At 50.7% G+C, this 136,174-nt stretch overlaps 15 protein-coding genes, 3 long non-coding RNA genes and 1 pseudogene across 35 annotated transcripts; 8 read left to right on the top strand and 11 right to left on the bottom strand.

Annotated features, from left to right (window-relative positions):
* Nucleotides 1-7,464: 7,464 nt before the first annotated feature.
* On the bottom strand, nt 7,465-8,510 carry LOC112886162. The gene is made up of 2 exons (XM_025951964.1): nt 8,194-8,510; nt 7,465-7,860 (listed from the first exon to the last, which is right to left on the bottom strand). The coding sequence occupies exons 1-2, from the start codon at nt 8,418-8,420 to the stop codon at nt 7,632-7,634; spliced, it is 456 nt and encodes a 151-aa protein (XP_025807749.1). The 5' UTR covers nt 8,421-8,510; the 3' UTR covers nt 7,465-7,631.
* A 5,389-nt stretch (nt 8,511-13,899) lies between these two features.
* On the bottom strand, nt 13,900-15,594 carry LOC112884197 (trihelix transcription factor GT-3b-like). Its single transcript, XM_025949559.1, is given in 3 exon segments — nt 13,900-14,293; nt 14,442-15,436; nt 15,439-15,594. Coding segments are annotated over 2 exon segments (1,014 nt in total). The 5' UTR covers nt 15,499-15,594; the 3' UTR covers nt 13,900-14,293; nt 14,442-14,482.
* Nucleotides 15,595-32,552: 16,958 nt separating this feature from the next.
* On the top strand, nt 32,553-33,023 carry LOC112883907. Its single transcript, XR_003226993.1, has 3 exons — nt 32,553-32,619; nt 32,707-32,910; nt 32,981-33,023. It is a non-coding gene; the product is annotated as an uncharacterized LOC112883907 (long non-coding RNA).
* Nucleotides 33,024-33,835: 812 nt separating this feature from the next.
* Nucleotides 33,836-38,221, top strand: LOC112884040 (probable 2-oxoglutarate-dependent dioxygenase At5g05600). 2 transcript variants are annotated; one of them, XM_025949349.1, is made up of 3 exons: nt 33,836-34,854; nt 35,064-35,404; nt 37,799-38,221. In XM_025949349.1, the coding sequence occupies exons 1-3, from the start codon at nt 34,370-34,372 to the stop codon at nt 38,131-38,133; spliced, it is 1,161 nt and encodes a 386-aa protein (XP_025805134.1). In that variant the 5' UTR covers nt 33,836-34,369; the 3' UTR covers nt 38,134-38,221. The 2 variants fall into 2 exon arrangements, with proteins under 2 accessions (XP_025805134.1, XP_025805135.1); XM_025949350.1 differs by having other exon boundaries at nt 33,851-34,854; nt 35,071-35,404; nt 37,799-38,200.
* Nucleotides 38,222-40,957: 2,736 nt separating this feature from the next.
* On the bottom strand, nt 40,958-43,655 carry LOC112887182 (dnaJ homolog subfamily B member 4-like). Its single transcript, XM_025953290.1, has 3 exons — nt 43,382-43,655; nt 42,907-43,286; nt 40,958-41,581 (listed from the first exon to the last, which is right to left on the bottom strand). Exons 1-3 carry the CDS (start codon nt 43,538-43,540, stop codon nt 41,146-41,148), a joined length of 975 nt encoding a protein of 324 aa, XP_025809075.1. The 5' UTR covers nt 43,541-43,655; the 3' UTR covers nt 40,958-41,145.
* Nucleotides 43,656-46,197: 2,542 nt separating this feature from the next.
* Nucleotides 46,198-49,521, bottom strand: LOC112887682 (putative serine/threonine-protein kinase-like protein CCR3). Its single transcript, XM_025953924.1, has one exon. It carries the CDS (start codon nt 48,905-48,907, stop codon nt 46,439-46,441), a length of 2,469 nt encoding a protein of 822 aa, XP_025809709.1. The 5' UTR covers nt 48,908-49,521; the 3' UTR covers nt 46,198-46,438.
* A 5,210-nt stretch (nt 49,522-54,731) lies between these two features.
* LOC112887210 (phosphoinositide phospholipase C 2-like) lies at nt 54,732-59,910 on the bottom strand. 2 transcript variants are annotated; one of them, XM_025953336.1, is made up of 7 exons: nt 59,290-59,910; nt 57,111-57,307; nt 56,825-56,960; nt 56,259-56,731; nt 56,028-56,145; nt 55,663-55,899; nt 54,732-55,509 (listed from the first exon to the last, which is right to left on the bottom strand). In XM_025953336.1, exons 1-7 carry the CDS (start codon nt 59,593-59,595, stop codon nt 55,201-55,203), a joined length of 1,776 nt encoding a protein of 591 aa, XP_025809121.1. In that variant the 5' UTR covers nt 59,596-59,910; the 3' UTR covers nt 54,732-55,200. The 2 variants fall into 2 exon arrangements, with proteins under 2 accessions (XP_025809121.1, XP_025809122.1); XM_025953337.1 differs by having other exon boundaries at nt 59,295-59,398.
* Nucleotides 59,911-75,503: 15,593 nt separating this feature from the next.
* On the top strand, nt 75,504-77,169 carry LOC112884655. Its single transcript, XR_003227151.1, has 3 exons — nt 75,504-76,103; nt 76,744-76,851; nt 77,033-77,169. It is a non-coding gene; the product is annotated as an uncharacterized LOC112884655 (long non-coding RNA).
* An 81-nt stretch (nt 77,170-77,250) lies between these two features.
* LOC112884653 (uncharacterized protein At4g08330, chloroplastic-like) lies at nt 77,251-78,495 on the top strand. Its single transcript, XM_025950115.1, has 2 exons — nt 77,251-77,643; nt 77,745-78,495. Exons 1-2 carry the CDS (start codon nt 77,561-77,563, stop codon nt 78,109-78,111), a joined length of 450 nt encoding a protein of 149 aa, XP_025805900.1. The 5' UTR covers nt 77,251-77,560; the 3' UTR covers nt 78,112-78,495.
* A 324-nt stretch (nt 78,496-78,819) lies between these two features.
* On the bottom strand, nt 78,820-84,971 carry LOC112884654. 5 transcript variants are annotated; one of them, XR_003227147.1, is made up of 4 exons: nt 84,806-84,971; nt 80,079-84,551; nt 79,311-79,728; nt 78,820-79,241 (listed from the first exon to the last, which is right to left on the bottom strand). It is a non-coding gene; the product is annotated as an uncharacterized LOC112884654 (long non-coding RNA). The 5 variants fall into 5 exon arrangements; XR_003227150.1 differs by having other exon boundaries at nt 80,079-80,240; nt 84,806-84,952; XR_003227149.1 differs by lacking the exon at nt 84,806-84,971 and having other exon boundaries at nt 80,079-80,240; nt 84,180-84,799.
* Nucleotides 84,972-87,191: 2,220 nt separating this feature from the next.
* LOC112885940 lies at nt 87,192-95,934 on the top strand. 5 transcript variants are annotated; one of them, XM_025951655.1, is made up of 6 exons: nt 87,911-88,461; nt 88,567-88,894; nt 88,997-89,941; nt 90,504-91,640; nt 92,731-95,518; nt 95,712-95,934. In XM_025951655.1, the coding sequence occupies exons 2-6, from the start codon at nt 88,690-88,692 to the stop codon at nt 95,860-95,862; spliced, it is 5,226 nt and encodes a 1,741-aa protein (XP_025807440.1). In that variant the 5' UTR covers nt 87,911-88,461; nt 88,567-88,689; the 3' UTR covers nt 95,863-95,934. The 5 variants fall into 5 exon arrangements, with proteins under 5 accessions (XP_025807438.1, XP_025807435.1, XP_025807437.1 ...); XM_025951654.1 differs by having other exon boundaries at nt 88,994-89,941; XM_025951653.1 differs by lacking the exon at nt 87,911-88,461 and adding an exon at nt 87,192-87,869 and having other exon boundaries at nt 88,567-89,941.
* A 2,448-nt stretch (nt 95,935-98,382) lies between these two features.
* On the top strand, nt 98,383-100,188 carry LOC112885057. The gene is made up of 3 exons (XM_025950734.1): nt 98,383-98,767; nt 98,987-99,108; nt 99,673-100,188. Exons 1-3 carry the CDS (start codon nt 98,494-98,496, stop codon nt 99,835-99,837), a joined length of 561 nt encoding a protein of 186 aa, XP_025806519.1. The 5' UTR covers nt 98,383-98,493; the 3' UTR covers nt 99,838-100,188.
* A 744-nt stretch (nt 100,189-100,932) lies between these two features.
* On the bottom strand, nt 100,933-103,013 carry LOC112885056 (tetraspanin-6). 2 transcript variants are annotated; one of them, XM_025950733.1, is made up of 3 exons: nt 102,186-103,013; nt 101,688-101,963; nt 100,933-101,318 (listed from the first exon to the last, which is right to left on the bottom strand). In XM_025950733.1, exons 1-3 carry the CDS (start codon nt 102,684-102,686, stop codon nt 101,298-101,300), a joined length of 798 nt encoding a protein of 265 aa, XP_025806518.1. In that variant the 5' UTR covers nt 102,687-103,013; the 3' UTR covers nt 100,933-101,297. The 2 variants fall into 2 exon arrangements, with proteins under 2 accessions (XP_025806518.1, XP_025806516.1); XM_025950731.1 differs by having other exon boundaries at nt 101,644-101,963; nt 102,186-103,002.
* Nucleotides 103,014-105,251: 2,238 nt separating this feature from the next.
* LOC112885054 (isovaleryl-CoA dehydrogenase, mitochondrial) lies at nt 105,252-114,064 on the top strand. Of its 7 annotated transcripts, none has more exons than XR_003227215.1 (17): nt 105,252-105,661; nt 105,771-106,037; nt 106,179-106,223; nt 106,367-106,415; nt 106,498-106,607; nt 106,767-106,843; nt 106,949-106,999; nt 107,077-107,141; nt 107,458-107,612; nt 107,721-107,761; nt 107,834-107,888; nt 108,018-108,074; nt 108,381-108,577; nt 111,609-111,806; nt 111,997-112,187; nt 112,411-112,568; nt 113,480-114,064. XR_003227215.1 is itself a non-coding variant. In XM_025950730.1 (13 exons), the coding sequence occupies exons 1-13, from the start codon at nt 105,557-105,559 to the stop codon at nt 108,525-108,527; spliced, it is 1,224 nt and encodes a 407-aa protein (XP_025806515.1). In that variant the 5' UTR covers nt 105,253-105,556; the 3' UTR covers nt 108,528-108,699. The 7 variants fall into 7 exon arrangements, 1 of the variants encoding a protein (XP_025806515.1); XR_003227214.1 differs by having other exon boundaries at nt 111,997-112,314; XR_003227213.1 differs by lacking the exon at nt 113,480-114,064 and adding an exon at nt 112,641-113,438.
* On the bottom strand, nt 110,119-112,557 carry LOC112885083 (annotated as a pseudogene).
* A 2,068-nt stretch (nt 114,065-116,132) lies between the features above and the next one.
* On the bottom strand, nt 116,133-119,419 carry LOC112885053 (L-type lectin-domain containing receptor kinase VIII.2-like). Its single transcript, XM_025950729.1, has one exon. The coding sequence runs from the start codon at nt 118,566-118,568 to the stop codon at nt 116,322-116,324; it is 2,247 nt and encodes a 748-aa protein (XP_025806514.1). The 5' UTR covers nt 118,569-119,419; the 3' UTR covers nt 116,133-116,321.
* Nucleotides 119,420-120,574: 1,155 nt separating this feature from the next.
* On the bottom strand, nt 120,575-123,118 carry LOC112885082 (11S globulin subunit beta-like). Its single transcript, XM_025950761.1, has 3 exons — nt 122,213-123,118; nt 121,649-121,926; nt 120,575-120,619 (listed from the first exon to the last, which is right to left on the bottom strand). Exons 1-3 carry the CDS (start codon nt 122,292-122,294, stop codon nt 120,575-120,577), a joined length of 405 nt encoding a protein of 134 aa, XP_025806546.1. The 5' UTR covers nt 122,295-123,118.
* An 859-nt stretch (nt 123,119-123,977) lies between these two features.
* LOC112887614 (chromosome transmission fidelity protein 8) lies at nt 123,978-125,020 on the bottom strand. Its single transcript, XM_025953838.1, has 3 exons — nt 124,785-125,020; nt 124,465-124,672; nt 123,978-124,354 (listed from the first exon to the last, which is right to left on the bottom strand). The coding sequence occupies exons 1-3, from the start codon at nt 124,944-124,946 to the stop codon at nt 124,308-124,310; spliced, it is 417 nt and encodes a 138-aa protein (XP_025809623.1). The 5' UTR covers nt 124,947-125,020; the 3' UTR covers nt 123,978-124,307.
* Nucleotides 125,021-129,827: 4,807 nt separating this feature from the next.
* On the top strand, nt 129,828-131,549 carry LOC112887000 (neurofilament medium polypeptide-like). Its single transcript, XM_025953070.1, has one exon. It carries the CDS (start codon nt 130,086-130,088, stop codon nt 131,334-131,336), a length of 1,251 nt encoding a protein of 416 aa, XP_025808855.1. The 5' UTR covers nt 129,828-130,085; the 3' UTR covers nt 131,337-131,549.
* Nucleotides 131,550-136,174: the final 4,625 nt, after the last annotated feature.

Below are 136,174 nucleotides of genomic sequence, written 5' to 3'. Positions count from 1 at the left end.
TGGGTAGCAGAGGAAATCTTAGATGCTTCGCACAAATTTCTCCATCACATTTCGCATGACGGTCAGTGTAAGATTTGTCATGGAGACACTTGCCATATGCGACAAACATGGTATAACATTTACCAAAAAAGATTGCATGCGTAGATTTGACAAGGAATAGCATGTTTGCAGTTGACTCAAATACTAGCTTGTGAATTGTGACTCGACTAGAACCTAGAGATAAACATGGTTGGTTTCTATTTGTAGCGCTTACAAGAATGGAAGATGACCAAGACATAGCCGAAGACCTTAAGTCAGCCCAAATCTATTTCAATCATGAAGCGCTTGACATCTTGTTGTTTTCCATATGCAATGAAAACCTCAGCTGCTCCAATCTAGTAAGTGTGTGTGTGTGTGTGAGTGAGTGTAAATTCATAGAGCTGCTGCTTCTTTTCCATCCTAACAAAAAAGAAGCCACCAAACATAGGAGCTGTAGGGTTTCTAGAAACATGCACATGTCACATACAAGTAGTGGCCCACTTCTAACTTTTTTTATCTGAATCCAACACTTGTATAACCTTTGATCCATAAAACTTCTAATTTCCCCCCACTGATAATGTCACGCCACCAGCATGCTTTAATTTCCTTGCTATTTGCAGTTTTGCACCTACATCCATCTAAGCTAATAAGCAATGCCAAGCAAAGTCAGTGGAAATTTAGTACATCCAACGCCCTGCCCTGTGGCGTTATTAGGTTGAATACATGGGGACATTACTCAAATTTTCTTTGAAAATTCAAACTTAGTGGTATTATCTTTGAGAATATGAGATGAAAATTGTACTCCCTCATGCACCTAGCACCCGGTGTTCCGTGGTCTCTTACCATGTGCCCGTAGCACGAGCGCGCGTGCACGTGACAGCATCTTGCCCCTGGCAAACATGCCCCACGGAGCCAGGAAGCATCAGCAGCCGGACGCGACGCCACGGATCTCTCTTGTTTTCATCCCAGCCCAAGGACAACGAGGTTCACGCGTGCGCCACTGGCACTGTGCCGCGCGGCCTCCGCGGCACCTCACGCCGTTAACCCCCGCCGCGATCCGTCACCGCTGACGTGCCGGCCCCGCGCGCCGGATGCCGACAGCGGAGCCCCGGGGCGCCACGTCACCGCCCCTTGCCGGCAAAATATCGGGCGCCCGCCCCGGGGCCACACCGCACACGTGGCGCGCTCCGCTTGGCCTTGACTTTTGAGCCGGGCGCGGCAGTGGCGTCCGCGCCCATGCGTTGCCAGCTGCTACCCCTCTCGCCCGGGCCCGGCGATCAGTGGGAGCGGCTAGCTCGTGGGAGAGTGGGTGCTGGAGCGTGCTTTGGGGGGGCCGTGGTGGTGGGCCCACGCGCGGTGGCTTTCCGAGTCAGTCTTCCACTGCCTGCTTCTCCCGCGCCGTTAGATTAACCGCCTTCGCCTTTTGCGGTTAGCCGGATGGGTTTTGGTTTGGGCTTCCCGTCGCGACCGCGTCAACGCACGCGCTCCTCCTTTCGCTTTTTTAGTTGGCTTCCTGGATGGATGGATGGATGACAGAGGAGAAGGGGAATCGTGATGGCTGGGCTGGCGCCGGGATCATATCCGGTCTGGGGGACGAGACTGAAATCCGCGCGTGCTGTTTCCTCGACCAGGCTCGGATTAGTCTAGTGATTAGAAAAATAAAAGGCAGCCAATACTTTTATCTGATGGATGAAGATCACTGAACTAAGATCGAGCTTCATAGACTCTAGGCTAGCTTTTGATGGTACCCAGCTAATGTAACCATGGTCTACGTGCTGCCTCTCACATCTTGTTCTTCTTTTCTTTTCCAGTGTTCTTTCGCAACCATAGCACCAGTTGATAGTGATGGGCCATGTTTCTCATGTCGTGCTACACCAAATCCTACCACGATCATCTTGTTGCACCATCATACTACTAGTCTAGCTAGTCCTTCGGATCTCAGTGCGTAATCTCTGTCCAGAAAACTTAAAACGTGCTAAAAGAAAAATCATGGCCGACGGGGTTTAAAGCATCGAGAAAACTAGCTCACTTCACGGGGTTATTTTCCTTTTGGCGGTATCGAGTAACACGGTTATGGTATACGTAGTACAGTGCACGGTTGCTTTACCAACAATTTATCCAGCAATTGGTTTCTGTCCTACCCTACCACGGTCTGTATGTAAATTGTGTAGAGCAGACAAGCGTACACCTGCTAGCTGCTAGCGGTGGCAAATAGCGAGGCGTGCACACGGTGAAAATGGGTTCCACCTGTGGAACTGGATCCAGCAGGGACTAGCAGGAGTGCAGGACCAGCACACTACTATCCCTCCCCAGATGTGTACTGTGCACACGCATGAGGTGGCGCAGGTTCTGGTTGAAAACGTAAATGCCAATTTATGAAGAGGACCAGTTTTATCAGTGGAGAGAAGGCTAGGAAGACGAATTTAAAAGGTTTTTTTTTGTATTCGAGGATCATCTTATTTTCCTTTTGTTTTCTGTCATTCACAAAAGAACCTCCCCAGCGGTGGACCATTTATCTGGATGCTCGCGGTTGGGTTCACTTCTCTGATCTGAGAGAAAGAAGAAGAAGAAGTTCGATACAGAAAAGTCTTTACTGTGACTCCCAAAAAAAAGAAGCTCAAAACTAGTTTCAGCGACGCATCCCCGATCCATCCCTGCTGCCTGCCCGTGCACACGCTGACGCGCCTGCACTGCACCGTACCCACCGGCCGGGGGAATTCACAGAGTTGAGATCAGGCTGTCGTGGATGGCTACGGCCCGATGGAATATCGTGCAGCGGCAAGTCAGCAGCTCATAAATTGGCTCGCGGACCATCGACGACGGAGACCGAGTCATCCGTCCATGGAACACCTAGGGCAGGCAGCAGAGCTTTCGTCATAACAAGCCTGCTAAAAAGTACTGTAAAAACTAAACTACTTGCGTTCTCGATCTCTCTATTTTTTTTCCTGAAAGAAACTTGTACTCTGTGTACATGCATGTATTGTTCCCGCCCGTTGCTTTCGTTACAGCAGCTAGCGCAGTTTCATACATACAGTATAGTAGATATGGTAAGAAACGCAGCTTTCATTTAGGTGACTGCGAGACTTGCTTGTTTGTGCAGTTGTGCCGTGCGAGCCTGCAGTTCACCGGCACTTCACTTGGCAGAAGGAAGGGTCGATCGATCGCGTAGCAGAGCTGCAGACAGTCGCGGTGACGTTTCGGATAATGGAGTTTCCGGCTGCTTCTCTTCCGCTCGAGGCTAGCCAACAAGGACGTCGTCGTCGTCTCGAGGTCAGTCAGGCTCGACCGGGCGCGTACGTACGGTGGTCAGCCGGTCAGCGGTCGTCGACCCCCCCCCCCCCCCCCCGTCCGTCCGGTCCGTCCCCCGCCGGCCGGCCCCCCTTCCCGCGGATCGACGACCGGTCAACGGTCAAGGCCGCGCGGAGGGAGAAAGAGCACACCTACTGACGCAGCGCGGCGAAGCTTCCCTTCCTTCCCGCGGATGATTGGGTTTGGAATGGATCCGGGAGCGAGTCAAGCCAGCCACACGGCAGCAGCAGTCAACGCGCAGCTCCTCGATCGGTCTCGCGTGCACAGTAGATTTTATGCGGTTACTTGCATATTATCTACAGTATATACACTTACTAGCTTTACAATCTCTGCCACCACGGGATTAGTGGGTTGTCTTGTCAAGTTGACATTCTTCTACCGCTCAGGATCGAATCAGTACATGCTTTCGGGCGGCTTCATCGGGTCAATCAGAGCTGAGAGCTCCAGCCTCCAGCAAAACGAGTGAGCATAGCCAAGTGTGGTGATCATACCTAACCCAGCATGGAATTGCACGAAGATCCGGCGCGGAAAGTTGGACGGAGACGCCTTTTTGTGGTGTTTTCCGGTCGGTTGTGAGCTAGCTAGCCGCCCGCGGGTGTAGGTTTTGCTGTCTGTCTCATGCACGATCATGGAGAGCCAACCCCACTGCCGTTTCGTGCTGCCGACCTACTATGTAGCATTGTGGTACTTGCACTGGTGGTTTCAGCAGAAATCATGGGCGGTTCCGTTCTTGCGTATGCATGATTGCCATTTATTTTCTTCTCCTCTATCCTCTGCTCCTCTCGTTTTGGTTTCCGGGTGGATTTGGCTTGCATTTCGTCCTCGATCACCTACTATATTTGTTTTATTTTCCACGAAAACCAACTGGTTGTCGTCGTTGCCATCACCAGTTGTTCAGAACCAAAAATAGCCAAGAGGCCAAAACCTGATCAGTTGACGGGAAGTAAACCGCACTATTCATCGACACGACGACACCTGCGTCGCAACGGAATCACACGCAATTCTGTCGCGATCTCCGCCACAAAAAACAGCGAGAAAAAGGCCTCACGCGAGCAACCGCGCTAGTTCGCCCACATCCAGACGCCCGGTCGGATCGGATCATGGCATCAAAGCACGCATGCCCATCCCCTCCCCCCCTGAGGCCCTGATCGTGCGCGGATCGCCGGAGGAATTGGGACGACGAAAGCCTTCGCTAGCTCTCAGGTCAGCCCCTGCGATCCCCTCTCGCTCTCCCTCTCACGCACAAATCTTTCGGAATTCCTCGCGGCGGCAGCAGCAAGAAGCCATGAAAGGGACCGGCACCGAGCAGCAGGCCGGGAGCGGCGGAAGCTAGCGCGTGCATGCAGCATGCGAACAGGCGCAACTCCACCGGCGTCTATCGCCTAGGGCGCGCGGCGATAATGGCGCAGATTATTTGCGGTGGGGAGTGGAGGCCGGTCACATCGCCACCACCGGAGACGCCGAGCGGTGATCTCTGCTCTCTGAAAGCGCCTCCCCCTTCGCCCTGTTCCCCCTCTTGACTCTTTCTCACGCCGCTCTGGAGCCCTGCGCGCCACACGTGACTCCCATCTTCTGGTGGCATCTAATGTCCGGACTCCTCCTTAACCACAGAAAAAAAAATTGAAACCCGTGTGTTACCAAATGTTTCCTGGTTCCTGTTTGTGGTGCTTGGTTTTCCTCCTTTTTGTTTGTGCATGTATTTGATTCTTGTCTGTCCACAACTGTGCGGTCAAATTCTGTACCTTCAAATTCCACCTTCTCCGAAGGAAAAAAAAAACTTCGACCTCTGACATGCGATTTTTAAGTAACTTTCATGTGAGACAGGGAGAACTTAAACTTGTTAGTCAAAATTGCCCTTTATCTCATCAATCTATATATAGTGAATGCATGAATGCCAATATTTATTTATTTACTAGTAATCATGAAAAATTTAGTCATCGTTCGAAAAGTGTGTTTTTGGCGACGTAAGCCAATTATTGGGACGCCATGTTTTTGCTCAGAGGAACACATAGTGCTCTAGATTCGCACGCGAGGACACAGATTTTCCCCTACCTATTCCGGATCGAAATACGAGCGACGGCATGGATGCCGGTTTGTTTGCTCTTGCTTGAAAGCAAGAAATAGGCTGCCGGCCCCTTTCTTTTCTTTTCTTCTCTTCTCATCGTATGAACTCGGCTGCAACTGCAAATGGCGCATACGTTCGTGCAAGTGGTAGCCACTCCCACGAGATGTTCTAGAACAACATGAAACTCTGGCCACAAGTCCAATTTTCACTCTCTCCCCAAAAGAGTGCGGAAACAGAAGAGAGAGAGAGAGAGAGAGAGAGAGAGAGAGAGAGAGAGAGAGAGAGAGAGAGAGAGCGAGCCAGGAGCTGATTCGCTACAACATCATGAAGTGAGTGAGGTTACCCTATATATACTACCTCCGTTCGATTTTAAATAGACGTACTAGAACTTTTCAAATCATTAGGAGGCGCATTTTGATAATCGATCGCTAAATTGTCGATGGCATATTAAAAGATCTTTGAACTACCTGAATGTATTCATATAACTTTTGCACAATAATTATGCATATAGTTCAACTGATTGTTAGTAAAAATCCTAATACTTCTAGTAAAAGCAAAAAAGTAGGGACCAAGGTTTCTTACAAGTAGAAATCTTTAATCTTCTTATTTTGAATCGCGAGGTTCGGTCGAGTATGGAATCATCATCATCATCCTTTTAGGTGTACATTACTAAATGACTAACAACTCCAGGTTTTGGAGGAGTGCGTCTATATCGGCAGAATGCTCTAGACACCATAAGCTGATTGGCCATTGTTGCTAATAATGTTAGCTTTCGGTGTTAGGTTTTCAGGAAACTCCAGAAAAAAAGTCGGCTGGAAGCCTGAAACCACTACGAAACCAACCGTTCCTGACTTTAGTTTGGGCGACGAATTAACAAATGAAAACATATAATACATTCCACCGCAGCTCCAACCAACTCAGACATGCATACTATGTGCCATGCGTTGACTGCTGCACAACCCGCTGACAGATCGAGTAGCAGGCAGGTAGCAGCCCAGGTCATCGCGGAGCTGCTTCAACGGCTCAGCCCGTTGTGCTGTCCAAGTGCTGATGGCAACTGCAACTGCTGCGACTCCGGTTGACATGATTAGTTCAGGTTCAGGGAGGATCTGTGGAGATCGACCCACCCCACCAACAACTGAATTAGGTATCTGTTCCATTTTGTTTGGAGCTGCAACACAAACGCCCCTGGCCCTGTATCTGAACACTTACTACGGTTCTGTGCCTCCTACTTCGCATCCAAAGACATCATTTTTTTTTGGAAAAGAACGCACGAATAGTTGGTGCTGATGATAGATAGTATTTCTTTCAAAATAAAGTTAGTACTGAAAGATACAGCCATTACTCATAGACACAATTTGGTTACATTTTATTGAGCGAATAGGAAAATGGGAATCAGAAGCTTGCTCTGTTTACATGAGTGAGGCATCTTTGTTTCACCTTGTGGATCGTGAAAGACAGATTGCAGGTTGTAGGAATCTAACATCTATATGCTACAAGGATCAGATTGTTGAATTGTATGTAACAATCTAGCCTGTTCCAATCCAAAATAAAAAAAGAGCTTTTGATTGTTTTAGCTTGTGAAGCAGTCAACGCACAAGATTATCGAATTGTAACAATCTAACCTGTTGCAAGCCACAATCAATCAGGGTCTATGCTCAATGATGGATAGGAGAGGATTTTTGCTTGAAAAAATGATAGATAGGATTTAGCCAGACATGGGCCAGGCCACGAGCTGGACCGGAAAATGATATTGTTTTCCAAACTTCTTATTCAAAATTCCGTGGGCTACTGTTGGTACTAGGCCCATGGCTAAAGGCACAACAACACAACCTCTTCTGGCCTTCTGGGCATGTTGGATTCTCATTGCCAAGCCCCATGCCTCATGGATGGTCTCTTCTCTCTCAGAAAGAAGGTAGCTGTGATTCCCAAACTTGCAGCTAGGAGTGGACTGTGGACAATTACATGATTGTTGTTAGTACTGGTCCCCATGATCACGCAGTTCTTTGATGCCTGTACTTCAGAAAACAGTAACGTCTATCACCCATCATCCATGGTCCATGGACACAGCATAAACAATAATCGTCTAGCTTTTATTCAGAAGACAAGTACAATATGCAAGTATCAGACAGCGCTAAATACTACTACCGTAGCATTTCTTCTGCAGAGTAATTCTGATGTCTGTCAATACTTTGTATTCATCAGGGAAGCCTCCATGCATGTACAATGTGTATGCGTGCTAGATCTCCACGGGCGCTTTTTTGTTCTTCTTCTTCTTCTTCGTCACCTTCAGCCGGATCTTAGGGCGGGAGGCGTCGCCGTCCGATTGGCCGTCGGTGGCGTCCCCGGAGAACAACATGGATGCTGCCGCCGATGCCTCTTGGTCCTCGGCCTTGGGCTGGAGCCGCTTCATAAGCAACTCAGGCACCACCCAGTTGGACACGAAGTAGAAGAGCAGCATCAGAGCACTGCAAGAGCAAATCAGCACAGCAGGCGTCAGAAAATTACCGTGACCATGAGCACTGATCGAGTTCGAGTGTGAGGTAGAACCCATACATTGATGAACCAAACTGTGAAAATATCATCTTGAGAAAGATGCCTAGACACGGTGAATGACTGAATAAACACTGTTACAAATTCTGGTGTTCCCTGACTACAGTCGAGTTTAAGACATCTTGAGAAAGAAACCGGCATCAAACATTTGTTTTTTTTTTCTTTTGAAAGATGGCATCAAACATTTGAACCACACTAGCACCTGACCAGTGTCGCCAACGACTGCCGAGTATAGACGTGGTACTTGCCTGACTGGGATGAGCGATGAGACGTCGCCGGTGTCGGACGGCGAGCCAGGCACCAGCTTGGGGCTGATGATCTCGCTGAGCTCCGGCGGCAAAGCCCGAAGCCTGCCGCACGGCGCCTGGCGCCGGCGAGGCACGGCCGCCGCGGCCCGCCGGTGGCCATGCGCAGGAGCAGCAGCTACGGCGGGACGCTGGGAGGTGGAGCGTATCGTGAGCGCGGCTGCCTCCATGGATAAGAAAAGGGGATATTTTCCGGCTGTGTTGCCGGCTGCCGAGCAAGCTCAGTGTGGTTTTCGAGAGGTTTGGACAGCGCATCGTGAGGGGCAGCAGCCTTCTTCCGGATAACGTTTTTTGTCTGCTTGGTGGCTGCGGGACCCGCGATGACTGTTTCATTTGTAACTACGCTGGACCAACTAGGCCCATTTATGAGAGCCGGGAGAAGTGCATTGAGGCCCAGATAGAGCGCAAGGGTTGGGGGCGAATGGCGGCCTTCTTCACAGAGACCAAATAATAAGGCCTTTTAATTTAGGGCCCAATTAATTATCTTTCTTACCTTTTATCTAGAGGAGGTTTTGCTCCAAAAAAAAAAAAATCTAGAAGAGGTTACTCGTCAAATGGTTGTCGCTGTCCTCTTTTGACCTAGCCATGCCTAGTGGCTGTAGGGAGAGAAACCAGTCTCCATTTCGCGGTGACGTGGCACGCTCGGCTTCTTCCCCAAGCTTCTTCTTCTTCTCTGGGTCACGAGTCAATTCTACGCGCGTCTCGAAGAAAAAAAAAGACGTCTCCATCCTACGTGTCAGCCGACAATCACCCCCCCCCCCCCCCCCCCCCCCCCCGGCGCGCCTACATGCTCAAGTGCCCAGAAGGCCACGGCACCACCATGCATGCACGCACGACTCGGATGACGTGCGCGCGCGATTACGTGGAGTCGTGGACTAGTTTTCGCGATAAGCTCGTGCGGCCGCCCGGCCAAAGATTTATTTCACACCGCATTGTGGATCGAGCGCGCGGCGGATTTTCACACCGCGTGAAACTCCGCGAACCGAGCATGCGCGCAGCATACGCATTCACATCCTTCCACACCGTTCAAACTTACCTGCTTCCAGGGGCGGAGCTACAGCCTCTCACCGGGGTCCGCCGACCCTAACAAATTTTGTAAAATGCAATAGAAATCACGGTTCATATTTGTTAACAGTGCTTGATTACCTCATCGTTTGATAGATATGAACCCGGTAAGCTTGTGGCCTGGCTTCGCCCTGCTTCCCGTTTTTCTTTATGATCTTGTGGAGAATTCCTTGTTCTTTGGTACGTAATGAGCATACAAACAAGCGTAAGTGAAAGGCTAGCTAGCTTATTAGATACCCATCCTGACTAAAAAAGTTTCTAGGGACAGATAAAATCGTATTTTTACAGGTGGGTACAGTACCAGCCCCTCTTTTTTTACTAAAAATAGCTATTTGTAGGGGACGGGTCTGAAAATTATTTTCTAAGGACAGATCACGGTATCACCCGCCCTAGAAATCAATTTGTAGCGGCGGGTTAGGGCATGACCCGCCCTTACAAATTAATATCCATAATATGAAAAATAAATCGGAAAAAAAATCAAAAAACCAAAAGAAAAAAGAAAAAAATATCCTTGCCAACAAGCCACCAACCCCCTCTACTACCGGTGTTCAAACCGCCTACCTCTAGCCTCACGTGTACCCCCCTCTCCATCACACTACACAATCGCTTGTGATTTTATGGGGTATGCTATTTTTTTATATTAACTCTAAAATTGATTTCGAGGGGCGGGTCATATGGCATCACCCGCCCCTAGAAATCCATTTTTAGGGGCGGGTGACGCCACCACTCGCCCCTAAAAATATTTTTTCTATTTTATTTCAAAAATTCATTTAAATCTTTACATATAGCAAAACAAATAAAAAAGGTGAAACTTTTACGCTATGGTTATTGTGAATTATAGATAAAAAAATTATACCAAGTATATTTCACTGTATATAAATGTATAAAGATTAAGATTGTGGAAATCTCAAAGTATGATTTGAGTTGTATGACATACTATATAGTTATAGCCATATAAAAATTTATAATAATTTTTTAGACTATTAAATAATCTTAAATGAAAAGGTTATCAACTACAAAATTTTAGATCTCGAAAATCTCTACAATTTTGATATAAAGTTCAACTTCATCCAAAATCATATGAAAAATTTGTGAATTTTTTTTTGCGTGGAACAGTTTGTTGGAACAGATCATGCCATCATCCGTCTCTAAAAATGCATTTTTAGAGACCGGTGATGGCAATGCATTTTTAGAGGCGGGTAACACCGTCACCCGCCTCTAAAAATGCACTTTTAGGGATGGGTGGTGGCATTACTTGCCCCTAAAAATACACAATTTCTAGAGGAAAGTGGTGGCATTTCCAGGGACGGGTCGGATGCTACAGAAACCGTGCTCCATTTGTAGGAGCGGGTTACCTTTTGGCCCGCCCTTGAAAAAACGGAGCGTTGCTACAAATCGTTTTTTAGTAATAGGTGCTCGCTCTATATATATGACTAGAAATGCCAAAGCTAATAATAGTTTAATTGATTTTGTTAGTTTGAAGTTTCTTCATATTTTGCTAAGTACTGCGGAGTAAAAGGCATTGGTTGTCCTATCCTGTAAGCATCGGTAAGTGGGTTATCTAAACAAAAATCTTGTTTGAATAAATGTATACATATGAACAAATAATTGATGCGCTGTATATATATCCACAATCGATCTGAATCCAGGTATGGCCATAGAATCTTAGATGGCACCTGCACAAAATTTTAGGCGTCGAATCAAGAACGGGGGTAATGGCGAGTATAGCAGCCAGGCACCTGTGTGCTGCTGGGTGTCTTGGGCTTAGAAATTAAGAAGCTCATGGACAATCAGGCACCTGTAGAATAGGAAATTCTTCTTTTTGAATCATCAAAACCTTTCGATCTGTCCCATATATAGATAAATACTGTGTTTTCGTGCTAGGATTATCGTGAGAAAAACAGACAAATTGGCGATGTCAAAGAACTTGTACAATGGTTGCAGTCTAAGACGCCCCACATACAGATGACACTGTTCATGAAAAAGCTATACCACCATAATATTGTATACCTAGCTAGCTAGTTGCATTGCTTGCTACATATAAACAAACAAACTGAAATTCCCTTCATAGTTTCGATACTATGGATCAATAATCGTGAAAGCATGCATGTAAACGATCGAATCGAAAGCAAGCCACAAACGTATGGATCGCTCTCTGCCAGTACACGCGTCATCCATCAGTTAGTAGTCAGATCATGTCAACCTCATATCAGTTCAATAATGCAATATGCTCCTCCGAGACATCTCATCGTCGGATCAGCATCATTCTCTGTGTCCTTTGATTGCCTCATCTTATGGGTACTTGGGCTCAACGGGCAATCCGTCCTCGTCTACTCGAGTCACGTCAGTCACTCGCAGACCGGCAATGGTGCTTGAAAACGCAGAGGATTTGTATATTGTTTGCGCGTCAAGAGGTCTCTCTCTAGATTCTGGCTGAACATGCTACCCTTGACTTCACACTAGCTATAGCTAGGGCAGAATATTGACTGGTGAGTCATGCATGCTAGATAATAAAGTGTTCATTGCCTACTGGATCATCGATGTATAGATTCGGTATACATGCACGATGGTCAGTTTCTTTCCGTGCAGTACAAGCTAGATGCCTTTATTTTACGGGCTTGCAACTACTCCAAGTAACAAGGTTATTCTTTGACATTGCCATGAAATTGTCAGTAGTGTTTTTCTTTTTTAACCACTACCTAATATATGAAATAAGGTGGCTAGCTAGTCTACATTTACTACAACAAAATATCTGCCAAGTATGAAATCAGACTGACATCATGAATTCCTCAAACCACAAGAGCAATAGCAGATGCATATAAAAGCATGGATACAAATTAGCTGAATCCATACTAAAAACAACATGATCTGTTGTTTAGTGTTGGGACTAAACTAATTAAGTTATCGAAGAGGCAAAACTAGCTAGTGTAACTAGCAAATAGTAATATCACTCAAGTAGGAATAAAAAAAAAGTTAACTGATAAAGTTAGTGTTGTGTTAGTCAATCAATTGGCCAACATTTTTCACGAAAAATCGTTTATTTGTGTTATATAGAGGCTAAAACCAAAGAAATACTGACAAGCAACATATCTTTGATTGATTGTTGCCATTGTGAACACTCAAGGGCAAGCTCATCAAAAGTAAACAGTGAACGAGACATGTCAAGAAAGCAGGACGTACCAACTAGGCAATTTGCTTACACATATACTATTAGGTCACGGACAGATGATATGCTGATGTCACTTTGCTCGTCATTATGATATATGCTTACACAAATAATTCACAGAAAGAGGTAATATGTTTTTTATGGTATAAGAAAGTGATGACTACACGGTTAATTTGTAATAGAAACTTAGAAAGAGGATAAAATCCAAATAATCACTTGCAATATCTATTTTTTCGAACAGTCTTGCAATATATTTTTAGGTCCGGATATAATTAGAGACAAGTCAAAACGAAAAGTTATAAGGGCTAGTTACTATCTGTTGTTGGCTTCCTCATATCTGTTTGCCACATCTCTACTTTTTCTAGTGACATTTATGCATGGTCATGCCAGAAACTAGCTAGTTCACTATCCAACTTCACCAACAAACGGTTGTTATGAACACACGCACTATCGGGAGTGTTAGCAGGTAGCATAAGCACTAAAGTTTACAGCTAGCATGTTCTGAACCTGAAAGTCTGATATGCAATTGATATCTTTTGGCTTTCACCCAAAGGCTTCACACAGATCCCATCAATTCTCTGCTTAATATGGTATAGATATATTTAGTTCTTGATAAAAACACAGAGCTCCAATAAATTTCGGAATGGTGAGATGCATGCACCTGCATATTTATATGCAAACATTATAAAAGAGACCTGACGTTACTTGATCAACTAGCTAAATTACCTCACACACAATGTATAGGGCCAGCAATTTTCTGGGGAGCACTGGATATGAGATGTAAACACACACACAGATATATGCAACGCGGTTTCATACTCTACTTTCCTACGTACACACGGTCCATGCTGATGGGTTCATACCACACGCACGTCACGCGCCCACTGTCTGCAAGCAGCCATGATGCCGCATGCTATGACACGCGGTTCACACATCATTAGGGAGCTCATCTGGTAATTAAAAATCCTAACTATATTGTTCAGGCAATCAAGCACTACAGAATCTAGCTATCTATACGCCCCGGCCGCCAGTGTTGTTCTATCTATCTGGTAGTGGCTTCTGCCGGACACCTCTGATTTTTTGCAAATGTATGCATACACAGGAATCCAGGGCATCAATACCGTCCCTGTAGGATAAGCAAAGCAAAGCAGCTGCCTGCACCCCCTATCAGCAACCATGTGCTTCCGGTATCCACCATGCCCTCTCTTTCCTGATCATACTAGCTAGTCCTACAACTTTTCAGATGCAAATCTCTTTTCGCTAGTGATATGTATCTTTATCCATGCAACTGAAAAGAGAGGAAAGTAAGAAAGATCTAGCAGCTACACCGTTTGTCGCGCAAAAGCTACACAAGCCCTGCAGAGATATATCATCACTGAAGCACCCATTTTCGAATGGAAAGCACACACCGACCATGGTGGGAGATCCTACAGATCAGCTTCAAAAGAAGAGGGAGATCTATGAAGAAGGAGAAGGCACATCGATTGATGATCATGCAAGGGGACGATGCAGCCATGCACTTGTCGAAAGCCAGAAAGCTCAGCTAGCTCCTGAAGCTGATGAGACCAGACCGGTGAGACTAGACCACCAGAGCGGCTAGCTAATGGCTGTGGCTATAAACAAAGATCGCATGACCTGCAATAAACCCTTTTTTCACCACCTGAACATGTACACCTCTTTCCTGGCCTGCTCTCACTAGCTGATGTCTAGAAAAACCCTAATCAATAAAGACCATCGATCGATCACTAGTGATCATCTACAGGTAGCTATCCGGCCGATGCGCGCGCGCTTCGCGGTGAAACATCGTTGCTCCTGAGCAAGAATCCAACAAGTAGTGTTCTCCATCAGAAGATTACTAGAGTTGCACTCAATCAATTAATGCATGGATGCAGCTTTAATTTGTTCGAATGCTGATCAGATGATGACCAGGGAGGGAGTAGGGCGCGCGTTTGGACCGTACCGGTGAGTTTGTTGTATGGATGGACGAGGATTGTTGATTGATCACGAGGAGCCGCCGCCGAGCTTGGCGAGCAGTGCGGCGACGAGCTGGTGCCTGCGCTCCTCTCGCTCCTCGGCGCGCGCGCGCCACGCCTCCTCGCGTTCGCGCCAGCGGCGCACGAGCGCGAGCCGCTCCTCGCCGAGCGCGACCATGGCGTTGCGCCACTCCTCCTCGCGGGCGCGGCGCTCGGCCTCGCGCGCCTCGGCCGCCTCCATCCAGCGCTCCTCCATCTCCACCTGGCGCCGCATGAACTCCCGTAGCATGGCCTCCACCTCGCCCTGATCCGCAGTTCTAGCCCGGGCCGCCGCCGCTGCCGCAGCGTGCTTCCGCCTGCGCTTCTTCGCCCCGCCGCCGCCCCTCGCCTCCGCGGGCACCCTGCTGCCGGCTTCCTCCTCGCCCATCTCCGCCTCGAGCTCCTCCTCGTCGTCGTCGTCTTCCCCCTCGCCACCGCCTTCGTCGTCCTCCTTCTGCACGTCCTTGCCCTTCGCCCTCTTCCGCTCCAATGCTTGCGCCCGCTCGACCCTAGCGTCGAAGATCCTCCTCATCTCGTCGTGGAACGGGAACTGCCTCGCCTGCTGCGCGGCCGCCGCAGCGGACGCATGATCGGCGTCCGGCGCCGGGTGCCCGGAGGCGGCGGCGGCGGCGGCCTCGGTGCCCTTGAACCTGGTGACCAGGTTCTTCCACTTGGACTTGCACTGGTCGGGGGTGCGGGCGAACCCCTGCCCCTGGAGGCGCGCGGAGACGAACTCCCAGAGCGCCTTGTTGCGCTTGGTGGTGAGGAAGGAGTGGTCGAGCTCGGCGCGGACGGCGAGGAACGCCGCTGTCTCGGCGTGCGACCACTGCGGCAGGCGCTCCCGCTCGAGGCTCGCGGAGGACTGCAGCTGCTGCGGCGCGGCCTCGGGAAGCGGCGGGGGCGGGGGCGGGAGGGGAGGGAAGTGGGGGTGGTGGGGCGGGGAGGGGAGAGCAACGGGTGGTAGGGGTTGGAGAAGGAGGTGTTGAGGTGGTGGAAGGGATCCATGGCGGAGGGCGGAGGCGGTGGTGGTGGGGTGGGAATGGATTTGGACGCGGACGCGAGGGCGGTCAGGTCAGGGGGTGCGGGGGAAGGGATGCAAGTCAAGAGGGTTGGCTTTGGCTGCGAGAGAAAGAGGAAATCTGTTGGGTTTCAACGCGGAAACGGCTTGCTTTCATATTGCTTTCCTCCCGAGATCTGGATCCTCTGCGCCGCGCCGCTTTGCTTCCCGCTCCCGGAACCGGAGGCACACCACAACCTCCTGACTTAATTGCCGATGTCATGGCTGGCTCCCACACAACCATACCATCCACCGCACCACTGCTAGCTAATACTCACGTTTGTGTTGGGTTCAAATTTCATTTGTGTGTCGTTGGTAGCAAAGATATGTATTAGGGGTTAGAAATCCTAAGTTCAACGTACATGTGGCTAACGCAAATCGCTCAATAGCTCCTGATCATCATGAACTTGACTTATTATGGATTCGACTATTCGGCCATCTCAAGGAATTGAGAATTGCACGTCATACATGAGCGGATTATGGATGGATGATGGGATCTCTAGAAGATCAAAGATATATCTTGTCTCGCTAGTGCCTGCCTCTGCTAGCAATAACCATTAATGTATTTCATGACCAACCTTGCGGCGATTGCGGAGAGACGAGCCATTAATTGAGTTGGTTGCACTCAAAATCAAAATGATTGGGCTGCAAAAGGATATGCAAAAGTCAACTAGCAATCACACTAGAAAACGAATCCATCCATCATCTTTAGTGTTTGAATGCTATTGACTTAGAGCGTGGAGTGATGTTGCAAAAAGAATTGCCGCCGCGCTACTGAGGTTGAAAATATGTTTCAAACTAGCAATCGGTAGATGAGACGTTGCTCGTTTCATTATTCATATATGTGTCTTTCATTATCAGCAGGATGGATCGATGCTTGAAGGGTTTTTATTCTTATGTTCTTAGAGTCACGGTTCCATAGAAATATAGAATCATGCGTTGATGATGAACTTTAATACTTGAAACAATGTATTTCGCAGCTAAAATTGATGTACGATGCGTGCACCACCGCATGCTTTAGCTTGGCCTTCGCTGGTTGTGTACGTGCATTAATAATCCTAAGAAAGTATCTAGAAGAGTCCTTTTGTTAATTGTTAACTAACGTTGCCATTGCTGCTGGCATCGAGCCGCCGCACCGCAGTATGGCCCGAGCCGGCGGCGTTCACAAAGGATCCGGCGCGCCTGCCTGCGGTGGGCCCGCTGCGTGGAGGCGGGGCCCATGGCCTGCGTGCGGGGTGGCGTCACGCGGACGCCAGCGCGTCGTAAGAGGCAAGCCGATCCCGTCCGTCCACGGGAGTCTTCCTTTGCTGCGAAGCATCTCCAGATCGCGCCGAGAGAGAGAGAGAGAGAGAGAGAGAGAGAGACGAGCGTCTCCAAAAAAAATTTCTCTCTTGCTGCAGCCCTGCCGTCAGTCGCCAGTTTGTCGCGTCCAGATGGCGGCCAGCGACGGCGACGGGTCGTGGCCTGCGCTGCAAGCAAACAGGGCACCGCGGCATGCCAGCGGCCAGCCAGCCGGGCAGCCACCATTCGTCGGAGCCTCCCCGCGTACGCCGCCGGGTGGCGGGCTCCCCGCCGGCCGGCCGGCCGGCGGGGCATGATTTGCCGGTTGCGTGCCGGGCTGCGGGCCGTGGCGTGTTCCAATGGCGATCGTCCGATCGATGGGATGGGATCATGCATAGGTCTTGGACGTGGTTGACGCGTTGCGATCCGTAGTCGACAGGGTTGCCGACGATAGCTGTTGCACGATCCATCGACGACGCGCGTGCCTTGGCGCGCGTTTGTACGGCACGCACGGGAGCGTGACATTTGGCGCACGTTTTGGGGAGTTTTTCTTTTTTGATTATTACGAGGACACATGGTTCAAATGGAGGTGCGTACGTGCTTAGCTACGCGTGTGTTCTGGATTGACCCGACAAGAAGAAACAACGGGTTGAGTTACGAGAAGCCGGCACACGGGTAGGTGTGTGGAGAGCAAAAGAACACGACTGGTTGTGTTAAAACGGAGCACACTGACTCGAACAGGACAGCGAAAGAGCACGAGGGTGGTGAGCCGGCTCGGTTCACTGACATCAGTCTTGATGTATGGTTTTATTACACACCTACTAAGATTAAAAATTTAGATTTAGTAATCGAACCGGATGAGTGTTACGGGAATGGAACTCCTATCTCATCCTATAAAATTTTTTATTTTTTTTATAATAATCCTATCACATGAGCAAAATTTAATGGTTATGAAATTCTTATGAAGCCCCTTTAAGACTGGCTTAATAGTTCTGGTTTAGTTCGGTTTCCCGCTACGCAAGCAAATCAAGGTAAGTTTAAATCTTATTCCGTTTTCTTAACGAGAGCTATCACGAGAGGTGTTTGCTTGTGCTGTAAGGCTCGATAAATATTTCAGTACGCTGTAGAAAAGAAACCGAGGGACCAATGATTGTTCTCTCCCTTTCTTGTTCGGATGCCTAAATTCGCTGCGTGCTCCCAATTTCCGGACTTTGAATGCTGGATCGTCGATCGTAGTCACCGCGCGCACGCGCGACACTTGCGTTCGTACTAGTAGTAGGAGTACTTCTTAGTCGCGTCCATGGACAGTGGGGCCTGTGCCTTCGCCGGTCACGTGTCGGCCCATACGGCGCGCTCTGCTCTGCTCTGCTCCGGCGCGCGGATTGTCAAGCCGCGTCGTCAGAGCCACCAACCAACCGGACGCCAGAGGTTGACGAACGAACGAACGAACGAACGGTGTAGAGAAGGATTGATCCGAGAGGGGGGGGGGCGGTAGGACCAGGATCAAGACTGCGGTGTACGCACGCACGCACGTATAGGTATAGCTGGCTCTGACTTCCTCGACCGGAGGCTGACGAAATGCGTGGTAGCTCCTCGAGGCCTCAGCCCGTCCTTGACCTAGTGCTACAGTAGTAGTAACAGAGGCGGCGGCAGCTTATCCTACAGTGGTCAGTGGAGATCGACCGGCCGGCCGGAGAGTTCGTCGTCACAGCACATAGTAGGAGCCAGAGATTGGCCGGCCGGGCGTGGGTACACAACACTGTGCTGCGTGTAGTGAAGGCCCTCTCTGAACCTCTGAAAGTCTGAATTCGTTGTTGTCACGGCCCGACAGCGACGCTGGCATGGACTCCGGGGAGGCAGTTGGATGGATGTACGTCTCATCAAACTGATCGAGGCCAACCTCCGATGCTGGGACGCGCAGAAAGAGTAGACAGAAGAGTTGCTGAACCTCCGATGAATTCCGGACTGCTAGTACTGGTCGCCGGCATTCGTCAACAAGAGGCGCTGGCCGAAAGGGAGGGGGGAAATCAAGAAACGTCGGTTCGCCGTAGCGCCAGAGGCCGCGACCTCGTTCAGTTCGTGTTCCGGACCCGCCCGCGTAAGCTTTGTTTCTCGAGGTCGCGTATTCATTCGTTTCCTTGCCCGACGTCGCGGGTCGTCGGTCACTGCCGCGCCAGCGCTCGACGCACGCCGTGGCGTGGCGTTGGGTCCGGCTACTTCGTCAGCGGCTCAGCGCTCACCTGATCGGCTGATGCGCCGGAGGTTGACGAACGGAGTGGGTGTGAGAGGGGACCGGCGAGGCCATTGCATTGCTCATGGTGTCAGATTTTTGAGATTTGAGAGGCTACCGAACCGGACTGAGGTTGACCAAGTGTACTCGTGAGTCCTATATATGTTCCTACACAGTAGTGCCGGGACCCGTGCATGTTCTTGGGTGGCAGAGGCAGATCGATCGAGACTGGTGGGGTGGCGGCCTGCCACAGGGCCGCGCGGCCGGTGGGTAGAGGGCACCGCATCCCGCCGCGGAGCAACGGGGACAGCCGGGCAGGGCTGAGCTGGCCTGGCCTGGCCCGGGCTTGATCTTCTCTGATCACAAAACAAGCAGATGCATGGCCGGTGCAATGCACTGTGCAGCTGAATCGACGAGGAACAAGCGCTGGGACGACACCGAAGCACGCCGTCCAACCGACAGCGAGTCGTGGCCAGCGCGCCCTGCAAGCGGCATCAGCCAGGCGGCTGCCATATTGAGAGTCGTATCTCTGCCGTACGCGCCTCCGGCCGGCGCGCCATGACTTCTGGTTGCCGCTGTTGCGTGCCGACCGCCGGCCCTGGCCCTGCCCCTGCGTGCCGCGCTCGCCGTGGTTGTCGGTCAGCGCCTGCTCGCACCCACCGATCGATCATGCAGGAGCCGCGCGTCGGCCCACCCATCCGAGCGCGCACCCTCAGGCCGTAGTCTGGCGGCGGAATGATCCGATGGTATAGTGATGCCGCGCCTGAACCCAGGGAGGTGGTTGACGATCGATCGAGAAAGAGCCCGAGACGAGGGGACCAGTGACAAGCAGACTGCCGGACCAACGTGCGTGGTTCTGACTCGCTCCTGAGCCAGACGTGCTGCTTCCTGCGGCTGTGGCACAGAAGTACAGTACACAGTCGCTCCGTCCATACGACCGTACCTACAGTAGCTTACATTCTCGACGGTTTGCGTTCGTGCGCGCGTCACAGTACCTAATACAGTAAATGGGAGCGAGAGGTTTGGCCGGCCGCAGGCGGAGGACAGTGGTACTTTTGAACAGCTAGCCGAACAACAGGTGAACAGGGGCATGATACATGGTGGAGTTAGAGCTGCGGAGCAGGCGAGCAGCTGAGGTTCGTGTTCTTGGCAGACACCAGGCGGGCACGGGAGCAACAGGTGAACAAAGGCATGGTGGAGATGGATCGTGGATGGAGCCCAAGCAAAGAAGTCTATGTAATACCCTAGGTATTTAAAATGCTAAAACAAGATCATGCATAATGAACAAAAAAATTCATAAGGCATTTCATTTATGAATACATGTACATGTTTGTGTGCATATAATTTTTTTATAAATATGTTCATAACCATACATGCCAACTTGTCATAAAAAAATGTAGAAAAAATACTTATATTTTAGTACTTACAAAGAGTACTTCAAACGTTATTTTGCAAATTCAAATTTTAACCACATGAGATGAATAGAAATTCAAATCCTAGTAGTCTTAAATTTAAAATAACTTCTAAACTAAAGCTCAAATGAACTTTGATCCTTTGGCTGCTCTCCCATAACAAGATAATGACCATTGATAATCTGTTGAAAAGGGGCATTTCTAAACCTGAAGCTTGTCTGTTCTGCTCTGATAATGAATCTGTTAATCACCTTTTTTTTTCGATTGTGTGGTTGCTAAGAGAATGTGGAGATATGTTGAGTGTTCTCTGGTTACAAAATTCACAACTATGAGAGCTTGGCCTGTAAATGGCTAACTAGAAAACTTCAGATTGTCTCAACATCATCTCTGCAGGAGTCTGGTAGGAACTCTAGCTTACTAGAAATGATATGGTTTTTCACGGTAATTCTTGGCAGGACAAAAATGGTGCTAAGGAGGACCTAGAGGTGCATGTCAACTTGGAAACCGATGTACAAGGAGTCTTTCCAAGCTGGCGTTATCCAATGGTGCAGCTTTCTGGAGGTGGCCCCCTTGGAGATCGCATCTACCTGAAGAAAATCAAGCTAGGTTTGCCGAAGCTGGAGGGATGATAATCTCATCGTCTTGTTTGTAGCTCAGTCTTCTGCCGTGGCACCTTGTTTTTTTTTCTCTAGTTGATTATCTTTGAACTTGATGTTGCTGCGAAAATGTCTGCTTGCCGTGAACCGTTTGCTCCGGTAACAATATTTGTGTGCTCTCTGCTGCAAACGCTACAAACTGTTAATACTTTGCTCAATGAATGGGGCAGGGCGATCCAGCCTCTTACTTAAAAAAATAATAAATATTATGAATCTAGAAAAACCAAAACGAATTGAGGAACAGAGGAAGCAGTAGTAGGTTGGTCACACGTTTTTCTTAGATTTTTTTAGGAAAACATGCTCTGCTTAGATGGATATACGAGCAACTGTTCTGATCCATCGTGCAAAAGAACCTTGTGCAAACAAAAAGGCCGCACTTTCCACTGCATTGCATACATTGTCATCTGATGGGCCCATTAATTCCATAAGCCCATGACGGAAGGAGAGAGAGAGCACTACTAGATCTACTGGGTGCCACTGAAGGCAATTCCTCAATGCAAAAAGGGGAGCTCTCCCCCACCGTTCCGTAAAAGTGCCAACCTATTCTTCCCGTCATCATCAACTAATTGACCACTGATGGCTGCTAAGTCGCTATAGCTAGTAGCCTAGTACTAGCAGTGTGTGCGGCGTGCCACGGTACGCGCACGTACATAAATCAGGGACACCACGCAAAAAAAGGATCTATCGTCGGAGAGGCAGCCCAAACACGCAACTATGATGCTACGAGATCACGATCCATGACCAAAGGTCCAGTTTGCCTGCTACCTGCTAGGTCTTGATCCGCTGATCGACGTGTCCAAGTGCTGGTTCTTCATTTTTTTTTCCTCTCCCCCGGCCCAAGCTAGTGGCTAGTGCTAGTGCGTCGCATTTCTGCAAATGACGCTGACGGTTTACTGCACACGTATAACGATGCTACTGAACTAGCTACGTACTGGAGTACGCTGTGAAGTGTCACTCACTCAATCACTGACCTGGCGATGATTTGCTTTCCTTCACCTTGCCGACCGATGGGCATGTAACCGGAGGGTGCCTGCCTGCCCCCACGCTAGCAGCTGGAGATGGCAGGTGCATGCGCCCGCGCGAGAAGACTGGTAGCAGGAATTTCGTGGACCGCCTGCATGGGCTTGATTGAGAGACAAGTCCATGGGCCGGCTAGCGCTACAAAACTAGTAGCAGTAGGCCCGGTAAAGCGCGACAAAAACTTCATCACCAGTACGTACAAGCATTTGAAATTTTGAATTATATTATCACATAAACTTTCTGGGTTTAATTTCTACTAATTAATAGAACTACTAGAGGGGAAAATTTGAGTAACGGTCACATCCATGATCCTGGCTAGACCATGTCATCCTCGTCTATACGTAGAGTACAATTGCATCGTACGGTGGGCCGTGGGCCGTACGCGTACGCTCCGTCGTCCTAGCAATACCATCTAGCACTATCGGAGAGACCAGCTTTGCCGAGTGTCAAAATGTTTGCCGAGCGCTATAAGTCGGACACTTGGCAAACCCCTCATTTGCCGAGCGCCACACTCGGCATAAAAAAACACTCGGCAAAATATATTTTGCCGAGTGCCTGACACTCGGCAAACAGATACACTCGGCAAATGACCCGTCAGCAGCGAACGGAAACTAACGCCGTTAGCTTTGCCGAGTGTTGGATGTCTGACACTCGGCAAATCAGACATATTTTTTTTCTTTATTGTGCCCAATTTTTTTCCTATTGTGATTCTACATTCTCCTCAACTACATATGTAATTTTGGTTCATTACTTGAAATGTTTACTATATTTCGGCAATTTATTTCATTTTATTGAAGTTCTTGAATAATATAAATTTGAACCGCGTGGTCATTTGAGTAGTGGAAAAAATGAATGAAAAATTATTATTTACGTTATTGAGCATGCGTTGAGGCCTTATCGAAGAAAAGACTAGAAACATGGCGACGAAATTGTGTTCCAGTTGTTTTAAAATTGTATAAAAAGTAAATTTGGTCAGAAAATTATGAAACTTGTCGAGATGTCATGTTATCATATTAAGACATTGTGATAAAAATTTAATTAGCTTTCATGAAAATTTGACATCTACGAGGCTTAACAGCTAATCGCCCTTCACATGAAATCATACACCTCTTTGCATAACCTTCGGTTTGTAAGCATCATATGTTGTAACTTTCACGAAATCTCGTCAAATTTTTATCACAGCTTCCCCATATGATATCATTACATCTCAACAAGTTTCATGATTTTCTGAAGAAATTTGCTTTTTATACAATTTTAAAACAACTAGAAGTGATTGGTCATTTCCAGTAAAATCATTTAAGCGAATGTGATCGGTTTGGCTGATCAGCAAATGAGGAGTCAAAATTTCTTAGCCGCAGTACCCGTGGAGGCCTAGGCACCCCGCGCACGCGTGCAGCAGGAACTGCCGCAGCGACCAAGATGCTCATGTTTTTCCATCGACGTCGCGTTAGCTAGATGCTTCCTGTGCGTGGGAGCTTTTGGGTAAGGGGCTGCTCCCTTTATGGCTTTATTATCACAATATTTCCCGAATAACAACGCATCCTCTTGCATCGCTCCTAGTAGCAGAACCGTGTGAAATTCACCAGTGACAGGGACAAACTTTATTCATTGCCTGGACAGAGAGTGTGATGTTGTGTTGTGCAACTTGCTTGCCAATTGGATGCTCACGTGACAAAGTTATGACTATTTTTTTTCTCGTATATGGTCCAAAAAATATATATATATCACAACGGACATCACATGCAGTTTATATATATATATATATATATATATGACAATACACATTACAGATATTTCATATATGACAATACTCATACAAGTCCATACAAATTCATACAAAGTTCATACAAGTTCAAATGTCCTGAGCCAGCATAAATGAACATATATAATCCATACAAGTTCGTAAACGTTCATACAACTCACTGGGTCGGCGGCGGAGGCAGTGGCGGCGGGACAAACCCGTAAATAGCTTCTAAGGCATAGTCCTTTGCTTCAGAATCTTCAAGTTTCATGAATATCTGACGCCGCTCCCAATTTAACCTGCATAAATTTATAACACAACGAAGTTCTTTGCCTTTGAAACCACACCTCATAGCTTTGTCACAACAATTTTCCATACTCAGTCGACCCTTGAAGAGTTCTGCGGCAATTTCTTTATCTTCCATCAGGTTTGAAAAACGTTCAGCAATGCTTGAATCTGAGTTGCCAGTGTTGGTGGACTCTGCGTTGCAAGTCATCTTCATCTTCTTTACGGGATTAGACTCATTGGCTACATTATCAGTGTCTACAAGTTGAGTCAACAGGGTGTCTTGGATATAGTCAGGCGTAACATAGTCGAACACTGCAATATATGTGTGCCAATCCTCTGAAATATAGTGATCACGTGCCTGCATAAACCAAAAAAAAACTTGTGGATTGGAAGGGTATTAAGATTAAGCTAAGTTTCGGATTATGATATGGATTGCAATGCTTACCAAATGGAGTTTGATATCATTTTCCAATGCAGTAACATGTTCTTTTATATCATCGATAGTCAAGTTGCAATGCACAGTACGTAGAGTTCCTTGTACTCTTTCCAGTACATAAGGATCAGTAGCTCTCCACTGATCATTACGGTTTGCAAACTTTATGTTATGCAAAGCAAGAAGGATTCTTCTTCGCGTGTCTATCGGATCAGTTGGAAACCTACAATTTATAATCCAGCTTACTTTTGACTTTCCTGTTAAAAAGAAATTTGCACGATGCAGAGAAACTTACATTTCATATTCCAGCTCAATCGATCCACTTAATAATATTAACCAAAACTTGCGTCAGAACTTTTTGAAAATGTGCAAATAATTTCGTATACAAATTATAAGGACAACTAAACCTTGCAGGTGAGCTTCCACATGATTCCGACTGGGTGTAAACCTTAACCCTTGCAGGTGAGATTCTTTTCGACGGGGTGTTCAACTGAAAGAATAAGTTAATAAGTCATTGGGATATTTGTATGCAATAAACTTGTTGGATATTTGATTTAGTCCCGCCATGAATCAAGCCAACTGGAACGATTAACTATGGAACACCTCAAGTCAACTAAAACAAACCTGAAACAGACTGGGGCTTCGAGCTGAGAGCGACGTTACATCTGCACATGATTGCTCAGTTGACACTGAACCGGACATACAATGGCTAGTTGTTGAAACTGATGGAACGAAATCCTGCCAAAAAGGAAATAAAATCCATATACATTATGGATCAATGCACAAAAAAAGAGATGTCTTATTTTCTAAATACATAGCCGAGAATAATATCAATTGCATATGATACAAGTTTTTATGAACAAAACAAAGTGACACAATCGCAACTCAAGGCTGCTAGGCAGAGGATACAACTAACATATATACATGCTTGGGAAAACCCGTTGTAGATTTTTCCTAAATGATCTACGACTGGATACTAGAGCTATTTATATTTTGTAGGTCTCAAATTGTTTCAAAATCTGATACTATATTACTCAAAAAGCTATATTATTCTAAATTTATAATTGACTACGCTATCATAAAACGAACAAGAACAAGGAAATAAAAGGGGATGTTTTACCTCGGGCGGCGGGTGCTAGGCGGCGGCGGGCGGGGCGCGGATGGGCCGTGGCCGGCGGGCGGGCGGGCGGGGGGCGCGGCGGGCCGGGGGGGGGGGGCGGTGGCGGGCGGGGGGGGGGGGGCGGCGGGCCAGGGGGGCGCGGACGGGCCGTGGCCGGCGGCGGGGCGGCGGGCGGGCGGGGGGTGCGGCGGGCCGGGGGGGTGGCGGGGCGCGGTGGCGGGCGGGGGGGGGGGGGCGGGCGCGGCGGGCCCGGGGGGCACGGCTGGGGCGGGCGGGCGGGCGCGGCGGGCCAGGGGGGACGCGGCCGGGGCGGCGGCGCGGCAGGCGGGCGGTGGGGCGCGGCCAGGCGGCGGGGGCCCGAAGCGGCGACGGCGGTTGCGGCGGCGGGGGGCGCGGACGTCGAGTCGGCCGGGCGGTTGCGGCGGCGGGGGGCGCGGACGTGTGGTGCGAAACGAGAGATGGAACAAAAGAAATTGGCCGGTGAATAAGTGGTGTAAAAGTCTAACCTTTGCCGAGTGCCCGTGATCTGACGCTCGGCAATGACTTCTTTGCCGAGTGTCTCATTTTTGGCACTTGGCAAAGATGTCTTTGCCGAGTGCCCCTTTTTGCCGAGTGCCAGATCTAGGGCACTCGGCAAACGAGGGGTTTATCCCCTCCCCGCGCAGCCCCAATCGACGCAGACAGCCCCAATCTCGCTCGCAGCCGCCGCCGCCCACGCCCGTCCGCCGCGCCGCACGCCCGTCCGGCCGCCGCCCACGCCCGTCCGCCGCCCACGCCCGTCCGCCGCGCCGCATGCTCGTCCGGCCGCCGCCAACGCCCGTCCGCCGCCCATGCCCGTCCGGCCGCCGCCACCATTTCCCCGCGCAGCTCGGGCGCCGCCGCCGTCCAGCCGCGGACGCCGCTGCCTACCCGCGCAGCTCGGGCGGCCGCCGCCCAGCCCAGCGCCTGCTCCACTGCTGACATCCAGCCGCGGCGGCCGCCGCCTCCCCGCGCAGGCTCGGGCGAGAGGACACCGACACCACTGGCTCGCCGCTCCGAGGCCGCGGGCTCGCCGCCCCGAGGCCGCCGACGCCGCTGCTCCCACACAGCTGGCTTCCCAACGCCGTCGTCTCGCCAGGGAGCGCTCCTCGGGTGCTGTCGCTGACCGTCCGTCCGCCACCGGCAACGTCGCCTCCAGTCTAGGTGACGACCCCCACCTTGCTAGTAGATAAGATGATTGCAATGATATAGATAATGAAATGATTGTATTTATATGATGGATGCTAGTATAGACAATGGATGCTTCTATTACTTGTTTAGATCTTACGCTTTAATTGTATTCTTGTCATTGCATGAATTGTGGTATACCGTGTGGTGGTGCTCGACTAAAGTGCTCCTATTACTTGTTTAGTAACTTAGTGAATCTTAGACAATTAGTTAGTAACTTCCAGTTAGGTTATTTTATGGGGTGTTTGCGTCTTTTAGCCGCTAGTAGTATAGAGACTTCGTATTAATTTAGTTTTACTAGTCTTATATCATATATAATTGATATTAACTAGTTTTCGTTGTGTATAGTAGAGGATGGAAGACCGTAGGTGGATGTACACTGGTCACCGTAGTAAGAGAGATGTCAGTCCTGAGTGGATTAAGAACACCAATGAATTCTTGGAATAGGCGTGGGGCGAGAATGCTAAAGGAGCGGCTAGAATTTTCTGTCCATGCAGCAAGTGTGCTAACAGGAAAAGACAAACACAGGATGTCATGGGGGAACATCTCTTCCTTAATGGATTTACACCAAACTATACCCGGTGGATCCATCATGGTGAAGGCCATCGTAGGAGAGAGGACGTGGTGAGACCACGTGTCGAGGATTGTGATGCTGAGGCTGGTGTAGTGGACATGTTAGATGACTATCATGAGGCACACTTTGCTGAAGAACTTGTAGAGGAGGAGCCTGAGGGGTCCGCAAAGGCGTTTTACGATATGTTTGCCTCAGCACAGAAACCCTTTCACGGACATACAAAAGTTTCTCAGCTGGATGCCATTGGACGACTAATGGCGTTGAAGTCGCAGTACAGCCTGAGCAGAGACACCTTTGATGGTATACTGACAGTTATTGGCAGCCTGCTTCCAGAGGGTCACATCCTGCCAAAGAGCATGTACGAGTCACAGAAACTTCTTCATGCACTCAAGATGCCGTATGACAAGATACATGCCTGTCCGAACGGATGTGTCCTGATCAGGAAAGAATACGCGGAAGAAAAGTACTGTCTGAAGTGTAAATCCTCTAGGTTCTTGGAGGTTGACTCTGGTGATGGCAACAAGAGGCAGCTTGACATCCCCGAGACAATCCTACATCACCTGCCGTCCATACCGAGGATCCAACGGCTGTACATGACTGAGGAATCCGCGAAACAGATGACATGGCATAAGAAAGGGAAACGATACAATCCCGACAAGATGGTACATGCATCAGATGGTGAAGTATGGACCTACTTTGATAGCATTTATCGGGACAAAGCCAGTGATGCTCGTAATGTTCGTATTGCGCTGACAACTGATGGATTCAATCCGTATGGAGCGATGGCTGCCACATACACGTGTTGGCCAATGTTTCTGATTCCCCTCAATCTCCCCCCAGGCATAGCATTCCAACGACAGAACGTATTCTTATCGTTGATTATTCCTGGACACCCGGGGAATAATATGGGTGTGTTCATGGAGCCTCTGATTGATGAATTGGTCCATGCTTGGGAGGAAGGGGTATGGACATATGATCGGGCCACAAAGACCAACTTCAAGATGCATGTTTGGTATCAATACTCTCTGCATGACTTTCTGGCGTATGGGATATTCTGCGGGTGGTGTGTTCACGGCAAATTCCCATGTCCGGTATGCAAGGAACATCTTAGGTTCCTTTGGTTGCAGAAGGGTGGTAAGTATGTTGCGTTCGACGAACATCGACAGTTCCTACCTCTTGACCATCCATTCAGACGAGACATCAAAAACTTTACAAAAAGTGTTACAGTGACAGACCTTCCAAGTCCGATGAGGACTAGTGCCGAGATTCATCAGCAGATAGATGGTCTCTTGATCAATCCAGAGGGTGGCTTTGTGGGATATAGTGAGCAACATATGTGGACTCATAAGTCGGGCTTGACTCGGCTCCCGTATTATGACGACCTGCTCCTTCCACACAACACTGATATGATGCACAATGAAAAGAATGTTGCTGAAGCACTTTGGGCAACAATCATGGATATTCCCACGAAGACAAAGGACAATGTTAAGGCTAGGTTGGATCTAGCAACATTGTGTGACAGACCAAACTTAGAAATGAGGCCTCCTGCATGAGGAAAGATATGGAGAAGGCCTAAGGCCGATTATGTCTTGAGCAAGCCCCAAAGGAGAGAAGTACTAGAATGGATCAAGGCGTTGATGTTCCCTGATGGGTATGCAGCTAATCTGAGTAGAGGAGTCAACTTGTCTACTTTGCGAGTCTTAGGGATGAAGAGTCATGACTACCACATATGGATTGAGCGGCTTCTTCTAGCGATGGTTCGAGGTTATGTCCCTGAGCATGTCTGGTTGGTACTTGCAGAGTTGAGCTACTTCTTCCGCCAGCTTTGTGCAAAGGAGTTATCACGGACCTTAGTTGCAGATTTGGAAAGAATCGCACCGGTGTTGTTATGTAAGTTGGAGAAGATCTTTCCACCCGGATTCTTTAATCCGATGGAGCATATAATATTGCATCTCCCGTATGAGGCACGAATGGGGGGTCCCGTGCAGGGTCGGTGGTGCTATCCAATTGAGAGATGCCTAAAGGTTCTCCGAAAGAAATGTGGAAATAAAAGCAAAATTGAGGGTTCCATTGCCGAGGCATACATTCTGGAGGAGGTGTTGAACTTTACATCAGTATACTATGTTGACAACCTACCTAGTGTGCATAATCCACCGCCTCGTTACAATGCTAGCGAAAATGACTCGAGACTCAGCCTTTTTCAAGGTCAGCTTGGAACTGCAAGTGGTTCGACCACCAAGATGTTGAGTCATCAAGAGTGGTGTCAGATCATGCTGTATGTTTTGACCAACCTTGACGAGGTGACACCGTACATGCAACAATTTATTCAAGAATTCTGGCGTCAATCAAGGGATATCACGGAGCAGGAATTAGATACCCTGCTCAAACAAGGTGCAGGAAATGGATCCCCCAATTTTATTTCTTGGTTCAAACAGAAGGTATGGTCCAATCTAGCCCGTACTTAGCTTTTCACTCTAAGTTGCTTCTACTTAGTTTGTCCAATCGTACTTGAACTTGCAGGGCATTAGCGATGCGACCTTGAGTGCCGAGTTGAGACAGGTGGCCGGTGGCTTTGGATATAAGGTCAAGTCATATTCTGGTTATGACGTGAATGGATATCGTTTTTGTACAAGCAGTCATGAGGAATGTCGACCCAATCGAAAGACCACAAATTCTGGGGTGTTTACTCCCGGCCTTGATGGGATTGAGTATTATGGAAGAATTGAAGAAATATACGAACTCAGCTACTATGGTTCCAAACCACTTAATCCCGTGATATTCAAATGTCATTGGTTTGACCCTCAAGCAATAAGACGGACGCATTCTAATGTTGGGCTAGTCGAAATTCGACAGGATTCAGTCATGACCATAGATGATGTCTATGTTGTTGCTCAACAGGCTATACAAGTTTATTATCTCCCATATGCGTGTCAAAGCAAAGAGCATCTTAAGGGTTGGTATGTTGTGTACAAGACATCACCGCACGGTAGAGTACCTGTCCCTAACGATGATGATTACAACTTAGATCCAAACATATATGACGGAGAGTTCTTTCAAGAAGAGGGGCTACAAGGGCGATTCGAGATAGACTTAACCGAAGCAAATGAAATGGAAGTTGAAGCGGTTGATGATGCGGGGAAGGAGGAAGAGGTGCAGAGCGTTAAGGATTTACACATGCTAGAACGACTACAAGTAGACAATGCAAATGAAGACACCGAGTCTTCTGATCTTGTTGGTTACGACATGATTGATAGTGATGATGAGGACTATGATCCAGCTAATCCCGACTACGATGAATATTTTTAGTCAATGTAAGACTATATTATTACGTAATTATGTTCTATTTTCTTTATGCATTTATCTAAGTATGTATTATATATTTATCTGTACTTACACCAGAGATGGTGGGCCGCGGGATGAAGAAGAGTGTAGCGGCCCTTTACAAGAGGTTTTCGGGGGGGGGAGGGGGAGCAGTGAGCCGACGTCCGAGACGGCTGAGGGACCGTCTTACAGGAGGAGGAGGGGGAGTGGCAGGAGGGCGACAACACAGGCGCCGCCGGAGGAGGAGCAGGCGCTCCCGGAGGAGGAGGTGCCGCCGGAGGAGGAGGAGGAGCAGGCGCTCCCGGAGGGGAGGACGAGCAGGCGGACGAGGTGGTCCACCAGGAGGGGCCAGGGGACGACGAGCAGGCGGACGAGGAGGGCACGGAGGCCTCTAGTTCGTCAACCGTCTACCAGCGAGGTCCGGCGAGTCTCCCCCAGCGACCGATTCCTGAAGCAAAACACCCGATCATAGCTCCCCAAGGGGATAAGTAAGTAAATTTACATGTTTTCAGTACTTGTTTACGTTCTAATTTCAAATTTGTGGTACAAATTAATAATTTTTATCAATCACTTGTGCAGGAACTGGATAGTTGTGCAGAGGCCCGTTGGTGCTCACAGACACCATGTGAATGGCATCTTGGGTCTTCTGGTTAGGGATCACTTCCCTAGCCTGGTCACGTTGGCCGGAGAGCCGTGTTCGGCCTATACGTGGGAGCACTACCGGGCCGTCCCCGACATGCGAGATGTTGCCGGCAGACAGTGGCCCAACTTGGCTAAGCGAGTGAAGGGCGAGCTTTGGGTAAGTGATCAATATATCGCATTCGTTGCACATCCTTGATAATATGATTGAAATATATATATCATGTTTATTGCAGGATTTCTACAGACTCCAGCCCGGGATGGACGCGCAGGTGGATGTGGTTGCCGAGTATCGCTGCAAAAAGCTCGTTACCGACATGTTCTACGAGCAGCGCCTCCAGTCAATCATCAACTACCACGCCGTCGTCCTTGGACAAAAGTCACCAAGACGCAAGCAAGAACTATGACGTTGACTGAGGAGCAGTACTTGCAGGTAAATACAAAAATTAGATTTCTTTTTACATTAAGTTGGCTTAATGTCCTCTACTAATATGTCTTCTACTTGATGTCGTGTAGATGGTTCCTCATTGGTGTGCCCACTTTCCTGAGTGCTGGCAGCAGATAGTTGCTAAGTGGTTATCCGACGACTGGAACGCTTTTCACCAGGAGCGTCGTGAGAACCGTCTGACTATGGCCGGTGTGCCACACCACCAAGGCAACCGTAACCTGACCGAGTACGCCCAAGCATGGGTACGCGACTTTACTTGTTTTGTTGTTATTCAACTATGCATGATTTCTCATCATCTTGTTTCTCGCAGTCGGCGGCACATGGAGGGCAGCAGTGCAACAAATTCATGGCGTATGCTCTATCCCACAAGGATAAAGCGACATCCAGCGTCAGCTACGACGCGGAGGACGGGCCCGAGGCGTACAGCAACCTGAGCATCTATACTCGCCTCAATGAGTACACATCGATGGCGAGGGAGGTGCACGGGCCAGAGTACGATCCGACCCAGGAGGATCTTGACGCCGAAATTGTCATGAAGGTCGAAGGAGGAAAGAAGCATGGACGGTACTGGATTTGCGACGGCGCGATCGACTCCTCTTCTACTCCGACTCTATCTCAGATAAAAGCACGGCAAATGAGCTCGAGCGCAGGCATCCGACCTCGTCCGGACAGTTCGACGACCCGTCTCCAGGCACTCCAGGTTGTTGCTTATTCATTCGTTTTTTATCTATTATATTACATAACTTCTCTTTTGTATTATTGTAATATTGGGGTAAAAATTTTGCAGGCTCAGCTGGAAGAAGAGAGGAGAGAACGTATGGAGTTGGAGGCAAGGATGAGGGCGGAGATGGAGGCCGAGCGGGAGGCTGACCGACAGAGGATGGCGAGCATGTTCGCGTACATTCAGAGTCTTGGCGCCGCGACGGGTCTACCTCCGCCACCTCCCTTCGTCACCCCACCTAGACCACCCACCGATCCGTTTTCTACTTCAGTGAGTATGCAATGTTCAATATGTCGTTTATTTTGTCGTTTCACTCATACATTTCATCTGTATGTTGCAGAATCAGTCGGCGGCCTCCAATGATCCTTATATTTCTCCAAATCAGACCAACTGGAGCAACTGGCCACCTTCGGCATAGATGATGGAGTTATTTGCATTTGAGACTTTGATTGAATGTACTTTGATTGTTCATTGTGTACTTTGTGATATACTTGGCTACATTGAACGTGGCTTTGGTGGCATTATGAGACATTTTGTGATATTTATGCGATATTGCTCTGTGATGCTTTTATTATGTGTACAATGGAGGCTTCCCAACCGGGGAGGGAGAGAAAATAGGGAGGTTATTAAAAAAAACAAGCTTTGCCGAGTGCTGGCTCCAGTGGCTCTCGGCAAAGAGGGAGAACAGCGCACGCTCTGGATGCCCTCTTTGCCGAGTGCTCTTGACTAGGCACTCGGAAAAGAAGGCGACCAGGGTGGCCCTGACGGTGACACTCGGCAAAGGTTCCGTCCACGGTGGCGCGCCGTGACGGCCACTTTTCTTTGCCGAGGGCCGCTTTTGGCTCTCAGTAAATTCTTTGCCGAGAGCCCGAGGAAAAGCTCTCGGCAAAGGCTCCTTTGCCGACCCCGGCTTCCCCGAGAGCCCTTTGCCGAGTGGGGCTCTCGGCAAACCCTTTGCCTAGTGCCTTTAGGTCTTGCCGAGTGCCCGGGGCACTCGGCAAATCAGCCGTGTCCGTAGTGTAGTACATGTACCCGTATGCACCGTCCTTGTACGCGTACGGGTACGTCACCGCGGTGTGGACCTGCGGCGCAGTGGCGTCACATGCGCAACGGAATTTCAGTCACGTTTGCTATTGCCGCTACTGCGTTGCTGTCGCCTGCTGCATCAGCAGCACCAGACGCACAGGGTATATCAATCGTACTATCCGATTAATCAGCAGTTTAATCCAGCCATCATGCATCAGCTAAACTGCCGGCCAGAATATATATAGCGCACACGCCCTCTTCCGAGCCGCAACCCTGTCCTCTCTCCATCGTCTTCTCCTCCATGAGTATTGTTTATACATGTGCTCCTCTATCATCTCTCATCATCGTCGTCATCCTATCCCTTGTTTGATCTAGCAAAGATCAGAAGATAGTCTCCTGTTGGTTGTTCCTGGAGTTCGTCACACCATTCATGCGCGTCGCAAACAAGCTAGCTCTGATCGATCTCGCCGCCGCAGCTAGTTTTGTCGTCCCATGCAGCATCTTCAATTTCTCCCAGAGCTTCTAGTTTGCTAGGGAGATAGGCAGCCACCAGCTAAGCCGGTCGTCACTGGAATCCTAGCTATAAATAGTGCAACGCTCCAAGAGCGAGAGCATCCGGCCGAGGTGAGCAGAGCATCCCGACGAGAGTGAGCAGAGGTAGGCGGCGGCCCGAGAGCTGAGGTGCGAGGTCGTCCCGTCGCTCATGGAAGGCGCGGGAGCCGGGTGGCCGGAGCCGGTGGTGCGGGTGCAGTCGCTGTCGGAGAGCGGCGCCGCCACCATCCCGGACCGCTACGTCAAGCCGGAGGCGGAGCGCCCGGCGGCGGCGGGGGCCGGGGGAGCGACGGCAGAGGGCATCCCCGTGGTGGACCTGTCGTCGCCGAGCGACCCGGCGACGGCGCGGGCGGTGTCGGAGGCGTGCCGCGACTGGGGCTTCTTCCAGGCCGTGAACCACGGCGTGCCCCCGGAGCTCCTCCGGCGCGCGCGGGGCGTGTGGCGCGGCTTCTTCCGGCAGCCGACGGAGGTGAAGCAGCGGTACGCCAACTCGCCGGCGACGTACGAGGGGTACGGCAGCCGGCTGGGCGTGGAGAAGGGCGCCGTCCTCGACTGGGGCGACTACTACTTCCTCCACGTCCGCCCGCCCCACCTCTTCGACCCCGACAAGTGGCCACACCTCCCCCCGGACCTCAGGTACATACGCATCTTTGCTTGTATTATATACAAATACAAATACGTATACATATACGTATGTACAACATATACGGAACGTGACACATGTAGCGCTACCTTTCTCTATCTCTAATTCTCTATGGAGAAATAATAAAATACTCCATATGATTTCCTTTTGGCTCATGATCCACACGGGATGGATTTAATTTTTCACCGCTGCGGCGATCAAGCGAGCAGGGAGACGACGGAGGAGTACAGCCGGGAGGTGGCGGCGCTGTGCGGGCGTCTGATGACGGCGATGTCGCTGGGGCTGGGCGCCGGGCCGTCGCGGCTGCAGGAGGCGTTCGGCGGCGCGGAGGGCGCCGGGGTGTGCGTCCGGGTGAACTACTACCCGCGGTGCCCGCAGCCGGAGCTGACGCTGGGCCTGTCCTCGCACTCGGACCCCGGCGGCATGACCGTGCTCCTCGCCGACGACCGCGTCCGGGGCCTCCAGGTGCGCCGCCGCGGCGCCTGGGTCACCGTGGACCCCGTGCCCGACGCCTTCATCGTCAACGTCGGCGACCAAATCCAGGTACGCGAAACGCCGACCGGCCCTTCCGAGCATCTCGATCGCCAGGGTGTGCACGGCCGGCACACGTATTCATTTTTCCTCTGCGATTTTCTCGCGGGCGCGCATGTGATCCTCCTAGAGCTCCTCGCACGGCGACTAGTCGTCCCTGGCCGCACGGCCGAGGCCACCAGGCCTGGGCGGCTGGGCCTCCCGTCGATCAGGCGACCGGAAAATAGGCAGCAGCGGATGATGATTCGGACGTGACGGGGCACAGTACATGTGCTCGAATTACTACAGCAGCGACTGTTTCGTCAACCCCAGCCATATCCATCCGGCCATCCATCTGACAAACGGACGGCCGGTCATTGCCCGTCGACGTCGCGATTGGACGCTGCGCTACGGCAACGGGCGGGGGATCGGAGCACGTTGCCGGCCAGTAATACTCGCTCGCCGGCCTCGCATTTTTTTTTTACTCTTTTCATAGAGAACACGATGCTACGGCTAGCGGTAACACGTAGTACGGTTGACCTAGCTAGGCACGTCGCTGCCACAGACCACATAGTGATCCATTGGGTTATTACAGTGACCGTGGCCTTTTCCCAAGCCATCCATTTTCACCACATGGATGTGTATGCTCAAAGCCGGTGGTTAATAGATACTAGGAGGTGATAAGTGGCGTGTGGTGCCTAGATGATGACTACTATAGACAGGCGTACGTGTTCTGACGCATGAAAGAGCGAGCACACATCTAGCATTTCGAGCATGGGTGGCTAGAATGTTCTGACGCTGATGATATGGATACGAATTACGTATGGGCGTGCATGCAAACCACGCATGCCGATGCATCTGCGCGCTGACCATTCAACACTCCGGGGCGATTTAATCGGTCCATGCGCGCGCTGGACCCCACCTCCTTCTGAATCTGATCGCTTGCATCGTATCATATCACCTTTTTGGAGAATAGGTTTGTTGACGCAGACACGAACAGGGCAGGAAAGAAAAAGAAAAAAAAAAGACTTCCTCTATGGAAAAATCTGATCAACTATGCACAAAGAGAAAATTACACTGCCCAAGCTAGGAAGTAGTAGAGCTGAACAATCTGAACCAAATGAACTTTGAAAATTTTTTCTTCTCCAGAAACCAAAACAAACATGCTCCACAATTGCTTTGAGAAAGAGAAAACGACTGGAAATAAGAAAAGATTCCCATCTGCGAGAGAATTCAGACCGCAAGCGTCACGAGGCGATAGCGCACCTTACCTGCCAGCCGTGGGCCTCCACCGTGCCCACCGGAGTCAGGGCTTCCCAAAATAGGCATGCGCCCACGTGCAGCGCGCGATCGCGCAACCCAACCAGAACCGTACTAGAGGGAGGGCATGCCAACGCCGGCCGGCAGGCCCGCTGCCGCCATCAATGCGATCTCGCCGGCCGGCCCCGGCCCATGCGTCAGCACCGGCGAGCGGCGACTAGTCTGCGTGGCCGAAACGGTGCCAGTACGTGCGGCCCGACAGGGGTGGGCGCGCTGGGACCATCCCCATCCGTTGGTTGGGGAGCCAACAGCCCGAATCTTTGCTTGCAGATCGATCCGTGACCCTGCTTGCAAAACCGAAACGTGCGCGTTTGGGCCTGGAGCTCTTGCTGGAAAACCATTTTCATCTTCGGATAATCTTTGCTGCCACAGCCAGCGCGCTAGAGACCGATCGAGCTGCGTGCTGCGGCAGTGGCAGGTCGTGCTGGTCCCGACGCCGTGCAGCGCCGTGCTGGCCATGCATCTCCGGCCGGCCGGCCGGCCGGTCCTTCTTCCCCACCGGAAAGTGGAAATAAACCGCACGTTTTCCACAGGGTGCTCGGCCTAGCCTAGCTCGCTGCCTTTTTCCTGCAGGCAGGCCGTGTGACCGTGTCGCGTGTGCTGTCACAGCAGGGTCCGCAGCAAATCTGATTCGCGCCTTTGTGGCGCTGCGCGGTCTGAAAATGCACGGGCGTGCGTGCCCACCACCGTTCGTTCACGGTCGCTAAAGCCCTTGGAATTGTGGCCTGGCCATGCAGGTGAAGGCTACCTCTGTTAGGTCAGACCTGCACAGGCTCAGCTGAGCTCGGTAGGGAGTGTGCATGACAGCATGAGCTGCCTCGCTATTGTGTGTTCAGTGTTGTGCTGTGCTACTACATGACGATGTGGACCGGTCTGATCTGGTTCGGCAACCGTATCTCCGGGACCTGGTTTGGTCTGGGTCGGATAGACCGACCATGAGGAGTTGCCGTCGTCCCGATCGACCGAACCCACGTCCATTTTCGGATAGGATTCTGTTTTTTTTTCTTTTTGAACGACGTCGGCGACCCAACGCACGCTTGAGAGCATGTGTATTTCCATGTTAATTAACATATAGTTCTTTTTTGTTGCATGTGTATGTATGTGTAGGTGCTGACGAACGCGACGTACCGGAGCGTGGAGCACCGGGTGACGGTGAACGCGGCGGAGGAGCGGCTGTCGGTGGCGCTCTTCTACAACCCCCGGAGCGACCTCCCGCTGGCGCCCATGCCGGAGCTCGTCTCGCCGGAGCGCCCCTCGCTCTACAGCCCCATGACCTTCGACGAGTACCGCCTCTACATCCGCCGCAAGGGGCCGCGCGGCAAGAGCCAGGTCGAGTCGCTCAAGGCCACCGCCGTCGGCGCAGCCAGATAGATGATGCATGCATGCATTCGTCGCAAGCATTGCGTGCCTGCCTGCCTGCACAAATAATAAGATTTCATTGAAGAATTCGTTTATTAGGTTAGTTTATTAGTCTAGGTGTATGGGGTCGGACCGAGTCATAATAAACAAAAAAAAAATCTGTCGATTATTTTGGGCTTGATTCTCATCATCAAATGAAGAATTCGTTATTAGTCCTTAGTTACTGATCTGTTTCTTTCATTGCCACACCTGATGCCTCTCCAATAAGAAGACTCCACGCGGGATCACAGTCACACACAGACACCTATTGTCCCGTTCCCAATCAATCCTTCAACTTGTCGTAACCGTTGTTTTTTAGAAATCTTTTGCCCAAAAATTAAATGACGTGTTAGGCTAACAATTGTTCGACCCATTTACCTATCTGTCAACCCATTCTCAACGAGAAATCCAATCCAACAGTCCAGATTCAACCATCTATCTCGATCCTTGTTCTTCTTGAGGAAAAAATATTAATTTTCTGTATGGAACATCTATTCTTATCTCAAACATTCCTTTTCCCAATGATTTTGGTCAGACAATTGGAATTCTGCACTAAAAATCCAATGCTAAGAAACGAACCTTGATGCATATCAAATTAACACAAATCCAACTGAATTTACAAAAGAAAAATTGCGGTTAGCAATCTTCTTTAAAACATGAGCAAAGATAAAAGGGGATTCCAAGAAAATCCATAATTTTTCAACTAAAGGAATATTTGAGTTGGTCATGACACAAGTGTCGCATGCCAATTGGGCTGAATACCAACGGTTTGCTTTGTCTAGGCGTACTATGAAAACACTATTCACATGTGCAAGCCAACCAAGGTGAAGGGGAAAGGGGAAACAAAATTCAAAACTCCATTACTCTTACTCAACAACGACCATAGTTTGAATCCATAGTCAATCGTAGCTTCGATAAGAACGGAAAGAAAATACGGATTGGTTCTTTCAAATGTATCCACCAATCATTTTCCTAAATATTATTCCCATACCTTTCACACGTGAACGAAAACGATTGGTCGTCTTTACCAACAGCATATAATCCATTTAAAAAGTATAGACATGAAAAAAAAGAAAGTGGGTCATATTCATAAGTAAGTCGCCATGGTCCTCAAATTGATGTCTAAGTGAGTGAACTAGGTTACTGTGTTTTTCAAAATAAAAAAATAACAGAAAGAAAATGAATATTAGTCACAGATTCCAGCTAGGCATGACTACACATATTGAACCTGATTGCATACGCCAATATTTTACCTGCAATCCTTAAATTTGATACAGCATGTCCTGAAAAATCATTTTCTGATTCTAAAAAAAGACGATGGAAAAGGATGGCATGGCCTGACAACCCCAATGGGAAAGCAAAGATACAGCTAGCCCGCAGTATATTGTATGCACACATTTTCTGATAGCTCTTTGGCCTTTACTTAAATCCTTATGATGGCCCTCTCCAGCATAAAATGGCATCTTCACTTATATGTAGCATACCCTTCAGGATACGGTATTTCCTCATGGCAAAAATTCTTACAAAATAAATTATTTTTCTTTAGAGTAAAAAATAAATATCGTCCTGTAATTTTTAGAAGGAAAACACAACAACTCCCTTATCATGAAAAAACACAACTTCATAGTCAAGTCTTTCACTGACCTGATGAGCTTGCTGTACGGCTGCACCCGGCATACCCGTTTTTAGCCACTGGATGGTGGATGATATATGCAGAAATCATTATCACCACCTGCCGAAAAGGCGAAAAAAAGAAGTGAAGACGTTAATTTCGGCTGCTACCATGAACTGATCGCTGAGCCCTCTGGCCCAACTAGCTATGCAGATGCAATCTCGTGCCATTGAACCATCAAACGGAGTCTTTTGATAATCCTGAGGTTGTATTTGTGATATGTATTGTTTTCCGCAAAAATACATATACATACAAGCGTCATTGTGCAACACTAGCACACACATTTTTTTAGGAACAGAGGTCCTGAGAATCTTCCATGAGTACTAATTGTTAATTTTAAATCTGGAGCTGATTTGGTTAGCTCATCTAGTGAGACGGATCCTGAGAAAAAAAAAAGATCGAGCCGGGGGGAATTAAACAACAGATCACACGGTGCGAATTCAAACACGTACAGCAAAGTACAGAGTCACTATTGCTACAGTGCTGCAGCAAGACTGCGAAAGGAGATAACTCTGCAGCAGGCCACCCGGGCAAATCGACCAACGTGTGGCCCGCGACGGCGCCGCAATTGGGCGCCGGTGATGGGGCCTTTCCCCACCGCCGCGCGCGGCAGACTCCGGCGAGGGGACACCGCCGGGCCAGCGCGGCCTGGGCTCCGCGACGGCGACAGCGCAGACCGGAGTGTTGGACGGTATTCTCAGGGAGCACGGGGGATTCCGGCGATTGGATGCTGCCGGATGCGGCGTCGGCCTCAGGCTCCGAACCTGCGACGACGACGGCTTCCCCTCGGAGAAACCTCATCCAAGAAGATCACCATTCGCTTCAACCTGCAATCCTGCACCGACAGGGATCGCCGGGATCTTTCTGAAAGCATATTACCTTGGAACATATAGGCACCAGGTTCTCGAGCCAGTCTGCTCTATTGGCGAACAGCAGCATCTGCTGGTGATGCAACAAATTTGCAGTCAGTACTGTTTATGAAACGCATGACTAGTAACTACTTATTTGTTTCCATGCATGGAAGAACTCGGTATGCCTAAAGGAAACTGAGGTATCAGAGATCAATACTGAACCAGTACCCTGACATGTCACAAGTGCATAGCGGCTGATAATCTGAATAACGTCTACAGCCACCGAGCGTGAACTAGAAGAAACCATGAAGCATCAGATAATCTGCGAGACTGATGCCAATACAATGACACAACTGAATCTGGAGATGAGACAAATAGCTTCAACTCCAGCGGCAGGTTAGCACTTGGCATAATCTTGCAATAGCTACGATAGAATACACCAACACTAGCACGAATAAAGTGATATTATGTTCAGCTAAAGTCACTACAACTGCTCCACAAACGAATAAACACACTCATATTGTACAACTAGGCTAAGACAGAAGCTGTTGGATCCCTGCCTTTTGGTCAGCCGTTAGATTAGTGGGGAACTTGATCTGAAACTTGATCCGCAGGTTCCCCTTCTTAGAAGGCTCCCTTGTGATTGGCATGCCTTCTCCCTGCACAACTTCTTCATAGGCAGGACTGACAACAGATTTCACGGGAATAGTCAGGGTTCGTCCATCCAGAGTGGTCACTTGGACAGTGCAGCCCGTCAATGCCTCCACAAGAGAGATCTTATGTGTGTAAATAAGGTCGTTCCCATCTCTCTTGAACTTGGGGTGTGCCCGTTCTTCTATTATGAACACTAGATCTGATGGTACAACATTGCGCATCTCGTTCCCTTTCTCAGGAAATGTGATTTTTGTGCCCTTCTTCCATCCAGGTTTGATATCAATCGTCAGGATCTCCTCAACAGTTGTTGGTTTCCTTCACAAAAAATATGAAAAATATTCTCAAAAAAGAAGAAACAAGACATTAAAACAATGAGCTTGCCTATTCCTTAGAGCTAAAAACTCAAAGCTTTGCATAAGACAAATCATTTGAAGTTTCAATCTACCAGATCCAATCTAGCAATTTGACATAATAAATTAACGCATAATATACATCCAGCACACGGGAACAAATTGGTAATCATTAAACCACTACTCAATACAATTGCAATAACCATTAATCACATAAAACATATACCTAATATGTTATGTTTCTTAATAGAGGGAAACAAACAGACTGCATCTACATCATATTGTCTTAAGCTTCGTATTTTCCAAAGCACCAAGCACTATGATCTTTTTGCAATTTGTTTAGATGACACTTTATCACAATCCATTCCATATTTCCATTCCTGTTATGAACCTACTTCAAATAGTGGCTTTGCCCCCATTATGACAAACATCACACATTGCTGCTCTAAAACCCACTGGAAGCAACCTGTGTTTCAATATTATAGATGATCTTATTTTTAGCCTCAGTCAATTACAGGTCCAGTGGCCACCTTGTCAAAGTTGTATTTTATCAGATCACAGGTCCCTCAAGTTTGTACAAAACAGTTTATTTTTCCATTAACTTAGTTGCTTCATTCCAACAGAGTAATATATCACATATTCATAGTTTAAGAGCTCCCATCAGTATACATGTGTTGAAGTCCAAATACTCTACTTCTCGAGGCACATTGGAACTGAACATGTTACACAATATGTAGGAAGTAATAACCACAATACAGCAATATCACAAGAAAACACTGTGCCACTAGAGATCTACCATCAGTTCTGACATTAATCACTACTGTCCACCTCCAGTCATCTTCACAAAATCATCTGTCAACTGTACAAGCCCAGCTATCAAAGTCTGCGTGCCTCTGAATGCTCTAATATATTTGTACAGTGTGCGGGTTCAGGACAGAAGCTCGAACTTTTAGCCCCTTACTGAAGCCACTGTGTATATTATCCCCACGTATTTTGTCTTACGAGACCTGGAATTTAAACCCTTCAGCCTCTCCTATCATGCTCCTCACTGTCTCCTGCCTCAAAACTCTAATGTGCTAGCTCTATTTAAAAGGATAAAGAAGCATGTCCAATGTGCAAGCCAAATCAAAAGATCCAGTAGAAGGCACGACCTAGCACTAAGTCTCTACTGAGCCCAACTATAACCCTCAGAATTGCTGAATCAATCTTTACAGAAGAACAGAATACTAAAACCTGTCGCAAGTCTGTATTACACCGCAAACAAATTGGACAAGGAATCAGCGATCTCACCCGGCGGCGTCAAGGACATCCCTGGAGATCTTCATCTTCTTAGTGGCGCCCTTGTACAGGTCCTCCAAACTGCAAGCCAGCTGCCGCTCGATCGGCGGCGCCTTCCTCTGCAACCCCGCGCTGGACGCCTCCCCTGGCCCAGCGGCGCCGCCGAACCCCGGGAACCCGGGGGGAACGCCTCCGCCTGGGGTTCGGGGACCCGCCCCCGGGAACGCGCCGCCGAATATCTCCGAGAAGATCTCCTCGGCGCTCCTCGGGTTGAAGCGGAACCCGTGGGCGCCGGCGCCGTGCGTGGAGGCGGAGGGCGGGGGCGCGCCGGCCTTGAGGCCGTCCTCCCCGTACTGGTCGTAGATGGCGCGCTTCTGCGGGTCGCTGAGCACCTGCGGGGTGGGGACAATAAGAGGGAGCCTAAGCAGATGGGTTTCTCGACCGCGGCGGCGGTAATGGAGGACGGCGGCGAGGGATTGGTACGGACGTCGTAGGCCTCGGAGACTTGCTTGAAGAGGGAATCGGCCTGCGGCGAGGGGTTCTTGTCCGGGTGGTACTTCATGGCGAGGCGGCGGTAGGCCTTCTTGAGCTCGTCGTCGGTGGCGCCGCGGCCGACGCCGAGCACCTTGTAGTAGTCCACCCCCATCGGCGGCGAGTGCCGGCGGGCGTCCTGGCTGCTCCTGAGCTTCTCTCCCGAGGGCTTTTTGGGATTGGCTGGTGGTTGGCAGGTGGTTCGCTCTGATAGTTTTTGGTTCGAGTTTATCTCCCCAATTTTCAATGATCTTCGATCCTTGTTCCTACGGATATAATAAAAATGGCGATTCGGTAACTGTTCATGAGAAATCTAGATATTCTTAATTTTAGAAATTTGCTTAGATTCTACAGAAAGTAGCGACATCGCACCAATAAAAATACAAAAGAACTACGAGGTTTAAACTCTTGATCATTTCAACAATAAACAGCGAAATTTTGAAACAAGATTAGAGTGTCTGTGTTAGGTAAGTATATAGTTTCACAAGATTTGTAGTTTTTTAGAAATATTTTTCCCTTTGTGTAAGAAAAGACGGACAGTAGGTATCACGAGTTGAAATTATATTATGGAGCAGATGCTAAAAACAGCCGCAATACCACTCTGAAGTACTCCATCGTCTTCTTTTTGGCGGGCTACATCGAAACCGGCCCCAGTTTGGGCCTCACGCATCACCGGCCCATATTTCATGCCGGGCGGCGAGTTTCCTCCGGAATCCGGGCCGGACACTGAATAATCCGAGTCCCCCTTAAAAAAACTATATAATCCGAGCCCAAACGAGAGCCTGACTCATCACAAATCGTGGCCCAGTACAAAATAGTCCTTGCTCAGAAATAATCATGGTCCAGTAGAAAATAATATTATTCGACATGCCTACAGAAGCATCTGACAAATTTACAGCCAGAAGAGTAGAGATCATAGACGCTATGAGCAACTGAGCGACATACTAGCATATAAAAAAACATACTAGTAAATACGACAATATATCGTCACGAAACCCAGCTGTTCTTCCCAACCTTCTGCATCAGCAACAGAAGAGATTACACTGTAGGTGAAGGGTATGTGCGTGTGCATCGTAATCTCGACAATCATATGCGGCCATGATCGGCGGCGCTTTCCGACCCGCCGAGAGCTCTCGCTTTTGGCCGCCCGGAGTCGGCCGTCGCCGAGACGACAGCGCGCCGCACTCCCCCAAGCAAGCCCCGTCCGTTCCTAGCTGTCCCTTGCTCATTCGACGCTTTAATTTGTTCAACAAAAGGCAGGGCGATCAAGGTTTATTCTGTACTTTACTGCTACTGGTAGCGATGTTTCAAATAAGAAAGAAAAGGTCTCAGCGTTCCCACACGCGCCTCGAGAATATAGCTAGCCTAGAGTGGTTGCGAAAGGAAAGTGACAAGGATGGTGATGGAGAAACCAATGCAGGATCACTCCTGCCATACCGCAGCTATCTGCTCTGAATGAAATGCAAGATCCCCTGCATTTTTTCTTTTGAAGATTAGCAGAGCTGCCGCATGAGTGATGCCTTCTCATTCAAATTGCAAAAGCTGCATACTACATATATTCAGCGGGGCCAGTTTTATTTTTGATCCTTTTTTGACTGATGATGATGGAGAAGAAAGGCGCTTGACTATTGTTAGGAGCCAGTACATTTTCACTTGTTTGTTTAGTGAGCGAAATAGAAAGTGCGGCGATGGGGTCATCAGGATCTGCTTTCTCCGCCTGCTCACCCTCCTCTCCTTTCCGAGAACAGCAGTAGCCAGGTAGGGCCTGCTGAGACTAGTACAATGCACTGAACCACATGCCTGTGCTAACTGCTAAAAGAGGTCACCTAATGATGCCTCCTAATTACCCTATTACCCGGCTCCCTTGGTCCCTGATCGTGTTTCTTCGGAACGATCATGGCTCGCCTGCTCCGTTGCCTTCGAAACAGCGATGGCCCGATGGGCTTTGTGTTGTCGGCGTATGCTGCTAGTGCTACAGGACCTCACCATGATGGCGTGATCAGATAAGAAAAATGTCAGTAGCATTCAGGTAACAAGATGAAGTGTTAGTTTCACCAACCAAACCTTACGTGTGGCCTCCTGTTAGTTCTTCCATGCTTGGACAAAATGCGTCGTCGTTCCGGCGTCTCGGCGACTCGCCATGCTAGGACGGAGGAGAAGGAAAGGCTACGAGTGTAGGGACGGACGCTGGAGCTGCACGCCACCGACCGGAGCCTGACCTAACGCTATAACTGGCCGCGCGGCATCATCCTCGGTTCCTCATCACCGTCTGCCGGGGTGGTTGGGTGCGCGCATATATGCGATGCGACTCGCGGGACACGAGTTTTTCTCTGCCGGAGGGTCGATGTGAACGGAGGTAGAAGAGGAAGACGACGACGTCGACGGCGACCTCGTCCGTCGGCTGGGCCGGGCAGACCGAACTCCACCAGCCCCTCCTCGCCTGACCTGGTGGACGCCGCCGTCGGTCCCGTTCCGATTTCCAGCGCCCGGCACCGTCACTGTTAGCCACCAACCGCTCCCTGTCTTCTCGACCTCCCTGTTGACCCGGCTGCTGTTGCCGCCACTACTAGTCGCTAGTCACGGCATGAATTTGAATCGCTGCAGGTCTGACCTAGCTGCTGCTCGTGAGAGTAGTGGACTGTGACCTTTCCGGCTCTCTTGGACCGGACCTGCCTATGGAGGTGATGGGCAACCAGCAGCTCCTCCTCGTGCTCGGTCTTCTACCACGAGCCCTACCGCAAATCAATCCTGCTGAGAAGAAGATTAGTATGATGGTTGAGAACAACAAATCCTCTTGTTTTGTCTTAGAGGACGAGTGAATCAATGGAGGAATACCATGTACATTCACCAACAACAAAATGTGCGTGTGATCCAACCACACACCCTAGCTCCTCCTCCCAACAAAGAAGAAGAAAGAATTAACTAAGCAACGAATTTGAACAATCATCCTTCCCGGGCTAATCACAGCTTTGAATCGGAGCTCTTAGCAATGGAGAAAAAATTTAAAATTCGATCAGACCAACGCCCCCGACCGGTCCATGGAGGTAACGGAGAGGCTGGCGCTGGAGGAGCTGTTCCCGAACCCGCCGCCGGCGCTGCCCTCGCAGAGCGCGAACGCCGTCTCCAGGTTCGCCACGATGTCTGCCATGGCCGGCCGGTCCTTGCCCTCCAGCCGGACGCAGTGCACCGCGGTGTAGGCCACCAGCTCCACGGCCTCGGCCTCGTGCGCCGCGGGCTCCGGGGCGCGCGGGTCCAGCACCTTGGGCAGCTCGCCGGCGACGATGCTCGGCACGGCGTAGTCCACCACGCTGACCGGGCTCCCGCCCTCGGCCTCCTTGAAGATGGCGCGCCGCCCCGTGAGCGACTCCAGCATCACCACGCCGAAGCCGTACACGTCGCTCTTCACCGTTAGGTGGTGGAGGCCGTAGTACTCCGGGTCCATGTACCCCACCGTGCCGGCGGCCTTCACCGTCAGGTGGCGCTGGGACTGCGATTGCGACCCCGGCTGCTCCTCCGCCTCCGGGGGACCCATCAGCGACAGCCCGAAGTCCGACACGCGCGCCGTCCACCCGCCGTCCAGCAGGATGTTAGACGACTTGATGTCGCGGTGGATGATGGGCGGCACGGCGTACGAGTGCAGGTACTCGATGCCGCGGGACGCGTCCAGCAGGATCTTGATCCGCAGCTTCCACGACGACGCCACCGGCGACGGCGGCGCCCCCGGCTTGGGGTGGAGGTGGTCGTACAGCGCGCCGTTCTTCATGTACTCGTACACCAGCAGCCGCTCCTCGTTCTCCTCGCAGTAGCCCACCAGGCCGACGAGGTGCTTGTGGTGGAGCCGCGACAGGAACGCCAGCTCCGACCGGAACGCGCTCTCCTTCTCCTGGAACCGCCGCGCGCGGGGGCCCGACTCGCCGCGCTTGATGGCCACCTCGCGCCCGTCGGGGAGCTTGCCGCGGTACACGGTGCCGAAGCTGCCCTCCCCGATCTTCGTCTCCAGCGCGAACCCCTTGGTGGCCGCCTCCAGCTGCGCGAACGTGAACTCCTCCGCAGGGTCCTTGAACGACGACGGCCCGCTGCGCTGCCGGGTCATCACGCGCGACAGCTGCCGCCGGAACAGGCCCCGCGCGCGCGACCCGTTTGGCGACCCGTACGGGCTGCCGGCCGCGCCGCCGTTATTGTTGTTGTTGTTGTCGGCGACCGCGCCGGCGGTGGTGGTGATGTTAGGCTGCACGGAGTTGTGCACCCTCTTGTTGCTGCAGAAGCCGAAGACGAGGCAGTAGACGATGGAGCAGAGCCCCGCGAAGCCGCCCACGGCGCCGACCACGCAGAAGGCGATCCAGGCTTTGGACACGCGCTTGCTCGATGACCCCGGCGGCGGAGGCGACGAGGGAGGAGGGGAAACGGGTGTCCGCGGCGGGGGCGCCGGCGAGTCGCCGCAGAGGCTCTTGCAGATCCCGCCGAAGCCCCCGCAGAACTGCTGCGACTGCGGCATGAAACCGCACCCGGCGCAGGAGCTCTCGTCGCGGACGCAGACGCCCGGGAGGATCCGCGGCAGCGGCACGTGGCTGGCCACGGAGTCCAAGGACCAGCACACGACGCTGAAGTCGATGATGACGACGCCGCAGGTGAGGTTGCCGCCGGCGACGAGGAACTGGAACTGGGTCCCGGTGCCCGCGGCCGGGAAGTACAGGGTGGTGGTGGGGCCGCCGAGGCTCCAGCACACGGCGGTGTTGTTGGGGCGGAGGAGCCCGCACGCGTGGGAGTCCCCGACGGCCAGGCCGTACGGGAAGAGTTCCCCCGGCAGCGCCGCGGAGGCGTTGGCGGAGTCGGATCCCGAGCAGACCACAGCGCCGGAGGCCAGGACGCCGCAGGCCCGGGCGCCCCCCGCGGCGAGGTAGCGCACGGAGGTCGCGTTGGCGAAGGCCGCCTGCACGGCGCTACCGCGCGGGCCCCAGCAGCGGACGGCCGCGGAGGCGTTGGCCTCCAGCGCGCAGGAGAACCCGTCGCCGGAGACAAGGGACCGGAAGCTCCCATCGACCGGCGGCGGGAACCGCGCCCCGTCGCGCCACCATCGCACCCTGCGCGCGGCGGCGTCGTAGGCCGCGACGTGGTCCGCGCCGACCGCGAGGTCCCGGAGCGCGCCGGGCCCGTTGTAGACGCGCCTGAGCTGGTCCCACCGCGGGGCGGCCACCGGCGGCCAGCAGAACAGCGCGGCCCCGCCCTCTTGGATCCCGCAGACGAAGCCCCGCCCTGCGGAGACCTCGGTGAAGGTCAGGAACGGAGCGACCGCGGAGGCGTTGGAGGATGCCGCCCCCCCGGACACGGGCGCGCAGACGAGGGTGCGGTTCTCCTTGGCGACGCCGCAGACGACGGGCGAGGCGCCGCCGCCCGAGACGGCGAGCGTGGCCGCGGAGGCTGGGGCCGGGGACGGCGCGGCCGCAATGAGGACGAGGAGCAGGAGGGAGGGCAGCGGGGTCATTGGGAGGAGGCGGCGCCGGCGCCGGCGGCCGTCATCTGCGAGGTGCCTCGGCGCGGGGACGTTCGGGGGAGAACGGACGGGGAGGACCAAAGCTGCCGCGCGGACTAAATTAAAAGCGCGCGGAAAAAAGGCGAAGGGCGGCGATACGGCTACGCGGGCGGGTGGTGTTGGCCGCGGGCGCCGCGAGACCGGGACCGCGTCTCCGCCTCCGCCTCCGCCTCCGCCTCCGCGTGGGTTTTTTCTCCTCCCGGGCTCGCGAGCCGGGGGGTTTCGTCCCGTCCCGTGTGCTCTTTTCCATTCTGGCTGGCTGGCGGCCCCCTGCCGCGGTGGCGCGGAATTGAACGCGGGGTACGCGCCACGGAAGGGAGGGGGAGCGTGCTCCGTTGGCTCTGCGCGGCGCCTGCATCAATGGCTTTTACTACTACCCGTTCCTGGCGCCACGCGTCGGCGCCTGCCTCTTGGGAGTTTCGTTTACTGCTGTCGTCTTCCGTTCTCCCACTGAAGTAAATACGGACGGAGTTAGTACGTCTACCGCTCTAGGGTAAAATGGTAAATATTTCGGCCCTTTATCAAATCAAACTCCCGGGTTTCAAACTGTTTCTTTCCAGTCAACAATGTTTTCATGGGTTGTCCGTCTCTTTTTTTTTTTGGCCCCTTTCCCTTTTCCCTTTGTTGTTCTGACCGTGACTGACAAAGGGTGTGCATAATAAAGAGAAAGTAAAGCGCATATGAACAAACGAGGGCCCCCAAACGACTAGTGACTCGCTGCAAAAGCACCAGCCAACCACACCTCGCCAGTGTTGGCGCCGTCGGACCCAGATTCCGGCGAGCAAAATTTTACGCATCCCGTGCGGGTGCGGCCAGGGAGGGCGTCAGGCCGGCAAACCGGCGTGCCGTGCAGCTGGCGAATCATGTCCCGCTTCAGTCCATAGTTCGGCACCGCGCCTGTGTGTTTCTACGGTACTTGTCGCCCGGGCCGTGGACGGATGGGCATCGATGGCGCTCCCCGCCGCCGCCTGCCGGCGAGCGCCACCGCGGCACTCCTGTGTGTGTGTGGCCGTGCCGCTCCAGGACGCGCCTGTTCAAGCACGCATGTCTTCATAGAACGATTGCATGGAACAGGAAGATGCCTCGTCGTTTCTTTGTTTGCAAATGTTGGATCCGGAAAACGCAATGAGGCGACACTAGTACAACTCTTATAAAATCGATTAAACTTGGCGACTCATTGAACAAATTCGCTCGCGCCATCTGAAGGAAATTCCTGGATTAAGTAAGTGGTTACGTACGATGGAGCCCGGATCGGATTAATCGCCTGGTGAATAGCCGCTGCTGCCAGGAGGCCCGGTACGGCAGCTCTGCTCTGCGTGGTTTCCTGGCACGTGTCCGTCAGCACTCAGCAGGCATGCGTGGCACGCGCGAGAGTAAACGGCGACTGCTACCACTGCAGAGGAGTAGAGCGTGTGTCCGTGTGCCAGCAGCCAACGAATGCCCAACTCTCTTCTCCAACTGATCGTTTTGACTTTGCTGCGTAGACTGTCAGGCAGAAACCATCACCTGCTAATGCATATACTAATCTCTCTCTCCATGCCTGGACTGGTCTTCTCAGGTACTGTTTGTGCAATCAGGCTGAAGATTCTGGCGCTGAGGTGGCAGGTTGTTTGTACGGTAGCATCGATGGTACCAGCGGAACCTTCTGCTCATGGCTTATGCCTCTCAGGCAAAAAGGCATCCCTGGACGGGTCAACGGTCAAAGCAGTCAAAGATTGGACTTCTTCAGGGGGCAACCAGGGTTTGATTGGATTAGACTTCTTCAGGGGGCAACCTGGCATGGATGTGTAGAGGTGGTTGTCATTGCAGGCTTTTTCTATGAATCCGTTGTGCCTGTGCTATCTATCAGAATGTTCAGGGCATACTGCATGACGCGATGAGGAAGAGCACGTAGTAATCTTGTGCGGATACGTGTACTGTGGATACACGATCAAACTGTCTTTAAAGGATCCCGTGTGTCTTTAAAGGTTGGTAGCTAGCTCCTGGGTTGACCCAACGTTCACACATACTACTGTGGATGGAGGTTGCCATCGCCCCTCTGCTTTCCAGTGTCCTGCTCCCACTGTCCACACTGTCCACACTGGTGCTCCCAAGGCGATACATGATTGGGGAGGAAAACTGCTCGCGCTGCACGCCACACACTCCCTGTCATTCGCTCAGTTCCATCACGCAGTTGTAAAGCCAATCAGAATGGACGGCTAAAAGATCGACTGTCAACATCTCTACAGTTTTCTCTCTTCCCTTCTGTTCCGTAGCTGTAAACGTAAAAAACTTACAAAAGAATCTTGCTAATTTGATATACTAAATGAAGTCTATTTATAAAGTTTTTTGCACAGATAGGTTGTAAATCGCGAGACGAATCTAATAATGCTAATTAATCCATGATTAAGCAATAATTAGCGGATGGTTACTGTAGCATCACTGTTGCAAAATATGGATTAAGTAGGCTCATTAGATTCGTCTCGCGATTTACAGCCCATCCATGCAAAAAGTTTTGTAAATAGACTTTATTTAGTATTTCAAATTAGCAAGATTCCTTTGAAAATTTTGCGTTTACGGTTTTTTGCGTTTACAGCCTGGGAACTAAACATGCCCAAAGTAGCATGCTGCTTTGATTTGATACAAATACTGTACTGGCATGGTATGTGCAGAGCAGTTGCGATGGCCGTGTGGAGACACGCGTATCCAGAGTCACAAGGACAGGTCAACATGGAAGATGGTCTGAAATTTTTTGTGAGCAGGTGCTGGTACTCGAACGCGCGCGCGCGGGTGTGTGACACGGAAGAGGCAGCAGCACAGTGTCAGCAATGAGTGTGGCGCAGGAAAGAGGAGCAGGGTGGAGCTGGATCTTTTTCACGTACGCCTCGTTCTGATTCCTCCCATCACGTTGCCTGTCCCCGCTTTCCCTCGCATGTCGTCTGGAGTTTTCCTTCAATCTTGTTATGGTCTCTTGCTTGTACTTACTATATATCTTTTGACAGATAGATATGCAATTGTCGTCAAGGATTTGATGACGAGTGATAACTGCACTAATACCTGCTCTTTGACCTTTTGCATCTATCACCCAAAAAAAGAGCTGCACTTCTGCCAACAGTTTGCTAAAACACGAACTGTTTCACTACTCTGCTGAAATCTCTTGAACACAGTGAGATAGGTTGCTCCCAACCTGTATCTCTGAACTCGCTCGGAATTGGCTCAAATCCAGCTGGGAGAGTTCTGTAAGCTAGAGCACCTGACACCATGCTGAATTTTCTTCTTTTTTTTTCTCTAGAACATGCTGGGTTTTCTTGAGCCGAAGGAACCTCGAAAATCCGATTCCGTTTGTTCTCCTGCGTGAAGTACTGACAGTCAAATCCCCACGTGAACAAGACGGCTGTCTGTTTCGCGGTTACCTCGCGGGAAGCACGGTTTCAACCTGAACGGGCCGGGGGAGGGTTCAAAGGTTGAAAAAAATTACCAGCGGCGATGGAGGATGGCTGCAGCCATGGAGCGTCAAATTCAGAGGGAGACCCAGGCGTCGTCGTCAACCCGGTTGCCAAGTTTCCATGCCATGTGCGGGCCGCTAACGATATCTGATTGACCTTGCGTTTATTTATGCGACGGCAGCATGCCATATCTGACCCAATGAACGAGTAGTCTGCCTGTTGGAACTTGACTTTCAATTTTATTTTTATGTTATTTTTTTGGAAAAGAAATAGTTCACGCAAGAAAGTATATTTTTATAATCTGTTCCGTGAACGCATCATCTTATCTGGTCACATACTAGCAGTCTAGCAGTGCTGAGTCCCAAATTTTCTTTCGGTGAACACTAAACACACGCTAAAACTACCCTGAACACTTAAAAAAATAGCTTAATTTCGTCGACCAGAAACCGTTAAAAATAGCCAGAAAACCATCGAAAATATATATATTCGTCGGTCGGCTGACGAAAATAGGCCGACGGAATAAAATTGAGAAAATAAACACATTTTCGTCGGCAACCGATGAAAATCCATTTCTTTTCGTCGGCCAGCACAGCCGACGAAAAAGATACAGTTTGTCTCGTCGGCCTCGAAGACCGACGAAAATAATCGTAGTTAGTTTCGTCAACTTCCCTAGCCCGACGAAAATAATCATAGTTTGTTACCTGTGGAGATGGTAGATGCATGCATGGTGCAAAAGTCGGCGGTGGTGGAGGAGCCGAAGGAAGAGGTGGCAAATTAAATTGCGATCCAAGGGTAGCCGCTAACATTTCCTAAAAACCGATAATAGATCAAGTATCTTATAGCAATAAAAAGTGCACAACGACTTGAAAAATATCAAACTTGCATAGTACCTGAAAGTTGTCGTTGCTGAGCGAAAAAACCTTGCACGTACTCATGTTGTTGCCTTGCCCACTCCTCTTGCCTCTGCATCGCCTCTCTACGCTGCCTTATCTCCTCATGCAGTTGACTTTTCCTTTCGTAGCCTCGAGAACTCCGAGAGAACCGAGAAGACCTTGCCTCACTCAAAGCACCACTTGTATTAATAACACCATTCAACATGCTGAACCTACCATACTTCTTCCCTCCCATGCTTGAGTATAAGGCACCGACATCCACATCACTCCTCCTCCAATCCTACTCCTCCCCATGACGTGCCACCATTTCAGCACCATATCTCATCTACCATTCAAGCAAGCAATATTAAGACAATATTCGAATCAACGCTTAATTGAAATCAAATTGTGTAGCGTTCTCACTGCAAAGCAACTCTGGCTGTGTAGGATCTGCGCTATGGTGGCCTCGAATGTATGTCTCAATATACCTTGGGGCCACCCCACTTTGTGCCTCTTGCCAAAGAAGAAATTGTGATATTGCAAGCAAATACACAATAATCAAATTGAAATAATAAACACCTACCATTTGACGAGCCAATCGAAGGTGTCCATCGGTCCTATACCTTTGTGTAACCCGTGGTCCTACTTGACGATTAGCTCTCTTCATCTTGGATTTTTCCACAAAGCTGGGTGAAGCCCAATAAGCACAAAGTGCTCGCCAAGCATTTGGACACTTTCTTAACTAAGGCAAACCGCCAATATCAACTTGAAGATACTCATCCTCTCGGAGATATATCTCAGAAGCGTTCAGTTTCTTGTTCATGTCTTGCTGCTTTATTTTCTTTAGTATAAGCAAACACACTATATACGAGCATTGGACATCATGTCCCTAACCACCTTCGTCACCGCCTTGTCAAACACAGAACAAGCTCTAGCTTGTAGGCACTGCTCCTCGCCCTCCGGCAAACGATACCTGAGCTCGAGTAGGGGAGGGCCGAGAGGAGCGCGGCGGCGGCGGCTCGGGCGTGTGGGTGGCGGCAGCACGGGGGGGCGGCGGCTATGGTGACGGTGGCGCGTGGGGGCGGCGGCGGCGGCGCGGGGGGCAGCGGCAGCGCGCGGGGCGGGGGAACACTCGGGCAGGGCAGCGAAACAAAGAAAACGTAATCTCGCTGAACACTTAGGGCAACTGTATTTTCGTCGGCTCAAATAAAGCTGACGAAATTAGACTTATTTTCGTCAGCCTAAGTTAAGCCGACGAAAATATTAACTTAGTTTCGTGAGCCCTAACCAGACCATTGAAAATAAGTGTAATTTCATCGGCTTGGGTAAGCCGACGAACTAATTTAGTTGTTTTCGTCGGCTTGCCATGGACCGAATAAAATAAATATGACCGACGAAATTGAGCTGTTTTGGCGTAGTAGAATAACATTTGATCACGCGTTTAGCACAAGAATTTAATAATTTATTATCGACATCCAGTAACAGGACAAAATCTTTATTAACCCAATAATCCAGTTATCAACTCAAGTCTCAACTCCGGTCTCGTCGTCATATCATACAGGTGCAGCACCTGCACAAGCAACACAAACACCAAACAAAATTGGACATAAGCCTCCTTTTTCTTTTTTACACGGACCATAAGCTCATTGAGAGGGTAAACTTAGGGTCCCCGGTCGGAGCTCAGGCAGGTCTGCACAAGGAGCACGGCGGCGAGCTCTAGCGTCGCCGGTAGACCGCTTGATGCAAGATGTACCATCCAAGGACAGGATCAATCTTTTATTGAGTCACTTATCACCCACCACCTATGGTAATCACAATCACACTCCCAGTCGCAGTCCCGTAATCACACACAGCAGTACCGCACTACTTCCATGCACAAGCAACAGAATAGACAACGAACAAAAAATCCTTCGAGAACCCAGCGCGCCCATTGCGACAGAGATAGATTTTACTTGGAGGGGGAGGGGAAGAACTTGAAGTGCATGAGCAGCTTGACGGAGCGCAGCGGCTGGCCCTTGTGGTCGCAGAGCCGGACGGAGCGGATCCCCGGTCGGAGCTCCCACACCGGCAGGCAGGTCTGGCCGCCGAAGTCGTCCTTCTGGTGGTTGTCGGACTCGTGCACCTCCACCCGGAGCAGCGCCAGCTCCGGCACCGCCAGCGGGAACTCGAACTCGTGTTCCCACGTCGGGATCCAGCTGTCCATCATCACCCGGGTCTGCTCCATCCTCGTGTCCGCTGCCACGCCGGCGACCCCCACCTGCATTTCGTTCCAGGCAACGTTAGCCCGCCATTCGTGCCTGCTCTTTTTCAGCTCCAGACTGCAGCCCGTCCAGAGCTTACTCTGACAGAGCAGCATAATTCTCGTATTCATTTCAGGTGATTGCTGAATGCATCACACTGTTAGACTGACCCTTGCGTAGAAGTCTGGGGGCGAGCACTTGTCGAAATGCGTCTTGCGGAAGTCGAACCGCCAGCCGTCCCCCATGTACACCGTCACCTTCAGTCTCGTCTTCACCGGCAATTCAGCTCTAGGATCGAACAGCTTGTCAGGGTCGCTGTTCATCAGGATGTCGGGCTTCTTCACGTAGCCGCAGCCGCCGTTCGCTCGGAACATCCCTTGGGTCAGCCACAGCTTCCTTCCGTGTCCCTTTTGGAGTGACAGTGAGCAGCAGCATAATCAGGAAATGTACAACTGAATTCTGAGCTCGTTGGAAACGGCCAGAGTTACTGAAGAAACACACAGACAGAGGCACTGAATGTCTGAACTGCAGTTACCTGCATGTTCGCTGCGACCATCTGAACCCCGTACCTCCACCCCATCAACGGGTTGTAGTTCGACGACGTGATGCGCGTTGACCGCGGGAAAATCCGCAGCAGGTTTCTCTGCGTAAACCTGAAAATCCGCAGCGGTAAAACCCGTTGACCCTGGCATTCGCATTGCAGTTGCAGCTGAACGAACAGAATTGACCTCTCTCGATCAGCTGGTCAGGTGGAACTGAAGCTCACCTGATGATGTGAGCCCCGTGGGAGACGATGGCCTTCTCGTACGCCTTCTCCCCCAGGCTCAGCCGCGTCACCTTCTCCGGGTCGACCTTGAGGTCCTGGTCCATGTCGTGCTTCCTCCGGGTGAGCTGGATCGCGATGAGGCGCATGTACTCGTTGTCGGCCCCCTGCCGCGCCTTCTTCTCGGCCTCGCCGTCCTGCGGCTCCTCCTCGGCCTCCTCCGCGCCGTACTTCCCGCTGTACTGCTCCGACATCTGCCGGGCGGTGGCCTTGTCGTCGGAGATCTCCTCCCCCCAGACGCCCTCCTGGGCCCTGTCGTCTGCGGCCTCCTCCTTGCCGCTCTTGGTCTGGAGGTACTCCTTGGGCGGCTTCGTGGAGATGATGATCTTGCCCTTGAGGTCGTCCGGGGAAGGGAACTCCGCCATGTTCTCGGATTCCGAAATGTAAAGCATGTCCCCGAAGGTCTCCTTTAGCATCTGCATGTATGAGTAAGCTTGTAGAATGCTCAGGGTGCTTCGTCAGAGTTTGCAATGGGACATGGTTCAGAGTTCAGAGAATTGAGATGGCACCTTGGCTACTTTGCCCTGGAGGTCTGCGGTGAGGTGATCTTCCAGGGTGAGGATGACGGGGTAGGGAGAGGTCGCGAAGGCGTACTCCTTGATGGCTTCCAGGCACTTGTTCAGCTCCACGGGCGACGTCCATGTCCTGCACATTCATCGCCGTCAGAGCTCAGAGGATAGTGGCGGACTGGCGGAGCCTCTCTGCTGCCGCAGTAGCAGAGTAGCATATTGAGCCAACATTTGTTGGGCCAGGTTTTGAGGCCCAGTTCTACTAAAAATGCAGTAGCCCACCCACCTGCCGTGAAGGACCTCGACCTCGTCCCTGGCGGCGTTTGGCCAGAGGTCAAGCTCGATGACCCTGACGCCGTCGAGGAGGGCCTTCACGATGGGCCTCTCGCTGCAGCCGCTGCTGAGCTGGTTCCCCGTCAGGTACGAGTTGTGGCCCGTGTAGATGAAGTAGTGCGACAGCGGCGAGCCCATGTCCTGGTGAACCTGCACTAATCATTCCATCTTGAGCAAATCGGCTCAAAGGGGATGGCAAATTACGTTTTATTTTTCTAGAAAAATACAGTATAGACACGGATGCCACAGGAGGTAAGGGATGATGGCCTTATGCGCCAGTGCACTCTTCACAATCCAACTTGACTCTTATATATTTTTAGATTAAAATTGTATAAAATTAGAGCCAGACCCTTTTAAGACCCAACCTTTAGATTATCTACCTAAAATTTGAGACACCACCCCTTGACACACGCATATCTCTGTGCAAAGAAACTGAAATGCAATGAAAAGAGTAGCAAAGGAAGAAAGCAAGGTCCAACTAAATTTATAAATCCTTTGATAAGTCACTTTTAGGATTTATGAAAAAAAATCTAAAATCATGCAATGAAGTTGACTAATGACCCCAATAGTGTTCTTGGCGAGGCGAGGAGGTGGGGCGTCACGCGTTGGAAGTGCTAGGATCGGTTTGTCGCACGCGAAGTGACTGACAAAAGAAGGAAATGCATGACAGGAACAACTGAACAAAAAAAACAATGGTGGGTTGACATGTTGCACCCAGTGGTGTTTGGTAAAGTACAACTTGAAGCGAACAGCTCCAACTAATAAATCCAAGAATCATAATCTCTCTCACACGCACACGCACGGGCGCGCGCACAGAGAGAGAGACAGACACACAGAGTCACTCATTCGTTTTCAGGTGGATGGCATAAGGCACATCTGCTTTTAAAAGCATCTAATCTCACCTGCCGGCCCACCTAAACATCATCACTAGCTCCAAACAAAACTGAGCCAACTGTGAGCTTCTCAAATTACTGCGTACTAGTGCAAATTGCGCTCCTTAATCTCACGTGGCATCAGCCTCATTCGTTGATAATTTAGAAAACAAATTACATACCCAAGCCAAGTCGCGTTTCGAGCCGGAGAGCAGATCAGAATCTGATGATTACTAGCTGTGATGCGGTTAAGTGGGATTGCTTTGTGGATACCCACTATGATTTTTCGAGAACTGGACATGGAACACATGCGTTGATTGCGCTAGGGTAGGGGGGGGTGGGCAATTATCCGGATTCCCGGCCGGACCTTTAAAAGGTCATTTCATTTTTGTCACCTTCTGTGCGGGTGGAACATAAATTACATACCCCTCGCAAAATCGCACTAAAAGACTGCCCCCAAAATGGTGAAATTATTGCCAACGCACCTACTACCAAGTTCCTAAACGATCGTTACAGATCAAAAGAAGAACACAGGAGAGGAAAAAATGTCGTTAGGGATTTTAATCTTGGCGCAGTACATGCACTAACCTCTCGTCTGATCTAGATGGGGGCATATGGTCCAGGCATACGGATGTAGTGCGATTGTGACTCTATGCAGGAGGGACGCTGCACATGGGCCTAAACTATTCATCGATGGTACGACTGCCCCTTGATTTGGAGCACAAGTCACAACTATGAACTGTACCTTTTGACCTAATGGCCACCAGCATTTACCTTTACAGATAAAAACCCTATCCTTTTTAACCCTTAAAATAAATATCCCGAATCTATACTGTTTACTGTTGTTCGTTCATCCGTCAAGAAAATTTAATAAGTCAGCAATACTATTTCTTCTTTTTTATTAAAAGAAATCCTAATTCTTTCAGTTTCACCCATGCGTGCATGTGTAGTTTCAGTCTCAGTTTTGCACGGTGATGTTCAACTCTGCGAGACTGCGATGTCTACATAGCGATAATAGCCCATGGATATGGTGATGATATGCACTGTATTTAGAATTGAGCCACAAGATAATATATATTAGTTAGAGTTGGAAATTTAAAACTGCATAATTCGCAAAAAAGAGGAAGAAATTTAAAACTGAATGTGTAATCTGTGTGGTTTAGGATTTAGTTATAATAGCAAAAGAGAAAGATTTAGAGAGAGAGAGAGAGTGAAGAACAGTAAAGGGTTTTAGTAAAAAAAAATGAACAGAAAGATTACCCCACCGCGCGGGTCGAGGGCGGCGTTGGCGTCGCTGCAGAGCCAGCGGTGGAAGCCCTCGGCGGTGAGGCCGCCCTTCTTGAGCAGCCTCTGCTCCGCCGCGAACGCCATCACCTCCTTGGCCGCCGCCTCGGCGCCGGCTTCGGTCTCCCCCTGCACCTTCCGCAGGAGCCGCCTCAGCGCCTCCTCCCCGACCACGTCGCCGCCGTCGGCGTACGCCTGGAACACGTCCCTGACCGCCTCCGACGGCTCGTTGGACGCCGCCCGGAACCGCCGCAGGAAGCAGCACACCCTGTAAGTTGTCATGGCCGAGCGATCGACGACGACGATCACGACGCGGGGCTTCTCCGATCCTCTCGCTAGCCGACAGCTGCGAACGAACTGTGCTGCTGCTTTAATTCGCTTGCTGCCGCAAATATGGCTTATCTGCAGTCCTTGAGCTACATGTATATGTCCATATGCCTATATATGTATATATGTTGCTGTTAGATTTGTAGATATATATAGATGGTAAGTAGCTAGTGGTGGAGCAGTTCTTGCCGGCCCTAATATATAGGAGTGGAACACATGAGCTAGCTAGAAACATGGAGTAGCTAGCACCTTAGCTGGCTCAACAGCCGCATGTGTGGTCACCAAGTGTGCATGGACAAATAGACAAGTTAAGTACATATGCTGTGTGTTTGTGTGAGAGACGGAGAATAGCTTCACTGTGGATCAAAATGCTTTCCGTATGTCTTGAGAAATAAGAAAGAGATACGTTTTTTTTTCCTTTTGTGTTTGAGGTAGTGTCGGAGGAAATCTCCAGTCGGGTGGCGGAATGCACCCGACTAATCCTAGCTTAGGAAGAGTTTGGAGGAGATCTAGGAGCGCTTGATCAAAGGGTGGATGAATATGGGAAAGACGCAAAGATTTAAAGTGGTTCGGGCCGCCGGAGCGTAACACCCTACGTCCACTTGTGTGTTGTATTGCTTGAAAGATTGTTGGGCTTGGAAAGGGCCTCGGAGAGCCTTCTGGACTTAGAAGTCGTTGTTCTAACGAGTGTACTCTCCCTTTTATAGGCTCAAGGGGAGTGCGTACACTATGCGGGACCCCGACAGGTGGGTCCGGCAAGTGGAGCCTACAATACGAGAGATATGTGATCTTCTTCTCCAGCTCCTTCCTGTAGTCCTTGCGATCGAGAATTTAACGTGCGTATCTACAACCAAGATATGGTCTTGTGCCGTCTTACCGGCACAGTGCCTGCTGTCAGTGTTCATACAGTGGAGGACGTGCTGTCACTGATGGGTCGATATCCTCTGACAGGTGAACGAGCTGCGCTGACCCGCCGAGCCATCGCCTCCGCCCGCACTGTGGCGGTGCGCGCCTCCGCTCTCTTGCAGCAGACCATCATCACCCGTTGCTCACGCGCGCGGCGCAGTGAGTTGACTGTATGCCGCTTGCCCGCGCATAGTGCACAGTAACGTGCCGTCTTGGAAACAGGCGGGATTACCGTGGTGTCAGCATACCTGCCCAGTGTGTCAATGGGCAGGCCACGCCCTATCTTGGGCGCGCAGCCCACCTACCCGTATTAAATGCGGTAGTTGGGCCGGCGTCCCGCGGAGGGCCTTCTGCCACGGGCACGTGGAGGGCTGGCCCTGCAGTCACCACCTTGACGGCATGTGGCGGCACCGGACCCCTTCCGGGGAGGAAGGGAGGTCCGGGCCCCCGAGGCCAGTCCGGATAAACAGGCCCAGAGGGGTCTGGCTCCCACACGTGGCGGCGCCGGACCCCCTAGGGGGTCCGGGCCTGTGGTGGCCATTTCCGAACATGCTGTCCTCGTGGGCACGTGGAGGCGCCGGACCTATATGAGCACGGGGGGGGGGGGGGGAGGGGGGAGGTCCGGAGACCATGATCCCAGCTGTCAGGCCCGGGCCGTACGTCCCGTCACCCATAGGACCAGGGCGAGATCACGGATAACCTTGCACCCATCTGGTTGGAGACCCTGTCAGTCGACTTACTGACAGACGGGGCCCGCGGAGAGGCAGATCTCCTCGTAGTGGGCCACCACGACCATCTAGTCGTTGAGCATCTGGATAGGCGGCCGAGCATGTTGTGGCGCACGTCCACCACGATGCGCTTGGCGCACACGCCGGAGCCGGACACCATCGCGCCCTTACCTGTGAGGCGGCAGTGACGCGCCAAGGGTCTGGACACCCCAGACAGGAGGTACCCCTTTCTGTATGTACCGACAGAGACCCCCGGGCCCACCTCAGGTGAGGAACGAATCCGCAGGTGGGGCCATATCCCAGCGTTGCGTCGGGTGGACAGTTTGCGCCCGTCGTGAAGGGGCAGGAAAGACTTTTCCCCTTTGGCAGGATCCCCGAGGGGCCCGCCTTCCGCCCGCGCTCCGCGCGCCAGACGGTTCAGGTTCTTGTCTTATTCGAGCCTGTCCCGCGGCTCTGGCAGTTCGGATTCCGCCTTTCCGCCCCGCCTCCAGCGACCGCTCCTTTGACCAGCGGGCCAGGGCCCACCGATCATAGAGGGTGGGAGACGGGGGCCTGGTGTAGGCAGCCCTTCGGCTTCTCCTCGGTTACCGCCGAGTTCAAAAAGGCGAGCAGCTTTCCTTAAAAGGAGACACCGCAGAGATCGGCTACCCTTACGCTCTTGCCTTCTCCAAACTCTGCAACACCCCTCGTCTCCATCCGCTCATTTGCGATCTTGTATTTGCGCTTGGCATTTCTTACTCCTTCGCATCCTTTCGATCCGAGCCACCACCATGTCTGCTTCGCCACCCCCGCCGCTTCCAGCGCAAGATCCAGCTGGACTCGGTGCGTCGCCTTCTGGGGTGGACCACGCCGGAGCTCGTCGGGAGGATTCAGGCATGCTCGATTCCCCTCAACGACCTGGCCGTGGGGGAGTTCGTCCTCTTCAACTGCTACGCCATGTGCGGGCTGGTGCCGCCAATCTCCTCCTTCTTTCTCCTGCTCCTGAAGGAGTTCGGCCTTCAGCTTCAACACCTCACCCCCCACTCCATCCTCCTTATGGCCGTCTTCGCCCACTTCATGGACATGTTCGTGGGGGTCCGTCCCTGCGTCGCCATCTTCAGGCATTTTTACGCCCTGGTCGGGTCAGGGAGCAGCAAGCGCGCGATCGGCGCCTACTACTTCCAGCTCCGGCAAGGGACGGCCGACTCCTACATCAACGCCTTCTCCAGCGCCAAGTGGGAGGACTGGCGTGACGGCTGGGTCATCGCCAAGACTGACGCCAGCGACCGCCTGGAGCTGCCAACGGAAGGGCCCCTCAGCGACCGGAGCACCTGAAAGGCCAAACCGTCGCTGCCGGCAGAGCTCGACCCGGTCCTGAACCGGGTCAAGAATCTGGCGAAGGGCGGCCTGACGTCCATGATGGTGCTGGGTGACTTCCTGAGGCGTCGCATCGCCCCCCTGCAGCAGGGGTCCAAGATGGCCTGCATGTACACGGGGCAAAACGACTGCTGCAGGATCGTGCGCGGGCTAGAGGAGGCGCGGCGGTCTCCTCCGCAGCAACAGGTTCCACCGCTGCTGCCAACGACGCAGCGTCCAGCGACACCGGCACCACCTCCATCGGAGCCAGGGCCACAAGCCCCGCACCCGCTGCCAGGAACGCCCTCAGCGGGAGGCCCCCACCAAAGGACTGGGGAGTCCTCGGCGGGAAAGGAGAACCCCCCAATCGCTCAGGGAGGTTGGGATTGGCCTGACTTTGTTTAAGCAGCCTTCTCGAGCTTTTCTTTGTTCCATTTAAATTTTGGGTCCTAACCCTGTTGGTGTGTGTCAGGCCCCTTTTTCCAGACGCGCCCACCGTGCCTGCCGATGATTCACTGGCCGGGGGGTCCGGCCCCCAGCTAGCTTCATCCTCCCCTGCTGGGAAGTTGGCGACAGCACCAGCAGGGCCTCCGCCCCCGCCAGCATCGGTAGAGTCTGGACCCGGAGGTCCGGAGCCGGAGGCCGCACCCCCGGGGGCCGAAGCCGCACCCTAGGAGGAGGCCGCCTGGCCCACTGCGACGGCCGAAGTGCCAGCTGTGCCCGCGGCGCCAGACGCCATGGCGGAGGCCCCTCTAGCAGAACCGGCTGCAGAGGCAGCAGCACCGGAGGTCGCAGGGGCGCCCAGCTCCGGCCCCCAGCCCACGCAGGAGGACATGCCGGAGGTGGTGGACGGGAGGCACCTTCTTCCAAGCCCGTGGAGATCCCTCTTCCCCGCCTCCTGGTCAAGGCCCAGCGGGCGATGGAGGAGGCAGAGATGGGCTTCCGTTGGGAGTAGGAGAAGCTGGAGGCGGAGCGCCTCCGGCTCTCCGACTGGGAGGCCTGGGGGACCGCATCAAGACGGTCTCCTCCCGCCACGCCGAGGAGTGAGCCCAGCTCGAGCAGGAGCATGACGACCTGCAGGAGCAGCGGTAGAGGGTCCTCGAGCGAGAGGCGGCGGCTGCCCAGCGGGAGAAAGTGGCCATCCGGCAGGAGGCGATGGTCATTGAGCGGGAGCTCGCGATGGAGGAGAGGTCGAGGGTCACCCTCGAGCTGACCAACCACGCTAAGGCGGCGCTGAAGCTGATCGAGGAGCAGCGTGCCGCCCTCGGAGAACGGGAGGCGGCCGTGGTGAAGGGGGAAGCCAGCCTCGCCGCCCACCAGGAAGAGCTGGCGATCCGGACCTAGGGGCTCCAGGAGCGGGAGGCATCTCTCCAGAAGAGGGAGGCCAAGGTGGAGGAGTTCCTGGCGGAGAGGAGTGCCGGCATCGACCGGGTTGTGAGGTGGGTCGGTGAAGTTTACCCCTCCTTGGATGCTCTCGGGCTAAGTCCCATCCAGGTCGCTGAGGCCCCTCCTTCACTTGGCACTGTCCTCCCGGTGCTGGACTCCGCCGTCGAGCGACTGCGACACCTAAAATCTGCCATCCTCGACCGCCTGGAGACAGAAGGGCGAGTGGTTGCCCGGGGGATGGCGGAGTACATTCTTACCTGCTTCCGGAGCCACGACCCCGCCATGCTGCTGACTCCAGTCCTGGTTGGCCACATCCAGGCGACGGCGACTGCTGCGCAGGAAGGAGTGCAGGAGGCGGCGGATCCCGCATCCAGCGCCGTCCCGGACCTGCAAGGCTAAGGGATCCCTCCGGACCACCAGAACAATAGGAGTAGCTCCTTTTTTGTAATGTAAAGCTGTGTACATTATAAGTAATATATTTTCTTTGTTATGTTACGCATCTATTTTTGCGAGAAAACTTAGCGAGAAAACTTAGCTTTTTTCCGATTACCAATTCCATCGTGTGTTCTCAAGTGTACCGAGGTCCCATGGCCCCGTGGAAGGTAGTCGCGATAAATTGGGACTAGCTACCAGTAAACCGAGGACCTGCACACGACTTAGAATTGATGCTTAGCAGTCTTTCCCACGGGGTCCCGGATGTTGCCAGCGAGGGTTTTCTGAGTTGCATAGCAAATCAGAGCACCAGGACCTGGGTTCATGAGTTGAAGGGGTCCGACCTCTTGGGTGCGTGGTTCGAGGTACTACGGTGCTTATCCTTGGGAGGTAGAGTGTGTAGGTTTAGGGTACGGAACCAGGCTAAGCAGCTACACAGCTCTGGACCCCGGCAAAGGACGAGCCAGTCCCCAGAAAGCCAGACCCTTCCCTCCTGTGAAGCAGAGGTCCTAGAGCAGAAACGCAAAGTCGCAACACAAAGCAGGCCTCAGGCACGGCACGGGAATAAGGGACCACGTGGGGGTTAGCGAAGCAAGAAACGAGGGAAAAACAGAACCGAATGAGCCTTAAGGACATACTGAGAATAAATTTTTTCTTAATGAATTGGTACAGATAGAGTGTGCGATGTACGCCAGGGGCCGGGTTTACGAGGGCGGACCTCCACCGCCCTGGTCAGCATAGGGATGCTACTAATTACAAAGGAAAGAATCCCCTCTCAGCTAGGCCCCTAAGGGTAGAACTTACGGAGGTGCTCAATATTCCACGGATTGGATAGCTGCATGCCTTCCTCCGTAGCCAAGCGAACGGATCTGGGTCGGCACACCTTCGTTACCTTGAAGGGACCCTCCCAACTGGGGGAGAGCTTGTGTAGCCCTTCTCGGTTCAGGATTCGCCTTAGGACTAGGTCCCCGACCCAGAGCTCCCCACTATGCACGAACCGTTGATGATAACGCCAGAGCGCTTGGTTGTACCGTGCGTTTTGGATTGCTGCTCGCCATTTTCGCTCGTCGACGAGGTCCACGTCTTGGCGACGCTACTGCTCCTGCAAGTCCTCATCAAAAACTTGGGCTCGTAGCGAGCCCATGGTGATCTCCGGGGGAAGGCACACTTCGGTCCCGTAGACCAGGAAGAAGGGGGGTTTCCCCAGTTGCCCAGCTGGGTGTGGTCCGGTTCCCCCACAGTACGCTCGGAAGCTGGTCAACCCATTTTGCACCATGTTTCTCAAGATCACCGTAGGTTCGGATCTTGAGCCCTTTGAGGATCTCAGCATTAGCCCGCTCAACTTGGCCATTGCTCCTGGGATGCGCCACGGAGGCGAAACAGAGCTAGATATCAACGTCTTCGCAGTACTCTTGGAAGTATTGACTTGTGAACTGAATCCCGTTGTTTGTGATGATCCGGTTCGGGACCCCGAACCGACACACAATTGACTTGAGGAAGGTAGTTGCTGACGCCTTAGTGATGTTGACCACAGGGGTTGCTTCCGGCCACTTGGTGAACTTGTCGATGGCGACGTAGAGGTACCGGTACCCACCGACAGCCCTAGGGAAAGGTTCCAAGATATCCAACCCCCATATAGCAAAGGGCCAAGAGGGTGGAATCATCTACAGCGCCTGAGCTAGAGTGTGTATCTGCTTTGCATGGAACTGGCATGCCTTGCAGGACCTTACCAGCTCGGCTGCATCCTGAAGCGCTGTCGACCAGTAAAATCCATGCCGGAAGGCCTTACCGAGCAACGTGCGGGATGAAGAATAACTTCCGCACTCGCCTCCATGGATCTCTGCGAGCAAGTTGTAGCCCTCTTCCCAGGTGATGCATCACATGAGGATGCCGTTGGCACCACGGCGGTAGAGATCCTCTTCTACCACTGTGTACCACTTAGCCATCCGGACTATGCGCTCAGCAGATGCTTGGTCTTCAGAAAGAAAATTATCTTTCAGGTAGTCCCGAACCTTGGAGATCCATGCATCGGGATCTTCCTGAGTAACTGGGCGCGGCTCTCCGAGGTCTTTAGGACCCTCGAGGGTACACACGACCCTTGGCGGGCTCCACGGATGGAGCGCCGCCGGGACCGCTAGCTTCGAGGTGCTAGTCCGACCCCCTTCGCCCAGGCCGGCAGGCTGGGCGGAAGCCTTCAGCAGTCATCTTTGGAAGACGCCCTCTGGCACGGATGCCTGAGTCGATGCCCTCGCGGAGAGTGCATCTGCCGCCGAGTTGCCCTTGCATGGAACGTGTTGCAGATTCCAGCATATCGAAGTCCTTCTCCAGCTTCCTCACGTGGATGAGGTATGCTGCGAGCTGGGGATTGTTGCAGCAACACTCCCCCAGACCTGTCTGATAACGAGCTGGGAGTCTCCTTTGACCAGGAGCTTCCGGATCCCCAGGGACAGGGCCACCGTGAGTCCAAAGATTAAGGCCTCATATTCCGCCATGTTGTTGGTGGCCTCAAAGTCGAGGAGCACCATGTACTTCACTTGCTCACCGTTTGGGTCAATGAGGACCACGCCAGCCCCAGCCGTCTTGCTACGTGCGGACCTGTTGAAGTAGAGCGTCCAGTGGGGTCCGGTGAACATCGGAACCCTGGCTTCTGGTGGGAGGTCCGACCCTTGGCCCGGACCTCCTAGGACGCCTGGTGTCGGAGTCCACTCTGTAACAAAGTCGGCAAGGACTAGGCTCTTAATGGCGTGGAGAGTCTGGAAGTCGAGTTGAAACCCAGCAAGTTCTGCTGCCCACTTGGCGATGTTGCCTGTGGCGTTGGAATTGTGGAGTATGGCCCTCAAAGGATAGGAGGTCACCACCACAATCTTGTGGGCCTGAAAGTAATGGTGGAGCTTCCTGTACGCAATGAGTACAGCATAAAGCTTATGTGTCTCAGGATACCTAGCCTTTGCTTCGTGAAGGACCTCACTAACGTAGTAGACCGGCTTCTGAACAGTCTTGACTTTGCCAGCGAGGCTGGGTTCTTCTCCCAGAGTTGGGGACTCGCCGGACCCCAGGTCTTCTGGTTGTGCCTCGGGTGGGGACCCGGCCTGACCCTCCGAAGTAGGGTCGATCATCACACTGGTGGGGACCCGCCCTGACCCTCCGAAGTAATGATGGAGATTCCTGCAGGAGCTGCTCGGACCTCTCAGCAACCAGCACCATACTGATCACTTCAGTCATCGCTGCGAGGTAAAGAAACAGCGTCTCACCTGGGTCCGATGCGACCAGGACCGGCAGGGAGGTGAGGTACTGCTTCATCTTCTGGAAGGCTTGTTCTGCCTCTTCAGTCCATGCGAATGGACCGGGCCCCCTCATCAGCTTGAAGAAGGGAAGGGCCCTCTCTGCCAGCCTCAAGATGAAGCGGCTGAGGGCTACAAGGGACCCCGTCAACCTCTGCACGTCCTTGAGACGCGCAGGGGGTCTCATTACCTCGATTGCCCGGATCTTATCCAGGTTCGCCTCAATTCCCCGGTGTGACACCAGGAACCCGAGGAGCTTTCCCGCCGAAACGCCAAAAATGAATTTCTCGGGGTTAAGCTTTGTAGAGGTCGCGCGTAGCTTGTCGAAGACCCGAGCTAAATTTTCTAGAAGGGAATTCGATTCTCTAGTCTTGACAATGATGTCATTAACATACACCTCCACTATATCTCTAACCAAATCACCTAAAGTGATGTTGATTGCACGAGCAAAAGTGGGTAGAGCATTAGGCAGTCCATATGGCGTCTATGAAGGACAGAAAGTCACACCCGGAGGTGGAGTCTATAATCTGATCTATTCGAGGAAGTGGATAGGGGTCTTTTGGACATGCCTTTATTGAGATTGGTGTAGTCGATGCACATCCGAAACTTCCTGTTAGCCTTTGGGACAACGACCGGGTTAGCCAACCACACTGGGTGGTAGACCTCTTCGATGAAGCCAGCCTGCAGCAGTTTGCGGATCTCTTCACGGATGAAGTTCTGCCGCTCGATGGACTGCTTCCGTGGCTTTTGCCGGACCAGCCTGGCATCAGGGTGGATCTTCAGATGGTGCTCAATCACCTCCCTAGGGATCCCGGGCATCTGTGACGGTTCCCAGGCGAACACGTCGACATTTGTCCGGAGGAAGGCGATAAGCGCGCTTTCCTATTTCTCTCCCAGGTTCCCGCCGATGCGGGTGGTCTGGGAGGCCTCCGCTCCGACCTGGATGGTCTTCACGGGAACATCGTCCGTATCAGACGGACGGACCTTGGGCCCCTTGGCCAGAGCCTTGGCACACGAGGATGAGGGGTCAGACCCCTCTGCGCCAGCTTTTGGGGCAAGCCCTGCTGCCAGCGCATGGAGCTTCTCAACTGCCACGACGGCAGCGGTCCGGTCGCTCTGCATGGTGAGAACGCCTGCCGGGGATGGCATCTTCAGGACCAAGTACCCATAATGGGCAACGGCCAAGAACCGGTACAGAGCCGGTCTACCAATGATGGCATTGAAGGGGAGGTTCACCTCCGCAACTTCAAACTGGACGTTCTCCGTGCGGAAGTTCACCTCCGTCCCGAACATGACCGGCAGGGAGATGGTCCCTACCGGGTAAACGGGATTTAGACCCACTCCGGAGAATGGGCGCGACGGAGCCAACTTGGACTCCGGGATCTGCAGGTGCTTGAACACTGCATAGCTGATGACGCTGAGGCCGGAGCCTTCGTCAATCAGCATGTGGTGGAGGCGGACGTTGGCAATGGTGGGGGCCGTGACGAGCGGCAGCACCCCAGCGCCCGCCATGTTCCAGGGCAGTCAGACGGCCCGAAGGAGATGGTGGTGCTCTTCCACCGCTGGTGGGGCGCCACCTTTGGCGTCCCCGGCTTCACCGAGAGAACCTCTCGGCGAAGGGTTTTGACATCCCGCCGGGAGACGAGCTCCGAACTGCCGCCGTACATGATGTACAGATTTTTGCGGAGCTCGTCTCCACCGGACTCGGAGTCGGACTGGTGGAAGAGACCCTTGAGGTCTTTGTTTGGGGTCTGATACCCCAACTCCCTCTCCGTCGCGGCTACATCGGCGTCGGAGGCCTTTTCCTTGCCGGACCGCCGCGAAGGGGAGGAGCCTTCCCTGGAGGCTTGGTCGCGCCTCTTGCTAAGGCGCTCTGCTAGCTTCTGGATCTCGCGGCACTCGGTGGCGCTGTGGCGAGCCCCAGGATGAACAGGGCACGACCCGACGTCGGTGCGCTGTTGACGTGGGCGCTTGCCACAGGAGTTCTGACCCCTGGCCGCTGCTGTTGCAGCGACTGGACCCCCAACTCGTGACTTATCAAAGCCACGGTTCTTCTTGTTCTTTTTCTTGCCGCTGCCAGGGGCAGCGACACTGGGCCCGCTCTTCTGAGCGGGTCTTCCTTGAAGGTTAGAGTGCCATGCACGACCCTCTGCAGCCCTTGCGCATTTGTCTGCCAAGGCGAACAAGGTGGTGACGGTCTCCACCTAATGTGTCGCCAGCTTCTCCAGCATCTTCTCTTCACGGACCCCCTGACGGAAAGCCGTGATAATAGATGCGTCGGAGATACGTGGAATGGTTCCACGTACCTTGGTGAAGCGGGAGATGAAAGCCCGCAGGATTTCTCCGGTTTGTTGCCTCACGGCATGGAGGTGGGCCTCCACACCATGCTGCTGGTACGCACTGGCGTAGTTCGCCGTGAACTGCGCACAGAGCTCACCCCAGGACTGGATGGATCCCAGAGTGAGGTTCATGAGCCACGTCCGGGCAGGCCCAGTCAAGGCTACATGAAAGTAACTTGCCATGACTGCATCGTTACCCCCAGCCGCCGTGATGGCGATGATGTAGTTCTGCAGGAATTCTGACGGGTTGGTTGACCCGTCATACTTTTCCGGCAGGTGTGGCCGAAACTTGGACGGCTAGACCACTGCACGGAGGTGGTCTGCGAGCGCTGTGCAGCCCACGCCAGACACCGGTGCCTGAGCGAGTCCCTGCGGCCTCGCCACAGCTGCATCGAGCTCGGGTATGAGATTCCGACCCTCAATATTGAGTCGGCGGTTGCGCGCTCGCTCGATGGAGGTGTGGGCGTCCTCTCTCGCATGTCTGCGGTTGAGTTCAACCCGGAGATCTTCGGTCTGTGCACTCCTCACTGATGGAGAGTGCATAGAGCCGGATGCACCGCCCTGTCGACGGCGCTGCTTGGACACAGACCCCCCCCCCCCCCCCGCTGAGCCTGGGGAAACCTGTGTCAGGTTGAGGAGGCGGTCGACGTCGTCACGCCATTGCCTCTGCGTGTCAGGCGAGGCTGCCTCACCAGGCGGGTTGCGGAGCAACTCCCTTGCTGCCACGAGCGGCCTGTTTGGTGCGGGCTACGATTGGGCCACGGAGGCTCGCTCCGCAGCGCGCTGTGGTGCAGCACGCGCCGCCATCCTGGATAGGGGATGGCGCGAGGCGTGTGGCGTGGATGACGCCACTTCTCGCCCAACAGGATGTCATGATGCCCATTTTCCTGCGCCATTGCAGTCTTGAGCCTTGACCAAGCGCAAACCAAACCTAATGCCCCTACCTGGCGCGCCAAATGTCGGAAGAAATCTCCAGCCGGGTGGCGGATTGCACCCGCCTAATCCTAGCTTAGGAAGAGTTTGGGGGAGACCTAGAAGCGCTTGATCAAAGGGTGGATGAACACGGGAAAGATGCAAAAATTTAGAGTGGTTCGGGCCGCCGGAGCGTAACACCCTACGTCCACTTGTGTGTTGTATTGCTTGAAAGACTGTTGGGCTTGGAAAAAGAGCCTGAGAGAGCCTTCTGGACTTAGAAGTCGTTTTTCTAACGACTGCACTCTCCCTTTTATAGGCTCAAGGGGAGTGCGTACACTATGCGGAACCCCGACAGGTGGGCCCGACAACTGGAGCCTGCAATACGAGAGATATGTGATCTTCTTCTCCAGCTCCTTCCTGTAGTCCTCGCGATCGAGAATTTGATGTGCGTATCTACAGCCAGGATATGGTCTTGTGCCGTCTTACTGGCACAGTGCCTGCTGTCAGTGTTCACACAGCGGAGGACGTGCTGTCACTGTTGGGTCAGTATCCTCTGACAGGTGAAGGAGCTGCGCTGACCCGCCGTGCCGTCCCCTCCGCCCGCACTGTGGCGGTGCGCGCCTTAGCTCTCCTGCAGCAGACCATCATCACCCCTTGCTCACGCACGCGGCGTAGTGAGTTGACTGTACGCCGCTTGCCCGCGCACAGTGCACAGTGACGCACCGCCTTGGAAACAGACGGGCTTACCGTGGTGTCAGCATACCTGCCCAGTGTGTTAGTGAACAGGTCACGTCCTGTCTTGGGCGCGCGCAGCCCACCTACCCGCATTAAATGCGGTAGTTGGGCCGGCGACCCGCGGAGGGCCTTCTGCCACGGGCACGTGGCAGGGCTGGCCCTGCGGTCACCACCTTGACGGCATGTGGCGGCACCAGACCCCTTCCGGGGGGGAAGGGAGGTCCGGGCCAACCAAGGCCCGTCCGGATAGACGGGCCCAGAGGGGTCTGGCTCCCACACGTGGCGGCGCCGGACCCCCTGGGGGGTCCGGGCCTGTGGAGGCTATTCCCGAGCATGCTATCCTCGTGGGCACATGGAGGCGCCGGACCTATATGAGCACGGGGGGGGGGGGGGGGGGAGGGGGGGAGGTCCGGAGACCATGATCCCAGCTGTCAGACCCGGGCCGTACGTCCCGTCACCCATAGGACCAGGGCGAGATCACGGATAACCTTGCACCCATCTGGTTGGAGACCCTATCAGTCGACTTACTGACAGACGGGGCCCACGGAGAGGCAGATCTCCTCGCAGTGGGCCAGCACGACCTTCTGGTCGTTGAGCAGCTCCTTGGCGATGATGGAGGATAGGCGGCCGAGCATGTGGTGGCGCGCATCCACCACGATACGCTTGGCGCACACGCCAGAGCCGGACACCATCGCACCCTTACCTATGAGGCGGCAGTGACGCGCCAAGGGTCTGGACACCCCCGACATGAGGTACCCCTATCTATATGTACTAACAGGTAGGAACTGTGGATAAGAGGCATCTTGAGTGTCGTCACATCTTATGCACTGCGGAGGATCAGTGAGGCAATAACAGCGAACTGAGCGTAGTTCAGCTGCTATCCGGGTTTGAATCCTCGACTCGGCACATGTGCTCACATTTTTTTGATTCATTCCAGGATTTAACCGACGCTATTCTTCCAGTAGTAGGCGACGTGCCCGTCGACAGCGAGGCGACTATGGTAACTTCATCAATCTTGAGGATCTGCCAGCTCAGTCTCTCGGAGGTGCTCACAGAGGTAGGGCGCGTGTCTATATTCATAGGAGTGAGTGTGCGTGCGTTATGTGAGCGTCTGCGTCTGTATTGTGTTTGAAAAAAATAGCGAGGCAATAACAGAAGACGGCGTTGTGTGTATACTTACATTGGTTTGCAACAATAAGAAGAACAGTTAGCCAACAATACCAATGTGATCAGCCGGGATCATCATCAGAATCAGATACTCCTAACCTGAGGTGTGCACAAAGCATATGGTGGTCTCCAACTGGTCCCTTGCAGGCAGGATATTACGGCGTGATCACGCGCGATACCTGTGTCAATGCCACGTGGGACGAATAATTTAGCTTTGAGTCGCCAATCAGCGATATGGAATCATTGCACATAGACATAGAGATCAATATAACAAGCAAGGAGGTTAATTAACTTGTAGGTCCCCCGTCCAGCTGAGATGTGCCACACTACTTGTTGTCTTGCTCCTTTTGGGATTGATGCACAATGACCTGACCAAACGGCGCTTTCAGTTCCAGTCTATAGCAGTTGCTACCAAACGGGCTGAATGGCTGATCACACGTCCATGGCCTATGTACCGCCAATCCCGTGCCCATCAGCCGTTGCAGATTCTATTTTACCTGGCCATGGCCTCTCTGGACTCGACGTGGATCACGCTCACGCGCATAAAAGTTTTCCACAACCCTGTGATGGCACCATTGGAACCGCATGACAATTGACATGATGAGCGCGCAGGTCGCCTTCGTGTATGATTGTTCTGCTTCCTCTTTTCACTACACATGTTGTTGCTCCACGAAGTGTCAAAACTAAAGGGGAATACTTTCCCTCAACTTGTTCGCGTATAACTTTAATTTGCTTTTCCAAAGGAATCAATCGCATATACTCAAAACATTTGACAAATATCTTTGCTCCACTTGAGTTTCAGTTAGTACATTCGTTGCCTTTTCAAATAATGCCAGGAGCTCGCTCTGAGGTTTCACTTGACAACAAGGTTGGACGTCCGGGCCATTGAAGCGCAGGCAGGGCAGAGTAAACTTTGATGGCCAGCCCCCTCTACCAACGAGCAACTCCTGTGCCAGTAGGACACTTGTCTATTTCTAATCAGCTTCATAAATTGTCAATAAGAAAAAAAAAGTTATGCATTATTGATCATAGGAGTAAAGTTCTTTTAATGAATAAGTAGGAGAGCTGCCAATTATATTTATAAAGCGACATTTCAAGGTACTAAAAGAGTATGAAAAAGATGAAACAAAGAGAGGTAACAATGCACTATATATGTTTCGAAACGAATTTATTTCTTTCTTTTTTGAAACAATGGTAATAATAATGCACTATGTGATAGGGACCAAACGGAATAATCAGCATTATCTAAGTTGTGTATATGAAATCAAAATGACAGCCTACGTGTCAAGGCACCCGCCGTTGCCGGCTCTTTCCCCATGTCAATGACAGCCGGTTTCCTCGGGGAACGTATTAGTTTTTCCAATTCTCTGCTGGCTCAAGAACAATCAGTGGTTAGGGATACGTACTAGTGCGTACACGTGTATACCTGATCGAGTCAAGTCGTCGCAGGAAAAACCCATGAGATGATGCCCATATGTTAAAGTAGTTCATCCACTGAGATAAACTATACGCTCACAGCCGTCCAAGTGTTGCTCCATCCATCTTGCGCCATTAAAACTAAGGAGCTGATCCTACTCCGAGTAATACACGTTGCGTGCGTTGACTCGAGTCGTTTGTGTCCAATGTAATCAGGCCTCCTGGCACTATTATAACTGTACATATTGCGTAGCTAGTACTAGCACATTAACACCTTTTTTTTCTTCTTATGAAATGTGTGGTTTAATTTGCAAATTTATGATCTCCTGAAAGCGAAATGTGGGCAAATATTTTTGTAGCAATGGAACAGGTGATTTCACCGGTATTGAAAGTTAAGGTGGATATGGTGACCCTCGGCTTTCGAGTTGGGAAGGGGTAAAATGGACTTTGCTCTGCTTCAGCATTAAGCAGAACAAGCGGATAGAGTGGAGGTATTGACTTATCCCAATGCACACGGATCATATGAAACGAATTGTTAGAATTGTTGCTAGCTAGGCATAGATCCAAGTACCTGACCATTGCAAAATACCACGCGTGTACGATGTGATCATCGACGATTCTCACGACCATAGCCTGGTAGGTGTGAGAGACTCGGCATCAGCAGCATAGCAGATTGTTACATGAGTTGCTATCACAGATGATAGAGAGAGGCTCTGTCTCTTTCCTCGATCTAAACTGACAGAAGGGAAATTAAACCCACTGTACAGAGCACGAGACAACGAACAAGTTCACCCTGCATCGTATCGAATCGTTGCCTTCAGCTCCGATGCTGGAACCGATTCGATCCGCGCTGACCGTGCAACGAGCAGACAAGGCATTGGCGGTCTGTTATTGGTTGCCACTGCGCCAAACCTTAGGCGGATAAATTTGGAGAAGCTACTGGAAAAGCTATGCAGCCAAATTTTAATCAGCAGCCAAGCAGCATTATTTTTTATGGCGGCGCCATACACTGTAGCATGGCAAAGCGTGGCGTAAACCAAACACGTCCATGTACTTATCTGAAAGCAAAAGGCCATCGATCACTCGGTAGCAGAGAGATGGTGCGCCAAGCAGCATCCATCGACGGACGCCCAATTAATTCGTAAAATCCAAATCAATCATGGTCAGTTATTAGGCACCTGCGTGCGCATTTACAAGCAAATGATTGCGTCTGGTGGCCGGTTAGCATCGGCCCGACTTTCTCGACTCTCCATTGGCGTTGTATCGATCGGAGATGAAGACGACGGGCAGCCGGGCAGGAGAGAGGCTGCAGGGTCCCAAGTGAGACAAATTAGGGTGGAGAAAGATGAATCGGAAATGCTTCGCACCGCCGTCCGACGCGAGTCCATAAAATCGGATGTATTTTACTTTTGTCCAGCACACTAGATCTAAGTACGCAATCTTTCCCATGTCCTCCTCGGTATTTTCCTCATCTCTCGCCTTCATCATCTTCTCTTTTAAACTCTCTATCTATTTCTCTCAAGTAGCTAGAGCTCCTATAAGCAGGCAGCAATTGCAATACAGAGCTGCGACCTGTGAGATCTCCTCCTTTCATGCGTGGGATCCGAACTGAGAAATCATCTTCTGTCTGTGTGTTCTTCCCCTCCCTCTATTACTCTCTCTCTCTCTGATCGTAGAGGAGTTAGGACTCCAACTGCTTTCTCTATCTTCGCCAAGTCTATCAAGGATCAAGGAACAGAGAAATCCACGGGATCTTCTTCTTTGCCACCATCCTCAGCCGCCTGCCAGCACCGGTCTTTATCACTGACAAAGTAAAGCAGCAGGTTGGATGTTGTTGGCGTTTTTAAATATTGCAATTGGTGAATATTGATGTTGAAACGCATGATTATTAGACTTTTTTCTCCCTCATATTACAATGGATGACTTGTAACGTTCTGATGGGCTCTTTTTTCATTTTGATTGCTGCATGAAGCAAGCATACTACTTTCTAGTGGGATTTTTTCTCTAGGCTAGTAATTTTTTTTTCATATTTTTTGATGTTGCAAACTATATCTAAACATGTTATTAAAGAATATTTTGATGTCCCATATGGTGTTTCTAGATGTTGCAAAAGACCTTATCTTTGAAGAAAGTTTTGAATGTTGCATGCAACATGATATGCTTGTTGCGATTGGAATTTTTATCCTAAAATCATATGGCAGGAGTTATTATTTATATATGATATTTTTACGTTGCAAGTGGTGACTTCTAATATTGCGACAGTTAGATTTTAATGTTATAATGGAGTGTCCTATGAAAAAATTCATATCGGACGTCCGAACGCTAGTAACTCCGAAGATAAATTTTGTTCATGGACTATATAGATGCACGCTAATGCTTTATGCTACAAGCCCACAATTCCTTGTGAATATATAGAGCTTTCGGACAGTAGAATCATCCTATGTGACAAAATTCTTTATGTAGCTGGATGTTTAAATAAGGGCCCGGCAACCAGTCTCAAGCAGGCCTCCATAATATCAAGCAGGCCTGTGCCTTCGACAAAGACAAACGGAGGCGAACTAAACTTGAAAGGTACGCGACGGCCTTGAGGCTCAAAAGTAACATCTTGGGCCGAGTCAGCCCGTGGACGATGACACCAGTTTTGCTTTTGCAGCACTGCAACAAACATATTCTTTTCGCTCAGGTTAGAGCTCAAAAGGCAATACTAGTACAGTAGTAACTCTTACGTTGACTACACATGTACAATTTGCAGGGACACTTATCCTGTCTCTGACGCCGGGGATCACTGGCATCCCGCGGCGTCGCCGGCGATCTGGCAGGCTCACCGCTCACCGGAAGCGTGGAGGAACTGATTCCAGTGGCCTTTGCCCCGGATGATTGGGTTGGTTGGAACGTGGGCAAGCCTGGCACTGGCAGGGAGAACGCCCCCCTCACCGCCCCACATCATGCATGGACGCCACATCGTTATCGATCGTCTCTGTGCTAGCTGACTAGCTCCACGCGCCGTCCCCGCGCGGTCGGCGCAGACCCACCTTCCTTGCAGTTGCAACTGCAATTTCAGTTCCCCTGCAAGGCTGCACCTGCAAAGCCCTCCTGGCTCTCCCGGCACCTGGCTGTCTATATATGTGCTGGCTGACTTGTCCCTCGTCGACAGAGTGAGTAGGATCGAATCGACAAGGCCACGCAAGGATCCCTACCAATCCAGGCATCGAGCAACAGTTAACTGCCTGCCAAGAACACGAGGAGGCAGCTGCCTGAATCAAGCTAGCTCGGCTCGCCGATGGATCAACCGATGGACATGGAGTTGGAGAAGAAGGACGCGTCGTCGGCGCTCCAGAGGAGCCTCTCCGCCGTCACCTACTGGTCAGTGCCTGCTCCTCTCTTGCCCTGCCTGCCGCCTTGGTTTCTGCTCCGATGATCATGGTGGGTTCTCCGGCTGACAACCGCGGCCGCGCTCGTGGCAGCTGCGGGGCGTGCGGGTACGACCTGCGCCTGCGCTCGTCGGACCGGAACACGGCGGGCATCGTGGGCGGCGGGTACGGGCGCGCGGCGCGGCGCGGGGTGGTGGCCTTCGACGCCATCGACGACGCGCGGTTCGGCCATGCCGACGAGTTCCGCTGCGTCGACGTGCGCGCGCGCAGGCTCTTCGTGCGCCGCACCCGCCTGCTCTGCCGCAAGTGCGGTGCCAGCCTCGGCTTCGGCTACGACGACCGCGGCGCCGTCGGCAGGTCCCCGCGCTACGACATCAAGATCCGCGCGCTCCAGCCTCTGGCCGCCGCCGACGGCGACGGCACGGCCGCCTCGCCGCCCGCGCCGTCGGACGGTGCCTGACGGCTTCCCCGCTCCCCCGTCTGCTCGAATTCAACGCTGTCAAGATTGATTGTCTTGTCTTGCTCCTTCCCAGTGACGCGTTTGCTGCTGTTTTTTCCCTTGCAAGTCGCCGTCGCCCGTGGTTTTGTCCGCAAGCAGCTCTCGCTTGCATCTCAAGAAATGTACAAATTGGTGGTGGGTGTCCTTTTCTTCCCCCCCGCTTTTCTTTGTAATTTTTTACTCAAAAGAAAAGGGATTTGTTTGTTGATCTTGACTGCTTGTATCATACGGAAGCAATTAGACAAACGCGTTGTTGGGTGGCTCCACCAGACCAGCCTGGCAGACGCAGGCACGCAGCCTCCCATTCCCCCATGAAAAAGTCAAAAGCTTGGTGTGGCTGGCATCTGTTGGATTCGACTCCAGCTGAACTGAACTTCCTAGGCAATTGCAAATTCGCAAGTTGCAAGCTGAGCCATGGAACTACCTGTTTCTGTGTTCGTTGACTTCGCGCGGATGCCAAAGCTGGAACTTTAATTTCAGCGTTCAGAGGCCAGGGAATCTGTTCCATGAAAAAAGAAAAGAAATAAAAAGAAAAACAGGATGCGGAACAGCCAGTTTGTGAACCCATGCAAAAGTTTGCTTAAAATTCAAGTGATTGGATGCTCCAAAAAGCGTGCGTCGATTTGAATCTCAATATACATAGCATGCGAGTAATATGTGAAGCCATGATAAAGTGCTAATACGGGCTAGTTTTGAAATAAAGAAAGACGATAATGCAGCCATACAGGTAACCCGAGATTATTCCGATTTCGCAAGAGGAAATTTATGCCCCGAAAAAGAAAAGAACTACAATTTCAGGATGGTTGACATGTGGTCCTAGATCTATCACAATATATTGGAAGCAGTATGCAGTCCGTAGCTTTTAGATCATGTGCGCCCATGCGGATCCGGATACGCTTATCGACACCTAATTTTAGGCCCAGCAATTCTGGAGAAATCAACCTCTTCAGTGCTCAAGACGGACGCCACAAGAATAGTCTAGGGGTCTGTCACAACTCAGAAGTTGAACAGAAAACCTCCAGTAAAAGAAAACCTTGGCCATCGGATTGGAACCTGAACTCCCCCCCTGTGCGCATCTCGTTCAAGTTCGCCTGCACATTGGAAACTGGAAATCGTCAAAGATGTAACCACAATTGCAGAGGATCAAGAGTTCACTGCACCTTTTCTCCCATGCGTTTCAGCAAAGAAGATGCCAATGAGGACAGAAGGGATGCGGCGATCACAATGCCGAATGGTTGTATCAAGCAAGCATTAAGCTGCTGTTTGCAATTGCAGTGATCTCCATAGCTACTTCGGTTCCCACCCCAATGCCACCATCATCTTCTCCATTACCATGCAGAAACTAGCTATTGCATAGGAAGAGGGTGGGCTGATGAAGACGGGAGGAAAGATACAATCGTGCTATATTGTGAGTCAAGCTATGGTTCACTGTATGGATTATGGAATATGATCATATGGGCCTGCACAAGTCCTCCCAATAGCTCACTAGTCCCGTCCAGACTCCAGACACAAAGAACTTGACAGCACGACTCTGCGCACCTTCCACCTAGGATGCCTTGCATACTTTGGCAGGAGCTGCTGCAAAAGTAAAGTACTCTTGAGGAATAATCCAAACCTGAGATCCACGAAAGGTAACAAATGATACGTCACGTTTCAGGGGAATTTTTTGACATGATGTGGCATGATGCTCCAATGCAATTTGTGTTTGTCAAAAACTGAAAACCTTGCAGATGTACCAACGCAGAATGCAATGTTACGGTGGTTTGAGCTAAAGGATGCATATCTCAGAAATTTTGCATTGGATCTTGTATCAGCAGTAGTCGTACCAGTTCCACAGGTAAAATTAAAAAGGTGGGATCTTTTAAAAATGCAACAACAGGTGTGATCTTGGTATGCAGCAAGTTGATGAGGGCCAAACAGATAATTACCTTTTGGTTTCTGAAATGACAATGCAGCTGTCACTTCAACCATTCTTCTGGAAAATCAAGAGGCGAGTCGGAAACAATGTGGTTCACCAAATATTCATTGCAATCACTGAGTTTCGCATGAATTAGATCCACGATGTAAATACTCAATAGCATAGGATTTCACTGTACAAAATAAATAAATGGATAATGATACATCAAAATGGCTAATTAGACTGTTGCTTGGCTCCTATAGTTCCAAATCTGGAAGATAATTAATTGGTGATCTATCCTCAGAATTGCAACTGAGTGACAGTTCATAATTAGAATGGACAAAGTAAACCTTACTCTAGGCATCAGTGGTCCTAACTTACATTTCATTGTCCATCCATCACTCTGCTGAAAATAACAGGTGGTAGCTAGCATGGCAAGAAGGAAAAGGGAAAAGGACAATGAATGCCTCCTATAGAATGAAAAGTATGTGTTTTCTCGAAATGATGAAAATAAACTTATTATCAATTCAGAAACTATCTTGAAACCCATCACAGTTTTTAAAGTTACTTGAAACAGTCTACTTTTGACCATCGAACTATCGCCTAAGTTTGGTTTTGGCCATCCAGCTCTAAAACCAGAAATGTTTGACCATCCAACTATAAAAACCGTTCACATTTGGCCATCGGGCGATTTTGCTGGATGGTTTTGGTGATGTGGATGCCATGTGGCGATGGGCCCACCTGTCAGCCCTCCTCTCTCTCTCTCTCTCTCTCTCTCTCTCTCTCGCTCCTGCTGCTTCGCCTCCACGCCCTCCTCCGTGTCGTCGCCGTCGGCAGCTCTCAACTGCCCCGCCTCCGTCAGCTCCCAACGCTCCAGCTCCTCCTAGACACTCTCCCACTCGTCGAACTACCCACGAGTTCCCCCGCCAAGGAAGCATCGAGATCCAGCATCCTTGGCGAATCGGGCCGAATCACACCTGGCCACGGGCACCGGCAGCGAGATCTCACCGCATCGGGAGCACCTCTCTCCTGCAGCACCTCTCGCCGCTGGTGAGGGACGCCAGGAAGCAGAGCAAGCCCGCGGCGCTGTCTCCATGGGCATCGAGGAGGCACCTGTGTTGTCCTCCTCCTCCTGGGGCGGCGCACGCTGTGTGGGCCTTGAGCCCCGGTGGGTACGCGAAGAAGGCCGGGTGAGCTCGAGCTCCGCCGCGGGCCAGCGCCGCCGGGAAAGCGAGATGCAGCTCCGCCGTGGGCCAGTGCGGCCGGGTGAGCTGGAGATGCGCGGGGGAGGGTGGCGGCCAGCGCAGGGTGAGAGGAGAGGGATAGGAGAGGAGAGAGAGGAGCACTGATAGGTGGGCCCCACCGCCTTGTGGCGTCCATGTTAGCAAAACCACCACCAAAACCGGTCGATGACCAAATATGAACGGTTTTAAGAGTTGGGTAGCCAAAGATTCCTAGTTTTGCAGTTCGATGGTCAAAACCAAACTGAGGCAATAATTGGATGGCCAAAAATGGACTTCTTCCTTTAGGGAATGGACCAGATGGTCCCTTACTTCTGTTGACCTTTTGTGTGGGGACTATCTGCTTACAAAATGTTAGGTAATGGGTACAATCGGTTAACCTCAAGATCCTGATGAAGGGGTACTATAGCGCTTATAAGTGCTACAAATGCAAAGAAAGAATCCACAGAACTGTAAATCGAAGAAAATGTTTATGTTCCATGCTCTTGATTACCTCATAACCAACAGCAATTTGATGGAACCACTTTCTGTTTGTTTTCAAACTTCTTATCTGGATTATGCTGAGATGTCAACTTCTTGTCTTCTTGTAATCATGTTTAATGGCAGAAAGAGTTGTTCTTAACACCCAAAGAACATTTTTGTAACAAGCTTTTTACTTTCATAACATTTAAAAGTGTTTCTCATATCTTCCTTTCCATCTGAATTATGAACATCAACAGTAATGCCTTAACAGTGATCAAACAGTAATTAAATATTTGCAAGACCAAAGCTGGTTAACTTTCCAGCTAAATAGTTTCTACACTCCATTTATTTGTGAACTCTGGGAAGCAGGAAAGGAAATGCGAGTCCGTTCTACTTCTAACATACAGTGTACTCAAAGAAAGTTCGTTCCCTCCATCTACATAACCAATATCAGACACTCATCATCCATGGTTATCACCAAATTTGTGGCATTCTAAACTGTGTTTTATGCTAATGGTGTCGAACTACATTGGAAGATAAGTCGGTTATCAACACTAAAGACCAGTCTAGGAGGAACTCTACAGCTGTTATGACTGCTTAAGTTCAGTGTATAAGAAAATAGGACTGATGGTATGCATAGCAAGTATTAAGAGGAACAATATGTTCACCAATTTAATGAAGGTTTTAGAAAAACCTTCATCTAAGTAATTACTACTATCCCCATTCGAAAATAGATGTTATTTTGGCAGCTTAGTTTTGGTTCCTCAAGATAACGTTGTCACTAAATGCCAATATTGATTTCTTGTTGGTAGAGGTATTACAAAAATAAAAATGCAGCTATTAAGGTCCAATCATGCCAAAAGTTACTGCATTATGTGTATACAGAGCTAAAGAAATAATTAAATTGGATCGAAGGGAGTGTATTTCTTTGCGTGCCAAAATCTGTAGCAAAACTTGTCCTAACATCCACAGTAGGTGTGATTTCTAGGATTACATTTTATTTGTATTAAGGAAACATACTTAAACAAGTAACTAAAACTTCATAGGTCTATCACATTTCCATTTTATCACATCCATTGAATTAGCCACAATTAGAACATGAGCCATCAAAACCATCTACCGTTGGCTAATCCATTCCACACAACCTCAGTTAAACACATAAAAACCATGAAGCTGTCTCGTTCCAATAGCAACATGAAGCTATGCCTGTCACATTTATGTAAGATTTATTACTTTATGGAACATTTACAGATCTTACATGAGAACAATAACTAAAAGATCATTTTAGTCCTAGCAAGTTGGGGTAAGCAACAGCAATTTTTTTTTAGAGAGAGAGTAAAGCCAGACCAAGTTGTGACAGAAGAACACATAAAAAAACTATACTCGTACAGGAGTGCTAATGCCTACATACAATGATATACCTTTCTACAGTTCTTCGATGAAAAAGAACAGCAAAATTTCAATAGGCAATGAAGTTTCAGAGGTTAAGCAAACAAGACACATATGTGTACGAAGGAGGTCAGAAAGATCATAAAACTCATATCATGGTCAGGAAGTGATAGCAAGCACAGATGTGAAGCCAACTCAAATTACTCGCTGTCTTAGGATAAATCCAATCCCTGAAATAAGATTTAGTACTCTTGCATTCATAAGTTTATCCTGATGTAGAACAATTTATTTATTTTTCTATTTCTTTCTGGGCATGCTTTTGTCAATCATATTGTTAGTATCTTGAATGCTATGAAACTTTAATGTCAACTGAAAATGAATTTCCAGGACAATCGATCACTTTCTGCGTAGCATATACGATTTTCCTAATCTATCCTAAGCATTTGAAAAAATCAACAAAATGATGCATTTCGAGAATTTCAATTAAAGCATTCCATTCTCACTGAATCATTCCAGTGCTTTGGCTCCAGCAATTTCAGTGCAGTACTTCTCACAAAAAAAAAGCAAACTGAGAGGTTGGGGCCACAGGAGTAACAAAGTTAACTATAATAGTGTAGAGTTAGAAAGCATATTTGTAGGTGAGAGTAACCATAAATTGACCTAAACTGGGCACGATTCACTATTATTGCCTGTCAGGCATCTATTCACTCCCAAACTGTGAGAAATCGCAACAAACTTCAAGCTTATACAAAATTTGATGACATTCAGTGACATATAACCATATAAGGGATTTTGGCGCAAAGGAAGATAAAAAATCATGTTTCAAGATTATATTGTTAAGCATGAGGAAATACTTTCAGAGAGAGGGAGGCTACTGGAAACTACAAAGTGCCAAAATAAAATGTCTGAATGAGCATTGATAGTCCTATTCCAATCTATTGGAGGTTCCTTACATGTAAACTATCAGAAGAAATGTTATTGTGCTTGAAGTTGAAGAAGTGTGCGACACTGCGACATCTTAGTAGATAAATGTGATTTACCTGAATGGTGAAGAATAGATACCCGCTGCTACGCCTGCCAAGCTCTTAAATGATTTGGTACAAACCCCGGTGCAGCATTTAGCACTCCAAGGAATCTATCAGATGTCCCCATATTGATCATTTATGATGCCTGCCAGAACGAAGACACACCCCTAGCCTAATCGGCTAATCCCACAAGTTTTTGCAGTGTATCAAATCAAATGCTCAGACTCCCCCTAATCTAAACACCAAATCTCTGAAGGAGCCAAAGCACCATACGAGCTCCATCTAAATTGATAATTGAATGAATGATGAATCAAATAAGGCGTCACTGCTCCGATCCTCGGAGGGGGGAGGGAGTATCGCAACCTCCATCCAATCCACGGGCTATGGCTACGAGATGGATGACGAAGGCGTCAGAAACAGCGAAACAGCAGGAGATCAAGGAGCCAAGCCAACAGATTAACCAACGGCGCGCCGAGAAAAACCAGCAGCTAACCAACGGCGCGCGCATCGGACCCGAACGGATCCAGGGCGCGGGTGGGAGAACGGCAGATCCGCCGCGATTGCAGTTGCAAACAGGGGCAAGGGCGCCCGAGCGAAGCGAGGGCGATGGGGGAAACCGGGAGGCGGGGTGCCGCACTGACCTCGGGCGGGATCGCGGCAGTAAGGGGCTAACGGCCGGCCGCGGACCAGCTGGGGAGGCTCCCCTTCCTCTGGTCTCTGGCTCCTCCTCGATACCTCCTCCTCGTCATCATCGTCCTCGCGATCGGAAATTTGCTGGAGATTTTTGTGGGGCTGCTTTGCTTTTGATACGGCGAGCGGCGACGTCAGTACGGCCATGTTCGGTGAATGGGACTGAGAAAGAGAAAGAGCAAAACTTTGGCTCTTTTCACTTTTTTCACTTTTGGATCCAAATACCCTAAAGTGTAAAAGGGTAAATGCTACCGTAATTTTGCTAATTATAGATTAATTAGGCTTAATAGATTCGTCTCGTTATTTAGTCCTCATCTATGTAATTAGTTTTTTAATTAAACTATATTTAATACTTCTAATTAGCGTCCAAACATCTAATGTGACAGGAGTAAAAATTTTACCATTTATTATTTTGCCATTTGGGGTGGATCCAAACGTAGCCTACGTCACGGCTAGGCGAAAGGGAGTCTGGAACTAGCATTCACTGTTGTGCACGTACCACAGGCCAACCAGCATGGGCGGCGACTCAGCGAGGGGCCCGCCGGGGTAAGCGAAGAGTAGGTGGTCAACTCTTGACTTCAAAATCCTAACACAAAAAGCTCTTGAGATCAACGTTTCTTCTCTCCTTTTCTTTTTTTTTGAAAATATTCGTGCTGCGTTAAAAGACACCATGAGATTTGATGGTTTACAGCAAGAGCCATTTTGTAAGAGTTATATAATTTTTTTCTCAGTTGGGTCATGAGTACACGATATTGTATCAAACTTTTAAAACTTCATTAGTCGCCAATTAGCTTTAAAAATGTTTAATTAGATATGAAAACAGCATATACGTATATAGTAAAGTTGAACTTGAAATATCATAAACAGGAAAAAAAACATATATTGCTAGATAGGGTCTATGAATTTTCTTTTTGAAAATCTAGATGGGCTCGGGCGACTATTGAGTATGACAAGTACATTGATATTGTCTTGCGGGCTTACAGCTGTCTCCTAGCTTCTACACAAAAAATTGAGAAACTTAATAGACGACTACGTCTTTCTACTTGTTCGTAAAGAAAATGCATCTTTTTGCAGTGACATTTGGTGCAAGGGTATCGTAATCCTAATTTTTAGCTTATCAATGCTCACGAACCAATGGAAATTTTCGAAATCCAACTCAGATTTGGACCGTACAATCATATCCTACCCGGATTCAAATATATAGTCCACTGGAACAGGATTTACATGTATTAAATTTTGATTATGGGGTATAGTCGCACAAGTAAACTTTAGCTTCCTCCCCTTCAAAAAAAAAAAACTTTAGCTTCCGTTTTTTTCTTGTTTCTTTGCATTGCGTGTTTTGAAGGTGATCGAGCCTCGTAGTACTTGTCTCCCCCACCGGGGAAACAAATCTCACGTGCTATATGTCCCCGCAATATAGATTCTGCAGATTGCTTACCCTTTCCTCCTCCATCCATGAAAGCCAACACGATGTAAGCTATTCATGCCGCATGGCTCAGATTCAGAAACCATGCACGGTTTGCAGGAACCAATGGTCCAAAAGCCGTGGAGCATGAGAGAGGAATTTACCACAACTGTTGGTACTTTGCACGAGCACGGAATCATGCCAGGTCTACTTCGAAAAGAAATGATAGCGATGAGCCAAATGCACAGTACAACAGTTTCAAGGGAGGGGAAAGATGTTGTCGTATCTACGGTAGGAATTTATTCTGGCATCTAATCCGAACTAGAAGTTCGTAAATTTGTTACATATGTGGCTTGCCTTCAATTTTGTTTTGTTGAGTTACTTGTTTTCTGTGAACGTTTTTATAAAAAGAAAACCATTAGACCTAACATTATGTTAAGGATTCAATTCCTACTGTATCGTTCCAAGCACATTCCCCTTACCGATGCACGATACCTACTCTCCTTGTCTTCAGACCTTCTATCAAATTAAAAATATTTTATTTATCCAAATGCAAACATTCAGACATGGTATACTGTGCATAACACGTATTTTCCGCGCTACTTTTTTACACTTGTGAACATTTTGAACACGATTGGCTTTATTTTCCCTAGTGAATCTCTGCAGCAAATAGCTAGGATGTTCAAGGCCTCCATGAGTCCATGATAAATGACACATTGACACCAACGGAAAAAAAGAGCATAATTGCCGGTTCCCTTTGGGATGGAACTGGAACCTTCTCGAGCTCGGGCCAAGTAAAGCCAAGCCGGCACGGGAGAGGGCCCCACGAGAAAATCACTTTCATCAGCCTACCCAGCCAGCTCCAAACGCATCTCCAACAGCGAAACCAATTCCGCTTTCCCCCGAACGAATCCAGAAATCCTCCACCAGGTCGTTGTTCTCCGATCTAATCGTGTCGTGATTGTCCCCGCGGCCCCCCTTCTCTAACCTCGCGGCCGGCACATCGAGGCCGTTGGTTGCCGCGGCAAGCGGCCCGGATCCTCCTCCTCCCCGGCCAGCCCAAACACACCGACGCCACCGGCCACCGCACACCCCCAAAATTTCCCAAATCCCCGTCACATGCAGAGCAAGCATAAACTCCTCAGATGCGGCGCTGCCGCTGCCCGCTTCCGGCAGATCGGAGCAGCCTCTCGGCGAGGGCTGCCGCTACCCTTCGCTCGTCCACCAGATCCCCCCCTCGGTTCCCCGCCGCGCTCAATTCCGCCACCGCCGCCTCGCGATCGATCCGCTCCCGCCCCCAGCCCGGCGCGCGGATCGGCGGCCGCCGGGCCCCGCGGGGGAGCGGGTCCGCTCGCACGCCGCGAATGGCCGCGCTCGCCGGCGACGCGCGGCGCGGATCGTGGAGCTGCCGCTGGCGAGCGGCGGAGCAGGCCAGAGATTGGGTGAAGGGGCGGAGACGGCGTCCGGCCCGGAGTGCCCCCGGGAGTTGGCGTGAATTACGGCGCCTGCCATCGGCCCCCTCGATCGTGGCCGTTGATCGGGGGGCTGGTATTCCCGTAATTCCCGCGGCGGGCCGGGGGCAGAGACGGTAAAGCGGGCGGGCGGGCCAGGTAGGAAGCTTTGTTTGGTGTTTGTTGCTTGCGCTGCTGGTTGCCAATCTCACTTATCCTTCCGCCCCTTTTTTCACGAATAAAAAAATCGGGGTGTTATTTAATGGCGAAATCCCGGAAATTGATTTCTTCTCTCTCTCTCCTCTCTCCGGGGGGCCGCGGGCGGACGTGAGGGGCGCGCATCAAATCGGATTCAGGGCCGGGCGCGTCCGCTTTATCGGCTCACGTTGGCAGGGCCTCCGTTTCCCCTCCCCTTTCCTTGTCTTCCCTCCCGCACCACCTCTCCCTCCCCCTGCTGCCTCTCGCCCACCTCCTCCCGCCCCAGCCCCAGCCACCGCCGACTCTTCCTCAACGCAGGCGCAGATCAGCGCGTGCCGGCCCCTGACGAGCCTGACTCCACGTCCCCCGGCCCTGGGCGGCGCAAGGGAGCGTCTGCCCGCGCCTCTCCGGCGCTCCGCATCGCCTATTCCGCCGCTTGCTCGCCGGCGGCCGGTGGGCGACGGACTGCTGCCCCGCACACGCCGCCTCCGCGTGTTCTGAAGGGCTGGGCGCCCTTGCCCGGCCAAACCCGGCGCCGCCTCCGCCTGGAACCGTGCGTCGTACGCTCCTGAATCCGTCTTCCGCCGGCAGGGCCGTCCGGCCGGCCGTCCTTTACCTATTGGTTGTTCGCTGATGGGTGCGTGTGCTTTCTGCGTAGGTGTTCTGCGGGTAGGAGGCCAGAGGCTCCACAGAGTTGGCTTCGCCGCGCGTATGTGATTCGCGGCGGCGGCCGGAGCTCGGTACAGGCGCCGCTGGGACGACGACGACGACGGCGCCGTGGATGCCTCCGCCGCCGCCGGATCGGAGGGACTATCTGTACAGGGAGGGCCGCAGGCACGACGGCGGCGGCGGGGGCGACCCACTCCTGCCGCCTGCCCCCACGCCGCCCCGCTGGCGGGACTCGCCGTACCACCCGCCGCCGCCGCCGCCCCTGCGGGACCACGCGCGGCCCTCGCCGCGCCGGGCGCCGCCGTCGGCCTCCTCAGGTAGGCCCGCCCCCCGCAAATCCTCAGATCTGAGGTGGCCGCCGCCTCGGCGGCCCTCTTCGGCGCCCCTAATTTCCCCGAACCGCTCTGCTATTTCAGAAGGTTACTACCGACAGGCCGGCGGCGCGTACGACCGCTCCTACCCTGATGAGCCGCCGCTCGGCTACACGCCGTCGCGCTCAGACCGGTACTGGACGGAAGACGACGGCGGGGGATACAAGGGCTTCGGCCGGTATGGCGGCGGCGGCGGCCGGAGGGACGGCCGTGACATCAGGGGCTCTTACCGAAGGTCGCCGTTCAGGGGCTATGGAAGTGACTTCTCCAGGAACCATCCGGAGCAGCCCCCTCCGCCACCGCCGAGGAGGTCCCCGTTGAGGTCAGTCGCTGTTCCGATCTGCTATGACCCTCCAGGCAATAGAGTTGACAAGGGGGATAGGGACAACCTCCCACGGGTGACACCATGGCGGAGGAGGGAGAGCAGATCTGAGGTTGCGGATGCTGCTGGGGCTGGACCTGTGTCTGTTGGCCAGACCACTCGGTCGGCGCCCTCAGAGAAGGAGGCTTCAGCTCAGCCTCCAGCTGGGGCAGCTCCTCACGGGGCTGATGAGGAGGCGCCAAGGAAGAAGGCTCGACTTGGATGGGGGCAAGGTTTGGCCAAGTATGAGAAGCAGAAGGTGCAAGGCCCTGCAGATCTTGCTGAAGCTGTTGCTGATGGGAGCCCAGCTGATTCTGAACAGAAGGCTGCTTTTCCTGTGCCTCCGCCTCCGCCTGAGCCGCCTGCTGCGCCTGCTCCTCTGCCTGAGCCGCCTGCTGCGCCTGCTCCTCCGCCTGAGCCGCCTGCTGCACCGGCGCCTCCACCTCCGCCTGCACCTCCTGCTGCGCCTGCACCTCCTGCTACTCCTGCACCTGAGCCTCTTGCGCCCGTGCAACCTGCTGCACCTGTGCCTGCTGCTGTGTACGTGCCTGCCCCTGTATCTGCACCTTCACCTGCGCGCTGCCCATCTCCAGTTGATGCACCATCATCTGCAGCACCATTTTGTACCTCAGGTATGCAATCTGTTTTGTTTTACCATTTTCTCACTGTATCTTAATTGTTCTTAATTTGCCCTTCCCCATTTGGTTCTAATACTTAGATAATAATTCTAATATCCATTACTTCTTAGCTTCACTGTCAATCTAGTTTCCATTCTGTTGTTGAATTAGTTCTATAATTGTAGTGGAACCAAAACAGTGTCGGGTATTTTCCAGCGAGTTTGTCTTTAGGTTCACATACCCTTATTTAACATGCGGATATATTCGTATTGCCTGACTGTCTGAGACACCTTCCAGTGGTATTCAACGATAGCTCAGAGATCATTTGGTTAACGTTAGTCATGTTCCCTCCACTATTCTCTTGTTTGATTTTGTATCAAGACATGTTCACTTTTAGAGTCGACTTACTGAAATCTTAATATCTGCAATAGTTTTTAGTTCCAGCTGTTACTTGGACTTGCTTTATCCTGTTAGTGTGCAAGATACTTGGTATACTTAAATAAAGGTACCATAGTTTAAAACAATACACTTCATGGGGGTTTATGGTAGCTTACTTGCTCTTGTATGTCAACTGCAGCGCCTGAAGATAAATCATATGAACAGATGGCACATATGGCCATACACCCTACTAAAGATGTACCTGAAGCTGGTGATAAAACTTTCAACACTGAGTTCTCCATTAAGTTTGATCAGCTGGGTAGTGATCCTATTAATTCCCTTGCAAACATGCTTGCTGACCTTCTCCAACATGATGATTCTTGCTCTGGGGATTCAAAAGGGCCAACCAATGCAAGTAAGCTGCTGCTACTGAAGGAAAGCATTTCCAAGGAGATTGAAAAGACTGAACTCGAGATTGATTTGTTGGAAGGTGAACTTAAATCTGTGAGTACTAAGGCTGGAACAGCTGTTGAGGGTTCTCCCACAGGTGTCACATATGCAGAAATTCTTTCACCTTCTAGTGGGACATCAAAGGTCCCTGTATGTGTGGAGATCTCTGAAACATCTCATGTGATGAAAGAACCAGTGGAGCTCATCAGTTCTCCTAAGCCACCTGTGGTGCAGGATGCTAATGCCAAAGGTTCTGATATGATGGAAATTGAGAATGCTCCAGTTCGTAATGCGAAAACAGTTTCTTCAGAAGAGAGTGCTGTATCTCCTGTAGTTGCAGAGGGTCCGGCTTGTGCAGCTGCTGATCTTAGCCCATTGAAAGCTTCTGAAGGAGCTGGGTCTCAAATTGATATGGACAATGACAGGCTGGAAACTTCTCCATGCCATGATAATGCTGATTCCATCAAAACAGAAGTTAGTGATGACCCACCAGTGAGGCAATGCTCACACCATGATCATAAGTATAGTTTGACATCTGCCAATAATAATATAGCAAAAGTAACGAATGAATCGTTATTTAAATTGTTGCCTGCTGATACACTTTGCCTTGATTTATTGGCATCAAGTCATCTTCTGAGCCAAAGGAAGAATGACCATCATATCAAAGAGAGGCTTGGAGTATGTAAAAATAGGCTGAGATTGAAAGAGCAGATTCTTACCTTAAAGTTCAAGGCATATCGTCACTTGTGGAAAGAGGATCTGCGACTACTTTCTGCAAAGAAACAACGCTCCAAGTCTAACAAGCGCATTGATCAGAGCAACCGGGCATCACATATTGGATCTCAGAGGCAACGATCCTCCAACCGTTCACGATTGGCCATGCCTGGTCAGTTTTCTTTTTTCTATCCAAAACTTTTTACTTAATCTGCATTTAAGTTATGTATTGCTCCTGCTTCAGCTTTCACAAGTTCTCATATGATGTTAAATTACTGCTCAGCTTGCGAATTGTTACAATAGATTGTTTAGAAAATTACCAAGGATTATTATTAATTTGAGCTAATAGTTTCATAAATTAGATAATTTACTTATTGCTCTGCATTGTAGTCTGGACAGCATGATGACATGTATGAAAAAAAATCCTTAACATCTTTATGAATCTACAGAACCAATTCCAGTGGATTGATCTAGAGAGAATGGGTGTTGAAACATTCTGCCTTTTGTGTTTGGTTTATCAGTTATCAAGCCCCTTTCTTAAATATCTATTCCTGCTTCACAAGTTCTCAGGGCCCTTTCTTAGGGCCTGTTTGGTTCCCCGGGACTAAACTCTAGTCCTGTCACATTGGATGTTTGGACACCAATTAGAAGTATTAAATATAGTCTAATTACAAAACCAATTGCATAAATGAAGGCTAATTCGCGAGATGCCATTAAGCCTAATTAGTCCATGATTTGACCACGTCGTGCTACAGTAAGCATGTGGTAATGATGGATTAATTAGGCTTAATGGATTCGTCTCGTGAGTTAGCGCCGGCTTATGCAATTAGTTTTATAGTTAGCTTATGTTTAATCCCTTTATTTGGCATCCAAACATCCGATGTGACCAGGACTAAAAATTAGCCCCTGGATCCAACACCCCCTTAGCATGATAACATGTACATAAATGTTGTCATGCATGTGATAGTTTTGGGATTTTTTTGTGTGTGCAAGTTGTTACAAAACAAAACTTTGCATTGTATATGTTTCTTTAGTGTTGTGATTAAAACAAACATATTTTAGTTTCAATTTTATTTTTAAACCCAATCATTTATGTACTGAATTCTTAGTTTCATTTTGTTTAAAACTATCATTTTGTGTAGATTGCTCCTCTGGTTGTTCTTTTTTGCTTTCATAATTTATATAAATGGTTTTATATCCTAGTTTCCATCACATGCTTTTGTCCTTTGAAACCATTTTGACATGTTTCTTCTTTTTTGCAGCTGGTAATTTAAGTACATTCTCAACTCCAGAAATGTCAGATGTTGCAAGCAAGTTGTTTTCAGAATTTCAGATTAAGCGCTGCAGAAACTACCTGAAAATGCCAGCACTTATTATAGATGAGAGAGAGAAAGAATGCTTGAGGTTTGTCAGCAAGAATAGCTTGGTTGATGATCCTGTTTTAGTCGAGAAGGAGCGGGTAATGATAAATCCATGGACACAAGAAGAAAAGGAAATATTTATGGAGATGCTTGCTAAATTTGGCAAGGATTTCTCCAAAATCTCCAGTTTCCTTATGCACAAAACTACTGCTGATTGTGTGGAGTTCTACTACAAGCATCATAAATCAGACAGTTTCCGAGAAGTCAAGAAACTTTTGGACCTTCGTCAGCAGCAACCCACTGGCAATTTTCTAGGAGCAAAATCTGGAAAGAAATGGAATCCTGAGGCAAATGCTGCTAGTCTTGATATGCTTGGAGTAGCATCAGTAGTAGCAGCCCATGGCCTTGAATATGCAAACAGAGTGGAGAAAGTCTCTGCGAAATCCCTCATCCGGACTGCATATGGGTCCAGTATTTCTTTTGCAGCCAAAAAATCTTCTGACAGGGAAGGCATTGATAGTGTACCTTTGAACGAGAGAGAATCTGTTGCTGCTGATGTATTAGCAGGCATATGTGGCACTCTCTCTCCTGAGGGAATGGGCTCATGCATCACTAGTTCTGCTGATCTTGGTCAGAAGATTGGCATGACGAGAATGGAGCATATCTTAGCCTCTGAATTTGACAGAAGCATTGATGAGGAAGATACACTCTCAGATCAAGAGTGTGAAGTTGATCCAGTTGATTGGAATGATGATGAGAAGTCAATTTTCATTGAGGCTATGAACAACTACGGAAAGGACTTTGCTCGGATTTCATCATGTGTGAAAAGCAAGTCCTATGAGCAGTGCAAAGTATTCTTCAGCAAGGCTCGGAAATCACTTGGTTTGGATTTGATCCATCGAGGAGCAGCTGATGTTAGTATGCCAACTAGTGATACAAATGGAGGGAGGAGTGATACTGATGAGGCATGCGCTGCTGAAATGGATTCAGCTATCTGTAGCACGCAGTCATGTTCAAAAATTGAGATGGATGTATGCCCTACTGAAAAAGGCATTGGAGGTATAATCACTAAGCAGCCAGAACTTAATCCATCAAATGGGTTTGATGCTGTGAATGGTAAAACTGGGGAAGATGAGAAAAAGGCTGATAAAAATTGCGGTATTGTTGATCATGAAAGGTTCGATGAAGGTACTCATCAAGCAGCATGTGGTCCTATTGACATTAATTGTCCAGAAAGCACAGAGAAGCTGCATGGAAAAGATGATGCCGTTGACCAAGTAAATATGCACAACAATAGTGCCATCAGCTCCTCAACTGATCAAGCAATGGCAGTGCAGTCAGAAGTCGGATCCTGTTTACATTCTATTGAGGTACTTCATCAAACAAGCAAAGCCCCTTCAGGGAGTGGCACTGATGCTTCCGGGATGGAAGAATGTTCAAACCATGCTCTTGATAATAAGCTATTGAAAGCTGGAAATTCTGGTGCCTCATCTTGCATAGCTTCAGATACCTGTGACAATGTTCAATTTGCAAACATGACTGGTGCTTCCACCATTAGTCCTACATTTGCTTCAAGTTATAAGCATTCTGTGCCAGCAGATATGGCCCCGACAAAACCAAAGCCACTGGTTGCTCCCCTTACCCCAAAGGATTTAATGCCTGTGCAGTTCAGTTCTGCAGTTCCTGATCCTACTGTAATTCGTTTTGATGGCATAGCTTCAATAACTATGCCCAATTTTGAGGACAGTGGTAGCAGAGTCAGCAGTGCTTTAGGGCCCAAAGATATGAGCAAGTACCCAGCTTTTAAAGACCCAACCGGTAATCAGCATGACACATTGTTTCGTAATGTTGATGGTTTCACGAATCATCTGACAACTGAATTACCAATTTTTTCTGAAAGAACTGCAAGTGGCACTGCGAGTACTTCTCAGACTGATCGGTTCACTCTAACAAAATTCCAGAATGGCAAGTCCAGCAGTTTGGGCCTTCCAAACACTTCTGATGGGATTCAATGGGCCAGAAAACACGAAGAAGTATTGCAAGGCTCTCTGAGGTCATGCTCTCAAAATACAAGTTCTGAGGGTGATGAGCAACAAAAGCGGCCTGGTGATGTCAAGTTATTTGGGAAGATTCTCAATCATCAATCGTACTTGCAAAGTTCTGTCCCATCATGTAACGGTAACAAGAGCAAGCCTCCCTCGCCAAAGGTTGACATGTCATCTGTGAGATTGTCGAACAATCCAAGGGATCGTGTGGTTTGTTCTTCCAGGCCTGGCGTCACTCATTTGGGTCTGGAGGAAAGAACAGCTAGGAGCTATGGCCATTTGGATGTAAGCACAACACAGCCAGAGCCACTGCTCATGATGGCGAAGTGCCAGAGCTTAGCTGGTGTACCGTTTTACTCGGCTAAAAATGGTGCCGTTGGTGTGTTCTCAGATTATCAACAGCCTTCGATTCAGCCGCATCAATCAGATCCGAAACGGCTGGAAAGGTTTTCTGATCCACAGAAGCGCAACGGGATGGAACTCATCTCGGGTTTCCAGCAGCCTGGTAAAATCTCACGGTTTGGGGGTGCTGGTATCCTTGTAAGCGGCGTCTCAGACCCTGTGGCTGCTCTCAAGGCTCAGTATGGTCCCAGTTCTAAGGTTATGGGCAATGACGTGGATCCTTGGAAGGACATAGGAAGCAGGTAGCATCGGTAGTGGTAGCAGCTTTAGTGCATGTTTTGTTGTCCCTTGTATCATATTTAGTTTTTGTAACTTAAATGAAATGAAAACAAGGGAAAGTGAATGGCTTTCCTGTTCATACTATTTGTAGGCTTTGCAGTAGCTGTTTGGGTTATGTGATGTACTTGGCATTAACACCTCTTACCTTTTCTGCAGCTCCATACCCTTTGCTAGCTTGACCTGTCAACAGTGGCACAGTGCTGTAGGTTCGCTAGAGGTCTGTCCACAGGCTGACTATATATGTCTGTCCGGTAGGGTTTTGTTTTGTCAGTTTATGCAGAGACCTCACATCATTGTAATATGGTAATGCCTAACTCGGTACTGCTAGTCTGATGGAGTTTTGGTTGAAATTGTGCCTTGGCCTAGTGGCCGATGTCTCTGTTGTTTTTTGCTCAACATTTCTAAGCTTCTGTCATCTGTAATCAGCTACAGGGATGCGATGCTCAGCTGTCATGTTGAGCATCTTTGCCATAGCAATGCTCTTGGTTGCCACATCACAGTGCTGCATCTGATGAGAGGACATCCCCGTGCTGTTTCTTACTTGGGAATTCCTTGCAATTTTGGGTGTTGCTGCTGGTATGAATGGTGTGATCTGTCTAAGCGCATGCCAGAAGTGCTGCATTTGATGAAATGGTATCCTTGTGATGTTTCCTACTGGGGAGTTGTTCCTGCGTCTATTTGGAGTTCCTGGGTCAGGGATGATTTGGTGTTGGTGCCTTGTGAGCCTTTGTTGATTCCATCGGATTTCTTACGCCGGTCGTGTTTCTATTCATCTTTTTCCTGGTGATGCAACAGTAGCTGGCATTGTACACCAGAATTCGATTGTTGGAGCCTTCCTGAAACCATGCGTTGTGTGGATTACTGATTTGCTGCTACGTGCTAGCCTGACAGAGTGATAGGCATGCTGTTAATCGTGTCCTCGAATTGATTTCAGGAGTGCTCGTGGGGATTCAACGTCACCAGGGGAACCCGATAGCTTTCGATTTTTGTGCACGTGAATTTCTGGTCCGAGTTCGACTTCCTTGCAGCTGCTGCGGGTTGCTTTTGGTTTCACGAGTTTCTCCCGGAGCTGGCGCTTTCCGAAGCGTAGTAGGGTGGGTGGTCCAGCGACAGCGAGGCCGCGACGCAACGCAAGCCATGATGCTGCGCGCCTGTGCTCGGTCCGATCTCATCGTGATCGTCTGCACGGCCGCTCTAGCCAAGCTACTCACGGATAATGTGCACGGTACCTTGCCCAAGACGTGAAAAGCCTTTGTCCTTTTTTTCTGTTTGCTGATTTATTTGTTTGCCGGGGATGCTTTTCTTCCATAGCCGTGGATGTACAAAGCCACTCCTTCGGCCTTTACCTCTAGCAGCTTCCGCCTCTAGATATGCAATGGACGCCCTTGCCGCTAGCTCTACCCACCGCTCATGGCTCTGGTAGCACCACAATTTGCCACCTCACCAGACCACTGGCCAAGCCATCTAAAGTTCTAAACCTTTAACCGTACTCCTACCAAACTCTAAACACCTCTGTTATCGGGTGGGCGGGTGGCGGTGGCGCATCTGTGGTGGCAAGAGAAGAGAGGGAATATGACCATAGGGAGACGAAACTGGGCTCCGGCCCCTGCTCAAAACAAATTACCAACCCAGCAGTAAATAGGCTATGATGGCTAATGCTCAAGGCTGGAAAAAAGAACATAACTAGCTAGTAGCTAGGACCTCAATGTACACACCAGCAATTGCCCTCCCTACAATTTACTTTACGGTCCGCCACTGAATATGGAGGTAACAGATGATGAAGCAAAGGGATGCCATGGAGAGAATGTAGAAAAGCATATGCATCACGTGCCATCCGTCTCATCACGCGCATGAAACCTTGACGATAATTGGCTAGGCCCAAGGATAAATCCAAGGGTATATATAACGATACTTGTCTAGAGTCTAGAATGAACTTTCAATGGTTAGTGACGCCTTATAAGAAAAATAACTTAATTAGAAGTAAATAAACACATTCAAAGAGAATGTTGAATTTTTTTCACAATTATAGAAACTTTTTAACCCTTTTTATTTAAATAGCAAAGAAAATTGAAGAAAAGTGAAGACACAGACAAATTCTTTTTCAAAAGATTATGAAAAAGCTGTGGATAAATAATTGCATAGAAGATTTGCTAAAATAAGCAATATAAGAAAAGGAAGCATACCTGTTAGAAAGGAAAAAGAGAGGGTGAAATCCGCAAATAGATGCAGCCGATCTTCATCGCTTATTCTTGTAAGCTCTCAATTGCACCTTCTCAACATCTTCAATTGTGTTTATAGTTAACAGGTGAGGTTGATTATGGATCCTCACCAGTTGATGGTGGCTATCCTAGAATGAAATCTTGATTATGCACATATATTGTGTGAGAATAGAGAGAGAGAGAGGGTGAGGAGAAGCGAAGGACAAAAGGAGGGAGGGAGGATGGAGAAGGAATTGAGAATCTTGATGTGGCTCTTAAACATGCCAAAAAATGGATAGATTTGGTGTGAAGCGAGGAAAGACCTGAGTTGATTCTTTTAAAGTGCTCCTCAGTATCTATGAGCTGTCATGTCATATCGTGTCATCTGCGAACAATAGTTTTGTAGAATAATCCTTACAAACGGAGGGAAGGATAATTTATAAAAAATTTCTTCCATACTACACATATATCCTGCATAAAGCACTGTTTTTGAATCCTGAGATCTTGTTAACTTTTTTTAAAAAGTTGTGAAATTTGCTTCTAATTGCCCTCGCCTCAACGCTCAGTTTCTTTTTCCATGTACGCCTTGGGCCATCGTTTGCGTAGGGTGTCAAATGCGCCACTAGAACGTTTACAAGCACACACTCGCTCCCTGCCTTCTCCGTGGCGTCCCGCCCGCGCACACCCGTCCTGCTAAAACCCTAACAAATCAGGGAGGCGACCTTCTAGAACCTTCTCTGATGGCGCTCCTCCGGGCTCTCCAGCGAGCCCTCCCGCCGCTGTCTTCGCCGGCGGCGGCTCTCCTCCGGCGCGCCCCACATGCGCTTCCTCCTCCTCCCGCTCCTCTTCGGATCCTGGATCCGATCGGGCTGCGCCCCTTCTCCGCCGCCGCCACTGCCTCGCAGGCGGCGCCCATGGGGGCCAGCCTCTTCGGCGGGCTCATGGACACCAGGTTCCCGAAGCGCCGGCCGGGCTTCGCCAACCGGCGGAAGAGGGCCAGCTTGCGCCCCAAAGGTGTGGAGGATTGCTTCGGCCTTTCGATTTTAGCAGTCGAAATGATTCGATCTGGACTATTTTTTTGCATTTGTATTACCCCATTCCTTGGAAATATGACTCTGCTCTGTAGTTTATTTACAGAGTTTTGTGAGGTTTCATGGGTTAAATGTAGTGTTGAGCGTTCATCTTCCCTTCCTTAATTATGTAACTGATGGAGATGCTGTTGTTCGCCCGTAGGTCCATATTACTGGGTGAAGTGCAATCCTGGGGAACCCATACCAACTAGCCAGCCGAACAAAGGGAGTGTGCAAGGGAGGAAGGAGAAGAAGCGGATCAAGCAGCGCAAGGCCTTTATCATGGTGAACCCTCGTTCCATTCTTTATACCTGTTGTTATTACATCTTGATGTCCTGTTTTGCATCCTGCTATAATGCTTTAATATTATGCAATCCAAGCTACCTTTGAGGTTCTGTATAAAATGGAAAGAAATGATTGACCAAGAAAAATCTTTAGAGTCGATAATAGATGCCACCTAGCAGTCGTGAGTATTGCGATGAACTGGAACTACATAACAACTGTTTAAGTGACTGGGTTCTTTCCAGCAGTGCTCAGCAAAGTTTAAAACCAACCTTCTTATTGAATCACCGTTCTACAATTTGTTTCTGTTTTTCCTTGTGATGTTGAATTTATGTTGATTTTCCTGAACCTTGGATGTACCTTTGTAGCTGTGTTAGTCGTACGATACTGGCTTGTATAGAATGAAGCTTTAGACTACCAGTGTATTTCTAGAATTAAGTTGCATCGCTTGCTTATGGCTGTCGATTTGCTTGATTACTTCGATCTGAGCTCTCTATTTTAGGTATAGTTGGTGTATTGCCCTTAGTTTCTAATCAAATACTTAAAATGCATGTCTTACTCGTACAGGCTGAAAAGAATAAGCGCAGAGCACAGTATTCTGCTGCGGTTAAGAGAAAGGAGGCAGAACGAACAGAAAGGAAGATGGCTGCTGTGGCAAGAGAGCGGGCATGGGCAGAAAGGTTGATAGAGCTAAAACAGCTTGAGGCATTAAAGAAAGCTGCAATGGCTTAAGAAGCTACTCTGGAAAATGGCAAGGCGTCTAACTTGTTTCTGCTGCTGCATTTCCCCCCTTTTTTTCAGATAGTCTAGAATGTCATAATTCTTGTGATGGAAGACTAGCTGTACCACTTCTTTCAACAGTAATAACAAATGCTGGAACTGGTTTTAATACGAATTTGATAAATCCAAGTTTGGGGTTCGTGTTCAGTGATGTATTTAGAATAAATGTTATGATGGTTCTTGTGTGCTGGAGACCTGGAATGACCAGCGTCTGCAACCTACAATCTTGTTTTACTGTGAATCTGCGATACAGAATTTCATTTGAAGTTACTTCATTATTGTAACAACTTCTGATTGTAAATCTATTGCTCTTCTTGTCAACTCCCAGTCATCCAATCCCTCGGTTTTGATGTATTGGACACTATTTTACATTGTATTGCAAAATATCTGAATGATAGTAGTGATTCAAGAAAACCCGTGTATGAACTAGGTCCAGATTGGCATTCCAGTATTCCACTGCCTCCACTCAACACAATTGGCACCCTTCATGGTAGCACACTCCCTTTCTGCGACATCCTGGCCCCAACTCTACATAATGTAGTTGCCTGGCAATTCTGGTTTAGACTTGAAAGTGAATAAGTGATTGCTAATGATCCTTTGCAAGGTTTACCTTTCCAACTGGAAAATTGCTCCTTACAACCATGACGGCCATAGCCTATCAACAGCATGCATGTTCTGCCCTGGCTGCTTCCAACCACTCTAAAAACTAGTTTACCAAGGGTTCTGCATGTTCTACCCGTGTATTGTCTTAACTTTCCAGCTGAAGGATCTTTAGGAGACAAACATTCAGTTAGGACTATGGAGCAGCTAGTAGTTTTGCTGTGGAATGTATTACAGTGACACAAATGCAAGTTATTTGCCTGTTTCTTCACCCTGCATAAGTTTTCGTATTTATTATATAGCAAAATCTTGGAAATTATGCTGCACAATGGCGAAAGCTCTAAATGCATTAGAATACCATGGTTACTGAATGTCATTTCTCCAATTTAGCTTCATTGTAGGAATCTGGTGTTATCAGAGCATAAGATAACCATATAAAAATAGAAGTCGCACCAACTGTAGATAGTCATAGGCATATCTTCTTGAGTGGTTCCCCCATATACATGGAATCACGTCCTTTCTGAACTCAACACATAGACTTCTACATGGTGTGAAATATGTTAGCTACCATGCTGGAAAAACTATACATCCTGTTTACTTCATCTGCTGCTCTGCTCTAACTCTAACATCTACACGTTCTTAATTATGCAAACCTGGAGGAAACTGTACAAATAAAATAAAGTAGAGTACCACAGAAGCTATCCCAGCTCCCAAGCATTATTATATTTTGATGGAATACACAATACAGAGTAGGAGCAAAATATCATACAAGCATTGAGGACCAAGGGCTAGCCTAGTAGAGTTGTTCTCTTCTACCACGGAACCATCGCCCCCTACAGCAAAAAAACCACAAAGCAGTGTTAAAACCGCAGAAAACAAATGGGGACAAAAATTGGGATACATATACTGCATAAGCATAATTATAGTTGTGGTAAGTGTGAGGATAAAATAAATAAATATATCCTTTATTAAAAAATTCTTAATGATTGATGTTTTCTTTTTGGTCATGGGTTTGTTTATGTTCCATAAGCTTCCTCATCTTCTACTTTTTCCTAAATAGTTCTATGTTTTCAGTTCTGAAATCAACTTTACAAAGAAAAAAAAAGTTGCCAAATGGCAAAAAAGTTGAGTGAACAGCTAAAACATTTTGCTGAGTACCAGTAGTAGTCCCAGCGTGGGTTTATCTTGGACATGCGGTTTACCCCGTATGGGTACTCGGACAAGGAGCGACGAGCGTTTCTGAAGGCGCAGCACCCACAGGAGCAGATGCAGATGAGGGCGACAAGCACGATGACGTTGAGGACGGAGATCTTGTGCCAGTCCTGGCGGATCTGCTCCATCACGCCAGCCTTGCACGAGTTGCACTGGTAGCAGAGGATGTCCGCGGCATTGTTCCACCGATAGCAGTCCTCGTCCTGCGCTCCGACGGGCATGCCTCCACTGTATTGGCACGCTGTTGGTGGTTTGCAGCAACCGGACTGCAGGATAGTTCATGGTTGCAGTGAGTCGAAGAAGGCAGCAGCAGGAAAATTTTTGAAACTAGTAGCCGTAGGTAGACAATCTTGTTTCTTGACAGAATAGAGCTAGGTTGAAGTGATGATAAGCTAGGTTGCACTATTGATAGTGAAAAATAGGATAGGAGCAGTAACACAGACAATTAACTCGAAAACAAAAATCAGTCAGTGGCTGATAGGGCAAACCTGTATTGGTGTGAGATCATGCTGGAGGTAATCCATGGGAGTCCAGTTCTCAATCTTGGCACAGGCCTTGGACCCAACCACACAGGCAAGGGCTGGCTTCCAGTACTTCATGTCCTGCATGTGGTGCTGGAGCCATGAGGAGTAGTCTGAGATGTGGTACTCCCTGTAAGGCCTCCCTGGAATCTGTGTGCCTCCGCCTCCTGCTGTGACGGCGAACCCGAAGGCTGTGATCCCAAGAAGGAAAGCGATGAGGAGCATAATGGCGACGAGGTACAGCCACAGCGCCCAAGCGACATGGAAGCAAGCGCCCACGAAGCCAGCAAGAGAGATGAGGAGCACGACGAAGCCGATGACGAGGAGTGGCGTCTGCAGAATCGAGGAACATGTTGCCGTGGAGCCCTTGGCCAGCCAGAGCCCTGCCCCGATGATCGGAATCGAGGCGAGGAGCGTCCCCAGGTTGAGGTAGCCGATCAGCACATTGCTGAAGCGGTAGGGATACATCTTGACGCTGTTCCTGCTCGCTCTTGCTGTGTTCTTGGGTGCTCTTCCTTGTTTTATATGATATGGCTATGATTGATGCAGGGTCTTGCTCTTGATTTTGGGTTGTCCCAGCTCGACTGATTGGAGTGGCGTTTCTCTGAGTGGTCTGGTGCAAGCGTGAGTGCTTTCCTTCTTCCCTTGGATAACTTTTTGATCCTGGTGACTGTGCGTATACCTCTTGAAGGGGTGTGCTTGTGTGTATTCTATGCTTGGCTTTGCTTTGTGGGCTGTGGCTGCATGTCTTTAATAATGCTGGGATGGTTTTGGAAATCTTAGGCACCCCTTGCTCGCTTTCTTGCGTTCTCACTTTTTTATTGAAGCTTTTAGCTCTTTGCACTACCATCTACCATCCTGACGTGTATATGTTTTCTTGCGGTTCCGTGTTTTCTGTCTTTGTACTCTATATAAACTCACTTTCAAATATGTTTTTTGAATGAAGAGTACCACTCCGCTGCTGTTGAATTTTTGAAGCTTCCATATTTGAGAACACTAGATCAAATCCTGGAGCATCAAAGAAGCGTATTGTTCCACTGGATAATTTCTTCTGTAATATGTTAAAGGAGCATCTGTTTTTTCATATCCACTTGCTACAGTTTGCTTGTTTCGTGGAATAAGAATAAAACTTCTCTTCGATTCGATCTGTTTCATGGGTATTGATTCTGCAAGGAAAAGGTGCAGAATTATGGTGGGAATTTTTGGGAAATGTGTGGATGGGATGCCTTAGCTCCAACATTGATGCTTAATCATGAAGTAAAAAACTAAAAAGTGTGTGGGGTTCTTGGTTCTGGGCTTTCAAGAGGGAGGGAGATGCCCTTTTGCATGAATCCGAGTGCATGAAGCAATTCTGCTTTCTGGCCCCATCATACCAGTATTCGCTTTGCAAGTAAAGAAGGGCCCTTACTTGTCTTGCCCAGAGCAATTGCAGATCAAAAGCGTCTCATATGCGCTTGCTTTAATCCCTTTGCTGACTGATTTCGTTCCTTCTCTTTTTGCCCTTTCAGCAGGATAAGCCCGGCAGTCAATCAGGTGGAGGCGCTTGGGATTTGTTCAAACGGCAAATGTGGCGCCACTGCACGCTAGGAATTTCTTTGGTGACTTAAAATAATGGCGGATTCGTTTGCGTGGATGCCTGCTTTTTCTTGCTGCTTTTTTCTTGAATTGTGATGTGAAGGAATGTTGTAACCCTGGGATAGACAGAAAGTGCAGCAGGCGTCCGAATCCAGGACATTGAGGAGCTCGAGAGCTAGTCTAGAGCGTTTCTACACATGTAATTTTGTTCCATTTGCTTTTGGGAAAACCGAATACAAGGGATTATGCTGCTGGCTGATCTTGTTGTTTAAGCCTCAGAACTGTCATATGATGATACTCATTTTTAGGTCTTGGCACTGACATATAGCCGCCTTGAGTGCCAGGCCTTGGTGTCACAGCTCAGCTTGCAGTCTGAGCTTCTGAAGCATGGAGTATCATTCACATGTGGTGATCAGTGCGTGGTATTCTGGAGGTTTTTTGTTTGGAGTTTGGACCAGAGGCATAGAGACATGTGTAAACTTGAGTGCACAGACGAAGAAAGTACATGCAGCGCAAAGGTCCTGACGCAATGATTCACCTGTGATTGCATCGCAGAGGTGACGCGATGAGTAGTGGTGACTGGTGACTGTGTTGCTACGGACTTGGGGAGAGGCAGAAAAGGGCAAAGCTTGTCGTGTGGGAAAAGGGGGAATGGGAAAGCGTTGCATCGCCAGCTCCCGGCGATGCCTCTCGCCACCGCACAAGCGTGAACTCGTGAAGATCCATGGAACTTTGGAGCTGCAAACTACCGGTAGTTAGCAGGATTTTTATTTTGTTGGTGGCGGAGGCACGCATTTCTTTCGAGCTGTTGATTTTGTAAGGCGCATAGTGAACTGGGAATGGGAATAATGATGATTCATATTAGGATTAGGATTCATCACTTGGAAGTCATACTTTTGTTTGCTTGCCGTAAAAAGGAAGAAAATTTGAGTTCACGGAGCAGGCCTAAATTTTGTTAACCAAAACATCTTTTTTTATGACGCAAAATCGTCTGATTATATCACCAGAGCCCATAACGGCCCATTAATTCTCTTCCGCCTCCACCGCCACCGCCAAACTAAATTTAGGCCTGCCCCGCTTGGTTCCCGGCCCAAACTACGAGATCTTGACGGCATGATTGTATCGCGCACCACTCACTAGGGCAGGGAGGCATGGGCAACACGTGCCTTTGTAACGGAGGCCAAATTTCTATCGTACTGCGCGATCGGGACAGACCGAGCAATCACGAAACGTTTTCGCACCCCGTCCGCAAGGTTTTTGCCCACCGTGCGAACTTGATTCAAATTCTACGAGGGCGCTGCCGCTGTCCGAGTCATCGACGTCATGTTCCCAACTCCCAACCGGACGAGGGCTGCGCGGGAGAAAAGGAGACGACGAGGAGGAGCCACCGAGCCTGCCAGCAGAAAGAGAGGGCAAGTCGGAAACGGAAACGGGAGGGAGGAGCCGTCCGGACCCATCTCATCTCAGTCATCGTCGTCATCTATCTGCTCCGACTGCAGAGCGGAGCGAATAAACAAAGCTCGATCTCATTCGTCGTCATCGATCAGCAGCCTGACGCGACGGCTCCAGCACATCCGGTTGGAAGGCTCGCCTTCTCCCCCACCCCCATCCCAATTTCCCATCCCAGCACGCCGGGAGGGAGGAGTGGTCATCCCCCATGCTAAAAGTTGCATTAGCCCCTTGATAAAGCCAGGCAGCGGCTGGTCTATGTACCACGCTTTGCTCCGCTCTGCTTCCCGCTACCGACCTAACCAGGCCCGACGATGCAGCGGTGGCTCCCGGCGATCCTCCGCCGCGCGGCCCCCGCCGGCGGCGCGGCGCGGCTCTTCTCCTCGTCCTCCCTCCTCTTCGACGAGACGCAGGAGCAGGTACGCGCCCGCCCCGTCTCGCGCCGTCACTCAGAGATCGCCACTGCAATTCCGCCCCCCTTGCTTGCCTGATGAATGACTTGATTGCTCGCCCGCCCGCCCGCACCAGTTCAAGGAGAGCGTGCACAGGTTCGCGCAGGAGGCCATCGCGCCGCACGCCGCGGCGATCGACGCCTCCAACCGCTTCCCCAATGGCGTGGACCTGTGGAGGCTCATGGGGGACTTCAACCTCCACGGCCTCACCGCGCCGGAGGAGTACGGCGGGATGGGGCTCGGCTACATGTACCACTGCATCGCCATGGAGGAGATCAGCAGGGCCTCGGGGTCCGTCGGCCTCTCCTACGGCGCGCACTCCAACCTCTGCATCAACCAGCTGGTATGGATGGTGCTCAGTTGACAGCAGTACTCTGTTTTTTTTTTGAAAATACAGTAGTACTCTGTTTTGATTATGACTTGCTGCACGTCACATGATTCACATGACAAGCAATTGGGAAATGTGCCTGGTGTTTCTGTGCAGGTTCGTCATGGCAACCCTGAGCAAAAGCAGAAGTATCTACCCAAGGTGCTCTCCGAAACTGTTAACACTGTCTCATATGCTTTTTTTTTAAGAAAACACTGTATCATGCTCAGTTTGCTCACTAGCAATCATTTTGCCTCCAATGTTTTGGGTAATGATTTTATTAACCTGTTTTACCTTTCCCAAAGCTGATCAGTGGCGAGCATGTCGGGGCGTTAGCAATGAGCGAACCCAACTGTAAGTTTCATTTCAGTTGGTATTCATTCTGTTCTCCATTTCGTCAAGGTCTCACGCTCTGATGCCTTCTGTGTGATTTCAGCTGGTTCTGATGTGGTCAGTATGAAATGCAAGGCTGAGAAAGTGGACGGTGGTTATGTCATCAATGGGAATAAGATGTGGTGCACGAATGGGCCTTCTGCTCAGACATTGGTATTTCCTTGAATCTCATCGATGTTCATCCCCTTCTGCTATATATCATCAGTCATGTTTGGTTCACTGGCCCATGCCTGTCCTGGTTTCATGTCCTTGGTGTTGTTTTCGTATGCAGGCATAAAACACTTGCTAATTCACTGAGGTCGGGATTTGCAGGTTGTTTATGCAAAAACGGATTTAGCTGCAGGGTCAAAAGGAATAACCGCATTCATAATTGAGAAAGGGATGCCTGGGTACAGAACCACTCCATTCTCTTCCTTGGGCATGATCGAACATAAGTGCATATCTTTCTGCAACCTCCTTATCATGTTACTGATGAACTTTCTTTATGATTGCAGGTTCAGTACTGCTCAGAAGTTGGACAAACTTGGCATGCGAGGGAGCGACACGTATGATGTTTCTACTTACACACTATAACCAAAAAGAGGTGAACCCGGTTCCAATTTAACAGATATCTAATCTGCAGGTGTGAGCTTGTTTTCGAGAACTGCTTTGTGCCACACGAAAATGTTCTTGGTGAAGAAGGGAAAGGTATTATCTCCTGACTGTTTTCAAGCTATTCTAAATAGGCTCTTGTCCTCTGTTTTCAAGCTATTCTAAATAGGTTCTTGTCCTGGCCTTCTGGGTTTTACTTTGTTGTTTAGTTAGTTGCCTGTGCAGTACACATGGCATAGAGATCGGAATTATAGTATCTAACCTAGAAGGAAAATATATTATTCACACGGGAAATTATGATAGTTCTATCCTAGTATCATGCAGACTTAGTTTCTGAACTTTCTGTGAAACTAAAAGGAGTTGTTTTTTAACTGATGCTCACTTGCAATCTCTATGCCTGTTTTTGTCCCAGGTGTTTATGTCATGATGTCAGGGCTTGATCTGGAAAGACTTGTATTAGCTGGAGGTCCCATTGGTCTTATGCAAGCATGCCTTGATGCCGTACTTCCATATGTTCGCCAGAGGGAGCAGTTTGGCCGTCCAATTGGTGAATTTCAGTTCATACAGGTAAATTCGTGTAGCTGTCATTTATGTCCTATTTTCTCATGTTTCTTGGTACAACACTTTATTAGTACAGGCATGGCACTAATAATAATTAGTTTGTTTCTATTGCAGGGTAAAATGGCTGACATGTACACCTCCCTGCAGTCATCAAGGTAGGTGCCTCCTCAAAACTTTTGCTTATAAGATTTGAACGTCTTCTTACTTCTGTTTCACTTTTTCTTCAGATCATTCGTATACTCAGTTGCTAGGGACTGTGATAATGGCAAAGTTGACCGCAAGGTACCCTTATAAGTCTATCGAATATCATTACTATTCCACAGGACTTCTGTGTTTGCATTACCGGCATATAGTGCTGCTGTTCAAGACAAAACCAAGTGACTAGTTTATCTCATATATCTTTTGGATCAGGATTGTGCAGGAGTAATTCTTTTTGCTGCTGAAAAGGCAACCCAAGTTGCACTTCAGGTAAAACCCTTCCCTTTAACCCATATTCTTGTGTTGTTTTCTCATGAATTCTTAAGGATGCGATCAAACATCATGCACCTATCTTGTCCTTCCCTGTGGAGCTATAATTTACCTTGCAAAATTTGCATTTGCACTACAGTTATTGCAAAACTCTATTTGCCCTCTTCTGACAAAAAAAAATTCATACTAAATCATTCTATTGCACTTCAAATTCGTAGATCATAACAGGCTTTTAGATTTTGAACTAATAATCTGCAGTATTTATCATTTCCAGTAATTGATGGTAAAACTCTTTCACTATGGCAGGCAATCCAATGTCTTGGTGGCAATGGGTACATAAATGAGTACCCAACTGGTCGTCTCCTCAGAGATGCAAAGCTGTTTGAGATTGGTGCTGGTACTAGTGAGATAAGAAGAATGATAATTGGCCGTGAGCTCTTCAAAGAGGATTGAAATTGTTATTTTGCAAGCCAGATATCAATACATGTTGTTAACTGGAGGAGGTGAGCGAGATTTAGATATTTAGCAAACCGCCCGTGGTTCAATAGTTGATTCTGCTCTATGCTAGCATCCTCATGCTTTTGTATAATTTCAACATTCATCAAATAAAGTTCACTTCCTTGTACTTGCCTTTTGTCTATAATGTGGTCATGTGACTTAAGCATGGTTCCTAGTTGCGTTATATAATAGTAGTTAGTATAGTGAAAATAAACAGTAACAGCAAACTTATATTGGGGGGATTTGCAAGTTTAAACAAAGTACAGAATATCGACGTTTCACAATGTTCAGGATAGAGCCATTGATCTCATAGGGGATATTCACATCACAATATCTTAGGTAGCTTCTCACCTTCTCCACAGGGTTTCATGTTTATTTGACATTTAATCCTGAATAAAAATTAACAACATTGAAACACTTAGTTGAGGTCCTAATTTTGATCCAGTTCCATAACTGATTCAGAAATAATGATAATCTAAACTTTTTTAAGCAGGAAAATAACAAAAAAAAGCATGATTAACATAGGCCACATGAAAACAATTAGTTTTTTTTTTTGGAAGCAAATTTGAGTTGGACTGATAGTCACTATGGTAAGAATCTCTCCTTTTAGGGAGAAAACTTGATGGTAAAAATTCAGAAGACAACTAGAGATTAGAATATTCTAATAATAACATTGAAGATCTAGGCACCACTTTAAAGGCTGATGAAGTATTGAATTGCATATTCTGAACACTTATTTCAGAGCTTAAGTTTTTCAGTGATGCATCATTACTTTAGTGCTCGAACTCATCTGGAGTGTGTCCTTGTTAAGAAATTTTCATTGTGCTCGAACTAATTTTATGCAGCTACAACACTCCTTTCATTTGCTGCTGTGTAGTAAATAATAGCATCACTCATGCAAGCTATAGGCTTTTATTGACGCAAGTACTTTGGTAGATTTTCGGGCCTGCTTGGACTGGGGTGGTGGGATTACATTACAATCCAAAATCCTAGAGCAGTCCTACCTTTCCAAACGGGCTAATAAGTCCTAAAAGTACCAATTCATCACTACATGTTTATAGCTACATGAATGCCAGCAGGTTTCATCATCATTGGGATGAAAGCTACAGGTTTCATCGCCACATGAGTTTCTTTGGTGCTTGATATGTTCTATCTAGATAGATTAGTGCATTCAAAAGACCTGCTATGTATACGAGTGTACCATTCATTTGCTTTTCCTCCGCTGCAAAGGAATAGATGAACCTTAGTGTGCTCCTCTTCTGTTCTCTTCTACAGAAGTTAGATGGAGTGGTAAGCAATGATCAGTTATTGTAGTTCGTAGATCCAAAAAAGTGTTATATATACAAGAGATGGACTAAGGATTCCTTCCGCCTATGGCACATATATGTTAGCAGCGAGCACTATAAATCCCTTAATCCTTTATGAGACAAGGGTTTGATTTACAAACTCTAACTATATATGAAAAATTTAGTCCGAGGCTTGTACAAAACTGCAGGTTTACAAGTCAGTGGGTGGCCTAATATCTTTTGCTCCACATATGCGATTTTCACAACCTATAGGCTTCTGGAGGGGATGATTCCTTGACTAAAAGCTTTCTTTTCTGGACTTTGAGCCTTCTGTTTCTGCCTCAATGAGCCCCACTCAATGGCCTCCGCAACTGCTTTTTGACGATCATATGCACTCTTATCTTGCTTTGAGCTGCTAGTTGATGAGGGATCTTCAACTTGTTTCATTTGGGGTATAGGACCAGACTTATATTTATAGCCAGCAGGCACTTCTGCAAGGAATCCCAGTGCCACAACAGCATCACTCATGTAAGGCCGGACTGAGGCTTCCTCTTGTAGGCACATCGCTGCCACGCCCACAGCCTGGCCCAAGTCTCTTTCTGGATACTCGCCTCTGAGAAGAGGGTCTGCTAGCTCACTGTACCTCTTCCTGTCTCTCAGCATGGGCTTGACCTGTTGATCAACCATGAATTCAACAATCAGAAAACCTTGTACCAGAATAGTCCTATGATTTATTTATGACTGTTCATATGCATTTGCCATTTCTGTGGTGTTGCAGTTGCCCTAGTGATATTAAGAAATTCTATGGGCAAGCAAATTATGAGTGTATATGCGGTGTAATATAATAATAAATTAGTACATACCCAGTTAACTAGGACTTGTTCACTTGGTGGTCTGGAGGAATCCACTGCTCTTCTTCCTGTGATCAACTCCAAAAGGAAAACCCCAAAACTGTACACATCAGTCTTGACAGTTAGCTGCCCTGTTCTTATGTATTCTGGAGCGCAGTACCCATATGTTCCCATCACCCGAGTGGAGATGTGTGTCTTTCCCCCAACCGGACCGAGCTTTGCAAGCCCAAAATCTGAGAGCTTAGGGTTGTACTCCTCGTCAAGAAGGATGTTGGGGGACTTGAGGTCCCGGTAGATGACAGGCGGGTTCGCCTTCTCATGGAGATATTCCAGCCCCTTAGCAGTTCCATGAGCAATCTTCATCCTAATATGCCAACTCAATGGTAATTGTTCTGGAGTGATATCTGCAATTACAATTCAAATTTGAACTTCTTTAAGTATCTATCTCAACAAATTACAGCAAAGGAACCGTTATCTGATTGTTATTGGAGACAAAAAAAAAAAAAACTAATACTTACCAAGCAGGTGTTCTGCGAGAGAACCAAGTGCCATGTACTCGTACACCAGAAGCCTTTGATCTCCATCTGCGCAATAGCCTACCAAGTTGACTAGGTTTGGATGGTGCAGTAGACTGAGCATCAGGACCTCAACTAGGAACTCCCTGTTGCCTTGAAACCCATTCAGGTCTAGTTGCTTGACAGCAACAAGCTGATCATGCAAACGAAAAAATAAGACACTGATTAGTGAAGATGAATGTGCAGGGTTTTTTTTTTAAGAAAAAAGGAAAATGTTTCCGGCCTCTACAGCCGCACACAGCCAGATGAATGTGCGAATTGTCCTAGCGTAGAATGTTTGCTGTTTTGGTGTGTACCTGTCCATTTTCAAGCTTTCCCTTGTAGACCCTGCCAAAGCCCCCTTCTCCGAGAAGGCAGTCGGAACGGAAGTTCTTTGTGGCAGTGGCCAGCTCACGGAACGTGAATGCTTTCGCGGTTTTGGCAACAGAGGAGCTTGCTTTAGGAGGTTCTATACTTGTTGATGTTTCAGATGATGGCTTGTGCTTTGAAGAGACTGGTGATGGCTTGATGGACCCTGCAAAGGTGAGTTATAGCATACATTAGATAGATTTTTCTATTTTCTACTTATTTACTTGTTCAATTTTCTACTTATTTACTTGATTTAGTTGTTGTTGTTGTCATTTGCCGACCAAATCTGAATAGGATGCCATGATTCATGTTATATTAATTTAAAGCCATTTGTCCATGACAGTTTAGAATGCATGAATTGCAGGTTCAAGTATAACACCAAAATGCATGTGACACTGACAGGAGACACAGATAGCTACATAGATTCGATTCAGACTTTCAGAGGAGTATACACATATATCCAGAAGGAAATACTGGGTTTGTCCTTAAACAGAGATGCACTGAATGGTCGGTATTTGGAGGCCTAAAAGCATCTGCAGGAAATCACTGAACCTGGTACGGGGTATTATTTAACCACCGGCATTCAGTTACAAAACTTTGCTGCGCAGATGAGGACGTACTCAGGGATTGTAGATCTTGGATCTTTACTACTACATTGTATTTAATTTGTTATGATTGTTCGGTCTGTTTGCAGGCGTTGCTGCCAATTATCATAGTTTATGCTATCAGTTTGAATAGTACAAACACATGCTAATTCCTTATTTCTTTTTGCAAGCAGAGGCAGGAGCATATTATGATCCTTACCAGGTTCCCTGGGAGGCGCTTCATTCTCGGTCGAGGCCTTCTTCACGACCGTGACCTCCCTCGACTCCATCCTTGTCGACGGCGTCTTCTTCTCAGGCTTGAAACAGCCAAAACAGCTCATCGTCCCCAACTGTACGTTTCAAACGTTGAATCTCTCTTCCTCTCCGCTCTCCCGCAGTTGGTAAACCTCTTCCTTCTCTCTAGAACACACAGACGAATTCGCAGACCTCCTTGTGTTGGGATTTGGGAATGGCGGCACGGGTGAGAGTTTAATGCAGCCTCCTCCTCCCTCCTTGCGCCTAAAGATCTGTCCAGGTTATTGATTGCTGTTCGTGCTTTGTGCGCGGAAAATGTGACCCCTGTGAGGAAATGTGGTCATATAGGATGATCATCCTCTCCATGCCTTTGCGGCGGGGAATGTGCTCAGCCAAGAATAGGGTCATGGGGGGTCCTAAATTTAGAAGCTCTGCGCGTCTTCCACGATCCGTGTCCCAGCTAAGGCCTCTGGATGTAAAGCTGGATCTGACGTCTTCCCTTGGAAAGTTCCAGTTCTAGAAACAGTCGCTGCTGATTTTTTCTGTTCCAAGGAGCACCGCGTGCCAATATGCCATTGCATTGGAACATGCTGGGGTGTTTACCAGTGCTGCACTTAGAATTCAGGCCGGTGATACCGTGTTAGAATCGCTGTCAGCTTTATTGAGCTTGATAAGCTTGGTCGGTTTTATTTATCTGGATGCCTACTTGGTTTTCCAGACAGTGGCCACGACAAATATGTTATCGTTACAACTAATAGTCTAAGGGTCTGAATGTCTGTTCTGTCTAGTCTCTGGTGGCTGGTGTCCGCTGCTGTTGTGGTAGCAAAAGAATTCAGCCCTTTCAGGTTTTGAGCAGCAGTTAAGTGGTACTAGAATATAAGGAACAGGAATACTGCTTTCTATATGCTCAAGGGGGCCGGGCCTAACCTTTTTCTTTTTGAAATATTGAGGGGCTAAGATTGGCTGGTACATTACCTGACAGTAGTCCTTTCTGAATCTCTGATCCAGGCCTACAGGACATGTGAGAGGCTGCACAGTACCGCGCAGTGCGGTCCTTTTTCAGCCTGCGGTGCAGGACTACCGGCTGACCAATGGCCATACGTGAACGTGAGTGAGATCTGTTACTTCGTATGGCGAGAACGAATCCACGGAAATGGGGCTTAAAAGAAGTCTTCGCCTCTCCGCTGTGGATGGAAGTGAGCCTTGCAGAATATATGCAAGTCGTGAAGTGAGGCCCGAATAAATATGCCGGAAATTCTCGCCGACGTCCCTGAAGTGTTTTAAGTGAAGAGTGAACCTCATGCGTCCAGGATCCGCCGATCTATCTGTGAGGACCATTAAAGAGCAGCCGTGAATTGAAGCTGTGGCTTTGCCTTGCCTGCCTGCCATGCCATGGCATGGCACATAGATCGTGCAGGGCCTGCAGTTGCCGGGCGCGGCCCCGTGTGCCAGTACGGTGAACATGTGATGCGGGCTTGTGTCCGTGTCGTGTCTGGTCCTGCTACAACAATACAGTCAAGTACTGGCCGGCTGCACGTTCAAGTGGAATCGCGTTGCGGGGGTACTCGGTAAAAACTACGGGCACCCTTGTTACTGCTGCGAGATCAAGTATACGGGGGATCTACCGCGCATCCCTTTCATTTCTACTATTGTTTTTTCGTGTGCTGGGCAGCCAGCGATCCATTTGGTGAGAACGAATACCCTCTCTCTCTCTCTCGCTCGCTCGCTCGCTCGCTACGACATGAGTGCGGCGTGCGGCTCGCATGCAGGGAGGCAGCCCTGCGACGGCACCTGCTGTCCACTTCAGCGGCTGCCACGCCTTTTGCGCTTTCTGAAAAAGGGAGCTAGTAAAAGGCAAGTGCCACAAAATTCAATTCAACCCCACAACACAGAGGCAGTAGGCGAGGCAATTACGATTTACGAACGTTAATCCCAGCAGCCCAGACGACAACGACGCTACACCAAGAACTCGCAAAATCCTCACGCCCCGGCTTCCCCTTCCATTTCCGCGTCTCTTCCCGTAATCTGTAGCATCATTCCTCCTCCCGGGGCTCCATCGCGCCAGCCAGCCCGCCGGGATTTCGGACGAGTTCGCGCCTGGAAGATGCAGCCAAGGCGTCCGGTGAGACGTGATGAGCTGCTGATGAGCCGTCGCGCGAGCGACGGTATTCCTACCGTCCGCGGCTCGTTTGCTAGCGCGCTGGTGGCGTCCGAAACGAGGTGCGCGTTCGGGCCTGCACGGCGATCTTCTTCGGCAAGCCACACCGTGAGGATGATGGTTCCCCTTGTTTGTCCCTCCTTCACTACCCAATTCCATCCGGATACACCAACGCACTCGTGGCGTATCACCGTCATTCCCGTCCTCTCTCTCCTCTGCCACGGCGATACGCTTTTACACGGCCGCTGTAGCATTAGCACTAGCAGTCTAGCACAGGCCAGGGGTAGAACGTGAGACCTGGCCACTTCTACTTGATTACACAAAAAGCCCTGTGGCTGCGGTGTCCACGTCGGCAGCAGCCACCACCATTCCTACCGAAACCTACGAGCAACAAGGTAATTAATTAATGACCTTTTCCGTCAACAAAATCACGCGCGTTAATCCATTCCAATCTGGCCCGCTCCGAGGAAATCCGCAGATTTTACACCATTCCCTTTCCGTTGTTTCATCCATCATTCACCGTGGCAGGCCTTTCTGACAACTTCTCTGCGAGCCCATACCAATCTGCCCGGTCCAAATCCGGATCCTGGTGTTGTTGAGCGGTCGTGTTCTTCGCTCACGCGCCTGAAAGATCGATCACGGCTAAGCGTCACCACCGACCCTCCTCAGATGGCCGTGCGCGATCTGGACCGCTGACGGAGCCGATCGGACGGCTCGTGGGCTTACACGCCGGCGAGTGGGTTCATGAGCTGATGCCACCGCAGGATCCAGCCGGCCTCAGCAAAAAAAAAAAGAGCATGCGCCGGCACACCGGCTTCTTCTTCAGCAGCCGGGGCTCACATGACAGTGACCCGGATCGACTTCACGGGATAGCCAAGTAGGCAGGCAATGATTTTGTGCATCTGGATGCTGACAAGTCCATGCGTGCTCACAGTGCCATCAGTTGGTGCGGGTGAGTGTGACCCTGGTGCTTTTCTAGTAGGAGGAGAAAGGGCGTGCTGGGGTTAGGATTAGTGCTCCAGCTAGTGCTCGTGGACTAATGGCGGCGGCTTTCGGTTGGTGACTCGCATCATGGATGGCTTCCACGCCATGTAAGCACACGTCCAAGCATAGTGCAGCAACCAGAAGGTAAGGGAAGAAGAGGAACAAGATTGGGCCGCCCATGGATTGGATTGGAATTCCAGAGACTGGCATATGCTTTCCTTGCCATGCCAACCAGCTCAGCTATCTTGTCGCTGCTGCCCGGTTGCCCAAGCACAGGATCGCACACCAAGGAAGTAATCCTTTGCAATTGCCCGGTGAATATAGATATTTTGTGATGTCATCATAGGACCAGAGAAAGAAAACCCTTTTTGTTCGCAATGAAAGAATCTTCTGATCCATGAGCTGGAATTCTTGTCATGTTCAGCGACATCTCTCTAGAGAAAGAGGGGGAAACTGGAAGAATGGTGGCGTTTTGAACTGCAATTTGACCACATCGCTGAACTGAACTGAACGAACGAATAATCTGAATTCTGAATCATTATTAAGACAAATTTTACAAATGGGGGCTTTGGTTTGGACTTTGGAGTCCAAAATGCTGCTAATCTATGTACTCAATACATACATTGTGCTCTGTTTTCGCATTAAGATCGGCAAGGAAGAGGAACTCTAGCTAGCTGTGGGAGCCGGTCGGATTTCTGCTCGGTCGGGTCACCTGGCGTCGCCGCCGGTGCTGCTGAACCCGATGTCGTGGCCGCCCCTCCGCAGGGTGCTGGTCAGCGACGACGAGCTCAGCGAGTCCGACGAGGAGTCCGACAGGGTCAGCCCCAGCGCGTTGTAGTCCGACACGCTGTCCTGCAGGCTCAGCAGCAGCTGGTGGTTGGCGCTGAAGCTCATCGACGGCCGCGCCGCCGGCACGAACGGCGGGTCCGCCTCGCCGCTCAGCATCTGTACCACGGCGCGCATCCCGGGCCGCAGCGCCGGCTCCGGGCTCGAGCACGCCAGCCCCACCAGCAGCGCCCGCCGCACCTCGCCCTCGTCGAACTCGCCGCCCAGCCGCGGGTCCACTGCGTCCAGGACGCGGGCCTCGCCGTGGAGGCTCCACACCCACTCCACGAGGTTGTTGCACCGGCCCTCCGTGCCGATCGGCCGCCGCCCGCACGCCACCTCCAGCACCAGCGCGCCGAAGCTGAACACGTCGGTGCCCTCGGTGGCGCGCCCGGTGAGCAGGTACTCCGGCGCCAGGTAGCCCATCGTGCCGGCCGCGGCGGTCGCGTCGGGGGACTCGCCGTGCTCCGCCTGCCGCGCGAGGCCGAAGTCGCCGAGCCGCGCGCGGAACGCCTCGTCGAGCATGACGTTGCTGGACTTGACGTCCCGGTGGATGACGCGCCGCTCGCACTCGTGGTGGAGGTACGCCAGCGCCGAGGCCACGCCGGCGAGGATATCGCGGCGGTGGTGCCACGGGAGAACCGGCGCCGAGGCGTCGAACAGCGCCTTGTCGAGGCTGCCGTTGCGCATGTAGTCGTACACCAGCAGGATCTCGCCTTTCTCGTAGCACCAACCCTGGAGTCGGAGCAGGTTGCGGTGGCGGAGGCCGGCGATGATGGAGAGCTCGGACAAGAACTCGGACCGCGCCTGCTCGCTATTGGCATTGGCGTTGGCCTTCGTGCACCGCTTCACGGCGACCATGGCGCCGGTGTCCGGGATGATGCCCTTGTACACGGTGCCGAACGCCCCGTTGCCGATCACGCGGGACGCGTCGAAACCGCGCGTGGCGGCGCTCAGCTCCTTGTAGCTGAACTCCCGCGGCGACCGCGCGAGCGCCGCGGCGGACGCGAGGTTGTCGCGCTTCGTGGCCACCGCCAGCGCCGTGCGCTTCCGGGCCCTCGCGCGGCGCGCCAACGCCCAAAGCGCGAAGCCCGCGAACGAGGCGGCCACGAAGGCGCCCGCCGTCGCAGCGCCGGCCACGGCCGCGTGCCCGGGCGGGTGCGGCGAGCCGGCATTCCCCGCGGCGGCGTTCGACGGAGCGCTCGCCGCCGAGATCGAGCTGGTCGGCGCGGAAACCGTCGCGGATGGCGGCGACGGCGTCGTCACTCCCGGGAGCAGCGGTGAAGGAAGCACCGGATTGACGCTCGGCGGAGGCTGAACGACCGGGGATTCCGGCGGCGGCGTGGGCGCCGAATGCGGCGCCGGCGCCGGCGACGCGGTCGAGAAGCTCCACCACTCGATCGCGTGAACCTCCGTGCTCCCCTGCGTGGACGCCGAGAAGCCGACGAAAGCCGCGTCCTTGACGCTCTCCCCAAGGTCGACCGGCGCGGACAGCAGCGGCACCATCGGCCGCTTCGCGGCGTAGGACACGGACACCTCCAAGATCCCCCCTTTGGCTTTGTCGGGGCGGTAGTCGATCCAGGCGTTGACGGTCCTCCCGCTGGTGAGCTCGACGCCGGCCTCGTCAAGATCGGCGACGGCGGCCGACACCATGGAGCCGAGATCCAGACCCACGTGGTTCCCGTTCACGTCCCCGAACTGCACGTCCATGAGCGTGTCGAACTCTACCGCGGCGGCGTCGGTCCCGGTTGCGACGCCGATGTAGGGCCCGGCGTCGCCGAGGGAGGAGTCGTCGGCGGCGACGACGAAGGCGAGCCCGCCGCCGACGGAGGAGGGGTTGAGCGTGGCGACAGTGAAGGCGAACTGGGTGGAGAAGCCGGCGCGGACGGGGACGGCGGAGGCGTAGAGCGCGCGGCCGGAGCCGGACGTCGGGACGGGCAGGTCCCGGGAGAGGCGGATGGTGCCGTTCTTGAGGTGCGCGTCGCCGAGCAGCTTGAGGCTGCCGAGCGTCAGCGTGGCGTAGTCGAACCGCACCGCGGCGGCCGGCTCAGGGGCGCGCCGCAGGAGGAGGAGGAGCGCCAGCGCCAGCGGGAGCGCGGCTCTTGACATGGCGGGCGCCGGCATCGGCATGGGGCCAGGCGCGCATCAGCCGCGGGGCATGGGAGCCCGGCCCGAGAAGCAAGCGATCGAGATAGCAGAGCCGCGGAGAGGGGAGCAGGCAGCCAGGCAGAGATTGGGAGAGTGAGAATGAGGTGGTGAGGTGGGGGACTGGGGAGAGAGAGAGAGAGAGGGAGGGAGGGAGGGAGGAGGCCGCTTTAGAGAGGGAAGAGAGGTGTGAGGGAGGTAGGGGACACGTGCGCCGGGGTGGCAACGGTAGGGAGGTCAGGGGATGGACGCTGGAGAAGAGTGTGGAGAGCGGCGACAGTGTAAGTGGGCGGGCAGTTGGTGTACTGGGGAGGAGCGTGACCGCGCGAAGGCGACGAGGTGCCGTGGTTTTCCGCGTGGTGTCTTGCGGGTTGGACGGACGCGCGGCCTGCGTCCACCACGGCACCATACGTTACGCGGAGAGGAGCCCGGCGTGGCAGCGCGGCGGACAGGGAAGGGAGGCCGCCAGCTAGTGCGGCGCCGACTGCCGTGTCGTCCTGCGGCGCGGTGCCCATCCCGCCCTGCAGCCGCCAGCAGCGCCGCGCCGCGCCCCCACCCCCGAACGGTAACAAGCGGACGCCGGCTGCCGTTGGCGCGTCACGTCGCCGGGATCGCCTCGCCGGCGCCGGATTGGGGCCGTGTAACGTTCGGCTTCGGCCGTTCGTGGTGCGCCCTGACACCTGACTGGGCTGACTCGGTCGTTCGGCTGCGCCGTTCTGGGCGGTCTCCTCCTGCCCGTGTAACGTAAAGGAGGAGCCTTTTCTGTGCTAGTTGACTGCGCGCCTACATGGCTGGTGGTAGATCACGGTGGACTGGAGGTTTCAGATCGGCGGCGGTCATGGCAGCCAAGGTGGCGTAATCTGCAGTGCACTCGATGGGAAAAGAAAAGAGGAGATCAATGGGGATAACATTCAATAATCTACCCACCCTAGATTAGATCTGCTGGCTCTGACTCCCAAACCTCGCCCTGCTCTAATCTTAGCCACCATCGCCATTTTCACCTCCCTATCTCTGCTCCACTCCGTTGGTCCATCACCTCGTCTCGTGCTCTTCTCCGCTGGAATTCTACATGACTGGTGGTGAGTGCTACACGAGCTCTCTTTTGAAGACCCAGGTCGAGTTTGGCTTGCACATTCGGTCGGTTGGTTCGCAGGACCTGCCTGCGCAAGGTGTTAAACAATGGCACTGGACAAGAGATGTTGCAGTCTGCTGTAAGATCGAGCTGGACCGCTGTAGTAGGCAGATTAAAAAAGAAACGGGGACAGATTTACCGCTTCGCGCAGCGGCTCCCACATTCATCTGCCTCGGCCCCCGGCTCATCTTTAACCTGCCGTGATCCGAATGTGGAGAGCTGAGGCCCCTCTAGCTAGTTTTGGCGATGCGTTGCGTTGGTGTCCTCCGCTCCTCCCATGCCATCGCCATTTTCTGATCCTTTGTTCGAGGAAGATGCTCGCGTTGCTTGAACGATCATGCATGCATCCGGAGATCAAATCTAATCCGTATCTATAACAGAATAATGCGCAAGTTTATATCCGAGAGATGTTCAGTCCGTGACGACAGCGAGGGGTGTCACGAGCGGAGCCCACTCCGCCGTGCGTCTCCGGTCGACGGCAGCAACCCGGCCGGCGTTGAGAATAAAACGACGAGGCGCAAGGTTGGCATCCATTCCTTGCAAGCAAACTAAAGGAATCTACGTACTCGTAACCACCACAACAACAACAAAAGAAACGGATATGAATGGCTGCGCACTAGTTTATAGATATACGTATATACAAACTAGAAAAGCTAGCGTCGCTGTCTATCGATCTGTCGTCTGCCACACACAATGCTTGAACCGTACTCATGTCGAGAGGGAGAGCGAGTAATTACTAGTCCGCGTGGCTCGCTTAATCATCATAGCCATGGATGCTTATTGCTGCTTAATCCGGCTGGCTCGTTAATTGTCTGCGCGCTAACTTTTGCATGTTATTCAGCACACATGATGCATCAGACTAGACGACATTGATGGTGTATGAATTCATGATGCCAGGAGCAATCTGCATATAAATATACATTTGTCACATGAGAACGAAAGTAAATTTGAATTCATAAAATTCATCTCATGTTTCTGGTTAGCTGGTTCTCAGCATTGGACTCTGGTTCAGAAACCGGGGAAACCGAAGTAAATGTGGAGGCGAGGAAGGAGGAGGCAGGACCAAACAAAAAAGGAAGAAGTGCCGGAGGAGCAAAAGGCCGCAGCTGGGCCCACGGCACAGAACAAGGGCCTTCCCGCCTGGGCTGCTCTGCTGGTCCTTCAATTTGGCTTCTTGCTCTCACGCGGCGGGGGCGCGTACAAAAAAGTTGGAAAAAAAACTGAAATCACTGTGAACTTTTAGGCTATGTATGCTTGCACATGCAAATGGTTGTCTCGGGTTGACAGAGGGCTGCAGAAAAAAGCGGAGACGCATGTAGGTCTTGGGGCAGCCGTGGAAAGCGGCTCCTTGCGAATTGGTCACATGTTCTCTTCTTTGCCAACTGAAATTTTACTGAGGGGAATTTGGCCGCTTTTTTCTGGCCCTTTTGTTTTCCATGGAGAATTGGAGATTGGCTGGTGGGTGGTGGTTCTTGTCGCGTTGATTGGCAGTTGCAAATGCTGCTGCGGTACCACCACACAAAAAAACCGCATCGTGTCCAGGCGCCCACAGCCGACGGAACTGTCCAACTTTACGGCCCACATAGAATCTGGTCGGCGTTCCGGGAGGCCCATAAAGGGGCCCAACGTCAAGTAGGATGCCAGGCTCACGCGCACAATATGTTGAGAACCACCATCAGATCTACATAGTAGAATACTTGCCACTGTTTATTGAGATACCACTAGTATACAGGGCAATGTCATCGCTCCGTGGTCTCATATGGTTTATTCCAGTGGCCGGAGAAGGAGATCGACTTCATAGTTAGGATCTCGGTCGAGCTCATCCTAGAGCTCGCTCTCACTAGTCCCCCCCCCCCCCACCCACCCACTATCTTTGATCTTCATCGCGTCTTTCGCCGGGACATTGTACGAAGCGGCGATGGCCCCGACCGGCAGGCCCCGCGATGCGGCTCGTCACGGGGCTTGCGTCATTCTTGAACGCAATGTACTCGACCCCATCCTTCCCTGCTTCCGTTAGGACGACGAAGAACTCCGGTACGACCAGGAGCTGCCCCCGGCGAAGCTCGCCGTCGAACACCGCCGCCCCGATGTTGTCCACCACCTGCAGCCGGGCGCTTCCTCGGACCGCGTACACCACGCTTTGAGCCCCGGCAGTGTAGTAGAGCGGCGGAACAGCAACGTCCTGCGTGCAAGCGTAAGCGCAGACGATCACTGAAAGAATTCATCGGTTTTTACGCATCGATTTACACTGATCATCATCAAGATTGGGCCTGTACGCACCTGGGACATGAAAAAAATTAGAGGTGCGGAAACATCGGCCTCAAACTCAAGGTCACGATGGTAACATGTTTATATAAGCGCGGCAGTGCAAGAGTTTGCTACATGTTCGGTTCGGCAAGGAGTTTTAGAGTACGGTAAGCTTACAACAAATACATCTAAAAGATGTATCTTCAAGCCAATAACTTCACGTTTACAGAGTTTTTATCGTATACTTAACAGGACAAAGTTCCTCTCTCGACGCTCACTTGCAGGGAGTTGAGGATGGGGAAGTTGTGGCCGGTCAGGCTCGTGACCCTCATCCTCTGCGGGGAGCGCGGGTCGTCGTTGATGCCAGGGTCTTGCTTGCAGGTTCATCGTCACCTTCATCCTGCACATCTGGTCCTGGTCGTCCGGTGAATGGCCCCGTCCATCAGCCTGCTGGTAGTCTCTATGTTGCCCTGCCTTCGCTGGTGTGACTCGGTTTCCCGCAGCAATGCGTTCTCCGACCTTTCTCTCACTCTCGCGCGCGCACATGGTGTTCGGCATAATGCTGGCAAGGTTCATCCGACTTGGCCGGCCCCCTCCCTGATGGAGGGCGACCGCGTGGGTTCGCCGCAGAGCTCTCCATCCAACGCCGCCGGCATTTCGCATCCCGTCCCCACATCCAACGGGTGAGTGGTGGCGCGGATGAGTGGGTTTCAGATGAAGTTGGGGGCAGGGGAGGCCGAGAAAGGCGAGCGTGAAGCATCCCGTGGAAGAGTTGGCGCCTTGGCAGAGTTGAAATTGGCAGTGAAGTCGGGCGGGGGGAGGAGCCCGAGGTGACGGCGAGGGCGTGGTGGCAAAGGTCCTGGCGCCCGGAAGCGTCGAGTGCGGACTGCCAGCGGGAGCAGACACATGCGGGGAGCGCGACGAGGAGCAAGAGCAAGCTGGCGGCGACACGACCTCACGGGAGAACCACGGGCTCTCCTCGAGCTCCAGTGGCCAGGGCATCCGGAGGCGAGCACAGCGAGGAGGACGGGGCGTCGAGACCCTAACCTTCTCGAGACACCAGGCTCCGCCAACAGCACTGCAGGCCTGCAGCGGGAGCTCTGCCTGTGCCGGACGCCATGGCCGCCGGCATCCTGTTTGCAAAACAGTCCCTAATCTTTGCAAATACCCCCTAGTTTGGATTGCGATTAGTAATCGCGATCCCACTATTGTTATTTAGCCCCCCTGTATTTACAAATAACTTCCTATTTTGGATTGCGATTATTAATCGCGATCTGATTATTTTCAATTTTCCCCTTATACTTTTACAAATTGCCCTATCGGCATAAGCCAGGCCTGCACACGTAAAGCAGAGCGACCACCGACGCGGAAGTGGACGCGGCCCACCTCTCGCAGTCCCAGTCCAAACGATCTGCCGCAGCGCCGCCTCGATGTCGACGGGACCACGGCGGCGTCGCTGACGTACGCCGCCAGTGAGCGCAGCCGACGTGCACGGTTTACCGCGGCATACGTCTCTCTCGCGCCCGCCTGGCCGCCTGTAAGGTGTTCGGCATAATGCTGGCGAGGTTCATCCGACTTGGGCGCCCCCTCCCTGACCTGGGTTCGCCTTAGGCCTCTCCATCCAACGCCGCTGGCACTGTATGTGTTGGAGTGTGCTCAGCGGTGCTGCTGTTTAGCTGTTAAGTTGCTCGTGGGCAGGTCGTTCAGAGACCCGCACAAGGCCCGACATCTAGCCTCAATTTGTCATCAAATCCAATTTTCTCGTTCGTACTGGTCAGTGATCACGGTTCTTCCCTGCTGACTGTCTATTGATTTGGTGTTACTTTTGTTTTACGGGATCAATGTTGTAGTTATTGGGCTGCAACCGCTAGAGGGAAAAAAAAGACGGGCAATTCACCCAAAAGTCTAAACTAATGGAGAAAGACGAGCAGAGCAGTTCAGTTAGCAGACTAGCAGTAGTGGTTCTCATAACAGCAATCCTATGATCCTATCATGGTATGGAATGGACCATATTGGTTAGCTTTCCTTGTTGTCAGTTCCCCTGATTTGCTTCAAGACGAACACTGAAATGTTAACTTTTACCCGCTGCGGTTCAGTACTGCCAGTCATATGGAAATATCTTAACGGCAGAAAGCAAAAGACTAGAACAATGCATCAACGAACCACACAGAACACGGCATCGAATTTCGCCCGATCATGACTAGACAATTTTTCAATTGGCATGTTCAGAAAGCCTTGGATGCACACAGCCAAACGCCCAAACCAAGGAGCTTCAGATTCTCAAGGTCCACGAAGTAGCAGGCACGGCTGCATCAAGTTGCCGCTGGCCGCTCCCAGAAATGGCGTCAATTTGCTGCTGGCTGCACGGCCGCCTTCTCCTTGGTCGGCGGCTCTAAAGAACACCAAAATCCGAATCACACGATCAGGGATTTTTATACACGAAATTCGGAGTTATCGCCGACGCAAATGGACGCAATGGAAGGAAGGGGATCGGTTGGTTACTTGAGATGAGGGCCTTGGGGCGGTCCTTGAAGAGGATCTTGTGCCGGATAACGCCAATCACCTCCAGCTCCACCACCTCCGCCGTCGGTGTCTCCTGATCCGCCGCACCACCAGTCAGCTTCTTCTTCCTGAGCACCAGCAGGGGCTTCTTCAGGGTCACCTTCGTCCCAGCGAGTTCATGGTACCCCACCGTGAAGGTGTACCCTCCCTGCTACCACCATCGCATTCTCGTAATCGCATCAAGTAACTAACACCTCCGCCAATCAGGGAGAGAGCCAGATGCCAAGAGAAGACTAGCGAATCGGGACGAGATGTCTTGCCTTGGAAGAGGACGGGGAGGGGGCGGAGCAGAGGCGGCCGATGTGGAGCCCCCGGATGTCGCCGGAGAAGGATGCCTGCGGCTGCACGGCGCCCTGCAGCTCCACGACGGCCCACTCCGGGCACGACGAATCGCCGCAGCCGCACCGCACGCGGATCTCCATCTCCGCAGCTTCACCCTCTGGTGTTGCCGAGAAGGAATAGGAAAGGAGGAAAGAACGCGAGATCTTTCCGCGTGTTGCCGCTTGCCGCCAAATCGCCGCTTGCTTTCCCGCCTTCCCCCTCTGGTGTTTTGTTTAGTTGGCGCCAACGCCCGGGGGGGGGGGGGGGTGGGTGCTGGGGGACGGGCAAGGCAGTGGGAGATCACTTCGTCTAGGAACAACACGTTCCATGAGAGCACGACATTGCTAACGAGAGCTGCGACCTGGTATCTGAACATTCATTTCCCGATGAGCAAAATGAAATGGCTTCTGAAATGAAAATCGCAACTATCCCGTGATACTAATTCAGATGCCGCCTTTAGGTCGTGAAGCCTTGAGCAGGAAGGCGTGAAGTAAAACCATGGGAAGCAGTGGACTGAAGATGTGCGATGGAGGGAGCTAGCGATGATGAATACTTTCTATGTCCTGCCGCTTCAGATCTCTCATTTCAGGGCAGGGCACCGAGCAGTACACACCTACTCCTATAGGAGCATGAGGAAGCAAGGTGGAGAAAATCATACTGCCCTGCCGAATCCAATGATATACAGTTGACTTCAGTTTTAATTGGACGATCTCGTTCCTGCTTTTTATTGGTCAAACATCTACCCTACCAACATGTTCCCGCTACCCTGCCGGGGAACAATGACCAACTACTCCTTAACCTTGCCGTCATTATCTGCATTTGTACATATTAACAATAACGTAGACTTTTTCCATCGGATTTCTCGCACATGTTTGGAGCTCAAGCTTAGATTCGTGATGCTTGCTCGTCATTCTGATAGGACTCCAGCAAATCAAGTCCTCCGTTCAGTAGTCCCAGCCAAAAAAAAGGTGAGCAGAACTGCAGCAGGAGTATCACTGTTTTGGAGCCTTTGGTTGGCAGGGGCGTCGACATGTCCAACGATGCGTTGTCCCGCACATTTATTTCGGCCTGCCATGCGTGCCCCCGGCCCACTCCTTTCGAGCCCAATTGCGACTGCAATGTACATGTGCATCGATTGTTAGTTTACCCGTAAATCTCAACTGCCTACTTAATCAGTCTATGAGTACTACTACTACCAGAGGATGCAGCATACTGCTACTATTTGACGCATGCGTCATCGTCTCATACTCTCATCGATGATCGATTGTGGCCAGATTCTTATTAGCTCGGCTGTTCTGAAATAGCGCGTCGTGATTTTTATCTGCTCATCCTGCCTTGACTCAAACAGTACATTTGTTTTTTGTTTTGAAACAGACGACTCAAGTAACCCTCGCTACTTCTAGTGTGGTAGTACTAGTCCTGAGAAGGTGTACAATGGATTAATAAATATCCTTTTTCTTGCTAGGCTACTGAATCCTATCAAGATAAGGTGACCACATTGAAGGAAGTGACTCTTCACTTGGCGCCCTAGCCAGCCAGCCAGGAGGAGGGCTGCTTGGCCATGCTGGCTACAGGGTATGCAATGTGACCACACGTGGCTTCCCTTCTCTTTCTACCCTTCCTTATCCTCTCCTCATCTCTTGCTCGCTTCTTCAATTCAGACATGTATCCGGGACGGACAGGGGAGACGAGACGAGAGGAAAAAAAAAGCTTGCTCAAGACAGCAGCTGGCTACCGTAGGGGAAACGAGGAAAAGAGCAGTGGTCGATGGTGCCGTGTGTGTCAGATGTTGCTGGCTCGTGGCGCTGCCTTGCTTTTAGAAACGTACTGGGCTTGGCCCAGAGAGGGGGGTGGGGGCTCACGCCCATGTGTCGTGTACGCCACCATCCAAGCAAGCACGTACGACCTCCAACCACCTATCTAATACAGCACTCCTAAAGCTAGCTAGTAATTCGATTGATCTTCACGCGGTTAGTTTATCCAAATCAAGATTAAGCCTGCAGTTTGGTGCATTTTTACCTGCGTGAAATTCATGCAGCATACCATTGGTACGGTCGTGGTGACGACGATCCTTTTTTCTTTGCAGATTGGCACCCTCGCTTGCCTTGTCGTGCTCTTCTGTTTGGCACGTCATCCGCGGGAGGCATACGGCTAAGCCGTGATTGCAAGTGTGTTACCGTGCTTCTAGTACGCCTTTCTTCAAAGTAAATAATGGCGCTACCTCCGTGCACCAGATATGTTCCTCCTGCTGCAGATTCGGGCCGGGAGTCCAGTTCATTTCATCTTTTCTAAAGCAGAGGACTAATTTTTTTAAAAAAACATATTTCAACAAAAAGCAAAGATAACCGTATGCACTTTTCCGACCAGATGCAGGTGCTTGATCCGCTAAACTTTAGCACTAGTGCATTCAAACAAGAGTGCTAATGGGTGGACTAAACTTTAGTCAAGACTCAAAAACTTTAGCAAAAATATAAGTGCTAATAGGTGCTAAAATTTATTTTTTTTAATTTTAGCACATCCAAATAGGCTTAATAGACGCTAAAGTTTGTCACATGTTCTGTTGTTCGTAATGTGCTGGATTCTTCTCGCATAGCAGAGCCTTTTGTATGCTTCCATTTCATCATTTGACTCACACATGATGGTGGGGCCTCTAATTTGCGTAATTCCTTTTGTTTTCACGACCTTCACCTGATCACCTCATGTTTTGGGGGCAATAATGCCAGCGATGCTTATCTTGTTACTGTTCTGATGCTGTGCGTGCTGTCAAGAAAGGTGGCGTACATAGGTGTTCATGGTGTACCTGCGTCGCATGGGCCGGGGGAAGAAATGCAAGCATGCCCGCATGCTATTGATTCGTACATAGAGGGATCTTCTATGGCAAGCAAACTCTAAATCTTGTCATTCTCCTCTGCAACGATTTAATTCTTATTCGGATTATAAAAAGATTGTCATGCATGGCCTAAATCTCAATCAAGTTCAAGCGGATGGTTGAAGCTGCTTGCCTTGGTGAGGAAGCACACTGCCTGTTGTTGTTTTGTGCCTGGGGAGTGGGGAAGATACCATTCGCATTGTTTAGTACACGAAGGAACAAAAAGAAAAGGGCTCATCTCATGATCAGATCACGATCCAAACACACGCACGCACACACACCCGTCAGATCCCTAGGCAAGGAGCTCCACATGGCACCAGCTCAGAGCGCACACGGCGCGCTCCTCGCCTCCGTGCTCGCCCTGACACCCTGCAACTAAACAATCAGCGGGAGCAGCATGCAGCTGCTGGCCTCCACTGACCACGCACACGCCGCGGCTTGTTTTTGCACAACAAAAAGGTAAGCAGCCACCAAGCCAAACTACGAGGAGGGGAAAAGATGGAGAGAGAGAAGGAGAGGTGAGGTGAAAGCTGCCATGGCTGATGCACCCACTCGTGCAACGCCTCTTTTATTTTACTATACTAGCTGCTCTTTCGTTTCCTTGCACGGCTGCACGTCCGCACGCCCCGGTCAGTCGAGACGGAGGACAACAAGAGAGGACAGCCATCTTCGATCTTTGCTGCTATGGGAACCCATGGTCCATGGTGGAGGCATATGTATCCATGCATCTGCTTCTAGCCTTCTAGCTAAATCCTCGTAGTTCCGGAGAACTAAAGTTTAGCATTGTTACGTTAAAAAGAACTTGAATATTAAATAAAATCTATTTACAAATTCTTTTGCACAAATAGGTGCCATATGTCTCCTTAGATTCGTCTCGCGAATTAGCCTAAAGGTTTTACAATTAATTTTAAATTAGATTTTATTTCATACATCAAAGTGATAAGATTGTCTTTGATGCGATAGAGCTAAAGTTTAACCCTCAGGCATACAACACCGACATCATTACAATTTCTTTCTTAGTTGAAGAGTCATAAACTTGCTAATCTTTAGTCAAGAAGAGATATTTTTCTCTATTAATCTCTGCTATGGACATTAGAGCTGTAATGCACTTACCATAAAACTAGCACTGAAACACTAACACGCTCTCTATCAAACCTTTCTCCAGCGAGACAAGGGAGCGTTGATTTTGTTTTCTCGTGGTGCTATTTTTTATGACAAATTGCCTGCCATCAAAATTCCTTTTTTTTGTGTGTGTAAGTGCCCAGTAGTACATCATTGGGTGCTCGGGGATGATAGGTCACTAGTGTGCAACAGGCAACAGGTGTTGACCAAGCAACCATCCCTCGTTTCCCAAACCGATCGATCCTGAAGTTGTGTTGTTCGTGTCCTAGTTCGTTGGTCCCCTAGCATTTCCACTGAACTGTTGAGCGGCTAGTATACCCTCGAAAACAAAACAAAAGGAAAAAGAGAGGGAAAAGGAAAGCTGAACAGCGTGACATGAGAGACCAGAGTAAGGTGAATGAATGAACGAAGGGACGTATGGATGTGAACTGAGGAAATCAAGAGAGCAGAGGAAGAAGAAAGGATGGATGGGCACTTGGGCAGGGCGGCAAGCAAAGCAAAGCAAAGGGGAGAGAGAGAGAGGAGAGCATGAGCAGCAGCCAGCAGCAGCCTCACTGCCTCAGATCAGATCACTCGCATCACATCCATTTCTCCTTGCTGCCAGTACAACTCATGTTCACGCCCTTCCCCACCCCCACCATCGCTGTGGACCCGGCCCATGGACTGCCCGCGAGCCCGCCCAGGACAAGCCCACGAAACCCCCATAAATGCATGCCTCAGATCCACCCATCACATGAGCTCCCGCGCCACTGTAAACGCAACGCTGACCATTCGTGCTTGGAGCATGCCGATATTTAAAATTTTTAATACACATGATATATATATATATATATGTGTGTATATGTTATTTCTCCTTTTTTCCATTCTTGATGTCTCCAAAATTTCACTGAAACTTAGTTTTTTTATGCATTTACAGTTGATTTTTTCTGAAATTTTGTACAATCTAAAAATGACAAAAAAACACAAATATTAACGCGACCATGAGACCGACCCATTACATCAGCAACTAAACCCCAGCAGTATGGTCCAGTGGACCAGGTCTAAGGTCCACGAGGCAGGTTGGCAAGCGAATCCTAAGACGCACACGCACACCCACACTGCCACACTGCCACTCGCTTGACGCTTCCAACGCAAGGAGCTCAGCTCAGCTCAGCTCATTAAGCTCGCTGCGTCCCACCGTTTCCAAGTCAGCCAGCCGCCCACCGTCGCATCTTAGCTGCTCGTCCAGCTGAGCGCGAGGGGGAGGGCCATGAAGCCGCCGGCGGCGAGCCCAGGCCGCGCGGAGAAGCCGCAGCTGCCGGCGCCGGCTCCGCCGGGGCTGGCGCGGCTGCTGCTTAGCAAGAGCCGCCGGGGCGGGCGGTCCCGCCGCGCGCCGGCCACGTCGCCCATGTTTGTGTCCCGCGGCCGGAGCCGCGCGGCGGACGGGGAGCCGTCGTCGCCCAAGGTGACGTGCATTGGCCAGGTGCGGATGCGCAAGGGGAAGAAGGGGGCAGCGGCGGCGGCCAAGGCGGCCGCGCCGGAGAAGGGCGCCAAGGGGTACTGCCGGTGCCTCAAGAAGGCGTTTTTGTGCGGCGGGCTGTTCGATTTCGACTCCAGGAAGCGGAGGCAGAAGGCGCCGTCGCCGGAGGTGGAGAGGGCACGCCGGTCGCCCTGGGTGTTCAGCAGCAGGGACGTGGCCGTCGCCGCAGTGCCCAAGGCGGCGGATCCAAGGAGCGGGAGCCAGGGGGAGGGGCATGAGGATGACGAGGAGGAGGAGATGGTGGTGGGAGTGGGCGTCTTCGGATCGATCGGGAGGGAGGAGGGGGAGAAGTTGGGGATCGGTAGTGGCTGCGGCAGCGAGAAGGAGGAGGAGGACGGCGACGACGAGCGGGAGGCGCAGCTCGTGTCGTCGGCGACCACGACGCCGCCGAAGAACGCGCTGCTCCTGATGCGCTGCCGGTCCGCGCCGCAGAACCGCACGTCGCCGCTCACCTCCCGGTTCCCCGCCGCGCCGCAGGCGCCGGTGCCGGTGCCGGTGCCGGTGCCATCGCCCTCACCGACCAGGGACGCCCTCGCGGCGGTGGCACTGGAAATCGCCGCGTCCCCTTCTCCGTCTCCGTCCCCCCGCAAGCCGGAGAGGGCGTCTCCGTCCCCCCGTAAGCCGTCCGCGGAGAAGGCGTTCGCCGACGAGGACGGCGTCGAGAAGGGGCGAGGGGGAGCGGCGGCTGCACAGGAGCAGGACCCGCATCTGATCGGGGCACGAGAAGAGGATGACGAGGAAGAAGAAGACGACGACGAGTTCGAGGAAGAGGACGAGATGCGGTGCTCGTCGGCGCGGCCGCTGGTGCTGCAGCGGTGCAAGTCGGAGCCGGCGACGACCGCGGCCGCTAAGATGGCGGCGGGGGCGCCCGGCGCGGACGCGACGACCGCCGGGTGCTTCTGGGCCCACGGCGGGAGCAGCGGGCGGAGGCGGCACGCGCCGTCGGCCTCCGGGGCGCCGGTGGCCTTGACCGGTCACTAAGGCCGGAGGTCGCGGGACCGGCGGGTGAAGTGGGGCCCGCCCATCAGTATAATCGCTTTCCTTTTGTCTGTTGCTGTTAATTTGGTAGTAGAGTATTGGTAAGCTGTGTAATACTTTTGGCTAGTCAGTCTTCCCTGTTCATGTCTCTCTATGCAAAAGATGCTGCTCCTCTGTACAAATATCTTCACCTCATTGCTATGAAAATTTCATCTATGTTCTTCTGGGGTATTAGTAGTTCAGTAAACCAGTGTCATTTGAAGTAAGATTCAGGTCAGCTGATTACGCTAGGAATGCAGATACTATCATGATGCGTTTCAGACTTTCAGCTGGGGAGATTGGGGCACGAGAGTGATCAATCGCTTTCACGAAAGCTACGGTTCCTCCATGAAGACTGAGGAGCACAGAGCTCAGCTCAACTCGCTTTCCTTCATGACAGTTACAGCTCGACGTTTGCCACTCCACTGTCCGGTGCACTCCGGCCCGGTGATGGAATTAAAGAGGAGCCCCGTCCCGTCGCGGCCGGTGCGGCACCGGCGGTAATGCTTCTGCTTTGCCTACGACGCCGACCGCACGTCTCGGCACGCCTCGCTCGAGCAACCGTCGCATGCGCGTGCACGCCGCCTCCATGGATTTTCAAGTCCGTGACAGGATCCTCCCCTTTTCAAGTACTCCTACTTGACAGGATTGCAAGGAAGTAATACTGTAATAGTAATCTCTGGATTTCAGAGGGAGAAGATAATCAAGATCCGGGGCCAAAGGGAGAAGAGGGAAGGAGCACCATCCGATTCAAGAGTGACGGCTGCGACCCGTCAGGCTTATACTAAGAAGAAGAAGAAGTAGTAGTTAAGATCATCTCCTAAGATAGAATAGAGGCAACCAATCACCACTGGCAGCAACACATGAGCTGAGAACCCGTTCCATCCACTTGCAGCAGTTGCAGGCACGATAATAGCATCAAACAAGCATGGGATGCTGCGATTCAAGATGTGATCCGGCTGGCCAAGAAGGCCCGGCCGGGTTAACTAAAAAGTAAGAGGCCGGCAGGGTACGGCCAGCATCCACCGTGCACATGAGCAGCCACGAGCTGGGTTGACCTGCGAATTGCGGGCGCTATTAGTGGACTAACAGTGCCGCGCCGTGTCATCTCGAGATCTGCTCTTGTTTGACAATCCCTGGCGGGAGGGAGGAGCTCGGAGCTCAGGGAGGGAATCATCGGCGACAGCGAGAGAGACGAGAGTAAAAAGGCTTTCGCAGCAGGGACATGGAGAGTGGAGAGGAGGAACGCTACGTGCGGCCCTACGCCTCGAAGCGGCTAAAGAAAGTATCCTTTTTCCCAGGTCGTCATCGTCATCCCGGCGTCCGTCTCGCTCGCCCGTCCATCACCCAGGTGCGGCCGTGCTGGTGCTACAGCGCTACACAGCAGCTAGCTGCCATGGCCAGCCTCCGCACTACCCGCACAAAAACATGGTGCCCCGTGTGGCGCTCTTTTGTTTTCATCAAAGCCTGAAACCACGCACGTGTTCTCATATCCGGGGAATCTAAAAACACTGGGGAGTTTGTTTTGTGTGCTCCACTACGGTCAGCATCTCTAGCGGATCCCCGTTCCCCAACCCAACTACTATATTTGGAGAGTTTACATAAAAATTATGCTTCAGCAAATCCTCTTTATATCTCCCTTTTCCCAATAATTTACCGCAACTCTCCCCAAATAGAGGGAGAGTTAGCTCTCGGTAGTTGGATTGGGATGAGATTATTGGGGAACCGCAAAAGCAACTCTCCCAGTAACCTTGAAAGAATTATTGGAAAAGTACCTCTCCAGTAACCATGAAAGATCATTGGGAACATCCCCATTAGATGGTTATTGGAAAAGATTTATTGGAGAACTGCTAAGGAGTTTTATTGTTGGGTGGTAGAGGTCTTTCCCGTTTCCATCATTGTAAGGATCGATGGACCAAGAGAGGGGGTGAATTGGGCCTTTTTCAATTTCTAAAACAAAGTAAAGCAAGCTTAACCTATGCAATGCTAGTAAGGCACCAATTCACCAACCGGATAACTAAGCTACCTACACAAGCTAGGAGAGATAAAAAGAGAAGTAAATCCTAGCAAGGTAGAGCAAAGGTATGATCTCTAAGTCAAGCACATGAGTAAATTGGATGAAAGAAAAATGCTTGAATAAAGAGAGTGGACAAGAGACAACCGGATTTTTTCCCGTGGTATCGATGTGTTGGCACACACCCCTAATCCACGTTGTGACACTCACAAAGAGTCTTGTCACCTCCCAAGTCACGGAGACGAGGGCGCTCACTAAGAGTCTCCGTTCACCATCCCGGTGTGGTGGAGATCAAGCCACGTACAATCTTCTTCTCCGGGCTCCCACAATCCTTGGCAAGCTCCGAGAGAAACACCTCGATCACCAAGATCGCCTAGGTGATGCCAATCACCAAGAGTAACAAGCTAAGACCTTCACTTGAGCAAGAACCGATCACTAAGAACGGATGCACACAAGCTTCTCTCTACTAAAGTCCTTAATCTTGCTTCTTGATTGATTGAATAAACAAGTGTGTGAAATGATGTAGCTCAAGGTGGCTCTTGACTTTGGTATGAGTATTTGGATGTTGCCTGGCGTCAAGAAGAGTAAAATGACCCATTGGAGGGGTATATATAGGCAGCTCACATGAATAAAGCCGTTGGAGAAAAAGCTGCCAGAAAACTGCGTAGCGCCGGTTAATCCGACGTACGTCCAATAATCATCGTCAGTTTAACCGTGAATGTAAACTGCCACCTTCTGAAAACTAGCCGTTACAACTTGGGCAGATTAACCGGCGTATCATCGGTTTAACCGGTGAGTATAGTTATCCACTGATCAACTGAAAAACCAAGTCTCTGGACTACTGCACCGACGTCTCATTTCAAACATCGCCGGTTTAACCGGTGTATAGAGCTTGAAATACCCTGGAAAAACCAACTCTGGACTAATGCACCGACGTTAAATTTAAACACGTCGGTTTAACCGGTGTATAGACTTGTCCAAACTCTGCTGACTTCGTTTAACCGACGTATAGAAAATAGAGAGCGTCGGTTAAACCTGTGTTAAGGATTTTTCCTGATTTTGTCTTTTCTGATTTGAGTCTTGAATGAAATCCAAATATTCTTGAGATATGAGTTGAGAACCACTTGTTTGAGCTTTTTAGAAACCTGAGTGACCATTGTGTGCATCCATTTTCAAATGACCAAGTCCATGCTCAAGTTACTTAGCCTTAACCCCTCTTAACAGTGCAATCACTACAAAACTATAAAACCTATACTAACCTAAGTGTCCTTCTCAACATTATGACACTTAGGACTAGAAAGATTCTTAGTCTTGACATATAATTGAGTTGAATGCTGAGATCGCCTTTTTGAGTAACGAAAATTAGGGGCCTCTTTTGACTTATGACCAAATGAGCGATAATGATCTATTAAGCTGCACAAACTCATTACTCACAATAATGGTTGTCATTAATCACCGAAACATACCTTGAGAGCCTAGATGCTTACAATCTCCCCCTTTTTGGTGATTGATGACAACACAAACATAAATAATCGAGAGAGCAAGAAAGATAAGGCAAGAATAAACACAAGCAAACTCGAAAGAAAAGAACCAAAGAGCTCAATGGCTCAAATGAAATCCATAGATATGTCTCAAAACACAGCATACTCAAGTGATAAATGTACATATCCATGAACTAATACCAAATGTGATATAAAACATCAAAGTCCTGATCACTATAAGCTCTCTCTAACTCTACCCTCCCCCTGACTCCAACTCCCTCTCTCCCTTTGGCATCAAAGCACAAAAAAGAGGCGAGCTACTGATCCGGCTGTCGTGGTACGGCAAGAAAACGGTCCGGGTCATCGTCGTCGTCGTCGTCGGACGGTGGATCCTCGGTGACGGACGGGAGCTGGTGGTCAGAACTGCCTGCTGGAGCTGAACTGACTGGAGGTGTAGCTGTCGTCGAGGCTCTAGTGCTGGCACTGCCTGGAAGAGGGTCCGTGGAAGTAGTAGCCGGCTCAGCAGAGGATGTGACAACATCTGAAGTAGTAAGTGCTGAAGCTGTCGGCTGTGTTGACTGCTGAAGCAAGGAACCCTCTCCACCTCCCCCTGAAGGTAGTGTCTGTGGAACGACGGGGAGGCCGACTGTCTGCACAGCTGAAGGTGACTCCTGGAAGAGTGAAGTCGCTGGCAGTGGTGAGAAGAAAGGACGACCCGCAGACCCAAGTAGTGCGGACATCGAGAACATGGTCTCCGGGGTCGCTGAGGTAGCTGGAGCAGTAGGGGCTGGAGCTGGTGTAACGGCAAGTGGCGGTGCTCCAACACCATGAAGGCCTGGCTGTCCTGACTGCTATGGGGCGAGTCCAGTGTGAGAGTAAAGCTGTGAGATCATCCCGAACATCGCCATCATGCCCTGCTGCATCTGCTGGAATTGAGCGTCTGTCCTCTGAGAGACTCTGTCAATAAGGCCGACAAAGTCGCAGCTCGCTCACGGGCGGCCTCCCTCTGTATAGCTGCAAGTTGAGCCTCATGGGCTCTCCTAGCCTCCTCCTGTGCTAGCCGGTCCTCTCTCTGCTGAGTCACAAGCTGCTGTAGAAGTGCGGTGAGCTCAGACGGCTGAGACACCTGGGACTCTGAAACTGTAGTAGCAGCGGCTGACTCTGGAGCTGGCTCCCTGGACCCCCCTGCCTCATGGTCGTGACTAGCTGGGGCTGGTGCAGGGAAGTACTCTTCATCCTCGGAGGAGTCTGACTCAAGGTCGGACCAGTGTATCTCATCTTCTCCTCCGGGGAGCTATGCCTCGGCG

This window comes from Panicum hallii, chromosome 3, assembly GCF_002211085.1.
Source record: "Panicum hallii strain FIL2 chromosome 3, PHallii_v3.1, whole genome shotgun sequence".
NCBI classification, from domain to species: Eukaryota; Viridiplantae; Streptophyta; class Magnoliopsida; order Poales; family Poaceae; genus Panicum; species Panicum hallii.
The sequence above is the reverse complement of the archived record's forward strand: the minus strand, read 5'-3'. Positions and strand labels throughout refer to the sequence as shown.

Bases quoted from the DNA above. Each gene is read 5' to 3' on its own strand.
- LOC112886162 (XM_025951964.1), bottom strand. From the start codon at position 8,420: ATGGAGGCAGCCGCGCTCACGATACGCTCCACCTCCCAGCGTCCCGCC. The intron at 7,861-8,193 runs GCAAGTACCACG...TTGCTCTTGCAG, and splicing joins TCATCGCTCATCCCAGTCAG to TGCTCTGATGCTGCTCTTCT.
- LOC112884040 (XM_025949349.1), top strand. From the start codon at position 34,370: ATGGAAGGCGCGGGAGCCGGGTGGCCGGAGCCGGTGGTGCGGGTGCAG. The intron at 34,855-35,063 runs GTACATACGCAT...GCGGCGATCAAG, and splicing joins CACCTCCCCCCGGACCTCAG to CGAGCAGGGAGACGACGGAG. The intron at 35,405-37,798 runs GTACGCGAAACG...ATGTATGTGTAG, and splicing joins ACGTCGGCGACCAAATCCAG to GTGCTGACGAACGCGACGTA.
- LOC112887182 (XM_025953290.1), bottom strand. From the start codon at position 43,540: ATGGGGGTGGACTACTACAAGGTGCTCGGCGTCGGCCGCGGCGCCACC. The intron at 43,287-43,381 runs GTCCGTACCAAT...CCCACCCCGCAG, and splicing joins AAGTCTCCGAGGCCTACGAC to GTGCTCAGCGACCCGCAGAA. The intron at 41,582-42,906 runs GTGAGATCGCTG...TTTTTTGTGAAG, and splicing joins GATGTCCTTGACGCCGCCGG to GAAACCAACAACTGTTGAGG.
- LOC112887682 (XM_025953924.1), bottom strand. From the start codon at position 48,907: ATGACCCCGCTGCCCTCCCTCCTGCTCCTCGTCCTCATTGCGGCCGCG.
- LOC112887210 (XM_025953336.1), bottom strand. From the start codon at position 59,595: ATGACAACTTACAGGGTGTGCTGCTTCCTGCGGCGGTTCCGGGCGGCG. The intron at 56,146-56,258 runs GTGAGCTTCAGT...GCGGATTTTCAG, and splicing joins CACGGGGCTCACATCATCAG to GTTTACGCAGAGAAACCTGC. The intron at 55,900-56,027 runs GTAACTGCAGTT...TCACTCCAAAAG, and splicing joins TGGTCGCAGCGAACATGCAG to GGACACGGAAGGAAGCTGTG.
- LOC112884653 (XM_025950115.1), top strand. From the start codon at position 77,561: ATGGATCAACCGATGGACATGGAGTTGGAGAAGAAGGACGCGTCGTCG. The intron at 77,644-77,744 runs GTCAGTGCCTGC...CGCTCGTGGCAG, and splicing joins CTCTCCGCCGTCACCTACTG to CTGCGGGGCGTGCGGGTACG.
- LOC112885940 (XM_025951653.1), top strand. From the start codon at position 88,690: ATGCCTCCGCCGCCGCCGGATCGGAGGGACTATCTGTACAGGGAGGGC. The intron at 89,942-90,503 runs GTATGCAATCTG...TGTCAACTGCAG, and splicing joins AGCACCATTTTGTACCTCAG to CGCCTGAAGATAAATCATAT. The intron at 91,641-92,730 runs GTCAGTTTTCTT...TCTTTTTTGCAG, and splicing joins TTCACGATTGGCCATGCCTG to CTGGTAATTTAAGTACATTC.
- LOC112885057 (XM_025950734.1), top strand. From the start codon at position 98,494: ATGGCGCTCCTCCGGGCTCTCCAGCGAGCCCTCCCGCCGCTGTCTTCG. The intron at 98,768-98,986 runs GTGTGGAGGATT...GTTCGCCCGTAG, and splicing joins GGCCAGCTTGCGCCCCAAAG to GTCCATATTACTGGGTGAAG. The intron at 99,109-99,672 runs GTGAACCCTCGT...TTACTCGTACAG, and splicing joins AGCGCAAGGCCTTTATCATG to GCTGAAAAGAATAAGCGCAG.
- LOC112885056 (XM_025950731.1), bottom strand. From the start codon at position 102,686: ATGTATCCCTACCGCTTCAGCAATGTGCTGATCGGCTACCTCAACCTG. The intron at 101,964-102,185 runs GTTTGCCCTATC...ACTATCCTGCAG, and splicing joins ATGATCTCACACCAATACAG to TCCGGTTGCTGCAAACCACC. The intron at 101,319-101,643 runs GTACTCAGCAAA...TTTTTGCTGTAG, and splicing joins CCACGCTGGGACTACTACTG to GGGGCGATGGTTCCGTGGTA.
- LOC112885054 (XM_025950730.1), top strand. From the start codon at position 105,557: ATGCAGCGGTGGCTCCCGGCGATCCTCCGCCGCGCGGCCCCCGCCGGC. The intron at 106,844-106,948 runs GTACAGAACCAC...TTATGATTGCAG, and splicing joins ATTGAGAAAGGGATGCCTGG to GTTCAGTACTGCTCAGAAGT. The intron at 107,142-107,457 runs GTATTATCTCCT...TTTTTGTCCCAG, and splicing joins TCTTGGTGAAGAAGGGAAAG to GTGTTTATGTCATGATGTCA.
- LOC112885053 (XM_025950729.1), bottom strand. From the start codon at position 118,568: ATGCCGATGCCGGCGCCCGCCATGTCAAGAGCCGCGCTCCCGCTGGCG.
- LOC112885082 (XM_025950761.1), bottom strand. From the start codon at position 122,294: ATGAGGGTCACGAGCCTGACCGGCCACAACTTCCCCATCCTCAACTCC. The intron at 121,927-122,212 runs GTTAAGTATACG...GAATTCTTTCAG, and splicing joins CGAGAGAGGAACTTTGTCCT to TGATCGTCTGCGCTTACGCT. The intron at 120,620-121,648 runs GCCGGTCGGGGC...ATTTATATGCAG, and splicing joins CGAGCCGCATCGCGGGGCCT to ATTGCTCCTGGCATCATGAA.
- LOC112887614 (XM_025953838.1), bottom strand. From the start codon at position 124,946: ATGGAGATCCGCGTGCGGTGCGGCTGCGGCGATTCGTCGTGCCCGGAG. The intron at 124,673-124,784 runs GCAAGACATCTC...TGGTGGTAGCAG, and splicing joins CCTCCCCGTCCTCTTCCAAG to GGAGGGTACACCTTCACGGT. The intron at 124,355-124,464 runs GTAACCAACCGA...GGTGTTCTTTAG, and splicing joins CCCCAAGGCCCTCATCTCAA to AGCCGCCGACCAAGGAGAAG.
- LOC112887000 (XM_025953070.1), top strand. From the start codon at position 130,086: ATGAAGCCGCCGGCGGCGAGCCCAGGCCGCGCGGAGAAGCCGCAGCTG.